Genomic DNA, 123,157 nt, shown 5'->3' on the forward strand with positions numbered 1-123,157 from the left:
GTAAGAACCACTGGCTGTCTTTGAATGTGGTAAATGCTTCTGTCCTTGAGACTCATAAGTAGATAAAGCACTTGGTGAGAACAAGCCTGGAAGCACAGAACCTTACCCAGACTGGATGGCAGTTCCCTCTCTACTTAAGCGGCCTCACTTTCATGGGACTCTTTACTGAAGAGGAGATAATTTATCTGCCTGCAGTTATCCATCTGCCCCTTTTATCTCTCCAGTGAAACCTTTTAATACTACATGAGCTGCACATCAATTCCTAATAGCAGCAAAAGCACATATCTTGGCTTCCTCTGTAAAAACATCAATAACTCTAATAGTTAACTTGTCACCCTTAGCACTCTCTTCCATATTAGGCCACAGAGTAAACTATGGAGCAGGACTGAAAATCATGGAAGCAACAAGCTTTTCTTAGTGTTTGGGGTTTTATGACTGTTGATAACAAACTAAGAGATCACTGGTTATTATGAATCCATCTGAATCCCAGGGGTTGGGGGCTCGGGGTCCTGTAGGAGCCCTATCGGGTCTCTAAGGACTAGTGGGTCACTGCAGGCTGGCAGTGACTTCTAGGAATGAAGTTGGCTCATAACCTTGTTCCTTTACCCACTCTTGCCCTGTCTGCAGTTAGACTAAGCCTGTGCCACAGGAATCTGTAAGTGCAGTGTCCTTGGCCTAAAGTCAACTACGATATAAAGAATATGAGCAGAAAGATATGCTCACCCAGTGCCCCCTGTGCCAAAGCAAGGTGCTCTCCTGCCTCATAGCATTTTGTCTTACTCTAACTGTATTTTTGGATTCCTGTCCCTACCAGCGGTTTGCCTGCTCCTACCAGAGAGAGTTGGCATTCCTCCTTCAGCTTGTGCACACACAATTTTATTATTGTTTATGCATCAGGTTAGTCTATTTTATTTATAATAATGACTAACATCTGAGCCCCTACCATAGAACAGGCAATTTCCGCCACTCATTCATTGCTGGTGGGGATGCAAAATGGTACAACTCCTTTGGAAGACAGATTGGCTGTTTCTTTCAAAACTAAATATGCTCTTACCATATAAGCCAGCAACTATGATTTTTAGTATTTACCCAAAGGATTTGAAAACATGTCCACACGAAAACCTGCACCCAGATGTTCATAGCACCATTATTCATAACTGCCAAAACATGGAGCAACCAAGATGTTCTATGAGTAGGTGAATGGATAAATAAACTGTGGTAAACCAGACAAGGGAATATTATTCAGTGCTAAAAAGAAATGAGCCTACCAAGTCATCAAAAGACATGGAAAAATCTTAAATGCATATTTCTAAGTGTAAGAAGCCAATCTGGAAAGGATACATACCATATGATTCCAACTATATGACATTCTGGAAAAAAAACTATGGAGAAAGTAAAAAAAAAAAAAAAGATCAATGGTTTTCAGGGGTTGAGGGGAGGGAGAGATTAATAGGTGGAACATGGAGGATTTGTAGTGCAGTGAAACTACTCTGTATGCTACTAAAATGATGGGTATGTGTCATTATGCATCTGTCAAAACTTCATAGAATGTACAAAAGCAAGAGAGAACCCTAATGTAAGCTATGGACTTGGGTGATAATGGTGTGCCAATGTTGGTTCATTGATTATAACAAATGTACCACTCTGGAGGGAGATTTTGGTAGTCAAGGAGGCTGGGCAAGTGGGGGGAGGAGACGGGAGGAGAGAGTATGTGAGAAATCTCTATAACTTCCACTCAGTTTTGCTATGAACCTAAAACTCCTCCAAAAAGTAACGTCTATTTTAAAAAAAACTGTTTATTCAAAATTTATTTTTTTTAATTTATTCTATCCTAGTCAAGGATGAAATGTATTTTTCCCCTAAGGATTTATAATCCTTTCCACTGTCCAAACCACTCAGTTCATTTCAGCTAAATACAATGAATAAGAGCAGTTCCAGAAAGGGAATCTGAGTCATTGAGACCAGTAGGGTTCAGTGCATGCATGTACCTGAGTTGGCCCATGTAGCAAGATTAAGTCGCATGTCACATCTCTTCAGGAGCCACAGTACAAACAAGCTCTCATCGCTTCGAATCCAAGAACATCCAATATTATTTAGTCAACTTCTTAGAGCTCTCTGGAAACGACTGAGTCCTTACTCTACTCTTCTTACTAACCACATGTTTTGGAAAAACACCATTAGGGTGCAATTGGCACTGATATTTTCCAAATAAAACATTTATTTCTGTTGTAAGCACTGGTTTTGTTGGCCAATGGAAATATGAGTTGCAATTATTGTGGCAAGGCAGTTGGAGTGCCTGTGGGTTTTTTTCACGGCCACAGTGATGGCTTTCCCATCAAGCAGGAGTCCTGGCAACTCCCCAGGTACCTTCTGATAGATTTCTTGGCAACAGGACATGGGCCCAGGATGCAGATGTGCTACTTTAAGTTCTTTGAAAACTCCTTCTTTCTCCATAGCCATGCATCTGCCATCGGGATGATAGTATTCGTGCTGTATTTTTATTACTACAGGTTTGGTAAACAGCCATGTTTCACAGTGTTACGCATGCATCATAGAGGATGTTTCAATCATCTATTGCTGCATAACAAACCACTCCCCAAAAATCAGTGGCTTGAGACAATACCGATGTTATTTCTCATGATTTTGTGGGTTGTCTGGGAACTCCTTCTGTTCATTACTGGAGTCCACCATGTAGTTGCATTCAGCCGAAAGACTGGCTCAGGGTTGGACCCAACCAGAACACTGGGATGGCTTTGCTTCACCCTCCATGTGATCTTAGTATCTCTCTCCAAAAGACCAGCCAGATCTGGTCTTTCTTGCATGGCATCTGAGTTTCAAGAGGGCAAGCCCCAGTGTGTAAGTGCTCATCAAACTTTTGTTTACACCACCCCTGCTGATGTCCCATTGTCCAAAGCAAGTCACATGGCCAAGCCCAAGGACTATACAAGGGCATCAATACTGGGAGGTGTGATTCATTGGTGGCCATCCATGTATCGGTCTACGCAGAGGGAGGAAAAAATAATTATCTGATTGAACGGATTTGGTTTAGGAACAAAGGCATTAAATATGAAAACATAATGATTGGACATATAAGGGCTTAATATCAGTAACAACTAATATGTAAATGGACAGTTATGACACACCAGGCACTGGACTAAACATTTTACATTTATTACTCCACTTTACCCTCATACCAACTGTACAGGATTGGTACCATCACAAATCCTCATCTTATGGACAACAGAACCAATGCCCAGAAATGGAAACAAGCAGTAAAAGGTAGGGTTCAGGGTGAGAGTCCAGTGAGTACAACTCCAAAGTTCATACTTTTTACCCCCATATTATCATACTTCTAAACAGATGGTATAGAGGTCCCCACTGTAGTGACAGTGGCATGTCTTTCAAAATTCACCTTCAACATTAAATTGAAGTCAATCATCCTAAGTCCCAAGCTAGTGAGTCAGAATGGCCTCCTGTCAACAAAGCTCTCTGCTGAGCAGACTTCTTTTCTGCTTGTCCAATTCACCTAGATTTCTGGCTAATACACAGGCCCAGATACCATTTCCTCTCATTTAAGGTAGAACACAACCTGGCCAGCCACCTGCCCCCCTTTCAGAGCCTGGCAACAGGCTCCTCTGTGGAGGAGGCAGAATAGCCCAGGAGGAAAACCACTGGTTAGACCACCCAGAGAATGATCTGACACCAGTTACTTAACCTCCCTTAGACTGTTTCTTCAGCTTTAAAAGGAGGCTAATAACAGTGTCTGCCTCAGAGAGTTTAGGGGAAGATTAAATTAGATAAAGCTTACAGGGAGCTCAACTGCAGCCTCTAGTACATAAATAAATGGTAACTATTGTTATTAAGATTAAGTGCTTTCCAGACCTTCTTTGGAAGCTGCCTTTTCCTTGCCAGTCATATACTTTGAGAAAAGCATCCCAGGGGCTTTATCATCTCTGTGGGGGACCTTCTAAGGACAATCAGCAGAACCATGTAGACTCTATGTTAGCTTATTCATAAGAAATAATAATAAGAAAAGTTTTAAAGAAGCTACTTGACTTGGCCAGGAAAAAAAAAGGCAACGTGATTCTCCAAAGTATGTGAACCATGTTTCACAAAGTCATTTATTATATATCCTGTCCGTTTGTATGTCAGCTTAACCTCTGTACTGAGGACAATAAAATCAAATCACATGGGTGAGGAATCACATTGAAATGCATTCTTTTAAATCTAACATTTTACTTAATTTTATGTATTCTTGCTAAAAGAAGAAAAATTCAAAAACAAATATTGAGTTAAAAGTCTCTTGTTTAAAGACACATAAACACTTGTAGATATTCTTTTTTCATGCATTTTACAAGGTTAGCATTCCTCACATTGCTCCAACCGTGCACAACTAGAGTTCCCCATGTTCGACCTCCATTGCACCAAAATGGAGGTGCCTAGGGGAGTATTTTACGTCACGCACAAACTCTTCCAGTCCCTTTCAACACCACCACAAGCAAAAGGAAGCCACAGAAGATATAAAACCAGAATAATGCCCACAAATAATCTCCACAATTCCCTGTTGCTTACGGAAGTCAAGGTCCCCTAAAGAGTGAAGGGTGGTTTAGGAAACTTTTAAAGAAAATGGGAAACTTAAGTATCCAATCAAATGTCTCTTTGTCTAAAACAGGAAAATTTCAGTCTTCTCAATAAAGTCTGTTTTGAGTATTTTTTTTCACTTTCACACACCTGGAACAAATATGAAAGCAATAGAGACATCCTGGTACAGGAAAGAAAAGCAAGAGCTCAGTCTGCCAGAACTAAGTACAAGCTCCACATTCTTGCACTTGCTTTTTTAATGACCAAGAGTGAGCCCCATTATCTGTAAAAATGAGAACCATAATTCCTCCTTTAAGAATTAATGTGAGGATTACATGAGTCATTGTAGATGAAAATGCTTGGTACACCAGTTGGCACAGAATAGGCATTCGTTAAATGTTTATTTTGTTCTGCCTTCTCAATAGGCTTTTCTTTCTTAACACCAATTACCTTCAAACCTACAGCATATTCGAAAAAAAGTCCTTATGAAAGCCTTAGTCATTGGCAAATATAAGCTTTTACCTAAAAGCTCTACATTAAGAGATTAAATTCTTTGCAAACCATAACAGCAAAATTAACAGCCTCCTTCCAAACGTGGGGCAGGTGAACTAATCATACGGTTCACATTCAATATACACCATCATGCTTTTTAAATGAGTCATGAGATTTTACGCCTATGTGCATAACCAGGAACTTAATTAAAGCCAACTAATATTTTTTAGGAGTACAACAGTTGATGCACAAGTGCATTTGCTGCCAAGATGACCTTGTGAGTTTCATCCATCTCCTACCAAAAAAATCCCAACATACCAATCACCCTTTCTCTCATTTTTTCCAGGTATGGGTCCGGTGGGTCATTAGCACACAGAGCTATTGCAATGCTCTCACTTACAGAAGGAGAGACAGCTGCTGGAAGACTGGAACCCATTCTCCTGATTCTCAGTCCACTGCACACTATGTCATATCACTAAATCCCTCTATGAGCAGCCTTCAATCCTTTTTGTTAACTTAGGGGCAGGAGAGGGAACAGTATAGCATAGTGGATATTGTTGATTGGCACTCAATATCCACTCCTCCCTTCTTGTGGTCCATCCAGTATTTTTTTTCCAAACTGCTAGTTGCCATCCACTAGTCCGTCATGAAATCAACTTAGGGAGTCAAGATTGACATTTCTTAATGGAGTGGCATAGCCTAGAGTAGCACTGAATTGCACAGCAAAGACTAGAATAGAATCTATCAGGGCATCCTATTGTCTTGTGAATCTTTTATCTCAGGTAGACGTGAACGTGACTATGTGTATGGGTGAGTTGAATTTTAGAGTTTATCAAATAGTTTGAAAAACATTGTATATGGCGCTCTAGTTGTTGGACCATCGACTACATTCCAGTTTCTGAGATGTATGATTGTTCCTCACTGAGTTCTGACGGTGAGGTCAAGATTCCCTGGGTAAGTTGAATTTTAGAGTTTATCAAGTAGTTTGAAAAACATTGTTCTGGCATACCTCTGACATGGAGAAGCTGAATACTATGTTTCCCAGAATCCCTCCAGAAAAGATTCCAGGTGCAATTTGGGTTTTGCCAGTTAGATGCCCGAGTGTGAGATCTGGAAGATGACAGTGGTCACACCTCTACTCCACAGCTATTTCTTTTTTTTTTTTTTTAAAGATTGTATTTATTTATTTGAGAGAGAGAATGAGATAGAGAGAGCATGAGGGGGGAAGGGTCAGAGGGAGAAGCAGACTCCCTGCTGAGCAGGAAGCCTGATGCGGGACTCGATCCTGGGACTCCAGGATCATGACCTGAGCCGAAGGCAGTCGCTTAACCAACTGAGCCACCCAGGCCAGGCGCCCTCCACAGCTATTTCTGTTGGCAAGCAATGTGATGGACACTTGTGGCTTTCTGTGGCATCATTGGCAGAAGACCCAGCATACAGTCACAAGATGTTTGGATTCTGGGAGGCAAGGCACAAGGCATCCATTTCCTACTGGCCCAGATGGCAGCAGGAAAGAGAGTTAGCAGCAGGAGGGGAGGCACAGTAAAAGTGGTAGCTTCCAGATCTTGGTAGTATCAATGAGATTCTGGATCCTCTGGCTTTCTGACTACAGAAGTAGCAGCAGCAATCTTGGTCGTTTCATTCTATGGTGTGCCTTTGGGAATCGCTATGGAAAACTCAACCTCAAGTCTATTCTTCAGCCCTCACATGATTCTGCAAGCCACTTAATACCCTATAATAAATCCTTTCTTGGTTAAGCTACTTGGAGTAGTGTCTCTTCTGTACTCTACAGTGCTAAAACTAACAGGAAATGGAAAAATAGAATAAAATCTTCTTTCGGTACTCAACACTATACTGGAAGATAGTTATGTATCTCGACAGAGAATTCTGAAAAGAAGGAAAAAGCCAAATCGTTTAAGTCATAGATATTTGGGGGGTTTTTTCATTGTTGTTCTGGTTTTTGTGCGATCAATAAACACTTGTTCATTGATAAAACCACATGATGGAAAAACACCAAATGGCTTCATGCTTTCATGACTAGTTGCAAGGAGAATGAATGAATCTGTCTAAGGTCGGACAGACCTAAGACCCTAAAAAAAGGGTCCTGGAAAGACCCTGAGATGGGAATTTGGAGGCAGGGGTTTGTTGAATTGCACACTTAGAACAAAACCTGTAAGAAAGTAAGAAAACAAGACTGGGCAGAGGAAGCAGTTGAAGTGTGATGAAGTTGCCACAGAGGCCTTGGCTGATTTGGGGGGGGGGGGGGTAAAGTGGGTGGGGGGCGTAGTTCTGAATCTGACATGACCCTTCAGAGTGGTTCTGAATTAAAGAAAGAAGGTCAGGTCTTTGTACCCCCACATTGACCAGTCACTAGATACAAACTGCCTCAGGGTAAAGTCTGTGACCCAGGATGAGGTAGCTCCCTTCAGCCAAGGGCAAGTCCTTGCCAGGAACTCAGCTATGGGTTGTCAAGAGCCAACAGCTCTGGGCAGCTGAAAAAGGAGCGCTTCAGTCCTAGAGGGGGGCCTGGGTAGTGAATCATAGCATCTGCTCAGAACCCAGGGAAGTCTGAGTGAGTGAGAGATAATGAGGTATAAACTACTGGTGTTCATGTGGAAGAAAGAGTAGATAGATGAGGGAGAATACAGGAGGTAGAGCAGACACCAGCTCTGGGAAGAGGGAGAGGGACAAGTCAGAGTTCCCTCCCTAAACCCAGCCTCAGACACTTGAGCAGATGCCAGGCCATTGGCTGAGGCAGGAAGCCCAGGAGAAAAGTAGGTTATTGGCAAGAAGAGGATGGAGGCAGAAATTACAAATTCAATGTTGCCTATGTTGAGTGTGAGATACCTGTAGGATATAACAACATTCACTGAGCACTTGCGACATCCATGTTCTGAGCTACGCACCTTATATACATCGACTCATTGAATCCTTATATAAGGATTCTTCTATGAGGAAACTAGTCTTGTTATTCCTATTCTTGTCCTGAAGCACATTGGTTTTCAAAGTGGTAAATCACCTGGGCCAAGTCACTCAGCAGAGCTTATATTTGAACCCAAGTCTCTTTTGCTCAATTCCTACAGGGGTCCTCTCCACACCATCCTATAGATGAGAAGAGAAGGACAGGAATCTGATCTAGAGAGATAATTGTTCTGGGAGAAGATCAGGACAGGAACCTGATCTAGAGAGATAACAGTTGGCATCATCATTGCATAGATGATAATTAAAGCCCCAAGAATAGGTGAAACTAGTTATCGATATTTACAATAGCAATATTATTTGCTAACATGAGCCAAGTATTCCCCACATGCCAGGGTATCTTCTAAATGCTCTATGTTATTTAAACCTAAGCAATCTTGTAAGATGAGGCCTAGGCTCCCAGGGCTGTGTTAACGAAGTTCCACAAACCGCATGGTTTACACAACATAAATGTTTTGTCACGCAGTTCTGGAGGCCAGGCGTCTGAGATACCAGCTGAAGCAGTAGAAGCAGAGACAGAGGGAAGTTGAGTTTTCATGGCATTAAAGGAAACCAGGATGCATGGGATAAGCAAGAGCACCCAGCCGTGAGAGCCACACTGGATCCTGTATATGGCGCTCTAGTTGTTGGACCATCGACTACATTCCGGTTTCTGAGATGTATGATTGTTCCTCACTGAGTTCTGACGGTGAGGTCAAGATTCCCACCCACGCTCATATCCACACTTATCCTTACATTAAACGCTTATTTCACTTCTGTTTCTTATAACCTTAAAATAATCTGACTCAAGAACCCAGAGAGGCAGAGGGAAAGAAATGAATTGAATGCCACATCATGGAAGCTAATGCAAAAGAATGATTTGAGAAGGAAATGGTCAACTGTATTACATGTTACAGAAAGATCAAGCAAAACAAGCATTTTAAAACTAACAGAGGTTTGCTAACAAAAAATGCAAGAGCTGGGTAAGTGGTGACCGAAGCCAGGCTGCCGCAGACAATGACAGGAATGAGAGGTAAGACCAGAAAGACAGCCATAAAAACCACACTTTCAAGTGGCTCAACTGTGAAGAAAGAGAGGGAAGTGAGGCCCTACACAGAAGTTGTTGCAGAGTAGAAGGACTGATTTAAAATGAACACATTTGAATGCAGAGGGAAAGGAGCCATATGAACGTGAGGTTGAAGAGAGGACAACTGATGGGATGAAGTTGCTTGGATGCAAGCAGCCGGGGGGAGGAAAGAGTCCAAGGCAGGAAGAGGGAAGAAGGCAATGAGGGGTGTGCACACATAGCAGGCTATTTTAGGATCTGATATTGAAGATATTTCCTGTAATGGCTTCTATTTTGTGGGTGAAATAGGAGACAAGATTATCTGCTGACAGTGAAGAAAGAGAAAGGTTAAGAGCCTTGAGGAAGAGAAAAAGATTTGCAAGAGTCATTTCAGAAAATGGCAGTGAGCTCTAAGCAGAACACTGTGGAGGATTACTGGTTAGTACAGAGGGCTCAGGTGAGACCAACAGACCTGAGTTTGGCATGCCCACCTGTGATTTCCCCCAGTCTCATCGGGTGGGGCAGGAAAAGCAGCAGAAACATTGTTAGTTGGGATTAATTGAAATCTGAGGGGAGAGGGGCAAGGGCACAAGGAGTTCAAGGTGCTAGGAAAAGAATGATTGAAGAAAGGAACCAGAGGATCTCTGCTGACCCCAGATGCCAAGGCTAGTAGGGAGAAAAATAGGAGAACCAAGGAGACTCAAAGAACAACTGTGTGGGGGTAAAGAGATGGAGGTCTGCAATGGTAAGAGTTTATGGAGATTTGAAGATTTCAGAGGTGGAGAAGTTGTAGGTGATTAGAAGATTCTAAATTGGACCATGTGTCATAGACGTGTGTTGTGTGCCTGTCCAGCTTCTCTTCCTTTGGGGAGTTTTCCTTCTGTCATTACATGCGCTTTTGGTTGAACAGATCACCCGGGAACCTCATCCCACCCCGCCTCTGCTACAGGAGTCGGCATGGGATGCAGGCCAATGAGTTCATCCCCTGCCTAAAGTGCTTGGTTGAGGGATGAGTACATGACCAAGAAGAGATGATCAGACTCTTCTTTCCTGACATTCTTTCCCTGAATGTTGGAGGCAGAGTCTCTCATTTCCTCAGCTATGAGTTGTAAACATCACGTAGCTGCTTGTGGCCATCTTTCCAGCAGCATGGAGGAACCACCTCCAGAAGGAGAAAGTGAGACCAACATGCAAAGACAAGCAAATCAAGGAGAAATGAAAGATGGGTAGAAGCGAGAAGAATCCAAATAACAATTTTAAATCACTGGATCTAACCATGCTGAAGCTAGTCTACCTGAATCTTTCAAATGAGCCCCCCACCACCACCAAATTCTCTTTGGGTGAAGTTAGTCTAAATATAATTTTTTAAAGATTTTATTTATTTATTTTTGAGAGAGAGAGAGCACAAACGGGGTGTGGGGGAGGAGCAGAGAGAGAAGCAGACTTCCCACTGAGCAGGGAGCCTGATGCAGGACTCAATCCCAAGACCCTGGAATCATGACCTGTGCCGAAGGCAGATGCTTAACCAACTGAGCCACCCAGGCGCCCCAACTGAAGGTAGTCTAAGTTGAATTACTATAAACTGCAATCTAAGGTTTAAGTAGCTGAAACTAAAGGAGGTAAATGTATGGGGGTCAAGAAGGCCAAGAAACTAAAGATAGGGTGTTGTATGAGTTTTCCTTATGGGCACTAAAGTCATCCAAGATGAAGGCAGTACTTAACAGGGTGGAGAAGACACCAATGAACCATCTGCAATAGTCTTAAGTAGGAAGAACAGACAGGATGTTAGTAGGTAACTGCAAAGAAGACCAGAAGAAAGTTATATATCCGTTAATAGGAGTCTCAAATGAGCGATGGTTTTTATACAAAGGCGCAGGCGTAACGGTATGGAGGCTGCATAGGGGAGAGAGAAGCATCCAGACCACACTTACTGATGAGAAGCTAAGTGGAGTTGTGCAATAATGTGGATAAGATCGTTACTGCATAGAGCAGGCAGAGCCTTCCCGATCCAAGGTTATATAACCGTGAAATGCTTCCCAGTGAAGAATAAACTCCACTTCTAAGTCCTAAGTATTATTACAATATAAATAATGGAGACACTGTTTAACCACTTTTCAGCCCATCACCCCTTGACCTTGAATCACTCACGTTCATCAGTAAGACAGACTACAAGGTAGAACTGAAAATTTAGATGGCTCAGGCTTCTTTTTTTTCCTAATTGAGATGTTTTATGCATACATTTAAATGTCTCAATGACCAGAATAATAATCTCAAAGGCAATTATCACTCAAGTGTATTTGGTAGAAGAGTTGGTGTTAAATATTTTAAAGCCCTATTTAGAAAATCTCATCAATCTAACACATTTTATTGGACAACATAAAATATACATGGGTATTATGGAAGAACAAAAATCTAACACAAAAATGTGAGCCTGGGTTGCCAATTCTAGAATGAATGCCACAGAGGGAAAGCCAACGATCAACTGGCGTTTCAACAAGGAGAGAAATGGCTTTATTAAGGGATTTCAATTTATCCGAATGACAAATAGTTACTGTGTCTATGGACTATATATATAAACAGAACTTCTTTTTCTTATGCCGTGTGTAGTCTTTCCACCAGAAACGGAAACATATTATTATGCCAGTTCATGGTTTTAAAGTGATGCTGTTAAAAGTATCTCTGAATAGCGTCGAAAATGAAATTTACAGAGAAAATAAGTGAAGCTCACTAAAGATTGTATTTGGAGAATGAAAACAGAGGGAAGGTATAAAAACAATCCCTCCATCTCTAAACACCCTCCACCTTTCCATGGCATGGATGAAACACAGCCACTCAGCAATTCAGTCCTCTAGAGACCCAACCAGTAAAGTCGCCTCTACCTCTCTGGGTAAGTGTGGGTCCAGACCAGTAGCCATTGCATCTTTGGAGTGTGGTGGGGGGGAGGGATCTCCAGAGACCACAGGCCTTCCGCTGGGAAAATACAAGGCCAAGTCTCCTGCCTGTTGCAGCCCTAGCTCATGTCCTCAGTCATGGCTGTGCAGGTATATTTAATCAGTCACAAATGCTACTTCATACTGTCCTTGCACACAAGGGAGAAAGCCAGGCAACCCTGACCCATTCCCCAGGGGACATCCTTAGTCATTCTCCCTCTGTGTGATCTGTCATCCGGCCTCTAAGTGTCAAACTCCTTTTCTTTCCTCTAGAATTTACTTTTTCTCTTAATGTTTGAATGTAATCTCTTTCCCCCCTCCTTTAATTAGACACCAATGCTTTTTTTCAGACATATTTTCATATGGCAAAAATAAGATAATCACCCAAAAAAGTAAAAGTTTTTCTCAATAAAGTTAAGAATATGGTTTCCTGAAAAATACTTGTGAAATAGAAATTTAAAAAGAAGGCAGAAAGTGATGGAAATTTGTAATAAAACCCTGGTCCTAAAAAAGTACTCTTGCTGTCAGTACATGTAATATATTGGTGAGTAAACCTGGGCAGGATTTCTTCATCTTATCGGTTTCACATTAAAGGTTTCACTTTTAAAGGACTGAGACCAACCCTGTTCAAACATGAAAAATTACCACCAAATATGATCTGGCAGCAACATTTAAAACCGGTAGGTTTCTCATAGGACCTCAGACCTATGTATGTTTTATCCAAATAATTAGTTGTAATGCTTTTTAAAGAAATCATATGCGTGACACTCATGAATCTCAGTCACTTTTTGGACTTGATTGAATGTATGAATGTTTGCCTTCCTTTATGGGGGCAATTTTCACCAGGATCACAGGCTTTCAGGAGAAACTGGAGGAGTGTAGAGTAGCAGAGAAGGCACCGCCTTTGACCAAGGGCCAACGTGGTAAGGCTGCTCGTTCAATCACTAACCAACTACAATCTTGGGTAGGTAACACCCTCTCTGAGCCCCAGAGAGGTTGTAAAATAAAACATTAAAGCTTCTCCACGTGACCATTATGAGAATTAAATTGGGTAGTAAAGCCCCTGACTCATAAAAAAAGAATCCCATAAATGTTAATCTCCTACCACCATTGCCCATTCTAGATATGCAATCTACTGGACTTCTTCTGGGTCCCAAAGTGCTAGCAAAAAAAATAACAGGTGTTCTTAGTGTCAAACATTAACCTACAGCTGGCACCTCTGAGATCCTTTTTTGCAAATGATGGATTCACATGCATGGTCATCGAAATATATGGTATTCACACACTGATCAATGTCAAAGGCTTGGGGAATTTGTGAAATTGACAGTTGTGTCCCATCTCTTAGCTCCACCTCCCCCAAGAGAGATGGTATTCAATGAAGGAGTTTTAAGTGACTCTGTGGTTGCCTATCTCCCCCAGGCATCACATCTTTGAGGCAGGCACAGGTGACAAAGTGATGCTGATGTGAATGGATCAGTCTTTCAAGACATTTGATGATTTCATAGTCTGGAAGCGCAAGACTGGTCACGTTCAAGCCCAGCATCTGGGAAACCACCTCCCTGAAGTCCACCAGCTGTAATATCAAACACACACACAAAGGGTGAGAACAAAATGTATCAGCTACTGCTAGTCCAAATGCAACCAACCAAACAAACAAAAAAAACCCGTGGAAAGCCCAGGTGTGCATGAGGTAGGCAAATCACTTACTGTCTTTAACCTCAGTCCTCTCACTTATAAAATAGGAAGGTGCCATCTACTAAATTACCTCTAACATGCTTTCATCCCCAACTTTCAGTGATTTCATAACCTCTTTTCTCATGAGCCAATTAGTGCGGCATTGGCTACCAGGTCAAGAATCTCGGTTAGGCAACCATGAATGAGACCCTGACCTAAGACTCCGTGTTCTCACTTCCCGGTGGGAATAACCATACACCTACTTCTCAGGGCTGTTCTGAAATTTGGATCCAATGAAACAATGACTGTGTATGTGTTCTATATACTAAGAAGTGCTTTACAAAGGTGTGGTTGTATCCATGGGTGATAAGTACTTACCCACTGGAATTTTAACTGGGCATGGAAACTTTTTTTTTAAGATTTTATTTATTTATTTATTTATTTATTTGAGAGAGAGAGAGTGTGAGTGTGTGTGTGTGTGTGTGAGATGGGGGTGCAGAGGGAGAGGGAGAGAGAATCTCCAGCAGACTCCACGCTGATTGTGGAGTCCAACGTGGGGCTCGATCTCACAACCCTGAGACCGTGACCTGAGCCAAAACCAAGAGTCGGGCACTTACCTGACTGAGCCACCCATGTGCCCCTGGGCATGGAAACTCTTAAGCTAAAGGAAGAACAAAGGGCAAGAAAGTATGAGCTGATAAAAACAGAAGGACTACTAAAAAAATGACCAGATCACATCACATGACAGCCTCCTTCACAACCCATAACAGTAGACTCTCTGGGACTACTCTCCGTCCATCACAAAAGGAAAAATGGAGAGGTGGGGAGGTTGGAGACCATGGATGCAAATGTGCCTCAGACCCCTTAAATTCTCGTACGCTGGTTGCTGTGATTCTGTGCTAGAGCAGAAGCAGGTAAGTCAGGGCTATCTGGGAAACCGCTTGCTAGAAGTACCTTCCATTTTGGAAAGATGTGACCCAATAGACATTGCCTCCAGGAAGAGTGCCTTCCAAACATTCTCACCCTGTCTTCCTTCACTTCCCAACCTCCTTCCCATGCTGAGTCCAGTTTGGGGGAACACAATACCCTCTCCAGCCTAGTGTCCCTGATGAAAAAGTTCCCCTCAAACTTTTCTCCCCTTTCACATATGGTCAAGGCTCTTCATTCCTGAGAGGTTTCCCTCTGAGAACACACACTTTATAGTTTGGCCTTCCTCAACGTTGCCTGACACATGAGCCAAAGCAGAGGCAGCCGAAGAGGAAAAAAAAAAAAGAAAATCCTAAGATCAGAGTCCACTCTCTGCCCTTTTGAGCTTCAGCAACAGAGGGAGATGAAAGCCAAAAGCAATGGGGGTCAGGCTGCCCGGGACAGTTTCTTTATGCCTGACCTCCTGATGTGCTCACCAGATAAAACTCTCCTCCTTACAACCAGTCAGTGAGTGAGCACGGTTTATAGCTTACATCTGGGCAAGGTTGGCCATCGAGTCTGGGTGCCACTGTTTGAGAGGTGGGACAGTTTCCTGACACTGATCTCTGCTGGAGATAAGCTTTCCCTCCTGAGGTTGAAGCCTGGGATGATGCAAACTTCAGAGGCAATCAGTGAACATAATCAAAACCTCTCCACAACCAGAACCTGGCTTTCCACAGCCTTTCCACTGCTTTGATGAGAAGGTCTTTTTCTTTCCTACGATTCGTGCCATCAAACCGTGAATTATTTTTCTTAGCAGAGTAAATCATAATGGTCATTTTAATTCCAGAAAGATGTGAGAGGGCAAGCAGATATATTGAAACGATAAAGAAAGCTTTGTAAATTGTTTTTGAAGAAACGTACGAAAAATGACCAAGCTTTTGAATTGTCCCATCGTTTCCTAAACAAGATTTCACCCCCAGATTTCTACCCACCTGCTTTTCTCTTGTTTCTGCTTCTTCCAGACATTTTTTTAGTGTCTTCATTTCGCTGGTTACCACTTCCATCATATTCCTGGCCCTCTCTTTATCCTCCTGAGCCTCGTGCTCTGTGGTATCCAGTTCTGACTTGACAGACATTAGCTTTTTCTCAGCTTTCTCCTTCATCTTCTCAAGTTTGTCTCTGGACTTATTTAGGTCTTCAGTGGCTTTGGTCTGTTCCAAAGTTTTAATCTACGAAGTCAAGAGAACGCTAATAATTTCTTTCGTATTTGTTTTGGACAATTGTATCAACAAGATAAACTAGAAGTCAATGAAATTCACTTAATAACTTTTTTATAAATAAAGAATGGAATCCATCCCAGTTATACAGACTTTGCTAAGCATACACACTGGACAAACATGCCTTAAGGCAGTTACAGTTTATAAACATGTCAGAGTACCATTATTTGGAAAACCAATGAGACAAATGGTAGATAGCACAATTCTGGGGTTAAAGATTAAAATAAAGTCTGCTGGTACCTACACACAGACTCTAATGAACTCCATAGGCAAAAGCAACTTGCACTTTGGGCCCTACAAAAGGGTCGTCCCCAGCATAGAAACACTAGGAAAAGTAAAATATCTCCTTTGTTAGTGGTCTATGACAAGGGAGCCCAACTAAAATCCCCTTAGTAAGTCTTCACTACTGCCATAAGGAAAATCTAGAACAGAAATATTTCAGAAGAAATGCCTTCTGACTTGACCAATGAGTATGGGAGGCATGAGGTGCCCATAGCATTCCACTACAAACAAGAGGAAAGGGGTGGGGGTGCTGCTCTCTAGGAAGCAGTCCCAGGATCTTAAAGTCAACACAAAGAGCATTTTCTTTATTAGCTTAGTATTTAAAATTTTGCCAGATCTGCTTACAAAAAAGAATTTGACATCAAAAACTAATGATGTAATGTATGGTGATTAACATAATAAAATAAAATTAAAAAAAAAAGTTTGAAATTCTGACAAATACTACGACATAGGTGAACTTTGGACATTACAACAAATAAGATAAGCCAGACACAAAAGGATAGATATTGCATAATTCCATTTATAGGAGGTACCCAAGATAGGCTAATTCATTATAGAATTCCATCCCCAAGGGAGGAATGGGGAGTTATTTAATGGGCACTGAGTTTCAGTTTAGGATGATAAAAAGTTCTGGAAATGGATGGTGGTGATGGTTGCACAACACTGTGAACGTACTTAATGCCACTGAATTGTACACTTAAAAATGGCTCAAATGGTAACTTTTATGTTATGGATATTTTACCACATTAAAAAAAAAAAGAATTGGAGGTAGTTTTACATATTTGGCACAAAATTTTTAACACTGACCATTAAAAATAAATATGAACAAGCTACCATTTAACATCCTCGGGGATAGCTACAGTCAAAAAGAGAGACAGTCACAAGTGTTGACGAGGGTGTAGAGAAATCGGAACCCTCACGTGCCGCTGGTGGGAGGGCAAAATGGTGCAGCTGTGAGAAACAGTTTTCCAGTTTTCAAAATGTTAAGCTCAGAGTTAACACATGAGCTAGCAATTCCACTTCTAGGTTTATATATTCCAGAGAATTGAAAACTTCTGTCACACAAAACCTGCCCACAAATGTTCACAGAAGGACTATTCATAATCACCAAAAAGTAACAACAACCCAAATATCCATCAACCAACGAGTAGATAAATGAAATGTTGTAGATCCATACAACGGAATGTTATTCGCCAATAAGAAAGAATGAAGTACTGATACATGCTATGGATGAACATTGAAAAAACGTCTGCTAAGAGAAAAGCCAGTAATGAAAGACCACTTATTGTATTTTTCCATTCATATGAAAGATCTAAAAAAGGCCATGGACTGGTGGGAGGGGAGACTGGGGAGTAATTGCCAATGGGCTGTTTTTAGGGGTGATGAAAATGTTCTGAAATTAGATAACGGAAATTTGCTTTCCTCTACTATAACACAACCTCTGAAGAAATTTAGTTTCTTTTCCCACAGAGAGGAGGCCGATGGCAGCCATGCCTGGACAAGTTCAAAGCTTTGAACTGGCTCCATGCAGGAGAAAGGAAATCCTCGGAAAACTGACAGCTGCTGTGGGACTTGCGATCAAGAAGGCATAAAAACCACCACTGCAGCTTGAGAAATCCGCGGGCGAGACAATGCCAACCACAGTTGAGGGAAGGAACTCGGAGTCAGTTTTTGAGCCAATGAAATGGCATTAGAAGACCCAGCACTTGAGCCAAGTTACTGCCACCCACTAAGTTCAGGTCTGCAGAGGCTGACCTTGCGGATCATTCATGGATTCCAGGTTATCAAAACCCATACCGGAAAATGAACAGCGTATTGGATACAGCATAATAGAGTATTGCCTCAACGTTGCTTCCTGGGTGTGATGATGTACAGGGGTCACATCAAAGAATACTCTTGTTCTTAAGAGATACCTGGTATTTAGGGGTGACGTGTCACGATGCATGTAACTTACTCTCAAATGGTTCAGCAAAAAAGAAAACCTCCTGCCCTCATTAGGCAAAACAGAGCAATTGGTAAAAATGTTAAGTTATTATGTAAATCATTATGTGAAGAATAAAATACTGTCCATTATACTATTCTTGCAACTGTTCTCTAGATTTGAAATTTTTCAAAACAAAAAGTCGGGAAAGGGAACCGTCCCACGCATGATCAATACAACGTGCATCCTCTCCGTAAACGTTTTTGAACATATATGTATACTTATTTATAAATTAGAAAAGCAGCTGCTCTAAATAACATAGTCTGTCGACTATCAAACATATTACAAACTGGGGGACATGACACGAATGAAATGTTTATCAATTTTAAAACAAAGGTATCTCCTTTTAAAACAAAGCGATTCCCTTCATGTGCAAATTATCACATTGCTGCAGAGAGACTATGTGGCCAAGAGGGAATTTGCTGGGATTGGGATACTGAATTCAAAAGCTTATATTAAAGGATACTTTCAGCCTTTCTGCTCAGATTGGAAAAACATTTACAGTGGGCTATCTACCAAAAGTGACGGAACACAGCTTGGAGAGCTAGAAGTCCATAAATCAGGTCCTAATGAGAAGAATTCATAGCCAAAAATGTCTGAAAAATATGAGACTTTATCACAATCCTAAAGGCTGCCTCAATTCTTGCCATCAGGGAGCAAAGGAAAGTCATGGAGCTCTGAGCCAAGCCACCAGAACAGAACTAAAAGCCAGGGGATGACAGAGACCTTGGGGTCCTAAATCAAACCCAACAAACGAGATTCCTGGAAGTGGGGTATGCCTAAGCTGGTTTCTTTTTTTAAGATTTTATTTATTTATTTGACAGAGAGAGACACAGCGAGAGAGGGAACACAAGCAGGGGGAGTAAGAGAGGGAGAAGCAGGCTTCCCCGCAGAGCAGGGAGCCCGATGCGGGGCTCGATCCCAGGACCCTGGGATCATGACCTGAGCCAAAGGCAGACGCTTAAGGACTGAGCCACCCAGGCGGCCCCTAAGCTGGTTTCTTAATCCTCCGGAAGGAGCTTCCTGAATCCAGCCCAGAGTTCAGCAAGGGCCTGTGCTCCTAATGGTCTTCCAGTGGGGCAGAACTGGTCATCAACAAGACCGATGTGCCACCCAGACTCCAGCAGGGATAGAGAAGGCTCCGAGTGGCCTTTACATCCAGGGAACACCCTATCTAGTGTCAGCCTCCTTGAGTGAAAAAAAGTCAAAATCTGGTAAATAATTTTCTCTCATGTTAAAAGGGCCCAAGGCCCTGAAAGAGATGGTTATTGAACTTAAAATCTGATAGGTTGAATCCCACAGAGGACTTAAATTCTCTAACTGGAGGGCTTTCGAGAAGCCGCATTGAAAATGCAACCCTGCAGGAGCTAGGCACTGCACGCTGGTGCCCTGAAGACGAAGTGGGAGAGTGTCCCTGTGGCCCAAATACATGCTGCACCCCTCCTAAAGAGAACCACAAGGATTTCAGCAGAAGGAAACTGAAGCAGAAAACAGAGGAAGGTGTTCAACTTGGCAGTGTGAGCACACCTCCACTCCCATCATTCCACAGCCCAAGAAGTTCTTCCTTGTAGCTTCTGCTTGGTGCACACAAAGTAGGGAGAGCTCAAACTCAATCCCAATCTACTATTGGAGATCCATTGAGCCCAAGATGGTAGGTTACAAGAAATATATATAAAGAAAGGCTGCACTGACCGGGCTGGAGAAAGTTCTGGAGTGGAGAAGGAGCACGGGGAGCAGCTGTCTTGCATGGGAGATAATCAAGAGAGGTAGCAAGAGGGAGAGACCTTTGCTGCTGGCTAAAGAATGTTATTCCTTTTAGTGTTTACTTGAGAGACTACAATGAAGATAACAATGGCTTTTCACTAATTTTTGGTTATCTGACTACTGATTTGGGGGCACAGGTCCCTACTAAAATTGGGCCACGGGGTACAGACAGAAAGCAGATACCTCTCCACCAAATATCTATTCTTTCTTTTGTTCTTACTGCCCAGAATAGACCCATTTCTCAAGCTGACTTCATCTAAGGGAGGCCCAGGGACTAAGTTCTGGCCAATGGAGATACAAAGCATTGTACTGTTCCTGGAAAGTGGCCTGCAGGGTGTCCTCCCGCATTTCCTCCTCGCTGGTGGCTGGAATGAGGCCAGAGCCCCGGCAGCTAGCTCGTGTTAGGAAGCAGCATTGAGGATGAAAGCTATTACTAGAACAGTGAGGCAGGATTGCTGATGACCACAGAGCCATCCTGCTAAGCATGGCACGTCTTCTTTTCCGTGACAGAGGAATAAACATCTCTTCTGTCTAAGCCACTGTTATTACAGGGGTGTTCCAATATATTTAGCTGAAACTAATCATAACCGACACAGGCTGAGAAGCAGCTGGTGTTATAGGAGCTACACAAAGCATTTTCGGGATCCTCCGGAGTTCTTCCACATGATTCCAGTGCCTGCATTTGCACTTGTGCAAAGACCTACGTTTGTGCCAGCTAGTAGTGCTACTTTAATTATTCTAGGTTAATGAGAAAAGAGCAAAGGTGGAGTTAATACATAATACATAATAATGTGTTCATGCCAAGGGAAGGCCAAACTATGTCACAGTGTGTGTACAAACAACGTATCTGCAGCATTCAGTTAAAGCACAGGGTGTCCTCAGGCGACATACACCACAGGAATGCCAGACTTCAGAAGAACCTGGGCCACAAGCAATTGATAGTATACCTTCTCATGAATGGCGACTGTAGTGAAATAACATAATCTAGCACATTGAATTAATATCGTTAATATTTTCAATTCGACTTTTACACCTCATTTTGCTTTCTCAATTGGTCTGAATTTTACAATGGTAAAAATGTAGCAAGATTGGGGCACCTGTGTGGCTCAGTCAGTTGGGCTGACTCTGGGTTTTGGCTCCGGTCATCATCTCAGGATCGTGAGATCAAGCCTCCGTCAGGCTCTGTGCTCAGTGGGGACTGTGCTTGAGATTCTCTCCCCCTCCCTTTCCTCCCCCTCTGCTCCTCCACCCTCAACTCATGTGCTCTCTCTCTCTAAAATAAATAAATAAAATTTTTTAAATGATGAAAAAAATCTGTTGACCACTTTTTAAAAAATGTAGCAAGATTAAGAAATTTTTATACAGTGTTAAGTTTGCATATATGAAAGCAATATTATACTAAAATTATTTTGACTCAACACAGGGAGGGTAATCTATAAAAGAATATTTTTCTTTCCAAAAGAGATTTTCTACAGTAATCATGTTTGCCTGCCAACTTAAAATTTAATAGTTATCTGGAAAGGTCTACACTTTCCTGGTTGAGAATTCAGGGGAAATGTAGTGCATGAGTCTTAAAAAGGGAGACTGGGATAACCTAGGAGTCAAGGTCTTCAAGCATGGTTTTGTAACAGACAGAGAAATGCGCATAAAAACTCCACACAAATGCTCCTAACAGCCTTGCTCATAATAGCCAAAAACTGAAAACAATCATAATGTCCATCAAATGCTGAATGCATAAACAATGTGTGGAATATCCAAACGATGGAATATTATTAGGCATAAAAAGGAATTGTGATGGTTAATATTATGCGTCACCTGGGTTGGCCCACAGAACCCAGATATTTGGTGAAACATGGGTATTTCTGTGAGGGTGTCCTGGGGAGAGATTAACATTTAAGTTAGTGGACTTTCAGTAAAAGTAGATTTCCCTTCCATAGCGTGGGTGGGCTTCATCCAGTCCGTGGAAGGCCTGAACAGAACAAAAGTGACGCTCCCTGAGCAAGAGGGAATTCTACCAGAATCCAACCTTTAGACTAGAACTGCAACATCAGCTCTTCCTGCCAGCCAAGCCTGCAGATTTTGAACTTGCCAAACTCCATAATCACATGAGCCAATTTCTTAAAATCAATCAGTCTCCCTGTAGCCCTCCCTCTCTCCCCTCCTCCCTCCATGATATAATATATATGAAATATATATGTGCACAACATGGATGAACCCTGAAAACAGACGAAGTTAAAGAAGCCAAAGGCAAAAGGCCACATATTATATGATTCCATTTATATGAAATGCCTAGAAGAGGAAAATCCATAAGACAGAAAATAAATTAGCGGTTTCCAGACGTTGGGGAAGGGGAAAATAGGGAGTAACTGGGATAGGTATGGGATTTTTTTGGGGGGAGTTGGGGGTACTGGAAATGTTTTAGAATTAGGAAGTGGTGATGCCTGCACAACCCCACCAATGTATTAAAAACAGTGAATTGTGGGGGCGGCTCAGTCGGTTAAGCATCTGCCTTCGGCTCAGGTCATGATCCCAGGACCCTGGGATCAAGCTCCGCGTTGGGGTCCCGGCTCAGAGGGGAGTCTGCTTCTCCCTCTCCTTCCGCCCCTCCCCTGCCTGTGCTCTTTTTCTCTCAAATAAATAAATAAATAAAGTCTTAAGAAAAAAGCTGGTGAACTGTACACTTTAAAAGGCTGAATTTTATGGCCTGAATTTTTTAAGGCAAAGAAATGTAGTTCAAATTAATATCTTTTATATCGACCTTCCATAAATGGTGAAATTAATTCTTAATTTAATAAGTGTAGTGGGCTGAACTGTGTCCCTCTCCCCCCAAAAAAATAAATACATATCCACCCAGAACCTCAGAATGTGACCTTATTTGGAATAAGGGCCTTTGCAGGTATCATTAAGGTTAAGGATCTCACGATGAGATCATCCGGGAATAGGGTGGCCCCTAAAACCAATGGTGGGTGTCCTTACAAGAAACAGAGAAGGAGGGACACACGAGGGGACAGTCACCTAAGGGTGGTGGCAGAGAAGAATCCCGCAGGTGCAAGCAGCAAGCAGAAGCCCAGAGAGAGGATGGAGCGGATGGGCCCTCGTTCCCCAAAAGGAATCAACCTTGCCAACACTTTGCTGTCAGGCTGCTGGCCTCCAAAATTATGAGAGAAAAATTTCTATCATATTAAGCCACCTAATTCGTGATCACTGGTTATGGCAGCCATAGAAAATGATAAAAAGGCCATCTTAGCTAACATTCAGAAATGTTATCTGATGAATAATAAAGTCCGCACAGGGATGAGCACAGGCAATGGACAAAGATAAATAGTTGCTATCATTAGTCTGTCTTAGACACTAATATTGTATGTCTCCAACAAAAAAATAAAAAGTCATTTGTAGCTAAAATCTCTGAAATTCATGAAGTTAGCATTCACTCTGTTAGGAAGTTAGAGAGATCTCTGTTCTCTAGTGGAAGGCAGACTTAGCATCCCATGTCCGTGGTGAAGGGCCTGAGTCATTCCTGAGTCAGTCAAATCCCACCTCTCCTATACCTTTCCTATAACCTTAGCTAGTAAAAAAAAAGTGGATCTCTTTACGCAAAATAAAGCTCTCCCCCCATGTTTCTGTTTCTTTTTAGTCTCTTCCCTGATGATTTCACTCTCCCGTCTGAAAGTCTGCAATGGCTCCCCAGGACCCAGAAGACAAGTCCAAGCATCTTAGGAGACACACAAGGCCCTGGGTGATCTGGCCAGCTGCCCAGCTTCTCCCGCCACCGCCCCCTGACTCTGGACATCAGCATCGTGTCAGCAACAGCTGACCGAGCTTCTGTCCACCTACTGATTGCATCTGGTTATCACTGGGATCATCCCCTTCTTCAGTCTATTCATCTATACTTCAGTTTCTCCCATTCCACGTCCACAATTTTTCCCATATCCACATATAACCTATGGTCATCATTTTTTTTCTTTAACTCAACCATCTTTTGAACTTACCTGAATTTATTTCTATGAAAAGGAATTTTGTATGATTTCAGTAGAATTTGCCACAACTGGAAGATAACAATAAAGCAAACACTGCACAATGACCATGAGGAGCCCTGAGTCAGTATGGAACAGTTGATCACTATATTATACACCTGAAACTAATATAACTATGTGTTAATTATACTAGAATTAAAATTTTTTTAAAAAGAAGAAAAAAAACCCCACTGTACAATGAAAACAAAACAGTACGACTAGGTACTATTGCTTGTACTCAGCCCTGAGCTTAAGGTTTATTCTTTATTTAAAATGTAGACTAGTAAATGTTCTAGGGGCATAAAGACATAATAACCTCTAATTAAGATTTTCTCCTTGATAGTGAAGGAATTGGAAGAAAAATTAAAGGGAACCCATTTTTCACCTTATGATTGAACATTATAGAGTGACCTGTCATGCAGCACCTAGAAGTATTCTATGTGTCCCAAGAGCTATGTGCCCCACACCTGAAAATGTTGCTTTACCCCACGGACACTAGAAGAAGAAACTGGTAAACCTGACATTATCACCAGAACGACACGTTGCATAATCACGCCGCCCAAAGAGCAAAACTTAATTACAAGAATCAGGCTTGCTTGTGAAAGGTTAAGTGGAAAGACCACTTGCAGACAATTATCATCATCTAGGCGAAATACGATGCAGATGTGAGGCAGATATTGTTGCGACCAAACGGGAACATACTCCTCAGATACAGGGCTCAATTTCCACCAGCTGTTTTCCCCCTTCTGCTACAGAAAGCGTGGGCTCCTCTCTCCCCAGCACCATCTCCAGCTTATAGGGCTGTCTTGGCTAAGGGTCCCAGCACTACTCTCAATACACGTAGCCTGGAAGACGCCCTCCTCAGACCCACACCCCCAAGGCGCCATTCACCAGGAGCTGGCCCACTTCCAAAGCCACCCTTTCTCCACTCTCACCCAGCAGGTGCTGGGCCCTGTTCCCGGGCGTCGCCGATGGGGAATCCCTTGTCCATCATCACCTCGTTGGCTGCTAGACTGTGAGCCGCCATGCTCCATGCAGGCCAACGTTACTCAGGCTCCGGAGGCGTGTGGTTAAGTCTAAAGGCTCCTCTAGCCCCACAGTACAAACTGCCACCCTCGGCAGTGATACAATTAGCTACAATGGCAACTAATATTTGTACCCGGCTTTATAGTATATTCATTCACCACAGTATTCTATTTTAGCTGTACGGTATCTGGCCACATGTGGAGAGCTAGCTGGGACGTGCCAGTTAATGTCCCTGAGTCCTGACAGCCCTTCGTCGGGCCCAGCCCAGGTCATTCGGAGACGGGAGCTCAGTTCTTAGAAACTGGCAAAAGCAAGGCAGGCCCCCAGTATCAGGGGAAGCAAGGGGCTCTGAGATGGTAAGGGGATGGGCGGCGTAGGAAGAGCACAGCTGCAACCCCATTATGGAGAAGAGATGCTCAGCCTCCGAAGCCGTGTAGATTTCACAATGAGGTGAGCAGTGAAATAAACAGCAAGGTTGAGTCAACCCTGACTTTTTAAATTAAGCTTCTTAATTTCTCCCAAGGACAGAAAAGTACACTATATGAGAAGGGGGAAATTTGTTGGTAGGGACCAGATGTCCCCAGCCGCAGGGTGGAGGGAACGAGGGAAAAGAAGCCAGGCAACTCACACGGTACCTTCCAGCACCACCGCACCTTGTTTCCGAAACACAGGGTGGTCTTATTAGGAAATCCTCCCTCGGGTCCTTCCTCTGGGAAGCCATCAGGCATCATCAGGCCTCCCCAGTGTCCCCCCCACTTAGTCATCCTTAGCAATCACCCAGACTGCTCCATGTCATTCTCTTCTCCTCCGGCTTTGAGGAGTTGGGCAAGCTCGGTGTATGGAAATCCCCAGTGCTATTTACCTTCCTTCCTAGCACAGATTTCTTTGAGGAATTTGAACTATTCCAATGACACACGCTTACAATGAAACATGTCCCTTTCTTTATGACCCAATTTACTTCCCCGTTTTGAAATCCGAGTTCACTTTATTTATCATTCCTAGTCTATGTTTTGCTACCTGCCTATTTAACACCAATTATGGGAATTATTCTCATCTCTCCTCCCACATGAGGAAGCCAATGAATAGAACAGATTCTTCCCAGGCCCAAGGCTATAATAGTAGTAAAGTAGTAAATAATAGTAGTAAAGACATAATAACTTCTAATTAAAATTTTCTCCTTGACAATGGGAAGAATTGGAAGAAAAAACTAAAGGGAACCCATTTTTCACTTCAGGACTGAACATTATATAATGCCCTGTCACGCACCACCTAGAAACACTTTGTATCCACCACAGGACATTTGAAAACCTGGCTTTACAACACAGATGCTGCCTCAGCACCCCGGCAGCCCCTTCCGACCAGGGTGGGAGCAGTGGCTTGTGGACCCCCACCCCAACACCCCCCCAAAGATCAGTCTCAAGGTGTGAGGGGGTGTGGAAGATACCTACCTCGATATTTGCTCCCCAGTTTTTGCACCCCATCAGATGCTTTCCCTTGTTTCCTGCTTTCCTTATTTTTAAATATGTTCCCACCCCTGGCCTGTGTCTGCCCTTTTTCTCCTCGAGAGAAATAAGCCTCAACTCAGAAGGGCTTCAGGGGAAAAGAGCTAATGACTCAGAAGAAAAAAATACAACAGGAAATATTTCCTAAAATACTGTCCCCACCATACATATTTAAGTGCTAGCTTAATGCCAGGCTCCTTTTCCCTCTTGGTCTGTTTCCAGATTCAGAAACATTCCAGAAGTCCAGTCCAGAGCGCTCATCTGCAAAGAGCTAGGACATTATTCACATCTGTATTCACAACACGCACATCTGCCAGAAGTGATATGTGCCTGTGAAGTCACATACCCGTTCCAGGGGGCACACATACAGGACATTTAAAGATTCTGATTAAATTTGTTTAAGTTGTCATTCCTTTCTTCTCTGTCGTGATTAGAAGTGGAACACTTCAAATCCAGGAAGCACACTGCCCTGATCTGAGTACCTTCCTCCCTTCCAGGGATAAGGCATCTCACCGAGCTCATGAAACACTGTTGCCTGCCTGACTCTTCTCAGTGAAGGGCTGTGCTCATTTGCTCACTTCTTCCTAAGCAGATTCCCACCTGATAGCTCCCTACGTGATCCCAAATACCACAGTCACCCACACTTGGAAGAAATGCTTATATTTTCTCTACGTCACATCACCCCTTTTTTTCTTTTTTTCTTTGAATTCCAGGATAGTTCATATACGGTGTTCTAGTCCTTCCACGTGTACAATATAGGGACTCTACACTTCCACATCTTACTCAGTGCTCATCACGGGAAGTGGCCTCTTCATCCCCTCCACCTACAGCACCCTTTTTTGATGGAATTTTCACGCAGCAGCCATGGCTTGGGTTCAACTATCGAGGAGACTCTACAATGATCTAATATGCTGATTTGTGTAGCTTTTGCATTTCCCCCACAACTCTAGAAAACCAGAGGAAGCTTTTGTCCGTTTCTCTTCTGCTCTATCTGTTGTGAGACTTCCACTCTTTCACATAAACTAAAGGGGTAACTTGCAAAAAGCAACAAGGGAACCAAGCTGAGCACTTGCCTGCAGCTCAGCCAGCTTGGCTTTGAGCTCTGTGTTCGCTTCTCGACACGCACTCAGCTCCTTCTGCAGCCTCTCCACCCTCTTCTGCAACTTTCTTAGGGTGAGATTGGCCTCGTCCCTCTCCACAGCCAAGGCCGAACGCACCTGCTTCTCCTCCTCCAGCTGGGCGATTTTCTGCCGCAGGAGGCCCAAATGTAGTTCTTTGCTCTCCAGCCTTTCTTTCTGAGTCCTGAGCTGATTTGATACAAACAGGGATTTTTTTAAAAAATAATGACTGAACAGTCAGTAAATATAAATGAATCACTCGGATCATGTTGATCTTTATCTACACTTCAATAAGACTAATTTGTAAACCACCAAAAAAGGTTATTGGATTCCTTTTCCCAATTACATGTTTTATTCCTATTTTTTCAAGAATTTTGTAGCTGCAAAGGATGAGACAAAAGAGCCACAGAAGACACAGAGAGAAGTAGGCTTTCAACATCTGATTCTCTCCCACAGTATGTACAGCATAATAGACACATAAAATTACTTTTAAAACTACTAAAATGGGCTTATCAAGATCAGAATAGGGTAGAGAGACAAAATCCTCTCCACCACCCCATGGCAACTATACTTACACTGGTCTTTTCTAAAGGAAGCCAGAGTGCAGGTTAGTACCAAAAACCTAGACTGGCTAATTTCAATCCCTTAGAACCAGACTGAGCAACACCAAACATGAGAGTTGATATATTTTTAAAGTAAGCTATACCAGAGAGTTTAGAGAAACCTTTGCTTACATGTTTAAAATCTTTAAAATAGAAGGGACATCAAGAAGGTTTTAGTTCATTGGTATCTTTATTATACGCCTGGCCTATACCATCCACAAACCAAGCAGAGAACAAGTTCTTCAAACAGCACTTATCACTCACAGTCAAACTTGATGAAGGAAATTATGGTGGTTTTTAAAAAAAGATTATGGACTCTAAGGGGGGGAAAAAATCCTCGTAGGCTTCAAATGTCACATTTAGTGAGTAGAATATTAAGTACAGAACCCTCCTTCATCTGTTGCGAACACTGGGAATTGGAATCGTGTAGAATTCTAGAACGTTAGAGCTGAAGACTGTCGCATTTTCCCTAATCATATACTCCGCATTTGTAAAGTGTTCAGAGATGTGAAGGGCAGACTGAAACGCAGGCTTGTCTAACTATGACAGCATGGTCCATACCCAGATCCATCTTTAACAAAGCCCTTTTAATGTTTCTCTAGCCAAATTCCCTTCCTTGAGCTTTTTCACGTCAAATTCCACTCTACTGCAAAATTACACTGGTAAGTTCTGTACACTGGTAATTTTAATAATTATACAATACCTAAGAAGGAATGGTGTTGGATAAAGAGGAAGAAAACCATTATCTGAGGAGAACTCAAAGAACTATAGCTCAATTCAATGTCTCTGATGGTAATAGGGTTATCTGCTTTTTTTTTTAAATAAAATATTCCTAAAAATCCAGTAAATGGAGAAGAGGTCAAATGTGAATAGACTACAGTCTATAAGCCAAGAGTTTAAACATGTATTTTATTAAAAATGAACAACCTCATGAGGAAGATGTTATCCCCATCTTAAATATGAGGAAACAGAGACAGAGAGGTATGTAATTTGTCCGAGGTCACAGAGCTTCGTGGAACCAAACTGGGATCCCAGATGTGACTCATTACACAGCCTATACACTATAATTCCACCACAGAATTTTCTCCTAAGAACTATTACGAGAACACATCTGTGTTTTGCTCTTTCTTTCACCAATGCCAATAATTATATAACTAATCATTATATTTTTATCCTTTTCATCCACTCATTCATTTATTTCGTCTAAACTGTTTCTCTTCTTTTGAGTGAGTGGAAAATTAGCTCTTCTCGCTTTACTATCCAATGCAAGAGAGTTTATTCAGGGGCGCCTGGGTGGCTCAGTTGGTTAAGCATCTGCCTTCGGCTCAGGTCATGATCCCAGGGTCCTGGGATCGAGCCCTGCATCGGGCTACCTGCTCCGCGGGAAGCCTGCTTCTCCCTCTCCCACTGCCCCTGCTTATGTTCCCTCTCTCGCTGTGTCTCTCTCTGTCAAATAAATAAATAAAATCTTTTTTAAAAAAAGAGAGAGAGTTTATCCAGTTGGAGACTGCTACATGTTTCCCAGTTCTCCTCATCTCTCTTAAGAATAAACAGTGAGTTTCTTTGCGAGGCAAGTGGCTACCCAGAATAAAGACTACAGTTTCCAGCTTGCCTTGCAGCTAGTTTCAGCCATCAGAATCGTGGGATATAAATACAAGTTTACATAGAAAACTCTGGAAGCCTCCATCAAAAGACAGCTCACACATGCTCTTTTGCATCCCTCTTCTTCATCCCTTTCTTCTCCAAAATCTGTCTGGAACACAGACATGATGATTCTAGGTACAGTTTTGAACCACCAGGATGTGGACCACCCTAGGGATGGGAGATTAATGAGCTGAAATCAGCTGGGCTCCTTGAAAACTTTACAGAGCAGACTTGCCACACTCACCCTGAGCCGCCTCCCTCCAGAAATTTATGTGAGGTGGGGGGGCCACTTCTAGTCATTTAAGTCACTTTTATTTGGGGTCTCTATTATTCACAGTCACACATAACCTTAGGTGATATACTTACCATCCCTCAGACTTGAAACAGAGACTCAAATTCTAAATACGTATTTGTATGTTTCCTAACTACAGTGGTAAATAGGAAGGAGGAGTACATTATTTTTCTATATTTAAGTCTCTCCACAATTCCTTCTCTCAAGCAAGTTTCAATATCCCCTACCTTTCTCTGTAAATTGTGGGCAATAGTCTTGTTTTCAATGACTGCGTTGCTCTCGAGACGGACCAGCTGCTCCGTGCGAGCTAAAACTACATCCAGACGCATGTCAAAGCCAAGTTCAGCAGCCATCTGGTCCAATTTCATTTTCTCTGAGAGCTGATCCAGAAATTTAAGATACTAAACCCAAGAACAAAAATTAAAATGAGACACAAAAACAAAATTATCAGGTGATCTCACAGTATCCCAAGTTTACAGATAGGTCTCATTAAACCCAGTCTGTAGCCCAGCCCGGGACCCCAGTGCCTGGTAATGAATTCCTGAACCACCCTGCCAGTTCCATGTCCTGCTTCTTGTCCAAATTCACTTGACTCTCCTGGTCAGTGATCTTGATGTTCAACCTAACATTAGACACTCTTCGTCACCTCACCATGGGACAAATCTGGCACCATCCTGACTACATCCGCATGTCTCTGTTTTGGCTACTTGCTGCTACCATGGTGCCCCTTCCAGGTTAATCCAACCCCTGGGATCTACCCACTCACAAAACTTCCATGGCAATTTTTCCCACCTAAGTGGGCCCTGGCCTCAAATGTAAAAAAAAAAAAAAAAAAATGACAACAGTTACCACTCCAGTCACTCCAAAATCAAAGCTCTCTCCATACAAACACACTTGGACAATGTTTTTGCTTTTTAAGTTAAAATCCTATACAAAAAACATGTCTTTAAGAGTTTTTAATGTATCATACTTTAAGGAATAACATTGTAAAATAGAGCTGTATCAAGGAAGTAAAGGTTCATATTTGAACAGGTTAGCATCACAAAACTGTTCTAGGATCTTCCTCCACTTGATTTCCTTTTTCTTTCTTCCAAGTTTTAATTTAAATTCTAGTTAGTTAACATATAGTATAATATTGGTTTCAGGAGTAGAATTTAGTGATTCATCACTTACATACAACACTCAGTGCTCATCATAAGAGGTGTCCTCCCTAATACCCATCACCCATCTAGCCCATCCCCCGCCCACCTCCCCTCCAGGAACCCTCAGTTTGTTCTCTATAATTAAGAGTCTGTTTTATGGTTTGCTTCTCTTTTTTTCCCCTTAATGTTCATTCTATTTTTTTTTTAAAGATTTTATTTATTGATTTGACAGAGAGAAACACAGCGAGAGAGGGAACACAAGCAGGGGGAGTGGGAGAGGGAGAAGCAGGCTTCCTGCTGAGCAGGGAGCCCAATGCGGGGCTCAGTCCCAGGACCCTGGGATCATGACCTGAGCCGAAGGCAGACGCTTAACGACTGAGCCACCCAGGCGCCCCTCATTTGTTTTATTTCTTAAATTCCACATGAGTGAAATCATTTGGTATTTGTCTTTCTCCGACTGACTTATTTCACTTAGCATAATACACTCTAGTTCTATCCGTGTTGTTGCAAATGACAAGATTTCATTCTTTTTTATGGCTGAGTAATATTCCGTAACACACACACACACACACACACACACACACACACACAATCACACAATCACACACACACACACATACCACATCTTCTTTATCCATTCATCAGTCAACGTACATTTGGGCTCTTTCCATAATTGGGCTATTGTTAATAATGCTGCTATAAACATCAGGGTGCATGTATCCCTTTGAATCAGTATTTTTTGTATCCTCCATTTGATTTCTGTGGTTTCTGGCCATGCCAGCCAGAGTAAGGCTTCCTAAGTGCTTGCTGGATGAGTGAACCAATCAATGAGTTTTCTGTATCATCACTTCACGATTTGGGTTCTCTCTTTGAAACTAGCCTCACCTTGCAGTAAGTCCTCATCTATCTGGCATCTCTGAGGCAATTATATGTTTAAATAAGTATAATTCCCTGATGACTGAATCATGCCAGTGTGAAGCCCAGAACTATCTATACTCTCAGTCATCAAGATGAAATTGTGAGTATTTCCAAATTTTGCTGAATGGCATATCTAAAATTTAATCTCTTCTTTGGGAGGCACAGTCATGGCAAAATATTGCTTATTGGCTGTGTTACAAGACCATGGGTTACTGTGTTGTGCTGTAAGACCATAGGTTGCTTTTGTTCTCACATCATCAATTTGTCACTTCTTTTGTTTTTTGTTTTTTTTCTTGAAGATTTTATTTATTTGACAGAGACACAGACACAGCGAGAGGAAACACAAGCAGGGGGAGTGGGAGAGGGAGAAGCAGGCGTCCCGCTGAGCAGGGAGCCCAATGCAGGGCTCGATCCCAGGACCCCAGGACCATGACGTGAGCTGAAGGCAGACGCTTAACAACTGAGCCACCCAGGTGTCCATCAATTTGTCACTTCTTAAAGCAGTATCAGCTCTCCCCTTGGAATTACTCATTTCTTTTTTTTTTTTTTTGAGAGAGAATGCGTACATGAGTGAGGGGGAGGGGCAGAGGGAGAGGGAGAGAGAAAAACCTAAGCAGGCTCCACGCCCAGTGCGGAGCCCAACATGGGGCTCCAACTCATGACCCTGAGATCATGACCTGAGCTGAAATCAAGAGTTGGACGCTTAATAGACTGAGCCACCTGGGCGCCCCTGGAATTACTCATTTCTAACATTTGTGAATGAAAGGAAAATAACTGCTATTGTTTGTTTTGTAAATAAAATAGAATCAGTACCTTTCACGTGGAGGTATAAAGCCTCTCTTGCTATGTCTACAGGTGACCCATCCACTTAGCATGCAAAGATCTATAACAGGCATAAAGGGATAAAGACAGGACCAAGCCAACACCCCACAGAACAAGTGCTCATTTCAAGGATATTGGCTATGCCTCAGAAAGCGAGGGTTACTCGAAGAATTTACTGTACAGCTTGTTTCTTTGAGTCACAGATTAGCCTAGATATCTTCTATTCAGTGTGAACCTCAATTACCTATATCTAAATCTCAACTCTGTACAACTTAGCTTTTCTAGTTTACACGCCCATCCCCCTCACTAGGATGTGCATGTTGTAGGCGGTTATCTACAGAATAGTCTACCAGGACGGAATCTGTTTACATAATTCGCTTTCATAACTGAGAGTTCTTTTGGCACAGTCTCAATGAAAATTAATGAGTCATTACAACGAAAAAAAAAGGGAAGAGACAATCTACCTAAAATTTTTGCCTTTTATTATGTTTCTTCATAATTTAAATACTATTTATTTAACTCTTCCCTAAGTGCTGGAGAAACCCAGAAAAAAAGAAAATAAAAATATCCCCTGGCCTCAAGAATCTTGGAGTTGACTGGAGAAGATGAATTAAAAACTGAAGAAAGGGACCTGGGTGGCTCAGTCAGTTAAGTGTCCAACTCTTGGTTTCAGCTTAGGTGGTGATCTCAGGGTCATGAGATCGAGTCCCACAACGGGCTCGATGCTGACTCTCTCTCCCTCTCCCTCTGCCCCTCCCCCCTGCACACACGCTGTCTCTCAAATAAATGAATAAATCTTAAAAAAAAAAAAAAAAAAACCTGAAGATAATAAACCTAAGTGCTGTGACAGACACGGGCACGTGTTGCATGAAGGAAAACTAAGCCTCTAAGGGACTCCCAGAGGAAGTGATTATTGGAGCCAAGTCTTCAAGGGACAGCTACTACCAGGTGAAGGAGTTAAGGAGGACATTCTCTCAGAGAGAACAGCAATGTGCAGTATGGGATGCTAAGGGGGCTCTCTCTCGCTCTTTTTTTTTTTTTTTTGCCAGGTAAGTGTTTTTTTTACAAATTTGAACATGGATATCTTTGGATTCAATCCCCCCACACCCTTGCAGGGCCCTGTTGGTCCACAGAGGCCTTGAGTTTGCCACCGTGGGCTGGAGAGATGGCAGGGTGATGGGAAGCCTGGAGGGGGGGACCTGGCCAGGTCACAGAATGCTCAGCCATGGTGAGAAGGAATCTGTAGCTGAGCCTGAGGGCCATAGAGAGCCCCTGCCCAGTTTTAAGATGGAGAAAGGTAAGACTAGACATGCCTCTTATTAAGACCTCCCCGGCACAGTGGGGAGCTGTCAGGTTGCTTCTGGAGTCCATGCAAATGACCATAATGCTCTAAGTCAAAGTACTGCCACTAAATACAGAGTTGGGGGCAGAGGGTATTTGAGATACCTTAAGGAGATGGAATCTACAGTGTTTAGGAATTGCTTAAAAAGAGGAAAGCACTGGGACATCTAAGTGGCTTAGTCATTAAGCATCTGCCTTCGGCTCAGGTCATGATCCCGGGGTCCTGGGATCGAGCCCCGCATCGGGCTCCCTGCTCAGCGGGAAGCCTGCTTCTCCCTCTCCCACTCCCCCTGCTTGTGTTCCCTCTCTCTCTCTGTCAAATAAATAAATAAAATCTTAAAAAAAAAAAAAAAAAAAGAGGGAAGCATTACGGATGACTCTGGGGCTTTTGGCTTGGACACCTGGAGGCAGATGACCTCATCATCCCTGAGGCAGGAGGGGGCAAATCTGTGGAGAGGTGACCATTTCCATTTGGAATATGTTTAGTGCAAGGCACACGTGGGACATCCAGGTGGACAGTCCAGCAGTCAGACTTCTTCCAATGTAACATATTGTATTCAGGTGCAACATGTCCTTTCAAACTTAAAATTTCAACAAACACACCTTTTTCAGATACCCTTCACCCTCCCCAATATCTCCAATCTACCCCTTCATTCATAAAACCACTACTTGGTCCAAATATTTATTAGCTTCCATTCTGCACTATTCTAAGAATCCCTCAGCTGGGCTCTCTGCCTTTAAGTCTCTAGGTCCTCAGAGCCAGTCTGCTTTCAGAGACTCAAAACCCTTTCTTTCTTTTACTTTCTTTTACTCAGAAACCTTCTACGGTGTCCTGTTACCCATAGGATAAAGCCTTGGGAAATTAGCCTTCTCTATGCCAATTATTCCTACATGCTTCTAGAGCCTCCTCATGCCTCTGGCCTCACCATGCACCATGTTCAGTCTCCCCGTGCCCCACTGGTCTCCTGAGCAGCCTGGCACACCTCCATTCCCTCCTCCTTCCTGCTGTTCCCTGTACCCTGAATCCCTTCCCCACCTCTTCTGCCTGACAAATTCCTACTCATTATTTAAAGCCTCTCATGAATGCCACCTCCTATGTGAAAAGGGCTCATTTCCTCACACACAGAAATAGGAACTTTACCCAAGTTCCTGTTGAATTTTATACCTATCTCCATTAATTAATTATTGTGTCCTCATTTACCTGTCCCATCCACTTAGACTAGGATTTCCCACAGACCCCTTACGCATCTTTGCCTAGCCAACCCTCAATGCAGGCAAGATGTTTCCTCGGCTTTTTTAAGTACAGAAAAATGAGCATGAATGAGTCTCCAGGGTACGGACTTTTTAACCTAAGCGTGTTTTTCATGCCAAATTCCAATCCCATTTGTCTTTTTCTTCCCATGCAGACTCCTGGGACCCACAAACATGTACCTTCCCATTCCATCCAATAAAACCTCTCTTTGGTCCTCCTGCTACATGTCTCTTTTTCCCTGCTCACCAGATTTCGTAAGAATCTATTTCTACATCTCTAGCCTTCCCTTCTCACTCACCCCTCAACCCAGTGCAAACTGGTCTCTGTTCACCACTCTACTAGAAGGGGGGCCCCTCGTCTTCTCACTCCACTCTCCTCGCCCATGGGGCTAGCGCCATTAGCATTTCTGAGTCTGTCCCTACTGTAACTTCAGCTTCACGGGGACATCACGTCCTCTTTCTAAAACATCGCGACGCTCAAAGTCACTTATTAGGCTCCATATTCTACAAAGCAGAGAATAAAGAATCTTCCTAATCCAAATAAATCTAGTCTTCTCTCTTGCCACAACCCCATCAGGGGTGCAGTGTTGCAGCCAAATGGGAACAATTGCTCTGCACTCTGACCTAACGACGCACCTACAAGCTTTCATGCCCTCGCTCAACCTGTTGGCCCTACAGGATCTGCTCGCCTTCTCCACTAAAATCCGACTTCTCCTCCAAGGATGAATGGCATTATTCTCTCCCCTGTAAAAATCCTCCCCTTATCCAGAAGTTATCATTCCCTTCACTGAATTCCTACAGCATTTCATCAATCAATCCATCTCTTACAACACATACAGCTTCACCATCATAGCAAATTACTAGAATGTCGGCCTCCTCTACTGAATGATGAGCCTTTTATGATCAAGAGCCTTTTATGATCAAGACTTTTATGAGATTTTATAATCAAGACCTGTGTGTTATTCATACCTTAGCCCTCAAACCATCAGGGTCTCATGTATGATGAGTTTAACTGGATTAATTTGACTCAAGAAAGCCCCCAAGAATGGGAAGATCCCCCCAAACAGTATCTGTTGTTCCTTGACATTTCCTCATTCCTCAGACGTAACCATTCTACTGAAATACTATAAAATTCGGAATATTTTCAGGTAAAATTTTACACTGCAACAGATGTTTCTACCCATGGATATACCGTCAGGTTATTACTTTTTGTTTCTCAAAATTCAAGTGATCTCGCAAAACATCTCCAGAAACCAGCTCTCCCTCCAGCTGTGTCAGCTGACCCTGAAGAGTCTCCAACTTGTTTTCTGCTTTCTGGGCTCTCTGTAGAGCTTTCTGGTGAAACCCAGATTCATTTCCCAACTGTTCCACAAGCTCAGATATTCGGGCTTCAAGCTGGGAAACCATCTGGAAACAAAGAAACAGACAAGGATAAGCCTTGTTTTCAATGCAACAAAGTGTTAAAATCTAGTGCTCAGCCCAAGCAACATAACTATTTATAACACCAACTTCCAGATTCTTTGTAAAAATTAAATTAAAAAACAGGTAATTTGGGGGCACCTGAGTGGCTCAGCCGTTAAGCATCTGCCTTCGGCTCAGGTCATGGTCCCAGGGTCCTGGGATCGAGCCCCGCATTGGGCTCCCTGCTCCGTGGGAGGCCTGCTTCTCCCTCTCCCACTCCCCCTGCTTGTGTTCCCTCTCTCGCTGTGTCTCTCTCTGTCAAATAAATAAATAAAATCTTTAAAAAAAACAAACAAACAGGTAATTTGATAGCTGTCTTTGCCTCTCCTTGAAATAAATATGCATTCATTATCTAATAAAATATTTCTATTGGTATTTTTAATTTTTATATAATTCCTTAAACAGGTTACTTGAGAAATTTTATGGATCATATTGACTTACCCCTAAAACTGCCATTCATTTAGGACTTTCAAAGCTTAAAGCTTGAAAAAAAAAAGTTCAGACAGAAAGTGCTTTTAAACCTATGTAAGTGTCATTCTCCAGAGAAACTCTTCAACCAGATATAGTGGATTAAAGATTATACAGTGAGCTAGTTTTGATAGTAAATTTATCAGGAATTCAAGTGCATAAAGATAATTTTTCAAGCTTTTTTTAAATTTTCCATTGAATATTGGTTACTCATGCACCAAACTCCGGTGATGCTGTTTCCGTGCTGTGTACTTAAGTAGTGATGTTATCATTTTAGCATTTGAGAGGTCAAATTTAACACAGCAACCCTACGTACAAGAAGGCAGGAGAATCTGATTGCTACCTCTCTCCTACAAAATGAAATCACAGTTTTTCCATTAAAGGCGCCACTTCCCTCCACACAACCCTCACTTGCCCAATGCTTCCATCCCTTCCTGAAGTTTCTCTTTGTCCTGATATTCCTTTAACCAAGAACATTAGTTTACCAAACACCTCAGGTATGCTCTGAGAATAATCAAATTGATTCTACCAAATCCAGTTTTCATGAAACATTGAATTCTATAAAAACACCAAGTTTGGGGTGATAAATTTGTTTTGTTTTGATGGTTTGTTTCAGAAGAGGAAAAGAAAAAAATAGATATTTACATAATACTCAGTACCATTCTTGCAAAATTGAAATAATTTGGGGCATCTGGGGGGTTCAGTCAGTTAAGCATCTGCCTTCGGCTCAGGTCCTGATCTCAGGGTCCTGGAATCAAGCCCCATGTCAGGCTCCCTGCTTAGAGGGGAGTCTGCTTATCCCTCCCCCTCTGCCCCTCCCCCCTGCTTGTGTACTCTCTCTCTCTCTCAAATAAATAAAATAAAATCTTTAAAAATATTTTTTTTTAATTGAAATAACTTGATGGTTTCAGGTTTACAATTTCAGTTAAAAAAAAATTCTGCTTATCTATCTATAACCATTTTGTTTTGTTTTTTAAATAGGCTCCACGCCCAATGTGGGGCTCAAACTCATGACCCTGAGATCAAGGGCTGCATGCTCTACCAACTAAGCCAGCCAGGATCTCCTATCAATAACCATTTTTAAAAGCAAGAAGACACTCAAGCCATCCTCAAATATTTTGAAAGGCTATTATATGGAAGAATAATAAGGTTTGTTCTGAGCCCTCAGAGCTTAAGGACCAACAGATATAAATCAGAGAAATAATTCCACTTCAGTATAAGGAAGAATTTCTCCTGGTCCCCATAATTACAAAGTAATACATGCCCACTATAAAAAATTCATTAAGGATTTTAAAAAGTATAAATAAGAAAAAGAAATAATCCCCACCCAGAGAGAACAACTATTAATGTTTTCAAATAGGGTACCTGGGTTGCTCAATCAGTTAAGTGTCCGACTCTTGATTTCAGCTCAGGTCATGATCTCAGGGTTGTGAGATCGAGCCTCACATTGGGTTCCATGCTGGGCATGGAGTCTGCTTAAGATTCTCTCTCTCTCTCTCTTTCCCGCCTGCTCTATATTTAAATCTATTTTTATGCACTGTTAAAACAGAGTTGAGATACTATATTTGCAATTTTATGTCTTTGTGTTTACCTGATATTTTAAGCATCTTCCCAGGTCTGGCAGTGGATTCCTAGTCACTGGAGATGGTAAGAAATTGGCCAACCATGTGTTAACAGTGTTATGGAGTGGACTGAAGGGCTACAATCAGGAATGTTACACTATCGAATCTCTAAATGCTCTAATCCTGTGCTTCCATGGCTCTCAAGGTCCCAGGTCTGTAATTCAATTAATTCTATACTGCTATGGGTACTTGAAATCAAGTATTTGATGGCAAGCTGCTTAGCACCACATCAAAGGAATTATATTCTCCAAGGGAATTTCAAATTTAATTACAGAGTATGAGCCTCCGAGAACCTCAGGTTGTTTTTTCCTACCATCAGCACTTAACTGATAATAGGTGTGATCTTAATGCAAGAGTCTTGGTACAATACACAAAGTAACTTACAGAACAACAGCCATCAAACAACACCCCAAGATACTGCCTTGGGGGAGGGGGATGCCGTTTACAGATATTACATTATCTGTATGTATTTCCCCGAAGAAAGCAATGCCTGCCATAGAGATTGATCAGTAAAGACTCCATTTTGAAGATGACCCCTCAGGCACCTACAGGAAGTTAAACTAAGGTAGTGTTAATGACCCTGAAGAAAGAAGAGGACATCTTGATGGAGACCAGACTGTGGCACGGGGTCTTTGGAGTCAGATAGTCCTGGTCTCGAGTGCCCACTCTACTCCTCACCAGCATGTGAACTGAAGCAAGTACTTAACCTCTCTGAAACTCAGCGTCTTTGCTTTGACGATCAGATGATAACTTAGATAATGTGAGTAGCACAGTATTGCACACCCAACTGAAGTTCAACGCACTGCATTCATTCTGATCATCAGTATTACTACCCCAGTATGTTGGTTGAGTTGGTCCTATGCTTTTGTCATAAAGAGTTAAAGGGGCCCTGCAGGAATTGTCCTTTGTCATGTTTCTCAAACCACTGGCAGCCCATAGAACCTGTTTTTCAACTGAAAACCTTTCTGGGAAGCACAAATACGGGACAATGTGCTAAATCAAAGGTGAAAGGATTCCTCCTGGATCCTCACCCTGAGTGGACCCAAGAGGGTTCCACGGAACTTGAAGACTCAGCATAGTATAACTTTTTTTTTTAAGATTTTATTTATTTATCTGACAAAGAAAGACAGCGAGAGAGGGAACACAAGCAGGGGGAGTGGGAGAGGGAGAAGCAGGTTTCCCGCCAAGCAGGGAGCCCGATGCGGGGCTCGATCCCAGGACCCTGGGATCATGACCTGAGCCGAAGGCAGACGCTTAACGACTGAGCCACCCAGGCGCCCCAGCATAGTATAACTTTTAAAACCACCAGTATGGAGATGGCTGAACCATGCAGAATCTACAAACTGCCCTGCCAAAAATCCTTGTGTCCAGAGAGGAGCAAACAGCTGAGAAGCTCTCCACATTCTAGGCGACAAAGAACTGAGCTTAGTTAGGTCTCGGTACATGTGATAGCACCATTTTTTTCTCAGAGCTAAATGTACATAGATTTATTCAAATAAATTAACATCCCAATCTGACTCGGTTCTTGGGAACATAAATGGGTGCCTGGGTGAATATACGTGTCTTGCCAAAACTGTAAAGATGGGTTGTATTTTTAACACCAAGAACTCCAAAGAATCAGTAAGCTTTTCTTTCTTTATTTTTTTTCTTCTTTTTCTTAGTATTATCTGTTAATATATCCCTGATATTCCGTGGGACAAAATGTGCCAGGGATTTCAACACTAGCGATGTAGGGAATGGCGGGGGGGGGGGGGGGGGGGGGGGGGGGGGTTGGATTATAGTAAAGAAAACATACCTCATAAAATAAAAAAGGCACGGAAGTAAATTATTCTTCAACAACAAGCAGCCTGTTTTTTGGAAGTGAAGTCATAATGCCCTAAAAGAATTAATTCACTTGCCAAGGACAAGTAGTTGTTGATTTCACCAGAGAGGCACTTTTGCCCTAAGATTAAACCAAATGGAAGCACAAGAGTTCTAAACTGAGGAAGAGCCACTTGGGTTACTTAAGGACCAGTGCCTTTTGGACATAAAACTCTTTTCTCCTTATTCAAGCTATAACTTTTACTGAGGAAATATATAAACTATGTTGTCAGAAACCAGCAATAAAATATCAATCAAATTTTCTTTCCTTCTTATCAGATTGTTTGGGCAACCTTATTGACTGGCTGTCCCCACTCCCTCCACCTTTGTGCATGTCCACTTTTGCTACAGGTTAAATTGGGTCCTCCAACAAAGAGGTATGTTCAAGTCCCCCAGTACCTCAGAATGTGCCCTTATTTGGAAATAGAGTCTTTACAGACCTGGGTCCTAATGCAATACGACTGGTGTCCTTACAAAAAAAGGAAAAATTGGGACACAGAGACACACACAAATAGAGGGAAAATAATGTGAAGATACAGAGAGAATTCCATCCATAAGCCAAGGACTACCTGAGGCTACCAGAAGCTAGGCGAAAAACCCGAAACGGATTCTCCCTCACAGCCTCGGAAGGAACAAATCCACCATGATTTTAGACTTCTAGCCTCCAGAATTAGGAGACAACACACCTCTATTGTTTAAGCCACCAAGTTAGTGGTACTTTGTTATGGTCATCCTAGGATATTACTATACTGTGATGCTGGAAGAACCAAAATCTCTACCTTTTCACTCTCGCAGACGGCCCTGTCGCCAGGAGTGGCCATATGACATAATTTGGGGCAATGAAATGTAGTGGGAGTCTGCCAAAGCTTCTAGGTAAATGTTTGATTTAGTGTATTGGAGGATTAAGAAGAGAGCAGAATGATTAGATCAGATGAGGGAGCAGGGGGGTGTGTGGAGCTCATCTCAGGTCCTTTAGGGCATCAGGCTGGATCCCCACGGCTCCCAGAGAGCCACGGAACCAAGAAACACTCCAGCAGAGGAAATAAAGCCTTATGTGTGCCTAAAGAAGAACAAAAGAGCTGTCTAGATAAACATTTCTGAGCTTGTATGAATTGTCTTTAACTTAAGAAATGACATAGAAATCAATCACAATCATGTCCTCCCTGTACATAATCATTTCTCATCCAGATGATTAGCAGTTAGGAAACATCTAAAAGCAAGAGAAAAATGTTTGCCTTGAAATTCCACACTAAAATCTGAAAATGTCGCAACTTTCTGTCATTGTGCAAGACATCATTATTTCAAAAACACCTGTTACAAGGGTACTGAAATTTCAAGGCTAAATAACATCTACACTCATTTAGAATTCCTAGGAACCCAACAGTAGGGCATTCCTCTAGGAGAGCGGTTTCCAACTGGCGATAATCTTACCCTCCAGGGACATTTGTCTGGCGGCATCTTTGGATGTTACAAATTGAGGGGAAATGGTGCAATTGGTACCTAGTGGGCAGAAGCCAGAGATGCCGCTCTATACCCTACAGTGTACAGAAGAGGCCCACGACAAAGGATTATCCAGCCTGAAATGTCAATAGTGCCAAGCCTGAGAAACCCTACTCCAAGATCTGGTAACGCTTTTAAAAAGAGAATTTGGTTTTGCTACAAGCAGAAAAGCAAGGAACAAGCAGAAATGACTTACTGAAAAAGTGTGGGTGGTGTCCTGAATTCTACAGAGGATTGCAAACACAGGAGAGTCAAAATGAACAGCAACAAGGTAAACAAGAAAAGCAAGGTTCAGAAAGTAGGAGTCGACCTGAAATGGCGAATTTGCCAGGCCCCACCTAAACCCACCCTTGGGCCTCCCCGGGGGTATTACTCAACCGCTGAGTGTGTGTTTAACCAAGGTAACTGTCCAGGGGTGCACAGCCTCCTCAACAAACAGGTTCATCAATTTGTAAATCTCCCAATTTTCAGAAACATTTCTAAGACAATATATGAAATCCATTTTCTCCTAATTTTACTTGAAGATGAGTCACACAAGACCCCAGCTATATGCTTGATTTCAGGCTCTTAAATAGTGAGAACAGCTATTGAAAAAAATTACAGGGTAGAAGAGGCAGACAAAGGCACTAAAAAGACTCTGAATCATTCCAATTTTTATGGGGGGTTGGGGAGAGGAATAGCCAGCTTAACCAATTTACATCATTTTGCTTTAGAAAATAAACATATACATCATGCTGACAATTTTATGCCATGTTTCACATGCTGAATTAAAAGAATTTGAGGAAAACATTTGGGAAAACAGAAGAGGGAAGCAATAAAACAAAATGGTAAAGAACCATTAGCTATTGAAGTACAATGAAGTACCTGCTAGTCAAGGTAAATAACTGACTGAAGTATTTCTCAGTCCTGGAAATAATTTTCTTCTCCAATCCAGTACCAACCACAAGAAAAACTGAGTTACTCTCAGAGACCTGCACATGTCACAGGATGACCATTTTATATCCACAAAAAGAATCCTACACTTGGACAAAAGGGTCACTTGGGTTGCTCCTAAGAACACACATAAATTCTGGAGAATTTTTTTTAAGATTTATTTATTTATTTGAGAGAGAGAAAGAATGAACGAGAGCGGGGAGGGGGGCAGAGGAAGAGGGAGAGAGAACCTCAAGCAGACTCCATGCTGAGTAGGGAGCCCCACTCAGGCCTTGATCTCACAACCCTGAGATCACGACCTGAGCTGAAACCAAGAGCCAGATGCTTAACCAACTGCGCCACCCAGGCACCCCGAATTTTGGAGAACTTTTAAAGGGAATTGAAAATGTTTGATCATCAAAGGAAATTGTCAAATTCAATCGTGAACTCTGAGTTAGTGATTTCTCTGGGTATATTAGAAACATCAAAAGAGGGAAAAATACAATTTCTCCCTCAGACCAGCATGAACTCATGCAAATGGAATTATACCTAGAATTTGGATACTGTTCACTTTAAAACCTCATTAATAAGGACTTCAATAATTTGGATTTGATGGTAATTTAAACAGAGTCAGGCTGACGTCGACACAGCTAAGCAAAGCTATGTAGTAAAGGAGAATTATTAATAGTAGAAACAAGATAACAAAATTCAACAATCTTCAATCTTATATGTGAATTAAAACATCTTTCTCCATGTGTTAAATAAGTCCCTTAAAAGACTGTTCAGGCACCATTATGAAGAGGAGGACAGAGAAGAAGAGAAGCAGGGACAGCAAGAGTCAATATTTATCATCATTATTGGCCAGGTAGTGTGTTAAGGACTTCATAACCATTATTTTTCATTTAATGCTTTCAGCAAACAATAACCTTATGAAGCAGATACTCTTCCAGGTCTAGGAAACCTTGTCTGCAATTCCAAAACCCAAAAGCATCTGAAAACTGACGGCTTCTCCCATCACTCACTTGCTGATAAAGCTTGACCTGACGGGATCTGGCAGGAAACCCTACCCCAAAGTGCCACGAAGCTTATGGTCCTGGTGCATTCCGCGTGATGGAGCTGCCACGGGCTTTGCTGCAGAACGATGAATGTGGTTGATTATGGGGTGCTGCCCCAGACCCCACTGAGGAGGAATGTGTAAGAGCGTTCTCTCCATTACCATTCTGTGTTACTATTTTACCTTCCAAATCCTGAAAAATTCTGAATTCAAAAATACACCAGCCCCCGGCGGGTTCAGATGAGGGGTGTGGCCCCAGAGCCTTCCCTGTCCAGTGGATGAGAAAACACAATCTCAGAGGCTGTCATCTTAGGATCCTGCCCACGTCACACCTGGAGTGAGCGAGTGTGCAGTAGAGACAGGATTGAGCACACATAGCTCTGACTCCAGAACCCACATCGTAGTCAGCTGTCACTTAAGTGACTCTCCAGGCTCCCAAAGTATGCTATATAATTGAAAGTAATAAAAGCCACATTTAAATGATCCAGCAAATTACTGTCCTCAAGAATCTTACAAGCGGCCACTTCCCACTCACCCTTTTCCTGCTCTCTTCCTGGCTGGTCATTTCTCGGATCCTTTCCACAATGGCATCCTCCGTGGGCCCCGTCGTGTCCCCGCTGCCTCTAAGCAGAGCGGCGACTTCCTCCCTAAATGAGGAGTACTGGGTTCGCGAGGCTGCAGCCGCATCCAGACTGGCCTCCAGACTCTTCTCCAACTCACAAGATCTTTTCTTCAAGAGGCTCAGCTCCTGCTTCGAAGCATCCCAGACCCGCTGGCCAGCAAGCAGCCTTTCTTGGAGGATCCTGACTTCCCTTTCAAGAACTTCTTTGGTCTCTACAGCACGGAGCAAGTCCTGAAACAATTACAGACAGTGAAGACAGGAACCTTAGCAGCCACTGAGGGACATCTGCGTTTGCTTTTTATTTACCTTGCTTACAGACTTCATGGAGTGAGGATTAATTCTTTACATTCCCTGTTTAACTGTAAGCTCCCCACCATCTTTTCCTAAAGTTATTGAATTGTAAAGGCAATGTCAGCTAACTGTAGGGGTCTAAGAAAGAGAAGGGATGTAAAGCCAGAGCTAGGAAAAGAAGGACACTGACCTATAAGCCATTTCTGTGTGGACCTTGAGAAAGAGTTAATAAAAACAAATTGCTGGCTAGCATGCTGGTAAGAGGCAATCCATAGATAGAAAATGTTTACAGAATTATCTGCTCTAAAGCTTGACATACATGGAAATTGATTCTGATTAAACAGTAAACTTTCAGAGTCCTACCTACTAAAAGTGTCCTATGCACTAAAAATTGTCTGAACAAAGATGCCTCCTTAATACTATTCTAAATAGAGTAGCGTTTTCATAAAAACATCACTGCATAAAGGGAAATCAGATCTTTCTTTCAACATTCATTTACTGTGTATCTCCTTGTCTCATAAAATGGATAGAACCTGAAGAAGAGAGACAGAAATATCCAGCCATTCGGTGGGTGGGAGATTTAAAGGAGAGGGAAATAAAGTACCACACTAAGAATAATAATTTGAAAGGATATAACGTGTATTGTTAGGTCCACAAAAATAAATGAAGGGCATAAGGGAGGCTACCTGTGCACCTACTTCTATTTACTATAATCTAGAAGGGTCCAAAGAGGCATAAAAGGGGCATCTTTAAAAGTGATTTAAAAAAAGCAACTTGTTGACAGGGATTTCTAAAATACCCGAGTTCACATTAAATAAGAATAAGCAACTTGTTGACCAGCACTGCTACAGTACTGCAGCCTAGGTAAGTGGCAAAAAAATAAAGAAATAAAATTTGTTATTTATAACAAATAGTATGTTAGGGTCGAAAGCAACAAAAAAGAAACACTATCTTTGAATAGCAGATTCCATGTCTAAAGAGGCCAGTAACATTTCAGGCTGTCAGTTAAAATGCACTCATCCCTTTTGCACCAGAACTGAACTTCAGAAGGAATTTATCTCCACCAACAGCTTGGAGACAAGAAAGATGTTCCTTGAAATGCTACTTCTTTTCTTTTCTTTTTAACCGATTAAATCTTTATTTTTGCAATTTCCTGTTCTTAGCAAGTAGAGAGAAAGACAAATACCCTGGGTGAGAGACAGGAAGACACTAAGACAAATGATTTTATGCCTGTGCAGCTTCTCTCAAGTACACCAAGATAATCATCTGCAAAGTTTTTTTTTAAACCCTTATTTTAAAAGATGCACCCCCAATTTAGGCTTGCAAAAAACAGGTTATCATTGGTTATCACATAAGCCTGCTTTTCAAAAAAATTTTTTATTAACATATAATGTATTATTTGTTTCAGGGGTATAGGTCTGTGATTCATCAGTCTTACACAGAGATTAAGAGTCTCTTATGGTTTGTCTCCCTCTCTGGTTTCATCTTGTTTCATTTTTCCCTCTCTTCTATGATCCTCTGTCTTGTTTCTCAAATCTTCATATCAGTGAGATCATATGATACTTGTCTTTCTCTGATTGACTTATTTCACTTGCATAATACCCTCTAGTTTCATCCACGTTGTTGCAAATGGCAAGGTTTCATTTTTTTTGATGGCTGCATAATATTCTAGTTTGTGTGTGTGTGTGTGTGTGTGTGTGTGTGTGTGTATGTATGTGTGTGTGTATATATCTATATATATATACCACAACTTCTTTATCCATTCATCTGTTGATGGACATCTTGGCTCTTTCCATAGTTTGGCTATTGTGGACATTGCTGCTATAAACATTGGGGTGCACATGCCCCTTCAGATCACTACATGTGTATCTTTGGGGTAAATACCCAGTAGTGCAATTGCTGGGTCTACTTCTTTACTTTTTTTAAAAAAGAGAATATCTTACTTTTTTTTCCTTCTGGTGATTTTTTTTTAAATCAAGGAAGTCCCTGGCATCAATTTGAAATAAAAAGTCATCGAGTGTGGGTAGGTCATTAAAGAAAACTGGCCTTTTCAGAAAAGTAATGGCTAAACTAATTGTGGAACCTATTTCGTGAAATGCTTTGCTTCTCAAGGTCCTAGCAACAGTTTCATTTCCCCCTTCCCTTTCGATACCGGTCCTCTTTGTGGAGAAGCCCCACTGCTGCTAATTAAATTATGGCTCTTAAGGTAGAGTCAAGGACACTTTATCACAAATACAGTATTTTAACACTTTACAGATCTCTTTTCAGATAGTAATACAATAGCTACTCAATTCAGGTAACCAGTATCAGCACTGGTGATAATAAATTAGGCCCCTACTTTACTTAGAAATGACCATCTAACATGCAATTAGAAAACTGAAGGTCCCAAATTCAATGATGTAGAGATGAAAATTAATTCTAATCCCCTCCAAGCCCTAAAACCCTCTAGAATATTCTATGTTAACTATCATATGGAAAGAAAACCCCTAATGCAAAAGAGAGGAGTTTCCATGACCCAGAGAGTGATATTTTTAACCACATACAAAAGGTCCTCAAAATACACAAAAAAAAATGTATCAGATGCTTGAGTACTATAGACTTACTGTCAGTTTGGAGTGTGCTAATCAACTGGCAGCTTACCCCAGGAGACCAATAAACCAGTTAAAATATTCAAGCTATGAGGAATTTGTTCCAACCCCAATATCAGACTATTGTCTCCCTGCCTTTGAGACAAGAGCCCAAACAGTCCTCAACAAATCCAAAGCACAAACCTTTATGACTGGTAAAAATCAGAAAACTGAATTTGTGGTCATAAAATACAGTGGCACGTGGCAGCAGGCCAGATTTCTTTTCTGGACCCGTTTCAGCCCAGTGAGCTCTATGGTGTTTCTCACATGAACTGCAGGCCTGGGGAGCCAGGGGCAAGGCCTTAGGGATGGCCCCTGCCTCAGCGCTCTGATTAAGTGCTTCAGGATTTAGGAGCACTGGGCTGATCTGCTATAAACAGAAGTCCTCAGACTACAAACGCAATTACCCACAGAGCTAGCAGAGAGAGCGCTGGAGTGGAGTCTGGTTGCATGGCTACCTCAAGGATCCACTCAAGTAATGTGGGCCCTGGGGACTGCTGTCAGACCACAGTGACACACAGAACAAGAAACAAGTAGCACCCTCTGAGCAGAATCAGGGCTGACCTCCACAAAGGAAATCACATTTGCAAAAGAGGACAGCTCCTAGAGAGACAGTGATAGGGATGACTTGTTTAACCAAATTTTTTAACTTTTCATTTGTCCTACCAATGCAAGAAATGAATAATGACCCCTTCACAACCACTTTTAACAAAAGCACTTGTAAATAATATGACTAAGGCATTCGATTTACCTTCCCAATTGTATGCATCTCTGTGTTAATTCCCAATTAAATGCATTATGTGATAAAACCATTCAAAGGTTTGTTTTTAAAATGCAATTGTTACCTATTTTAATGTTGCTAACTACCAAAAATACATGACTAATTATCATCCAGGTGGAGAACCTCTGGCTTGAGTTTAATTCATCCAACCTTAGAAAATTTTTGTAAAATGATGGGATGCCTGGGTGGCTCAGTCAGTTGGGCTTCCACCTTCGGCTCAGGTCATGATCCCAGCGTCCTGGGATTGAGTCCCACATCGGGCTCCCTGCTCGGCGGGAAGCCTGCTTCTCCCTCTCCCACTCCCCCTGCTTGTGTTCCCTCTCTCGCTGTCTCTCTCTCTGTTGAAAAATAAATAAAAATCTTTAAAAAAAAAATTTTGTAAAATGAAAAACCAGTTGATTTTTTTTACCTACTGCATTTAAAGTTAAGAAATAAACACAGAAATTCTCCCCAAATATGTGCTCTTATACATTGTTGGTGGGAGTGTAGATAGGTGTAATTCTGGTATAAACATCTAACAAAATAGAATATGCACATACCCTGTGGTCCTGCAATTCCAGTCCCAAGAATAGATCTTCAGGAAAGATTACTGAATATGGAAAATGACATATGTGCAAAGTTATTCCATTACAACTAGAGGGTCTTATGCTAAGCGAAATAAGTCAATCACAGAAAGACAATAATTCATATGATCTTACTGATATGTGGAATTTAAGACAAAACAGAGGATCATAGGGGAAGAAAGGAAAAGATAAAACAAGACGAAACCAGAGAGGGAGACAAACCATAAGAGACTCTTAATCATAGGAAACAAACTGAGGGTTGTTGGAGGGGAGGGGGGTGGAGGGATGGGGTAACTGGGTGATGTAATGAGCACTGGGTATTATATAAGACTGATGAATCACAGACCTGTACCTCTGAAACCAATAATACTCTATATGTTAATTAACTGAATTAAAATTTAAAAAAATTTTTTAAAGTTATTCCATTACAATACAGCAAAAGATCAGATACTACACAAATATTCACTGATATTTGTGACCAGTTAAACAAATATGAGACATCTATACCATAGAACATATATAGTTCCTAAAAAGAACTGAGGAAATTTTTTATGTACTGATATGGAAGACTCTCCAAGATACAGTCAGTGAAAAAAGTAAGGTGCCTAACCATGTGTCTAGTGCCATTGTACTTACATAAAAAGAGCATCTCTCTAGAAATAAGCACAAGCGACTGCCAGTTCTGATCATCTCTAGAGAAGGGATCTGTAGCTGGGGGGCTAGAAATGGAAGGAAGATATGACAGAGCAGAGACAACTATGAAAACATCCAGGAAATTCTGGTCCATTTAAAGTGCTGAGTCAATAGTGATAGGAACACACACACAGACATACACACCCCTTAGGCTGTCCCACTGACATCATCAACCTTGAAAAATAATAAAAATTCAGTGTAAGTTTGAAATTCTCATTATTGACAAACACAATACAAGCTGACAATGAATTTAGCTGCCCGTGAGGCCAGTGTGTTCTGGGCTTCACTATAGTACTACAAACGCTCTGCTCTGAACCGGTCAGATTGTGCCTGGAGGACCATGGACAGTTCCCAGCTGGAACTTTTAAGAGGGACATGTCAAAATGGAATGGGTTCAGCATCACATGCTAGCATTACACCCATAATAAAAACATTTATGTAATTGTGCTATTTAAAATGCTGTTTTAATTTATTTTGAATGCATAGAATGAATCTAAAGGCAAAGCATGGAAGACGTAATTATAGTTACAGAACAGAATGTAAATATTATAAACCTTGACAATGTAAATACAATAATAAAATAAAACTGGGAAGTAGAGAGAGGGAAGTAAAAAAGTAAAAGGCATTAAATTCCTCCACATTGTAGCAAAAAGTCTAAGAATACCATCTCACGTTGGTGAATCAAGAATAGAAATGTATTCCTTTAAAGTCTCAATGGTAACTCTCAGAAGCTAAAATAGGAATGCCCCAGTGAGACTAGAAGTGGAAGGAGAGAGGGCTTTAAATTTTATTTCAGAGTCTTATGAACAGTTTCATTTTTTATAATACGAGAAGATATGATTTTAGTGTTTATTTTCATTTTAATTCCTCACCCAGAGGCTAGAACTCTCCTAACCTCACAGATGATAAGAAAGAAGTTTCAAAGTTTGAGAGATGCAGACCGCTTAGCCAAAAGAAAAGACTTAGAAATCCATGATAAATGTCTTCAAATGCTTTAAAGTTAGCCATAAGAAAAAGATTTCAATTTATTCTATGAAGTTTCATGAAGACAGAACCATGATGAGGATGTAAATCATGGGGATTCTGATCCTGACTTGCTATAATGAAGAACTGTCAAACAATTAGAACTATGCAGAGAGGGCTGCCTGGGTGGTGCAGTCGGTTGAGCGGCCGACTCTTGATTTTGGCTCAGGTCATGATCTCATGGTTGTGGGATCAATCCCTGCATTTGGGCTCCACAGTCAGCACAGAGTCTGCCTGGGATTCTCTCTCCCTCTCCCTCTCCCTCTGCTCCTCCCACCTGTTCTCTGTCTCTCTCTCTCAAATAAATCTTTTTTAAAAAAAAAAACTATATAGAGAATATGGACCTCCTTGTTCAGCAGTGGGTTCCCTGTCTATGGAAGAGTTCAAGTGAAGGCTGGAAACTAGCTAGACAGTGACATTTTAAAGATGATTCTGATTTCACATAGAGGGTTACATGATCTAGATTCTAAAAGACCTTAAGGTCACTTCCAACATCATGATTCCAGGATTGTCAAGAGACCTTCAATTTCTTTGGTAATTTATCCTGTCTAATAAAGTCCTCACTTCCAGGAACTTATTTCCATATGCCTATACCCTTAAAATAAATTTGTTTCTTTGGATCCCTGGGTAAACATAAATAATTAGGAAAAGGAAATAAAAACACTGAGCATCAATTATGTGATGGGCATGTCCTGAGTATTTCGTGTATATTATGTCATCCAGTGCTAAGAATAATTTTAAGAGATGGATCCTTAAATTATTTTTCTATTTTACAGACAAGAAACTGAGGTTCCAAGAGGTAAGATCATATGCCTCAGATCACATAGCCAAATGATTCTGGAGCCCGGATAAAAACCTGAGAGCCTAGCCTCTTAACCACTCTACTCCCTGTGAACTGTCTCAGGCTGTTCTCTCTTCCATTCGCTACTTCATGGTAACAAACCAAACAAGCAGAAGGGACATCTTTCCAAACCAGACCTGCCTGACTCCAAAACCAATATTCTTTCTTAGCTTCGATTCTAGCTACCAGAATTAAAGGTAATGTGAACAGCATGAAGGAAAATAAGCTGTCTGAAATCCCATAAGTAAGTTTAGTTTCTGATCTGCTGATCTGAACTTGTATGGCCTATAGGAAATGCGTGTGTGGCTTGTTTTAGGGGAAGTGCCTACTCTTTTCAACACTGGATTATTTCAAAATAACTGAAAGAAAAAGTGCCAATCTTTGATAGTTGTTAAAACATACTTTAATATTAACTACTTAAGATTTTCAAATAATGTATTTTCCATATATATAATAAATCACCTGGATTTTCATTTGGGAAATTTTCATAAAGTAAAAGTCATAAAGTAAATAGAGCAATTAAGAAAATGAGAAAAGTTGAGTTTTGTAAAAACAGGACCCCAGCCTGCAAATACTACTACTTCCGCAGTCATTCTGGGCTTCACTAATAAAGTAAGTTTCCTACCGCAAAAACAGAGCTTTAGAAAGCATTATGAAGACTCTTCCTGAGGCCATTAATGTGTCAGTAAAACCACTTGACAGTATTTTTCGGTAGTCAATCTTTGGAGTCATAATCCTATGAATGAGCACTTTAAAAAGACCTCAAGTTTTTTATCGCCCATATTTTTTTTTTACAATTTTTATTATTTTGGCAGGAACTTCATCCCAAAATGAATGTGTTTCCAAGTCTGAACAACACTGCATTATTTACAAGTAAAGATACATATAAGAAATAAGTCCCGTTTTTTTTTAATGTGCTCTTATAACACATTTTCATTTCCTACTGCCTATCTTCAGAAATGCTTTCTTATAGGTAAATATTAAATTCTGCCTAATTTTCAAGGCTTGATACTTTAATAATTACTATTTGTTTTTGTTTTTTTTTTAAAGATTTTATATATTTATTTGAGAGAGAGAGAATGAGAGACAGAGAGCTGAGAGGGAGGAGGGTCAGAGGGAGAAGCAGACTCACTGCCGAGCAGGGAGCCCGATGCGGGACTCGATCCCGGGACTCCAGGATCATGACCTGAGCCGAAGGCAGTTGCTTAACCAACTGAGCCACCCAGGCGCCCAATAATTACTATTTGTAATCAAATTCAAATTATTCATTCACTGAGGAAATTTGCATAGCTACTTACTGTTCTTGTCCTACTGACTTGACAACAAATAACTTGGCATCAGACAGATATGTAGGATATAGCTGTGACCCTACACATGGAAAGGGATTACTGATGATAGCAAAATAATATAATGACCAGGGTTCAAATCCCAGCTTTGCCACTTACGAGCTATGTGAACTTGAGCAAAGTATACTTAGCACAATGACTGTGCTAATGGTAAGTGATTGATAAATGGTGACTATTATACTAATGATTGCTGACAGTATTAATGTAAAAAATCTGAGAGCCTAAAACTTCACTCAGAAGTCTCACTGGTGGGATGCCTGGGTGGCTCAGTTGGTTAAGCAACTGCCTTCGGCTCAGGTCATGATCCTGGAGTCCCAGGATCGAGTCCCACATCAGGCTCCCTGCTCAGCAGGGAGTCTGCTTCTCCCTCTGACCCTCCCCCCTCTCATGCTCTCTCTCTCTCATTCTCTCTCTCGAATAAATAAATAAAAATATTTAAAAAAAAAAAAGAAGTCTCACTGGCAGGTAAGCTATTAAAAGCGTAATTTTGAAATAATTTTATGTATATTGTAAGACAAAGCAAATGAGTAGACATTATGATTAAGATTCAAATGATACTAATATAAAACACAAAGATATTAGGAAAACTCTAAATACCACTTTTAATTTAAAAATACCAGTATTAGTTTATGACTAAAAATGTATTTCTAGCTCTGTCCACCTAAAGAAATGACAGCCCAATGGCGATGAGCACACCGAGAGCCTCAATCTTGGTTTTAAGCACCATTCTTCAGGAAAAGGCACCAACGCTCCCTACAGAACAGGTTGATTTTAGTTCTGTAGTCTGAAAATTCTAAGTGATCCTAAGAGGCCATGTCTTCTGTCAGAAAAAGCAAGGAATTGTTAAAAGACTAGAGTCAGTTTATAAGGTCACAGAGACCATCTTGAAGGGGCTGCTACTGAGCCAATATAGTGAATTTGGAGCACCCAAAAAAAAAAAAAGTAATTGATGGTAACACAGTGAGTAAATAAAAATCCATGTGTCCATAGAACTGAAAAGAAAAGAAATAAAAAGCTTTTCTTTACAGAAGGATGCCAGCTAATAAGCAGAAGGAATGGTAAAATTAGAATATTACCTTTTTGCCACCCATGATGTAAATTAATCCAGGCAAGAATCAATGACAACACCACTCAGTAAAGTCAATGGGGAACAGAAATAATCTGCCAGTTATCAGAAATAATATGCCCAGAGATACCTTACTTAACTGCAGAAGAAAAAAAAAATGTCCCTTTATGCTAAAGAGATGGGCAAACTTAGTGTCAGCAACAAGGAACAATCTAGCATGACTTGCCTATAATATGAAGTCTACAACTTAACCTTTGAAATGCCCTTGCCAAAATCATTTAACCTGAATCCAGTCCAGTCATTACCTAATTTTGAACTACATCTCCTTTACCACTTAATTGTCTCCTATGTACTCTGTTAACTGATTGCATGGGCTCACTTTGGCTTTTGAAAATTCACATTATTAATCCCATAATTAGTTTCTTTGTCACAAAAATATAAAAATAATTGAAAGATTATATAGTGTTAAAAAACATACAGTATTAATTGGCATGCTCAAACAGAGCTTCGGATAATTTGAAAAGATCAAGCAATTCATTGTACAAATAACGGTCTAGCGTTGAGGAACTTCCCTTTGACGGTCTCCTCTAAGTAACACTCATCTCCTTCGACCCTGCAAGTATACTTCTAGGGTTTTGTCTTACTGATACATTCTCATGCATGACAAATAATATAAGATTATTCATAGCAGCCTTGCTTATAATAGTGTGTGGTATATTACCATTTTGTGTTAAAAAATAAATGAAGGAAAAAAATAATGCACAGCATGTTGCCATTTGTATTAAAATTAAAAAAAGAATAAGTATACATATCAAAGAACATTTCTAGAAAGGTATATAAAAAACTAATTGTTAACACAGGTTGCCTCTGAGGAGAACGACTGGGTGGCTGGTGGGAGGGGTGGGGTGGGGAGGATTTTCACCATATACCTTTATGTCTATTTGGAATTTTGTATCTGGTGGATGCATTACCTATTTTTCAAAAAAAGTTAATGCTTGAGTATCAAAAATCCTTAGAGCCTAACTAAAGTAGGACACAAGTCTCTACAGACTCTACTTTTAAATGTGTTGTGTGTCTTTTTTTTTTTTTCTAATTAGGAAAAAACTACGTACCCAAAGGCCTGCTCGGGTCACTGCGTCCCATCCTGCCCCCAGCCCTCCTGCTGACAGCTGCCTTTTGAAACCGTGGTCAGTAATACCAGTGTGCTCACCCACATGTGGTTTTCAATTTCTGCTTCATAAACATGATCGCAGGTGCACATGCACACTTCACATACTGTACCTGGTTCAGCTTGTCTTTCTCCTCGGTGCAGGAGGCAGCTTTTTTCTGCTCTCTGTTTACTTCTGAAACCAGCCTCGTGATGGTTTCTCTGCTAGCTTTTGCTTCCATCTCATGGACATTTATAGTCTCTTCAAGAGTAACAATCTGTCCTTTCACGAATGCATTTTCCTCGCACAGCTCTCTAAGCTGCAGAGAAAGCAATTACAGCTATCCTATAAAAATTAGCAATTTCACACGGCTTCCTCTAAGCAACTCTGATCTATGTACCCCGCTGACTGCATGATCACATGAAACCAGTGAAAGCACTGTCCCTCCATCCACTCAGAAGAACATATTGTCAAAAGCAGCCTCTAAACTCTGTTGTTATGCACAGACCCAGTGATCAAATTAAAATTAATCAAAAGAGAGCTCCAGGCAACACTGCTGAAAGTCTTGCCAAAAGCTTCCCGACAGAGCAAGCGTCAGCAAGCCCCTGGCTTAAATAATCGAGGAAAGGTGATGTTCTACAGAGATGACAGCAGGGGAGGAAGCAAGGGACTTCTATTCAGCCCACGTCCACTGGTGCCAACTGCATGCGTGGCGCTACTTGGCGCAGGGGGAAACACACAGAAGAAAGTGGGACTCTCTTTTTAAAAAGAAAATCCTTCTAATTAATATAAGCATAGAAAAATCCTGAATAACATGCTCAAACAGTGGCTACCATTGGGATTAGCAGAGCTTTTCACTCTCTATGTTGTGCATTTGGGTTGTCAGCTGAAAGCATGAGTAAGATTTGTAAGATTTATAAGGAGGGAAAATGAAATCAGACAGGCTTATTGGCCCAGGGAACCAGCCCTGCAGACAGCTCAGCCTGGAAGGCCATGAGGACGCCTACAGGAAGAGATGAGACCCCACATTACAGAGTCAGTATCGGTGTCATGACGCTCTGGGGAAGTGGCCAGCCTCAGCACCCGGCCAACATGGCGCCCTGCTCCCAACTCAGGGCTGTTCCCACTCTCCTGAACACTTTTCCGCATATGTGTATGCTCAGTCCCCAACATCTTTCAAAAGTCCCCACCTCAGAATGCAAGCTGGTGCAGCCACTCTGAAAAACAGTATGGAGGCTCCTCAGCGAATTGAAAATAGAGCTACCCTACAACCCAGCAATTGCACTACTAGGGATTTACCCCAAAGATACAAATGTAGTGATCCAAAGGGTCACCTGCACCCCAATGTTTATAGCAACAATGTCCACAATAGGCAAACTATGGAAAGAGCCCAGATGTCCAACAACAGATGAATGGATAAAGAAGATGTGGCATATATATACAATGGAATACTACTGAGCCATCAAAAAAATGAAATCTTGCCATTTGCAACAACAAGGATGGAATTAGAGGGTATTATGCTAAGCAAAATAAGTCAATCAGAGAAAGACAAGTATCATATGATCTCACTGATATGTGGAATTTAAGAAACAAACCAGAGTATCTTAGGGGAAGGGAGGGAAAAATAAAACAAGATGAAATCAGAGAGGGAGACAAACCATAGGAGACTCTTAATCATAGGAAACAAACAGGGTTGCTGGAAGGGAGGGGGGTGAAGGGATGGGGTAACTGGGTGATGGGCATTAAGGAGGGCACGTGATGTAATGAGCACTGGGTATTATATAAGACTGATGAATCACTGACCTCTACCTCTGAAACTAATAATACATTATATGTTAATTAAGTGAACTTAAATTAAAAAAAAAAAAAAGTCCCCACCTCAGAGGGGCATTCCTCGGTCAATCTGCCTAAAGTAGCCTGCCAAGCCTCTAACCTGCCTCACTCTCTATCCCCACATCCCCATTTACTACGTGGGATAATACTGGATGTTTGTTTTTTCCTCATTATCTTTATCTCACAATAACGAAACTTCTAGGAGAGCACAGATTTAGGCTTATCTCATTCACTGCAGCACCACCAGCACCCAGAATCATGTCTAGCATATAGTAGTCACTCACTAAATATCTGTGAAATGGATGTCAACTCAGTCCTTAGGAACGCCTCTTTGGTTTCTTGGGGGGGGGGGGTGCACATGTGGTTGGGAGAGCTGTAAAAGGGAGGAAATGGTTTTGAAATTGAAGGAGTGGTTTTGTTCCAATCCCCAGGGGAACACCTGGTGAGTGTTGATAAGATAGCAACCTTTCCACTCTTGGCCAGAGATTTTTTTTTTTTTTTTTTTTTTTTTGAGATGCTAAAGCCCTAGAGTCCCAGTATCTGTTTTAAAATATAGTTTCTTTTGTTATTCAGGTATGGTGCGGTGAACAGATCTGGAGAGAGTTGCCCTTGAAAAACAGTTTGTTAACTCACAGTTTTCCAGAAGGGGGGGGCACGCCCTGCCGTACAAGGCCACGCAGGGAAGCACCGGTCAGTCAGGAGACAGGACAGCAAAGGAAAACAGAGGCAATTGTCTTTGTTGTGGCTTCCACAGGAGGGAGTGAGCAAGGCGAGGTAAGCAGGTTCAGGACTGGCTAGTTAGTACTCTGAGGAGTGGAAGGGCTGTCCCTAGCTATTGGGTACCTAGCCCTGTGGTGATCAGGGAAGGCGGAAGGCGGACAGCAGCCCAGAGCCTGATACAGAAACCGGCCCAGAACCTGATGTAGAAACTGGCTGGGGATGTGGGGGCGGCTGGTTTGCATATGAAAGCCGGGCTCCCAGGAGGGTCATTGAGGAGGAACTGGCTAACCCTCTGAGTCAGTCTCTCCTGGGTCAGCAAGGCCCCAGATGTCAAAGCATTGGAAATACAGAAGACAGTAAGGCATAATTAATACAGTATCAACTCCCAGAATAGCACCTGGAGCTAGTCTCTGACGGGGGAAAGGGTGTCATGAAAGAAGAAGGTTCTTCGTTCTCTTTTCTTCTCCCCATCACGTGGCTTTAAAAACAGTCTCCCAAACTGCACTGCACTGTGGACTTTCACAGCCAGGCTCCCGGTCACAGGTGCGCAACAGGGAAGAGGAGATGCATCCAGCACCCTCGAGGCTATCAGGCCTGAGCTATCAAATCCCGTCAGCCGAGGACAACACATCCTCAAGTTAACGGAAATGATTTTGCAGTTTTCCGGAAGTACAGTTGGGAAGCTTACTAATGCTCTGAGATGGGGCCTTTAAGACTGGCTGCTGCATGGATTAATGAAAGAAATTGAAGGACACACAAATAAATGGAAAGATACTCTGTGCTCATGGACTGGAAGAGTTGATATTGTTAGAAAGTCTGTATTGCTCAAAGCAATCTATAGATTCAACACAATCCTATCAAAATCCCAATGGCATCTTGCAGAGACACAGAACAGTGATAATGTCCGTATGGAACCACAAAAGAGCCTCAACAGACATAACAATCTTGAGAAAGAAGAACAAAACTGGAGGCATCCTGTTCCCTGATTGCAAATGATATTACAGAGCTATCATCATCAAAACAGTATGGTAACAACATAAAAACAGACACACAGATCAACAGAATGGAATAGAGAGACCAGAAATAAACCCATACACATGTGGTCAATTAATTTACAACAAAGGAGGCACAAATATACAATATGGAAAGGACAGTGTCTTTAATAGGTGATGTTGAGAAAACTGGACAGCCACATGCAAAAGAATAAAACTAGACTACTATCTTATAGCACACACAAAAATGAACTCAAAATGGATTAAAGAGTTGACTATAAGACCTGAAACCATAAAATTCCTGGGAAAAAACAGAGGCAGTAAACTCACTGACATCAGTCTTGGCAATTTTTTTTTTTTTTGATCTGACTCCAAAAGCAAAGACAACAAAACAAAAATAAACAAGTGAGACTATACCACACTGAAAAGCTTCTGCATGGCCAAGAAAACCATCAACAAGATGAAAAGGCAACCTACTGAATGGGAAGAAAATATTTGCAAATCATATACCTGACAAGAGGTTAATATCCAAAATATATAGAGAATGCATATAGGAAAAAAATCCAATTTAAAAAAATGGGCAGGGATGCCTGGGTGACTCAGTCAGTTAAGCGTCTGCCTTCGGCTTGGGTCATGATCTCAGGGTCCCGGGATTGAGCCCCACGTCCAGCTCCCTGCTCAGTGGAGTCTGCCTCTCCCTCTCCATCTGCCTCTCCTCGCTGCTCATGTGTGTGCGCACACTCGCTCTTTCTCTCTCAAATAAATAATAAAATCTTAAAAAATAAAAAAATGGGCAGAGGACCTGAATAGCCATTTTTCCAAAGATGACATACAGATGGCAGACACACGAAAAGATGTTCAACATCATTCATCATCCAGGAAATACAAATCAAAACCACATGAGGTTTCAGTTGACATCCATCAGAATGGTTAATACCAAAAAGATAAAAAGTAACTATTGGAGAGGATGTGGAGAAAGAGGAACTCTTGTGCACTGTGGGTGGAAATGTAAACTGCTACAGCCACTGTGGAAAACAGTATGGAGGCTCCTCAAAAAATTAAAAATAGAATTATCATATGATCCAGCAATTCCACTTCTGAGTATTTACCCCAAGAAAATAAAAACACTATTTAGGAAAGATATATGCGGGGCGCCTGGGTGACTCAGTCCATTAAGGGTCCAGCTCTTGATTTTGGCTCAGGTCATGATCTCTGTCTGGACCGTGAGATAGAGCTCCATGTTGGCCTCCATGCTTGGTGTGGAACCTGCTTAAAATTCTCTCTCTCTCTTCCTCTCTCTCTGCCCCTCCCCCACCACTTGCACTCTCTCTCTCTTAAAAAAAAAAGAGAGAATGAAACTTTGCCATTTGTGACAACATGGATGGACTTTGAGAGTATTATGCTAAGTGAAATAAATCAAGAGAAAGACAAATACTCTATGCTTTCACTTATATGTGGAATCTAAAAAACAAATGAGCAAACAAAACAAAACACAGGCTCATGAATAAGAATAACAGAGTGGTTGTTGCCGGTGGGAAGGGGGTTGGGGGGGTACAGACTTCCAGCTGTGAAATGAATAGGTGATGGAGATGCAGTGTGCAGCATGGTGACTACAGTCAACAGTATCCTAGTACACATTTGAAAGTTGCCAGGAAAGTACATCTTGAAAGTTCTCCTCCCAAGAAAAAAATAAATAAATTTTTTGTAACCTTTCATGGTGACAGATGGTGACCCGACTTATATGGTGATCATTTCACAGTGTATACAAGTGCTGAATCATTATGCTGTACCCCTGAAACTAATATAATGTTGCATGTCAATTATGCCTCAATTTTAATAAATAAGATTGGCTGCAAGGAGATCTGTCAGGAAGCAAGGATACAAAAGGTGTGAAATAAGCAAAGACAGGGTGGGACCTCCAACATTGTCAGGTGCCCTAATGAATCACTATGTGCCAAGTGAATTATTCATTGACATAACTAATTTCCACCTTACTGGCAACCTTTTTATTATTTGATTTCAATGGAAAATTAAAAAGTACTTTAGAACTAATCTTAACCTTATACTCAGTAAGTATCCCAAAAATGACAGAGCTGGTTTTGGTTTGGGTTGTGTGTGTGTACGCTTCTGTCTGTAACTAAAACAAAAAAACTCCCTAAAACACATTGTTAAGATGAATAATTAATTGTATTTGGCAACCTAAATATATTTTAGACAAAACAATTAATCTTTTCTGGAGAGTAATTAATCCCAAATAATGTTGGAAAGGATTCTGGAATAGAGCTCAGAGAGCTGAAAATGTTTGTCCCAGATCACACAGTCAATTAATGCTATACTTGGGCTACCGTCCCATTCTCCTGCCACCCCCAGAATCAAACACAGCACTTCCGTTCACGGCATATGTCAGAATGACTGCTACATTTATCGTCTTTTTCATATGCATACACCTTTAGGATTAAATCTTCATCTGATGCCTTTTCATTCTTCTTCTTTGGATCTAAGCAGTCACCAAGTTGAGCTAGAAATTCCTCATGTTTCCTGCAATTCTTCGAGACTTGATTCTTATTCTCCTCATTTTCCTTTAAACACTTTCTATAGGGCAAATAACACATACGTCAAGTTGTAACACTATAGAAGAGATCATTCATCAAACAAAGTTCAGAACTTAAGCTCTCTGATCCAATCATCACTTTCATCACAACACAGTTTCCTGGACACAGAGCACATCATTGTCATGTGAGCCCTGTACAGGAAGGAGAAAAGTCAAAGCCAGGCACCTACACTTAGCAGAAATGTACAAAAATCTTCATGGCATCTTAGATCTAGTAACAGCAAAGGAGACAGACTCTCTGCCTCTTGTCCTTGACCATTTAGGATCTGCAGAAGTGGCAGGAAATCTCTAGATCACAATGGATGTATATAGTCATGGGTCTCTGTTGGGTCCTCATGAGGAAGAACGACAGTACTGCTATATTTCTTCTAGTGTATCATCTTTTGCTTTATTTTCAGACGCTATGCAGTGATCTATAAGGGTTACTTAGGGCATACCCTGGGTCATGGCCAAGCATAACTATAATAAAAAAATATATCAGGAGCAGTGGATGTTCCCCCTCTAGAAGAGAGAGATGTTCAATCACCAGCAAAGACCATTATTAGTTTTCATACATCCAGAGTGTTTAAAGAGTATTGAGATGGGCTAGTCAAGGAAAATCAGTTGATTATGCTCTGCTATGAATATTTCATTTCAAATCTCAGGTAGGTTTGCTGAAATAGCACGGTCTATTTCTAATGCTTTAAATGTCAAGAGACTAAGAGATCATCAAAAAACAGACATACTTTAAAGGCAAATTAGAATCATTTCAGTAATTTGGTATCATTTTTTCAGTACCCTAGATAATAAACATGATTATTGCTTTCCCTTTTTATCATGTTGAGTGTTTACTGCAAATTCTTTCACTCTATTCAAAGATTAACAAAGCATGTAATTGCATACACTCAAAAGCATATCATATTTCTATTTAGAAAAATGTATAACAATAAAAGACCAACATCAATATATCTCTAAGTTCTTATTTTCAGCGTATAAAAGGTAAAATTTATTCAGTCTCTCTGGCTCATGAAAAGCAGTTAATGCTATGATGCGGATGGACTGATTTACATGTATGAATCCACCCATTCAGTCCAAGGCTTCAATCTTGCTTCTCCATCCCAAGTGTGGCTGAACTGTTCCCACTTGTATTTGCATTTCACTTGGACCCAATAAAGTCCCAGGAATCTACCCTAAGGACATAATCACATAAATGTGAAAATATGAATACACACGAATACACTTGGTTTATAATAATTCTTTGAGTGAAACTAACCTGAGTGTCTGCAAGAAATAACAAAAAGAACTGGTAAGTAAATTATGATATGTCAGGCAATGGGTACCATGGGCTATTAAAGATGATACAATGAGTGACTTTTTAAAATACGTACAACATAGGGGCGCCTGGGTGGCTCAGTTGGTTAATTGCCCGACTCTTGATTTTGGCTCAGGTCAGGATCTCGGGGTTGTGGAATTGAGCCCCACGTTGGGCTCCACGCTCAGCACAGAGCCTGCTTGAGATTCTCTCTCTCTCTCCCTCTGCCCTTCCCCCTGCTCCAGATCAGTCAATCAATAAAATCTTAAGAAATATATGTCTACAACATATTATTCAGTAAAAAACATAGTTCATTATATGATGTCAACTACCTGAAAACCTGTTCACCAAAATTTGAAGTATAGCTTTTCAGGAATCATAAGGTCTTGAATAATTTTAATATTTTTGGCAATTTTCTATATCTTAAAAAATTTTTTTTACAATTAGTATATATCACTTGTATTATTCATTTATTTAGTAAATATCTACTGGATACTCACTATGCACCAAGCCCAATTAAAGGTACTAAAGATACAGTAGTGAACAAAACAGATGAACATCCTTGCCCTCACGGAGCTTACATTCTAGTCAGGAAGATGGACAGTAATCAAAATCAATGTATGTGAAATGTATACTGTTATAAAAAAACAAAAAAGCCGGAGAGAAAAAATCAAGCAGGAAAGGGAGGAAGAAATATTTGGCGGGGGAGCAGAGTAAAATTTTAGATGTAGTCACTCGTGGAAGACCTGAGGAAGCGACTTCTGAGTGAAGACCTAAAGGGAGAAGAGGGGCAGCCGTGCCGTATCTGGGGAAAGAGCTTTCCAGGCCAAGGGATTAGCAAGTGCAAAAGTCCTGAGGTAGGAACACACCTGTTACATTCGAAGGACAGCAAAGAAGCCAGTGAGCTGAAATGGAAAGAATGGAAAGAGAGAATGGAAGCAAAACCAGGTCAGGATGAGCCTTCTAGGTCATAGAATATCCCTTGTCTTTACCCTGAGAGAGAAGAGAAGTCCTGCAGGCCTCTGAGCAGAGGACCGAAGAGATCTATTGTGTTTTTACAGGATCAATCTGGCTGTGAGGGGCACAGGCAGCAGCGGGAAAATCACTTCGGAGGCTACTGCAAACATCCCAGAGAGAGATGGTAGTCCCTGGAATCAGGTTAATGGCAATGAGAGCAACAATGGGAAGTAGTCAAAATGTAGATTTATTCTGCAGGTAGAGATGAGGGGACTTGTTGAAGGATCAGACAGAGTGTGAAAGAGCAAGAGGACCAAGGATGATGACCAAGGTTGTTGACCTGATGGACTAGAGGAATGGAATTATCACTAGAGATGAGGAAAGGACCAAGAGGGTTCTGTGGGAACAGCAGGAGCTCCGTTTTGGCCATGTTAAGTGTGAGATGCCCATTGGACATCCACATGCCAAGGCCCAGTAGATAGTAAAAATATGTGGGTCTTTCTTGAGGTCTGAGAAGAGATCCAGGCTAGACATAGAAATGCGGGCATCACTAGCATTTAGAACATACTTAAAGTCACGAGATCACCGAGAGAATGAATTTAGATAGAAACCAGAAGAGATTCAAGGACTGAGTGCCCGGGCACTCCAGTCTTTGGAAGTCAACAAGATGAGATGGGGAAAACAAAAGAGACTATGGCAGGGCAGCTAGGAAGGAAAGATACAAAGCCAGCATGGGGAGTGTCCTAGCAGCCAGAAGAAGCAGGTGGTTCAGGGAGAGAGACCAACTGTGCCTGACATACTGGTAAGTCAAGTGAGACAAAGACTGACCATTTAATCCACAATGTGTGGTCATGGGTCACCTTAGTGAGTGGTTTCAGTGGAGGAGACCCAAGAGAGAAGAGAGAAGAAGAACTGGAGACAATGAGTCTATACAAACATTTTAAGGAGTTTTGCTGTAAATGGGGGGAGAAAAAGAGGACAAGAGTGGCGGTGTTGGGTTTTTTTGTTTTTTTAAGATGGAATTAAGTAAAATAAATATCAAGTATCTTATCATTAAAGTTATTTATTACACTTAGAATTTTAAAAGTATATTTTTGGAACAACTAGTTCCCAGTTTTGTCTCAATAATTACCTTTTGCCAGAACTAAGTGTGGAAAACTAAGGTTTCGTGAGTTTTCTGCATAAATGGGCAATAAAAGCTAATGAGGAGTGTTCAGGGTGGTCTGGAGTGGTCTGGGCTTCCCGGGTAGTTTTATCGCTAGCTTTTGAATAAACACCTCCCTCTGTGTGCCACTTCACTGCCTCTGGTTAAACCTCTACTTACAGAAAATCTTCCACATTCTGTATATGAGCATTTGCAAACCCTAATCAATCGGACATAAACATGCTTAGGACAATGCCTTGTTTGTTAAGATTCCTGGTAACATTTGGAAATGAGCTTGAGAAAAATTTTCAAGACTCCAAAGATATTTGAGCTTCAAGATTTTTTTTTTTTTTCAAATTGAGTTTCAGGGCCAAATAAGGCAACAACATGCCAGCACCTTCAAGGGCATATCCTGCTATCAGGAGCTAGTATTTTAATGCTAACAACTACAAAATATATTGAAATACCCTTACTGTAAGTTCTCATCTAGTTCTGCAACTTTCTTCTTTAACTCCTGGTTCTCCTTGATTGCAGTGTGAGCTGTGATTTCAGTTTTAATTTTAGAAGTGGTAAGTGCTGCTGATTCTTCTTCCAGCTCCTGAACTCTGTCTCTCAGGGAGGTGAGGAGAGATGATTTTCTAGCATTATTTTCTTTGTAATTCTCCATTTCAGCTTTCAACTCTTGACAGGAGGCTTCTTTCGAAAGCATCTTGGATCGGAGGTCTCGAAGCTAACATGGAAAAGCCATAAAAAGGAGGAAAAGGATTTCAGTGGCGTTAAGTGTGAAGTACTTTTAAGAAACCCAAAACCATAATTTCAAATCTCACTCTTTCGTTCATGACTTAATCCAACTTTATTTTCTTTTTTTCATATTTGTGTCTACATCACCAGATGGGAACATATGCCTCAACAATGGACCTCATATTCTGTCTCTTTTGAAACCAATTGAGCAATGTCTCGGGGTGATTTAGTGTCACTCAAGAGACATTTGTGGTGTATTTTGCAAAAAGTGATATTTTTCAATGGTAACTCATTTTCTAAATCTGCATTGCTGTTATTGCTGCTGACAGACAATGAAACAAGAAACCTACAAGCTAAGATATTTGTAATTTCATGGCCACAACTGGTTCCTAAGTAGATACAGACTATTTGATATGTCACTGTATTTCTCCCACTTGCCTTCAGGATCCTTATTGTGGGCAATAAAAAAATATTAATGATAAAAAAATAACATTCCGATTTCTGGGGAAAATATGGAAGAAAAGGAAAATCCTTATAGGTTTTATACAAAAGAAACATTTTAACTTTCATGAATTCTGTGGCATCAAAATATTGAACAACGTATATGCCCTATTAAGATGTCAGGGCCACCCTATAAGAAAACTTTATGAATGCGTGTACTTCTTTGGAACTATGAGTATACATGCATACAATTTTTTACACACACACACACACACACACACACACACACAGAAGGTATCAAATCATCTCTCAGTGGACTCCTGGTAGCCCAATGAAAGGGCTAGTTACCTCACAAGCAAGCCCAGGACCCCTCAGGGCCACCAGGCTATGAGCAGAATGGTTCTAGAGAGACTCTCTCAGAAACTCTACAATAGACCTGATCCAGCCCAGAGGGAAGATGGATCCTAATCATCGTCCTAGAATTTCCCCCAGCCAATCAGAACTAGCAGTAGGAAGGGATCCAGCATTCCATTTTAAGACCTCCAGGTTGCAAGCAAACCACGTTAAAGGTACATATTCAGGGAGATGCTAAAAATGCTCCAACACCAAGGCAGCTTCAACCAAAGTCATCAGGTGCCTCCAGGTCTGTCAAGGCTGTGAAGCTCCTCGGACATCTGGGAACCAGCCAACGTCACCTTGCTTTGAACCACGGCAAATGCACAACCTTTCAAGAATTCTCTACAACAAGGGGAGTAGATGAACCAGAGGCGTAAGTATCACCTTTGCCAAAAGGTGTAAAGCTGTGCCCTCCCGTCCTATTTCTAATCACCTCTACGCTCTGCTTCACTCTAGAAGAAGCTAAAATGGCCCATTTTGAAGTCACGAAGATGCAGAGTCTTACCTCAGACTGAGCACATTCAAATTTGACCAAAGTTGCCGCCAGTTCACTTCGAGCGTTTTCAGCCACATTCCGATAGTGGTTTAGTTGTTCCCGAGTGACCGGGACTTCCAAGGGGCGGCCGTAAATTTCCTGACAGGGTTCCCCCAAAAGACAAAATATAAAGAAGAGTTTTAAACAATCTCTTTCTGTGCAGCTGTGCAGAGCAAGATTAAACACAGAGCATTCTTTGTAGTCCAAATGTCTCGAAAATGCTGCCCAGGCAGTGTCTCGTCCAGATCATCTCACCCTCAAAATTCTGAGGGAGGCGGGAGGTAGCCCAGGAACGAATGATGTGCTCTCCCAAGATGGCATTTAAGGATTGGCCTTTGCCACTTTAGAGAGCTTCCTTCCACCCAACTCAAATGCTACTTGACCTCTGACCAGAACCGATGATAAGAGTCCCCACAAAACTGTCAGAAGAGACGCAATGTGACAAGGTCCACAGCAAAAAGGCAGTTTTCATTGTCCTTCTGTTTCCAGACTACAAAAATGATCAACCCACCTCATATTTTGAATAAAGGGCATCATTTGTTTACCAAAGAGATTGTGTGAGTTGAAGGCAAAAGGCTGCCTCCTTCCTAATTATTCACTATACCATTTATTCTCAATCTCATAGCCTATCTTGGGGTCATGACTCATGAAGGTGACTCAGATGAATGTGGGAGACCACGATAGTGGGGTGGTACCTGAGGAGTCTTCCCCCCATCCGCCAGGCAACAGCTCTCAGTTCCACAGATGGCAGCCAATGCAGAACTGTGGATCTCCGCGTGGCCAAGTTTTTCCAATTTTTCAAGACAAGTCATATATCCAGACTTTCTGAAGTAAAAATTCCCAGTTTTTTCAGCTTGGCAACTAATTTCAATGTTTAAAAAAAGAAACACTATGATCCAAATAAACACATCTGCAGAGCAGATTTGATGGGTTTGGCCCGTGGGTCATAGTCTGCAACCTCTGGTTCTGTTACTTATGCCATGAGACCAGCTTCTTTCGAGAATTATTCCTGAGCTTGGACAGATACCTATGCCTACCTCTGTGAAGTCTCCAAGGCCTGTGCTCTTTGTGAAAGACACACAGGAAAGCCATTCATTTTTTTTTTTTTAAGATTTTTTATTTATTTATTTGACAGAGTGAGAGAGCACAAACAGGGGGAACAGTAGAGGGAGAGGGAGAAGCAGGCTCCCCGCCAAGCAGGGAGCCCGATGTGGGGCTCGATCCCAGGACCCTGAGATCATGACCTGAGCCAAAGGCAGACGCTTAACCGTCTGAGCCACCCAGGCGCCCCAAGCCATTCATTTTTGAAGGAATATGAAAGAGGTCACATAAAGGAGGGTTTCCTGGAATTATCTACGAGGCCTCAGGGGACACACTAGTAAAACTGGTTTATGGCTGCCCAGCTACTGAACTGCCAAAGACTACTGTTTGGAAAATGCTCATGAATGCAAAAGTCATCTCAAAGCCCTTAACTTTATAACAAGCGTTGTCATGACTAGTGCGTTTCGATGCACAAAATGCCAAGCAAAACCTTCAGTGCACCTAGTAACAGCCCGTGTTTGCCAATCACAACATATCCAAGAAGATGGTAGGTATGTACTCCTGGGGAGAAAGCATAAAACGTTTAGCTACATCTAATAAGAGAACCACATCCTGTTCAGCCTCACTTTATATTCAGAAGTGACTTCCCCACCCTAACCACCACAGCAAGATTTCCTAAAACAGGCCACATAAGGACTTTGGTCACTTATGAGAGGTATGAAGTAGAGTGTGTATGGCACATCATTTTATTTATTTTGTGTATTTATTTATTTAAGAGAGAAAGAGTGCAAGCGGGGGGAGGGACAAAGGGAGAGGGAGAGAACCTCAAGTAGACTCCACACTGAGCAAAGAGCCCAACTCAAGGCTCAATCTCACGACCTTGAGATCATGATTTCAGCTGCAATCAAGAGTCAGAACCTTAACCGACTGAGCCTCCCAGGCACTCCTGTATGGCACATCATTTTATAAAATTCATTAGGAAAATAAGTTCTTCAATAGCTATGATTATTTCTTTCAATGACTAGCATCCTTTTTCAGGAAATGATATAATCATTCCATTATGTTATATCTCCTTCTTATGAAAAAGCAGTGTCCACTGGACATAATATTAAAAGCCACACAAGACAGTTCAGATATGGCCCTTCATTTTAGGAGATTACAATCTAAAGCAGAACAATACCAAAATCATTTACATCTTCAGATGTGCATGGGTGAAAGAAACAACACGTTAAGATCTCATCACAATGCATACCAGGACAGGGCCCACATTAGGCAGACTCCTGATTACTGAGTTTAGAAGACAGTTGCTGAGTCTAAATCACCCTTCAAAGTCCAGCAGCCTGGAGATTATTCATCAACAAATATTTACTGAAAACTTACTCAAGGTCAGGCACTGAGGTTACACCCTACTAAGAAAAAGAACATTTATCAGACAACCACACTAATGATTACATAATTACAAACTGAAATGCATGCAAGAAAGAAAAAAAAAGAGAAAACAAAGGAAAGTGACTTACCATCAGAGACATGAGAAGGAAAGATTTCCCTAAAGAAGTGATGACTGAGTAGGTATTAAATAGGCAAGAGGTAATGAAGCAGGTGCAACACACATCAGTCAAATAGCCAAAAGTCTGAGCAAGGGTCCTGTGGCAGGAACACACTGTGCGGTCAAAGATCTGAGCAAAGGCAGGGAGGCTGAGGGACAAGAGCAACTTAAGAACAGTGGCTTAAAAGGCAGCTCTGAGGGGCGCCTGGGTGGCTCAGATGGTTAAGCATCTGCCTTCGGCTCAGTGCATGATCCCAGGGTCCTGGGATCGAGTCCCACATCGGGCTTCTTGCTCAGCGGGAAGCCTGCTTCTCCCTCTCCTTCTACTGCTCCCCCTGCTTGTGCTCTCTCGCTCTCTCTGTCAAGTAAATAAATAAAATCTTTAAAAAAATAAAAAAATAAAAGGCAGCTCTGAGCTCATTCACATATGGTAGTGCAAGGTAGGGCTATTCTAACTTGTGCATTCTGCCATATGAAATTTAGAATCCGCTTATCAAATTCCCAAAAATCCTGTTTGTATTTTTATTGGGATCGTGTTAATTTTATAAATAAACTTAATGAGAACTGACATCTTTTAAATACCGAAGCTTCCAATGAAAATCACTTTTTTTTTCCATTTGTCCAGGAATTCTTCTATGTCTCTTAGTAGCTGTGATGATTAATTTTATGTGTCAACTTGACTGGGTCACAGGGTGTCTAAGTATTTGGTTGAACACTATTCTGGTTGTGTTTGTGAAACCGTTCCTGGTGAGTTTAGTATTTGAGCTGGTAGGCTGAGTAAAGCAGATTGCCCTGCCCAGTGTGGGTGGGTCTCATCCAATCCACTGAAGGCCTGAATAGAACAAAAAGGCTGAATAAGGAAGAATTTGCTCTCAGACTGTCTTCAAGCTGGGATGTCGGTCTTCCTCTGCCTTTGGACTCAGACTCAGACTGGAACTTACTCCATCAGCTCTCCTGGGTCCCCAGCTTGCTGGTTACAGATCTTGGGATTCTCAGCCTCCATTATGCACAAACCAATTCCTTATCATAAATCTCTTTCTATAGACATATAGTAAGAGAAAAAAATTATAGAGAGAGAACCCTGACTGAGCACTAGAGACACTTCTGTGCTGAGATGGCTCTGGAATGTGCCACAGAAATCCATTCCTTCAAGACATTCGGAGGTCGCCTAACTGAGAAGAAATGAATGGCAGTAGCAGGAGAGGGTTACAGGGACAAGGAAAGACAATCCAAAAGCTGAAAGAAGAATACATGAATGTATTTCTTTATGACTAAGCTCTTCCATCTCAGCCCTTCAACCACCTGACAGATCCTTAGGAAGTGTTTGTACTATCTCCTAGATATCTCCAGTTTGGTTTGGAATTCTTCTTTCACCTAAGAGCTGTGTTGTTGTTACGGCTCTTTATTTTCTGGGTTTGTCATGGATTTCTACTTCATTACTCTGTGCTCAGAGCACACTGTCTGACGCTCATGGGTGTAGTGCAGTGTGGTGGACCAGTGTCCACTCAGAATTGGATCTATTTGGGCGGGGCGGTCCCTTTGCTCTACCAGCCATTACCTATTTTCCCCCATCATTCTTGTCTATGTTATTTCTACTTCAGGGAATTTATTGAGGTTTTTGTGAATGCTCAGTTTCATGAAGGTCTTTCGGGCACCTGAAAAGAAGGTGTACTCTCTGTCTTCGGGGCTGGGAGTCCAACATCTATCTTAGAGGTACCTTACTCATTATTTTAACTGGGCACTTCTAGCCCAGCCTCATTTCTGTCCTTTACTCTGTCATGAGCTGAGAGGTGAGTTTAACCTCCCATCACTACTGTAAATCTCTATCACCTGGTACCACTTGTTTTCTTGCTTTGGGAGGGCTGGTGCTGTTCGACTTGGTGTAAAGATTCAGAACTTTACCTTCGTGGTGGGTTGTACCGTGCAGCATTATAACATGCTCACTTATTCCTTTCTGCTCTGAATCTAGTCTTTTTTCATATTGAGACCATGATCACTGATTTTTCTTTGTTTGAATCTGACTACCTATACCTCTGTTGCATATTTTTATGTTCATCCCTCCTGGATCACTTTGTTTTTGATGTCTCCTATGTAATACAGCTGTGTTTGGCTTTGTGATCAATCTTAAAATTCTTTTTCCTGTCCTGGATGTCTCCATGACGTTTACACCTGTTCACGTGACAGATAAACTTGGTCTTAGCTCTGCTGCATTATTTTATGTTATGCTTCTTGTTTTGATTGCTCTTCCAAAATCTTTCACCACACATCTGTTTGCTTTGCTTTCTTTGGTCGGACCATTGGGAAGGTTTGTATTTTTATTCTAGTCTGAAGTTTAACCATAACTTTAAATAATACCTTTTAGACAACATCCACTAATTCACTACAATAGCCTACCTTCCCTTCCTTGCTCCTCTCGTCCCCTCTCCTACAACTTTGAATTTTTGATCTTTATATTCTCATTCTAAATACTTGCCAGTGTAGCCCCAAAGTTACTAGATGGAAGAAACCAAAATGCTTATGCTACCTCTCCCTTCTTCCTCTCTTAAGCTGGCTAGTCTTTTCTTCAGGGGATTCTCATAATGCACGTGCTCAATCTCTTCTCTATGTATTCCATTTTATTCACTTCCTCCCTGTTCTTTTTTAATTCTTTATTTCCATTCCATCTCTCTTATTCTTCCTATTTCTTCTCTATGCTCGCCTGCCTCCCTGTGTCCCATTAGGTCTTGCCTTTATTTCTGCAATGGCTTCACTTTTTTTGTCTTTTCTCTCCTGAACCCCGCCAGGTCACATTTCATCTCCTCTCCTCACCTCGCTGTATCTTTCTTGAAGTCCTGTATCACTGCTTTCCGAATACACTTCAGGCACATGTTGGCTTTATTCAATTGTTTTATTCACGATGAATGTTTGGTCACAAGTTTTCCTGTGTTGTTTCCTCTTTGATTGCTCATTAGAAGGTGAGTGCTCGCTGGGCCAGCTGTGGAAGAGGTCAGTGTGCACACAGGGATGGGAAGGTAAAGTCACTCAGGCTCCAGCCAAGCAGGAGTTTCCCTAAGACTCAGGATTTATATACAACTTCATTTGACTTATCTTTCATTCCAGCCCATGGAGAGGGTTTCTCACAATGCAGACTTTCCACGAGCCCCCTGCTCCACAGCTTCCTAGAAATCTGGCTCACGGCATGATTTTTACTTGGCTCTCCCTCTCCTACTTTTTGGAAGTCAGGTAGATGCAGAGAAGCTCCCATTGGCAGTCCACACACCTCCATCCTCTTTTGCAACAAGAGATGTTGGCTCGACTCCTCTGAGTTGGCCACTCATCTTTGCAAAATAAGCTTTCCCAGCCCTTCCTACCCTCTGCAGCTGGGGTGCCTCCCGCATGCACCTCCCCTCAACCTCTGCTGCTCGGGAAAAGCTTGCCACCTACTTTGTGTTACAAGATTTCAGCCATCTCCTGGATGGGCCAACAATGGAAATTGTTTCTCATGGTCTTTGTTGCCTGAGGCTAATTTCCAGGAGTAGAAGGGAGAAATGCTATCTGTATGTCACCATTTTTAAACTAGAAGTACCTAGATAGATTTTTTTTAGCTAAATGGCCCTTTGGTGGCATTGAGGCATTAAAAAAAAAAAAAATGCCCTTTTAAAATTTTTCATTTTGAAAAAAAAAAAATCTAATTAAAACAATGTGATACTCAGCAGGAAATCAACAGAAAGACCAATAGAAACCCCAGGAACAGTTTTTCGTCTCCAGTGCTCAGAAGAATTTAGTGTATGAAGAAAGAGGTTATGCTATAAATAGTGGGGGAGAAAATACTGGTCAATAAATAGTGAAGCTAATTACTAAAGAAAAAAAACGAAATTTTAGAGCTGTATTACACATTATAAGCCAAAGTAAATTTAAGATAGACTTAAAGCACTGAATATTAAAAATGCAATCATAAAAAGTACTATCAATTTATATGTATCTTATCTTGAAAAGGATTTTCTAAGCATAGAAGCAATGAAAGAACACCAAGACAAAACTCACATATGACAACAAAATTTTAAAACTTCTATACACTAAAAATATATAAACAGAATTTAAAGTGAAGAACTGTAAAAATATTTGCAAAAGTAATATAGTCAAAACCGTAATATGCAAAGAACCTACTCAAACCAATAAGAAAACAAATACCCTAGAGAAAAATTACATAAAAGAACTAACAACTATCAGAAGAACTATAAATGGCTAATAAATGAGAAGTATCCTTCTTCACTGGTCATCAATTAAATACAAATTATACTATCAGTGAGGTATTATTCCTGATCTTTAAAATTGATATTTTAAATATACTTAATATACTTAATAATTAAGAGACAGTTCTAAAAAAAGAGAGAGAGAGGTAGTTCTGTGAGAAAGACATGCTGACATACTACTCATAGAAAGATAAGCTGGTACAAAATTTCCAGAAAAAAATTTCACGGTATGTATCAATGAAATTTAAATTAATACTATTTGCCCCAATGAGTTTCCTCCTTATAATCTTATCTAAAGAAATGGAAATACACCCAAAGATTAAATACAAAGATATTCAGAAGGCAATCATTAGCAAAATTTTCCAAATATATTCAACTGCAAAATTACAGACACAGTTACAGCTCAAGAGAAGCATGTTGAGCTCTAATTGTGCTTGAAGAAAAAAAGAAAAATACACAAAATGTTACATTCACACAATAAAATTATATTCAGTCATTAAAAACCATCTTGTTGGAGAATCTTTAATGATAGGGGAAAATGCAATATAATTTTAGTGAAAAAAGACAAAATGTAAAATTGCACATACAGTTTCATCCCAGTCACATACAAAAATTCATAGATATAGATCACTAAATGACAGACTGAAATTGTTTTGTATGTATCAGATGAAGGATTAAAACACAGAATATTTTTTAAAGATTTATTTATTTATGATTTGAGGGGAGGAGGGGCAAAGGGAGAGAGAGAGAGAGAGAGAGAGAGAATCTCAAGCAGACTCCCCACTGAGTACAGAGCTAAAACCTAGAATATTTTGAACACCTACAAATTAATAAGAAAATCACAACCCAATAAAATGAGTATACATATAAATAGAGAATTCTCATTAAGAGAAATACGAATGGCTGAAAAATACATAAAAAGATCCTCCAACCACCCTAATAATCAGGTGAATAAGAATTAAAAGAAAGCCACACCATTTTTGGTACATCAGTTTGGAAAAAATAAAAGGTTTGATAATAACAAGTGTTAGCAAAGTATAAAGAAAGGGTTATCTTCATATGTAGCTGCCAGGAATATGAAATGGTTAAGCCCTTTGGATGCTCTACTGTCTTGACTATATTAAAATCAATGTATTGAGGCGTCTGGGTGGCTCAGTCAGTTAAGTGCCCGACTCTTGATTTCAGTTCAGGTCGTGATCTTGGGGTCATGGGATTGAGCCCTGTGTTGGGCTCCAAACTGAGAGGGGAGCCTTCTTGAGATACTCTCTCTCTTTCTCCCTCAATCCCTCCCACCCCTCATGCACACACGTGTGTGCTCTCTCTCTCTCTCAAACAGAAGAAACAGAGTTTAAAATAAAATCAAATCTATGTATTATATTGACTAAATGTAAATATCATCCAACTGAGCAGCTCTACTCTCCAATTTACTCCCCATGAAAAATACTCATACATGTGCATAAAAATATGTATAAGGATATTCATTATAACATTATTTGTAATAGCAAAAGAGGAAAGGGAGGAGGGCTAAAACCATATAAATTTCCACTGACAGGGCAATTACTAAAACAAGGCACTTCCATACTACGGAATACTATGCAACACATAGTGTAAGCTAGATCTGTATGTTTGAACATAATGATATCTCCAAGATATATCACTGAACAAAACTAAGAAAGTGTAGATCCATGGTTTGATACTCTTTGTCATAAAACATAAAAAGGGGTTAATATACTATTTATTTTCTATAAATATATAGAGAGAGAGAAAAAAAAAAAAGAAAAGGTCTGAGAGCACACACATCACCTCAATAACAGTACTTACCTCTGGGGGGTGACACTAGAATTGGAGCTGCAGGTGGGGAGAAGGCAATGGTTTAGTTTTTTCAAGAAGGATATATTTATGCATTACTTGGATAATTAAATACAATTTAAAGAAAAGAAAAATATTGGAAAGAAAATGTTAACTGTAGTTATCTTTTAGTTATTGAACTAGATTTTATTTTCCTCTTTATTCTATATTTCTATATTTTCCAAATCCTTTACAATGACCATGTATTACTTTCATAATCAGAATCAATGTCTCCCCCTTAAATTCAGGGAAAAAAAAAAAAAGAACAGGGACAAGGATAGACAAAACTCATAAACCCTACGAGGAAGTGTCTTTATGAGGAACACGAGCACAAAGAAGCAACTCTAGACAGCAAAGAGAACTCAATACATGTGACAGCAGACATTTCAGGGGGGTTACTCTCTTAATTAAGCCTTTGTGTAGTTAGCAAAGTTTTCTGAAAATTCTTCAACTTTTTCTACAAGTATTAAATAATCTTCACTTCTAAAAAAACTAATTTTACCCTATTCAAAATGGCAAGATTAAAAATTCATCCATTTGTCCTCATGTGAGGATAATCTAAGTTATTAGGTATCTCTCAGCTAAACCATGAAGCAATTTCATATTAATTTTAGAAACCAACTACATATTATTTGATTCTGCTACTGATAGTATTATGATAATGACTGAAATTGACTCACAGGGTGGCTCATAGTATGTTCAGAATAAAGGATGGTTTCAAAGCTCAATGGCATAGAGGAGACATAAATTTATTCATAATTTAGTACACAATGTGCCCAATTACCTGACCTGGGGACAATGTCTTGGGCTAGTCTTGCTACTATGATATTTAGTTGTCTTATTATCCCATGGACAAAAAAATGAGAAAAAGATCACTGTCTGCCTGTGACACACAAAACCTCCTAATCCACTCCTATTTCCCTATGCTATAACCAATCTTCTCTTTGTTCCAGCATTATTCCACACTGCAGTACACAAGTATGTGACCAAGGCTCTCCCAGTATGGAGTGCTTCCTGTAGCCTCTCTCTCTCTCCCTCCCCCTTCTTCAAGCTTCCAGTGCTGTCCCAGTGAGCAATCCCTTCTATGACCCCTCCCCTCTCTCCAACTTCTCACCAAGTAAAGTTTCTTCCCTAATTTACAGTGCATAAATTAAGTCTTGCAAATTGTATTTCTCCAACATAATCAGTGCTCTAGTCAATTTTGGACCACTCATCAGTTCTTATCCCTAATTTGAGGGACTTTTCTGGTCCTCTTACTTTTGTTTCTTTGTATATGTGGATTTGGTTTCTGGGGCTCACTAGTGCCTGCAGGGCATAGTGGGATGCGTGCGGAATCCAGGAAATAAATCTTAGCAGTTGTGGGAAAATTTTTAGAAGACATTTCTACACAAAATCGAGTTTTGTGGAAAAGCTGATCTATTATTTTCATATTATTTTCCAATTTCTTGCCTCTTGGATGTCACTGTTATTCATTTAAAAACCCTTCTAAGGAGGATGGAAGCGTAGGAGGACCCTAAACTCACCTCATCCATAGATACAACTAGGTAACAGCCACATCAGTGTAGATAACCCAGAAAATGACCCAAAGACTGGCCAAACAGATTCTCCACACTTAAATGTAGAGAAGCGGCCTCATAGAAGAGGGTAGGAAGGGCAGAGACAAAGTCAGGAGGAAACAGACCTGCAGAACTGTCCCCAGAAGGCCGGGGGGGGGGGGAGCACCATAGGTGCAGAGAGGGAAGAGAAATAGACTTTCACAAGAGGGAGCCTGAACAGGGAAGATGAATCCCCATAACATTTGGCTTTGAAAACCAGAGGGACCAAATTCTATTTCTTACAATCAGGGAGGTTTAAAACTTGGAACTTCAAAAATAGCAGGCTTGCAGGAGAGCCAGGAGCACAAGAGGAAACTGAGCCCCTGCACTTAAAGAGATAGAGCAACAAATAACCCCATGGAGATATAGCATGGAAGCAGGAGTTTGAAAAACGCCTGGGGTATATGGAACGGACATTTGTTTACTAATCTCAGAGTATGGGTTAGTGGGGCAGGGATTATTGGGCAACTTCTCCAGGAACACAAGAGCTGGTGGCACCATTTCCCTCCCCTCCTCCTCACCATAAGCACACGAACACCTGTGGGTATCAGCCCTGAGCCAACATTCGATACCTAACCTGCTAACAGTGTGCCCTACCCACACGTCTTCCTGTGGAGCCAGGCCAGTGTAAACCTTGCTAACACCACACAGCCAGCCACCACACTCTTCTGCAGATCCAGCCCAGCTACAGGTCCCCTCCCACCAGTGCAGACCTTGCTGGCACTGTGCGCCCCACCCCCCCACACATTCTCCTGAAGTTCGGTGCTACTGTATCTCTGGTAAACGCCTGATCTGACTCACCTTAAGCCCAACGTGGCCTCAGACTGGCCCACTAACACCACAGGAACCAAACACTGCCCACAACAGGCAAAGGGAGCCACTGCAGATGACGGGACTAATGGCAAATGGGGCCTCAGCCACAACTGCAGGGTGCACACAACACACATAGGAGGCACCCCTGAAGTGCCAGGTGTTGGTGAACAGGGGACACTGAAGTGCAGGGCACTACAAGACATCTTTATAAGGCCATTATTTTCACTAGCAGAAGACACAGCTGATTTTGCTAACACAGAGAAACAGACACAGAGAGTTAGACAAAATGAGGAGACAGAGGAATATGTCCCAAATGAAAGATTAGGACAAAAATCACAGCAAGAGACCTAAACAAAACAGAGGTAAGTAATATGCCTGATAGAGAATTTAAAGTAATGGTCATAAAGATATTCACTGGACTTGAGAAAAGAGTGAAGGACCTCAGAGAGACCTTAACAAAGAGATAAAAAACATAAAAAAGAACCAATCAGAGATGAAGAACTCAATATCTAAAATTAAAAATACACTAGATGGAATAAATAGTAGACTACAGAAAGTAAAAGAATGAATCGGTGACCTGGAGAACAGAGTAATGAAAAGAAGTCAAGCTGAACAGGAGAGAGAAAAAATAATAATAATAAATGAAAAGAGACTTAGGGAACTCAGTGATACCATCAAGTGTAATAACATTCACATTATAGGGATTTCACAAGGAGAAGAGAGAGAAAGGGGGCAAAAAAAATATTTGAAGAAATAATAGCTGAAAACTTCCAAAATCTAGGGAAGGAAACAGAAATCCAGATCTAGGAGGCAGAGAGAACCCCCAACAAAATCAACCAAAAGAGGTCCACACCAAGACACATAATAATTAAAATGGCAAAGTGTAGTTATAAGAGAGAATTTTAAAGCGGAAAGAGAAAAGAAACCAATTACATACAAAGGAAACCCCATAAGGCTATTAGGTGATTTTTCAGCAGAAAATTTGCAGGCCAGAAGAGAGTGACATGATATATTCAAAGTGCTGAAAGACAAAAACCTGCAGCCAAGAATACTCTATCCAACAAAGGATATCACTCAGAATAGAAGGAGAGATAAAGAGTTTCCCAGACAAACAAAAGTTAAAGGAGTTCATAATCTAGAAATGTTAAAGGGGACTCTTTGAGTGGAAAGGAAAGACCATAAGCAGGAGTAAGAAAATAGGAAACACAAAAGCAGTAAAAATAAGTATATCTATAAAAGTCAGTCAAGGAATTCACAAAATTAAAAGATGTAAAGTATGACATCCTATACTAAAATGTGGGGGAAGAGGAGTGAAGAATGGATTCAAACTTAAGCAACCATCAACTTAACTGGTATATGCATAAGACATCATATATAAACTTAATGGTAACCACAAATCAAAGACCAGTAATAGATATGCAAAAAATAAAGAGAAAGGAATCCAACTATATCACTAAAGAAAGCCAGCAAACCTTGACAGAAGAGAGCAAGAGAAGAAAGGAACAAAGAAGAACTACAAAATGACCATAAAACAAGTAACAAAATGACAATAAGTACATACTTATCAATAATTACTTTGAATGTAAATGGACTGAACACTCCAATCAAAAGACATAGGGTGATGGAATGGATTTAAAAAAGCAAGACCAGGGGCACCTGGGTGGCTCAGATGGTTGGGCATCTGCCTTTGGCTCAGGTCATGATCCCAGGGTCCTGGGATTGAGCCCCACATCGGGCTCCTGGCTCAGCGGGGAGTCTGCTTCTCCCTCTCCCTCTGCCTCTCCCACTGCTCATGCTCTCTCTCTCTCTCTCTCTCTCTCTGTGTCTCAAATGAATAAATAAAATCTTTAAAAAAAAAAAAAAGCAAGACCCATCTATATACTGCCTACAAGAGACTCATTTCAGACCTAAAGACACATGCAGATTGAAAGTGAAGGGATGGAAAAGCATTTATCATGAAATGGAAGCAAAAAGAAAGCCGGGGTAGCAGTAATTACATTGGGCAAAATAGACTTTAAAACAAAGACTGTAACAAGAGACAAAGAAGGGCACTATATAATCATAAGGAGAACAATCCAACAAAAAGATGTATCAATTCATATTTATGCATCCAACACGGGAGCACCCAAATACATAAAGCAGCTAATAACAAATATAATGGAAGTAATCTATAGTAATGCAATAATTGTAAAGGACTTTAACACTCCACTTCCAACAATGGATAGATCATCCAAACAGAAAATCAACAAAGAAACAGTGGTTTTGAATGACACATTGCACCAGATGGATCTAATATTCAGAACATTCCATCCTAAAACAGCATATACTTTTCAGGTGCACATGGAACATTCTCCAGAATAGATCATATATTAGGCCACAAAACAAGTCTCAACAAATTCAAAAAGACTGAAGTCATGCGATGCATCTTTTCTGACCACAATGCTATGAAACTAGAAATCAACCACAAGAAAAAATCTGGAAAGAACACAAATACATGGAGGTTAAGTAACATGCTTCTAAACAATGAATGGGTCAACAAAGAAATCAAAGAGGAAATAAAAGAATACATCAAGACAAATGAAAATGAAAACACAACAGTCCAAAACCTTTGAGATGCAGTAAAAGCTGTTCTAGGAGGGAAATTTATAGCAATACAGGCCTACCTCAAGAAACAAAAAAAAAAACAATCTCAAATGAACAATGTAACCTTACACCTAAAGGAGCTAGAAAAAGAACAAACAAAACCAGTAGAAGGAAGGAAATAATAAGATTAGAGCAGAAATAAACAAAATAGAAACTAAAAAAAAATAGAACAGATCAATGAAACTGGGAGCTGGTTCTTTGAAAAGACCAACAAAATTGATAAAACTTCAGCCAGACTCATTAAAAAAAGAGAGAGTCAGGACTCAAATAAACAAAATCAGAAATGAAAGAGGAGAAATAACCAACACCACAGAAATACAAAAGATTGTAAGAGAATATTATGAAAAATTATGTGCCAATAAATTGGACGACCTACAGGAAATGGATAAATTCTTAAAAACATATAACCTCCCAAAATTGAATCAGGAAGAAATAAGAAATTTGAACAGACCAATTACCAGCAAAGAAATTGAGTCAGTAATCAAAAAACTCCCAACAAGGGCACCTGGGTGGCTCAGTCGATTAAGTATCTGCCTTTGGCTCAGGTCATGATCTCAGGGTCCTGGGATCGAGGCCCACATTGGGCTCCCTGCTGGGTGGGAAGTCTGCTTCTCCCTCTTCTCCCTGCTCCTGCCCTCTCTCTTGCTATCTCTGTCTCTGTCTCTCAAATAAATAATATTTTAAAAAAAAAACCTCCCAACAAACAAAAGTCCAGGACCAGATGGCTTCACAGGTGAATTCTACCAAACATTTAAAGAAGAGCTAATATCTGTTCTTCCCAAACTATTCCAAAAAAATAGAAGAGGAAGGAAAACTTCCAAATTCATTCTCTGAGGCCAGCATTACCCTGATACCAAAACCAGATAAATACACTAAAAGGAGAGAGAGAAAGAGAACATAAAATATAGGCCAACATCTCTGATGAACATAAATGCAAAAATCCTCAACAAAATATTAGCAAACCAAATCCAACAATACATTAAAAAAAAATCATTCACTACCATCAAGTGGGGATTTATTCCTGGGATGCAAGGGTGGTTCAAAACTTGCAAAGAAAATGAAAACACTAATTTTAAAAGATGTACACACCCCTGTATTTATTATAGCATTATTTACAATAGCCAAGACATGAAAGCAACCCAAATGTCCATCAACAGATGAACGGATAAAGACGACGTGGGGTGTGTGGTTGTGTGTGTGTGTGTGTGTGTGTGTGTAAAGGAATATTATTCGGCCATAAAAAGGAATGAGATTCTTGTCATTTGCAACAACATGGATGGACCCAAAGGGTACAATGCTCAGCGAAATAAGTCAGACAGATATAGACAAATACCATATGATTTCACTTATATGTGGAATCTGAAAAACAAAACAAACAAGCAAACAACCAAAAAACAAACAGATTCTTAAATACAGAGAATAAACTGATGGTTGCCAGAGGAGAGGAGGGTGGAGGGATGGATGAAATAGGTGATGGGGATTAAGAAGTACAAACTTCCAGTTATAAAATAAATAAGTCATGGAGATGAAAAGTATAGCATAGGGAATAGAGTCAATAATATTGTAATAACATTGCATGTGATAGATGGTGACTATACTTACTGTGGTGAGCATTGAGTAATGTACAGAATTGTCAAATAACTGTATTGTGCACCTGAAACTATTCTAACACTGTATGTCAACTATGCTTCAATAATAAGTTTTTTTTAAAAGCACTATTGTACAATATATACATATAAGAACAGTACTATAAAGAAATGTACCAAAATAGATCAGTAACGTTTCTGATTGGTAATAATGTGGTTGCACAGAGAAATAGTAACCAGAATAGATAAAACAAGATGAGGATTGAGAACAGGAGTGGTAATCGGAATAAAAATTTCTGCCTCGGTGTCCCATGAAAGCTCTGCAGAAAAGCTAATTCCAACTCTGGTCAAGTAGAGAGGGAGCCTGGGAAGAAGGGTAGCAGGTACCACAGGCAAGAAACACTTATGCTTCAAGATACATGGCAAGCTTAGACAAACCTAATTTTTCCATGTGACTGAAGGTGTGGCTAGATATTAGACATGGGTAATGTGATTCGGCTGACTTACGATATCTGTCTATTCCTTACCCTGTCTACAGAGGACAGCCTTTGTCCGCTAGGGGAGGGACCTGGTCAGGTCTGCATGTCATCACTTCTACTCTGCGGTGCTGAAAAGCTTAGATCAGTACAAAGATGGGAGGAAGGGAGAATAGCCAGGAGGCAACTGAATCAGCCTACATTTATTTTTGAATGAAGCTCTGGCAAGGCCATTTTCAAGCCTCGTGTTGAAATGCCTTACAATTATTACATCAGTTTAGAATATATGACAGTTGAAGGTTTGTTAAGTTGGAGTTAGATAGATGAGCCCTCTACCCTCAAGTGACAGGATATACTTCACTGGTCTCAGCAGGAAGCTGGATCCAGCTGATGAGGAATGCAGTCTTCATACCCAGACAAGAGGTTCAGAAATATGTTTCTGATATTAACCAAATTAATGGTGTCAAATGGTATTCAGAGGATCGGTTGAAGAATGTGCATTCATGCATTCTATGCTCAACTTCAAAATTATCCTTAAAAAGCCAGAACCTCAGAGAGATGTCTACTTGGACCCCATTGCTTGGACTCTGCTATAAAAGTGCTTTTAATTTTCCCAGCACCATTTATTGAAGAGACTGTCTTTTTTCCATTGGATATTTTTTCCTGCTTTGTCGAAGATTATTTGACCATAGAGTTGAGGGTCCATATCTGGGTTCTCTATTCTGTTCCATTGGTCTATGTGTCTGTTTTTGTGCCAGTACCATGCTGTCTTGGTGATCACAGCTTTGTAATACAGCTTGAAATCAGGCAATGTGATGCCCCCAGCTTTGTTTTTCTTTTTCAACACTTCCTTGGCAATTCGGGGTCTTTTCTGATTCCATACAAATTTTAGGATTGTTTGTTCCAGCACTTTGAAAAATGTCATTGGAATTTTGATCGGGATGGCATTGAAGGTATAGATTGCTCTGGGTAGCATAAACATTTTAACAATGTTTATTCTTCCGATCCATGAGCATGGACTATTTTTCCATCTTTTTGTGTCTTCTTCAATTTCTTTCATGAGTGTTCTGTAGTTCCTAGAGTATAGATCCTTTACCTCTTTGGTTAGGTTTATTCCGAGGTATCTTATGGTTTTTGGTGCTATTGTAAATGGAATCATTTCTCTAATTTCTCTTTCTACAGTTGCACTGTTAGTGTATAAGAAAGCAACTGATTTCTGTGCATTGATTTTGTATCCTGCCACATTACTGAATTGCTGTATGAGTTCTAGTAATTTGGGGGTGGAGTCTTTTGGGTTTTCCACATAAAGTATCATGTCATCTGCGAAAAGAAAGAGTTTGACTTCTTCTTTGCCAATTTGAATACCTTTTATTTTTTGTTGTTGTTGTCTGATTGTTGCTGCTAGGACTTCTAGTACTATGTTGAACAACAGTGGCAAGAGTGGGCATCCTTGACGTGTTCCTGATCTTTGGGGAAAGGCTCTCAGCTTTTCCCCATTGAGGATGATATTCGCTGTGGGTTTTTCATAGATGGATTTTATGAACTTGAGGAATGTTCCCTCTATCCCTATACTCTGAAGAGTTTTAATCAGGAAAGGATGCTGTATTTTGTCAAATGCTTTTTCTGCATCAATTGAGAGGACCATATGGTTCTTCTCTCTCCTCTTATTAATGTGTTCGATCACATTGATTGATTTGCGAATCAATCTAACTCCAACTTAACAAACCTTCAACTGTCATATATTCTAAACTTAATCCCACTTGGTTGTGGTGGATGGTCCTTTTAATGTATTGTTGGATCCTATTAGCTAGGATTTTGTTGAGGATTTTGGAATCCATATTCATCAGGGATATCGGTCTGAAATTCTCCTTTTTGATGGGGTTTCTGCCTGGTTTGGGGACACAAAGATAAACTCAAAATGGATGAAAGACCTCAATGTGAGACAGGAATCCATCAAAATCCTAGAGGAGAACATAGGCAGTAACCTCTTTGACATTGGCCACAGCAACTTCTTTCAAGATACATCTCCAAAAGCTAGTGAAACAAAAGCAAAAATGAACTTTTGGGACTTCATCAAGATAAAAAGCTTCTGCACAGCAAAGGAAACAGTCAACAAAACAAAGAGGCAACCCACAGAATGGGAGAAGATATTTGCAAAGGACACTACAGATAAAGGGCTGGTATCCAAGATCTATAAAGAACTTCTCAAACTCAAAACCCAAAAAACAAATAATCAAGTCAAAAAGTGGGCAGAAGATATGAAAAGACACTTCTCTGAAGAAGACATACAAATGGCTAACAGACACATGAAAAAAGGTTCATCATCATTAGCCATCGGGGAAATTCAAATCAAAACCACATTGAGATACCACCTTACACCAGTTAGAATGGCAAAAATGGACAGGGCAAGAAACAACAAATGTTGGAGAGGTTGTGGAGAAAGGGGAACCCTCTTACACTGTTGGTGGGAATGCGAGTTGGTACAGCCACTTTGGAAAACAGTGTGGAGGTTCCTCAAAAAGTTAAAAATAGAGCTACCCTATGACCCAGCAATTGCACTACTGGGTATTTACCCCAAAGACACAGATGTAGTGAAAAGAAGGGCCACATGCACCCCAATGTTCATAGCAGCAACATCCGCAATAGCCAAACTGTGGAAAGAGCCAAGATGCCCTTCAACAGACGAATGGATAAAGAAGATGTGGTCCATATATACAATGGAATATTACTCAGCCATCAGAAAGGATGAATACCCAACTTTTACATCAACATGGATGGGACTGGAGGAGATTATGCTAAGTGAAGTAAGTCAAGCAGAGAAAGTCAATTATCATATGGTTTCACTTATTTGTGGAACAGAAGGAATAGCACAGAGGACATTAGGAGAATGAAGGGCGGGGTCGGGGGGGAATCGGAGGGAGAGATGAACCATGAGAGACTATGGACTCTGAGAAACAAACGGGGTTTTAGAGGGGAGGGGGGAGGGGGGATTGGTTAGCCCGGTGATGGGTATTAAGGAGGGCACATACTGCATGGAGCACTGGGTGTTATACAAAAACAATGGATCGTGGATCATCACATCAAAAACTGATGATGTATTGTATGGTGACTAACATAACATAATAAAATTTTTAAAATTTTAAAAAATAAAAGTGCTTTTACTGAACAAGGGCTCACGTTATGCCATTGAATTGCTTCGTGGGTCTTGAAATTTATCATGGTTTCCTGTAGCGAATAGTTGTGTCGTTACCGAGCAACTTGTTTGCGTTACCTTGCGGTCCCAGTGGATTGTGTGACTCCTGAGGATCTGCTTGGAAGAGCCAAGTCAAACAGTGGGGCTACCTCGTACCAGTGCACAGCCCCAAGAGCGCGTGCGTGATACTCTTTCCCATCCTCTCATGCTTTCCCTCTTTTAATATTTCTTTACTGCATTTACTTTCTTTTGTCTTTTTGACATTGGAAGAGAAATAAATCTGAAACTTGGGAGGGAGGTTAGAAATTATTCTGAGATCTAGACCTTTGGTAACCTGCAAAGATTATGGGAAACACTAGGAGGGTGGCGACTTGCTTTTAGTTTGTAATCCTGCCATGGTGTAGAAGTTATTCGGTTATTGGGGAGTATGTTTCAGAACACCCGCACAGTCAAAAGGAAGGCAACTTTGGTTTGTTAATGCTACTGGAGAGGGACAGGCTGAAATGGGGCAGGGTGGAAGAATCTGTGGGCTTCCTAAACCAGCCCGCTGCGGAGGCAGAGGGCTCAGCAGAAGTCAATCAGCCGCAGGGGCTGATGGAATTTGGTATAGCAGATGAGAACAGGATGAGATTGTAGGGTGAATCAGATGGGAGGACTAGGGTATAGGTAAAAAGAGGGGTCACCCATCATCGATCCATTCATTCACTTGAGCATTTTCAGTAAGGTCCTGAGTAGTGCAAGGGACAACTTAGCGAACATCACAGTCTTCTGCGGGAAGGAGGCATTAAACACTTAATTATGCATGTAATTTATTACTTGCTATTGTGTTAAGAGCTGTGAAGGAGAAGCCTTGGTTGCTATGGAGAATAGCTGAAAAACAACACTGTGGTCAGAGGGAGTTTTGATTGGTCAGGTTCTGCAGAAAATTAGAGGAAAAATGGGTTAGGAAGACTTTTAAATTGCAAATATGAGAAGAGGGACAGGATTGCTAGGAAGGCGCATACACTGTCCACTAGGTGATTTTCTTCCTTGGCTCTGATCCCTATTCCACCTTGCCCAGCTGCCCCCTGCTGTGCACTGAGGATGTGATGCAGCTGCTGGGGAGAACGCCGGATGAGCTCTGGTCACAAAGGAGATTATGGGCTCTATGTTTCAGAAAGAAGGGCTTCCGAAATGCGAGTCTACTCACTTTTGTCTGTCCTACCGAGCGTGCCGAGGACATCCTTATCCTCTTCTTGATAAGCCACGAGAATTGCTAAACTCTGAGGTTTAAGGTTGGAAATCTGCCGTTAATCCAATCTATCCTGGACACAAAAGAGAGAAAAATTAATTCTAAAAACTTAATGGTAGGGCACCTGGGTGGCTCAGTTGGTTAAGCGACTGCCTTCGGCTCAGGTCATGATCCTGGAGTCCCAGGATCGAGTCCTGCATCGGGCTCCCTGCTCAGCAGGGAATCTGCTTCTCCCTCTGACCCTCCCCCCTCTCATGTGCTCTCTCTCTCATTCTCTCTCTCAAATAAATAAATAAAATCTTAAAAAAAAAAAAAAAACTTAATGGTGGAGCTTACTTTGTCTCCTTGCAGGGATTCTTACAGGAAGGTGACACATGATTTGATTTCTTTCTAAACTGAAACCTGGAGGGATTAATTATATATTGCTAACATTTCCCTGCTATCTTATTATTATTATTATTATTATTATTATTATTATTATTTTACAAAGCAGGCCTCTGTGGAGGCTTTGTTGCTATCAGGAATGTGTAGGCTGGACCTCATGGCTTCCTTCTCACAGAACAATGCCATGAGAAGTGATGAAGCTGCAGCATTTTTATTGAGTTTTCTTTGGGCGGAGCTAAGGGCCGGCCACCCTGGAAGAGAAAGCAGGGATCTAGTGCAACACACAAGCTATGTAGGTCACTTTCTCCCTCCAGCTTGTGCTTTGTTGGTTGGATATCTTTTTACAGTTAATGAAAACATTAGAAATCACTGAATTCTCATTTTAATCCTTGAAGACACTTCTTATTCTGGCTTTAATATTATTTATATTCCACTTATTTTCATGATGAACTTCCTGTCCCAAATGTAGTCAAAACGTTGTACTTGCGTAACAAATGCATTCCAAGTATTGCTGGGAACTCAGTGATTCTGCTTTCTGCCTCTCCCTTCTTTCTGCACACTGAGGTTCAAGTTTGGGGTTTCCTGTTGCCTCTGCAGCCAGGAAGGAATGCACAAACATAATATTCGGTTTCGTAAGTTTGAAGATTCGGATGTGAAAATTGAGAACCTAGTAAACCAGACTCTTTAAGCATACTTTCAGTGGTCTTTGACTTAATTAAGAAATTAATCTTAATATTAAAATTAGAGTCACTTTTCTTTTAAAAATTGGAATATCACAAATGGAGCTACAATTTCCTTTCCCTGTGATCTCTAATCTGGACCCTCTTCCTCCATTCCAGAGGTAATTATTAGATAAGTTTGGCGAGCATCCGTCAGACCATTAAAAAAATATTTTTGGGGGGCCACCTGGGTGGCTCAGTCCGTTAAGTGTCTGACTCTTGATTTTGGCTCAGATCATGATCTCAGGGTCCTGGGATAGAGCCCCGTGTTGAGCTCCATGCTCAGTGGGGAGTCTGCTTCTCCCTCTCCTTCTGCTCCCCCAACCCCCACTCCCTCTCTCTCTCCCCCCCTCAAATAAATCTTTAAAAATATTTTTTCCATTTTTATTTATACCTATAGAAGATATATTATTTTAACATATATTCTTAACCATAAATAGTATGTTAGCTTTGTTCTCGTTTACTTTATTTTATTTTTTTTTTAAGATTTTATTTATTTATTTGAGAGAGAGAGAATGAGAGAGAGCGAGTACATGAGAGGGGGGAGGGTCAGAGGGAGAAGCAGACTCCCTGCTGAGCAGGGAGCCCGATGCGGGACTCGATCCAGGGACTCCAGGATCATGACCTGAGCCGAAGGCAGTCGCTTAATCAACTGAGCCACCCAGGCGCCCTCGTTTACTTTATTTTAAAAACAGTATGTTTTTAAGATCTATTCATGTTGCCCTAAATAGACTCAGATTCTTTTTTTTTTTTAAGATTTTATTTATTTATTTGACAGAGAGAGACAGCAAGAGAGGGAACACAAGCAGGGGGGGTTGGAGAGGGAGAAGCAGGCTTCTTGCTGAGCAGGGAGCCCAATGCGGGGCTCGATCCTAGGACCCTGGGATCGTGACCTGAGCTGAAAGCAGATGCTTAACAACTGAGCCACCCAGGTGCCCCAAAATTGAAATATTTTCTTAATGAACCTCTCATAAATAATTTTGTGCAACCCTGTAGCCATCAGCCCACTTGGGGGAGCACAGCCCTTGCCTTCTACACTTGTTTTTAGGTCTACGCCTTGAATATAAGCTCCACCAGGGCAGACCTCATGTCTGTTTCCCAGCACTGCATCCCCCGTGTCTATAATAATGCTGGGCAGAGTAGGCAGTTATGAAATACATGTTGAGTATTAGTAACTGAATAAATGATTTGGCTACAAGGTTGTGGGTTTGAAGGCAAAACCTAGAAATTAATTATATTTGTATCCCTAGTGCCAGGTACCTTTCCTAGGATATGATGAGTACCTCCATAAATTCTGTTGAATGGCTATCCATTCAATATTTGTTAAATAAATGAATGGCTGGAGGAGTAGATGAACAACAGAATGGAAAGGCTTATTCCCCTTTGTTCACATCTCTAAGGTTAGCATATCAAACATAAAAATACCTAGTTGCACTTACTTACTTATTTATAATAACACCTGACTAGCCCTAAACCATGGCCCCTTAGAAGAAGTATAGGTGAGGGACGCCTGGGTGGCTCAGTCGGTTAAGCATCTGCCTTTGGCTCAGGTCATGATCACAGAGTCCTGGGATCGAGTCCCGCATCAGGTTCCTTGCTCAGTGCAGAACCTGCTTTTCCCGCTGCCTACAACTCCCCATGCTTGCTCTCTCTCTTTCTGACAAATAAATAAATAAAATCTTAAAAAAAAAAAAAAAAAAGACTTCACTAAGAAGAAGAAGAAATAGTAGCAATAGTAGTAGAAGTATAGGTGGAATTTCACTCACCTCTTATAAAAATAGAAAATAATAAACCTCATGTTTTTAAAACCAGCCCTGGCTAGAGATCAACCTAGAATAGAGATATGAGCTTTAGAAGAAGCTGGAGAGGACAGGAGATAGTTGACCAAGGGGAGGAAAGGCCATGAATTGTTCATCCACATCTGTTAGATAAGGATAAAAGTATAAAACATTCATAAAATGCTTCCCTTGAAGGAACCAAAATTATGAATCTCAATCCTTGTTAGGATGAAGGTCCATTTATTTAATTTCTAATTTTTCTGAATCTTGTTATGAAAATATCTTAGCTATTAAGTTTACAATTATTTCTTTAGCTCATCCTGCCTTTAGAAGCTTGTTAGGGCCTGAGCAACAGCCAAGCTTGATCTCAAGGTTTTATAGACCAGATGTGCAAAGTTTTATATATGGGAAATTACATCAGTCAACTCTCTATAACTTCAGTATCTTTATTCTGTAACCTCGCTGATACAAGGCACTTAAATTCACTCATTAGTCAGAAAACATTAAGATCTTTTCCTTCAGATGTGACTGTAATAAATAACTCATTTCTAAAATTAGCATAAATGTGGAACTTTTCTCTGAAGCTCTTTAAGCAATGATTAGCCCCTCTTTGCTTATTTCCATTCCTACGGTGGATATTATGTAAATGTAAACTCCATGAAGGCATCATTATTACTATTATTTAGAGCCACCAGGTAGTAAACACTTATCATTCTAGGTCTGTATTAAGCATGATTCAAATACAATGTTACTTAATTCCAAGAGCAACTATGTGAAACTGTTACTACTATCTATAATAAGGAAATTTAGATTCAAACAGGAAAAAAATCTAATAAATCTTACAAGTGTATTTTTCTGAATTTTCCCCTCCCTTCCCCCCCCCCCCCAATCAATCTCTCTTACTCTGGCTCCTCTACCCAAACACCTTATGGCCTGCTTTCAGTCCTTATATTGGCCTTCCCAAGCCTCAATCTAAATGAGTTCTTGTGTTATTTGATTTCATAGCACCCAGTCCTTATCCTTCATATTATAACTATTATTTATATGATTAGTTATTTCATATCTACTTCCCCTGCTAGATTATGAGGTCCACAGGAAGCAGGAAAATGCCTGTTTTGTTCACCACTATGTCCCCAGTGACTGGGTTTCAGTTAAATACTAAAAAACGAATGAAGGACCAAATGAAATGGCACAGCCAAAATCAAAACCAAGTCTGTCTGACTCCAAAGCCCAAGCTCTTAGTTATCATGTTGCTTTCCCATATATATCTGGTTAAATGGTGAAACAATCGTTTCTCCCTAAACTGAATTATTTTCTCACTCTCGATATTGCTGTCTGCGAATCTGGCCGTTGTAATAATGAGCTGCATTTCCATAAGTAATGTTAAGTTAAAAGTATAAATTCATAATTAAATTTTCCAATTACTTTTTGGAAGGTGCATTCTGTTTTCTACAAGTTCATAAATGTCAGACAGGTCAGGTCCAGCCAATTTAGAAGCTAATATTTTAGTTCAATATAAAGCTCTATGAAGTTATTTTTAATCTGTTTATGTTAGCAAGATAACTTCTCAGACTGGATGCAAGGCAAATCACAGGCAAATTAGTCAACTTTAGGCCAAATTTTAAGTGCTAGCAGTTTTTCAGCGTTCATAGTGGATATGGCCCCACGGGAGTACTGGGTTTGGCAGCCAAGGCTAATAATGAATGCAAATTTGAAAACGTCACAAATGGAATAGCTTCTGTGAGAGAAATGGTGGAAACCAAAATCTTCATTGACAACTAGATGGGATATTTTATTTGTCATTATCCTATATACATCGTTTCACATGCTCAAGATTCTAGAACTCTTTCCAAATGGGATTTTTCCACTCCACGTATTATAAAACACTTGATAAATTATTGTAAAGTGAAAAAGTTTTCAAGAAATAATATTTTAGCTCCTATGTGGAGTAATGTGCTTCAAACTTTAATAAATTGTTTATTCAAACCAGCTCTTCAGGAATATTTCCCTTAGAAGGGACTTGAGATACAGTCTATCCCATCTTCCAGAAAGGTAATTCTCTAGCACCCTAGAATTGTCATGAGGAGACTTCATTTCAGTACTCAACAGTTCCACGTCAGTCTACAGAAGAGTAAGCAATATTAAGATAATTTTTCCATTACCTACCTCTAAGTATTACCTCTTCTATTACTTATTAATGCTTTCTAGACAGTGCTTCTACACAGTTTCATCTCCCTAACGTCATAAACTTGAATAAATAGAAATATTTTAATATTGCTTTTAAGGAAATGCCAGCCTACACATTTGCCTTCATGAACAGGAGTATAAGCATTCTTCTCTACCCAGACAGCATGATTTTAAAATCATGAACCAAAAATGGACTTAAAATACTTGGCTATGTATTGGGGCGCCTGGGTGGCTCAGTCGGTTAAGGGTCTGACTCTTGGTTTCAGCTCAAGGCATGATCTCAGGGTCGTGGGATAAGCCCCGTGTGGTGTCAGGCTCGGCACTCCAAGCGGGGAGTCTGCATGTCCCTCTCCCTCTGCCTCTCCCTCCACTTGGCTCCCTCTCATTCTCTCAAATAAATAAAAATCCTTAAAATAAAAAACAACTTGGTTAATTACTATAAAAAAAAAAAAAAAAGAGCCAATATGGCCAAACCCATGATCACTGTTTTTGGCAGCTATTCCCTAAAATTCTAATTGTCGATTCTAGATAATTCCATCCAGTAAGTCAACTCATTCCATTACTTGGAGTATATTATGTGAGTAGAGAGAGCCAGCGGGTCCAGGAGAATGTAGCTCGGGCCCCTATTTAGAGGATCCACAGAAGCTTTCAAGAGCTATAATGCTCTGGATTTTCAGACGAGGGCTATCTGAAAGAGAATGCTTTCAAATATTTAAAATTTCAAAAGCATGGCTTTGCATATAAATAACAAAGCCTTGAGGATTCACAGCATGAAAATTATTCCTTTAGATTGTAGAGTAGAGAACAGTTCATGCTGGAGAATCATTTTCCCACCTGAAAGGTGATGTGTGGCTCCAGGCCCTGGAAAAAGGAGACATGACCCGCACTTAGGTGTTGCCCGCCCTCTTGGGACCTAAGACCTGAGATGAGATGAGTGGGGAGGATAATAAAAACTCCTGCTACCTCCCTGGCTTCCCACTATGTTGCCCCTGGAGATGGATGCCCGCGGGAGAGCCCTACAGGCAGCAAGCAGTGCAGCTCCTCGGAGTGGAACGTGGAACGAGTGACAATGATTGAGTGACGGGCCCATGGGGCCCGCGGGCAACTCCGCCTTCTGTAGTGACTTCTCAAGCAGGGAAGGGAAACCCTACCCTGGTTCCCCATTTCCCCAAGGAAAGCAAAAAGGGAGACAGAGATAAGACTACAGACGTAAAGGGACTTGGGATGGGAATAAGGAACCTGCTGCACGGCTGGACCTTGAGAAGCCAGAGCAAAGCCAAGGACTTCAGCAGAGACCAATGTCCAAGTCCCCAAGGGAAGTCGGAGCCAAGGCGGCAGAGGATGGTCTTCGGCCCAAACGCCCCGCCCCCGCCCCATACTCAAAACCACGCCCATCCCCACCTGCAGAAACTTGGTTCAACTAAGGGAGAGGCGGAGTGAGGAAAACCATTGGGATAAGTTCCCCTGAATTGACAAGATGGTCTTTTTCTTCTAAACGGAGGAAACAGCGTCTCCTGGGTTAAGCCCAGTTGTTAGAAAAAGTTGCATTTTTGCCAGCCTCGGTTACACACTTTATACTCACACCTATGTCCTCTCTGTACTTGAAGCACGGTCCAGGGAGAGCTAGCTATCCTTTGCTCAACACCAAAACAATAAAACATTTAAATTTTAAAAAATACCCTGATATGTGAGCAAGAAAGTAATAGCAACAGGTTAACTCGATACTGCTTAGGTTCTAGAAATTAGAGGGGCAGAAGGTATTTCTCCAGAGAAGTCACTTCTTTAAGGCAGAGGTTCATGTACTTCAGCTTTAGGGATAAATGTTATGAGAAACCTTCCTATGAAGAAAGGCTCTGCACTGAAGATGCCATCCATTGTGTATCAGCACAATAACACTTCACATTTGTTTGGAAGGCCGTGGCCCGAAGTGGGGAGAGCTGCGCGTGAGTTGTGAGGGTAAGAGTGGGTAGGCTAACTTTAGCAAAGACTGACTGTTGGTCAGGTGGGCTGCTGTAACAAAATACCACAGACTGGGTGGCTTCAGATACAGATGTTTATTCCTCACAGTTGTGGGAGGCTGGGAAGTCCAAGATTAAGGTGTCACTGCTCTGGCTCCTGGTGAGAACTCGCTTCCCAGCTTGCTGATGGTCATCTTCCTGTGGTGTCCTCAAAGGGCAAAGAAAGTTCCAGTCTCTTCCTCTTCTTATAAGGACACTCATCCCATCATGGGGGCCCAGCCTCATGACCTCATCTAAACCCAGTCACCTCCCGAAGGCCTCCTCTCCAAATACCATCACACTGAGGGTTAGGGCTTCAACATGTGAATTGGGGAGGGACACAAATGTTCAATGAACAATAGACTGCACGTTGAATTGCATAGAGTGGAAACAGGTGAATTCAAAGTAGAAGCAGTTGTGGGGCACTGGGGATTGAAGTAGTTGATTCACATTTCCATTCACCAGTGATGTCTGCCTGATTTCTTCCTACTTCCTAATAATCCAGGTCCACATCTGCCAATTCCAAGCATGGAAGCTTCCAGAGGTCTCTGGGAAGAACAGTTCTACCTCCACTGCTGTCTTCTCCTCCTCTGTCATTGATCTACCTGATGACGCCCCTGCCTTTGTATTTTCCAGAATGGTAAAAAAAGAAAAAAAAAATCTGGTCATATTCCCAGCACTGTTGGGAATGATGCTGTTTTTTATTTTTTACTCTCTTTTAATGCAGTTCGGAGAAGCAGCAGACAGAAGCACACAAGCTCAGTCTACTATCTAGAGTGAAAAGCCCAGATCAAGTATTAATACTCCAAAGTATTAATTAACACTGAGGCCTGGAAGGGTTAAGGGACGTTCCTAAGTTCTCACCTTCACCAAACAGTGGGGCTGACTTATGCCATATGTTCTCACTTACTATTTTATATACACTTACTATTTTATATATGTTTCTGGTATAAAATATTTTGGAAATTATCATTAGTTTATTAATATTTCTTAGAAAACTTGAGGTGGAAATGAACCTGAACACATAAAGAAACCAGACCTGGAGAGATTAAGTCAGCTCATTTCAGAGTCAATAATATCCAGGTCTCTTCACTCCAAGGTTAATATTCTTTTGAGGCCAACAAATATTTGGTCAATAAATGAATAAAATTATGAGTAAACAATTTTCTTAACAGGTGCCTATCACAGGAAGAATTTATTCCCTTTGGATCTTTTCAGTTTTCCTGTCTGCTCCCCCTCAACCATTGCATGGTCAAATTCAATGTTTTAAAAATTCCTCCTCACACTCTCCCTGGAAAACCTCTTATTTCAACGGTTGTCTTGAGAGGGGTGCCTGGGTGGCTCAGTCATTAAGCATCTGCCTTTGGCTCAGGTCATGATCCAATGGTTGTCTTGACAAAAAGCAAAAAACAAACAAACAAAAAAAACCCTCTTATTTCTCTGGCCTTCCTTTATTCGTGACTTCAAGAACCATCTACGTGCTGAGGTGCCCCACGTATATGATGATGCCCACCTGAAACTTCTCTATTGGGCTCAGGATCTACATCTAACTGCCCAGGGGATATCACCCAGATAGCACAGACACCTCCCACCCAACATGTCCAATACTGAACTCATGCTACTTTCCCTCAACCTGCTCTTTCTCCATCTCAGCGAATGGCAACAAACACCCACCCAGTTCCTTGAACCAGTAGCCCATACTTTACAATTTCTCTCTCTCTTCTTCCAGTTCCAATGCTTCTGTCTTGATTCTCACACCTAAGCAACTCCTCACTTTCAACGTCCGTCTATGCCTGCCATGCTAGTCTAGATTGCCACAACAGCCCCCAGAGAGTCTCCTCAACCTCAGACTTATCCCCACCCTCCCCTACCCCACCAAGGGGCTAGTCCATTTGTAGCCAAAGGATTCTTTTTATTTTTATTTATTTTCTTAAGTAGGCTCTAGCCCAACATAGGGCTCGAACTCTGGACCCCGAGATCAAGAGTCACATGCTCTACCGACTGAGCCAGCCAGGCGCCCCTAAAGGGATCTTTTTAAAATGCAGAACTGTTCAGGCGCCTGGGTGGCTCAGTCGTTAAGCATCTGCCTTCAGCTCAGGTCATGATCTCAGAGTCCTGGGATCGAGTCCCACATCGGGCTCCCTGCTCGGCAGGAAGCCTGCTTCTCCCTCTCCCACCCCTCCTGCTTATATTCCCTCTCTCACTGTGTCTCTCTCTGTCAAATAAATAAAATCTTTAAAAATAAATGAATAAATAAATAAATAAATAAATAAAATGCAGAACTGTTCAATATATCCCAAGACTTAAAATTCTCCAGGGGCATCCCTTGCCCTCAGGGCAAAATCCAAATTCCTATAAAGTCCTGTATGATCTGACCCTTGCCTACTTCCCCAGCTTCCACACCCATGACTTCTCACCTCACTGTGCTCTCCAACCACACTCCAGCCACACTGGCCTTCTGTGGTTGCCTGAGTGGACTTTGCTTCCTCCTCTCCCACAGCCAGCATCCATGCTTTGTGCTGTGGAGAAGACGTATCCAACACAACCACCCCCGATCCTTTGCCTCACTGACTCTTACCTTCCACAGCTCAGCTTAAAGCTCACTTCCTGGGAGAAGACTGCCCTGACCACCAAATCCGGGGAACACTTTGTTTTAATTAGTTTTAGAGGCAGAATTTAGTGATTCATCAGTTGCACATAATACCCAGTGTTCATGACATCAAGTGCCCTCCTTAATGACCGTCACCCAGTTACCCCATCCCCCCACCCACATCCCCTCCAGCAACCCTGTTTGTTTCCTAGAGTTCAGCGTCTTTTATGATTGGCCTCCCTCTCTGTTTTCATCTTATTTTTCCTTTTCTTCCCCTATGTTCATGTTTTGTTTCTCCGCATATAAGTGAAATCGTATGGTACTTGTATTTCTCCGACTGACTTGTTTCACTTAGCATAATACCCTCTGGTTCCATCCACATCACTGCAAATGGCATGATTTCATCCTTTCTGATGGCTGAGTAATATTCCATTGTGTATATATACCACATCTTCTTTATCCATTCATCTGTCGATGGACGTCTGGACTCTTTCCATATTTTGGCTATCATGGACATTGCTGCTATAAACGTTAGGGTGCAGGTGCCCCTTCGAATCACCATGTTTGTATCCTTTGGATAAATACCGAGGAGTGCAATTGTTGGGTTGAAGGGTAGGTCTATTTTTAAATTTTTGAGGAATTTCCATACTGTTTTCCAGAGTGGCTGCACCAGTTTGCATTCCCACCAATAGTGTAAGAGGGTTTCCAGGGAACACTTTTCCCCCTCCCTGACTTGACCTCCCTTGGGCATGTGCCACACAAAGCACACTCTCCTTGAACTCTCCTTACTCATCTCCCTCACCTCTCTGCATCGCTCCCTCCTCTGACTTACCTGGCCCTCCCCTCGCAGTCCCTCCTGCAGCTCATCCTCCTTCACCACTCCTTAACTTGATATTCTCTGGGGATCTGTCTTCAACCCTCTGTCACCAGAAACACCTTCTCTGGCCAGCTTCCTGCCCTGCTGAGATTTCAGCCAGTCTGATGGCTCCCAAATCTGCACCTCTAGCTAGAGATCCATTTCCAACCATCTACTGAACATTGCCTGCATGTTCTGCTGGCGCTTCAAAGGCAACATCACCTCGCCCACCACCAGAAGCCAAACTGGCCCAGCTCCATCCTTGCCCCTGGTCTACTAGAGCACCCTGTGTAATTGTTTTTGTATTTCCTGCTAGATCCTTATCTGAGACCATGTCTTTATTCTAGGCATGCTTTCTGCCATCATTTTTTAAACTTTTATGTGTTACCATTTATTATTTACTGGACTAAACTGCAAGCTCAATAGTTAGGAAGAGCGAGTCTTCTACTTCGTCACTCCATTTGTTGCAGGCACATGTTTCTTAAGTTTTATTTCAATCTTACAGTAAAGTTGCAAGAATAATCCAATAAACCCAAGTATATGCTTCACTTGGATTCGCCAACTATGAGAACGTCTTGCCACATGTGACCGATTGCTTTCTCCGTGAGTTTATTACAACTATGATTGCTGAATCATGGGTAATTTGCCGACGTCCTGGCCCTTCACCCCCAAATACTTCAGCACGTATCTCCTAAAAGCAAGAACATCCCTTTGCATAAAACAGTCAAATTTAAGGAATTTAACTATGGCATCATATCATTCACCAATCATTTCAGTGATGTTCTTTGGAGCTGTAGCTGCAGGGCATGTGTTGTCAAGTACCTTTAGTCTGTCTGACGTGCAACGGATCCTCAGCCTCTCTTGGACTTTCCTAACATCAGTGATGAGATGAACTGACATACGGCTCCTAACATGGTGCACTGAGAATACAACATCTCTCATAGAGAATTACCATAAATGCCAGAAAGGATTAAGCTGAATCTGTGAGGGAACACTGGACATACCCCAACTGAGGGACATTCTACAAGTTGGGCTCTTTTTAAGCACATTGCCCTCATTCCTGCCTAAGGGCCTGTAGCTGCCCTTGTGATTACTGAGAACATTCCTTCTTGGGATCATTCACAACTCAGCACAAACATCATCTCCTTAGGGAGCCCTTCCTACCCACCCTATCCAAAGTAGACCTCACCCTTTACCCCAGCCGATCTTGATCCTGGCATCCTGCCTTAGCTTCTTGGTTTTTTGTTTTGTTTTTTTTAAAGATTTTATTTATTTGTTTGACGGAGAGACACACAGCCAGAGAGGGAACACAAGCAGGGGGAGTGGGAGAGGGATAAACAGGCTTCTTGCCGAGCAGGGAGCCGGAAGCGGGGCTTGATCCCAGGACCCTGGGATCATGACCTGAGCCGAAGGCAGACGCTTAACGACTGAGCCACCCAGGCGCCCTGTGCCTTAGCTTCTTGTTAAAGCATTTACCACTCTCTTTTTTTTTTTTTTTACCATAAACTACCTTGCTTATCTATTTCTTTACTTTTCTGTTATTTATTTCCCCCACAAGAATATAACTTTTATGAGAACAAGACTTTATCTAAAACAGTGACTGTTTGGGATGCCTGGGTGGCTCAGTCAGTTATGTGTCTGACTGTGATTCAGGTCATGATCCCAGGATCATCATCCCAGGGTCCTGAGATCAAGCCCCACACGGGGCTCCCTGCTCAGCGGGGAGACTTCTTCTCCCTCTCCTCCCCGCTCCTGCTCTCTCTCGCTATCTCTCTCTCTCTCTCAAATAAATAAATAAATAAAATCTTCACCAAAAAAAAAAAAGGAAAGAATTTCTGTATCTTCCATGCTAACAAAGAGCCTAGGATTCAATGGGAGGTTGCCAAATAGGTGACTAACACGACATGTGAGTCACTAAGCAGAATATTTCTGATTCAGATTTCCTCCCAACTTCTCATTTTTGCTTACTTCAAATGTTCACAAGATGTCAACATCAAGACTTCCTTTTCATATTCTCCTCTACTACTCATTTCTTTTGCCCTGAAGTAGAAGAGACTTAAGGAAATGTGACAATTATAGTCAAATATAAATATAGTCTGAAAATTGTTCCCCTTTGCACTGATACTGAGGTTAGGCTATGATGGTCTGACTATGCTGAAAAATGCATTTCTGTACAAAGTTAACAGGGAAGATTCAAGAAGGAAATCATAGGGTACATTCCATGAAAAGGAAGTTATTTCAGTTACTCAGAAATATAAGGCATATATTTGTTTTTATAAGCAATATTTAAGATATTTTATTCAAGCACTAATTAAACATGTCAATATTGAAGCTACGACCAATAATTATGCCGGTATCAGTAAGAAAAAAGAATATGGTCCTAATGGTCTACCTCAGCAATGCCTTTGAAGTTCTCTGCCTTAGATCTAAGCCACCAAAGTATCAATTTCTAAAGGGGAAAAAAAACTGGAAGCAAAACAAGGAGAAAAAAAAAAAAACACCTTGGGTAAAGTACACAGCATAAATAATTCCTAGGGCAGCAAACATTACTCCCTTCTTCAATTAAATGTTTTTACATTGTCCTTGAACACAGAAAAAGAAAGTCTTTATAATGAGTCAACTTAATTAGAGTACAAACCAAGGAGCACTCACTATTGTTTCAAATATCCTACACACTGTATTTGGTAACATTAAGTAAACACACACACATTTAAAAATATGCAAACAAAAACTTGCCCTGTTTGGTGTTCAAAAAGCTCTCCTACTTGTCCCTTGAACGCTTTCTCTCATGCTGCATTCCAAAGCCAGGTGGTCAAAGAGAGATTAGGTAACAGGAGAAACCAAGTGTTGGAGTTAAAATCAACAAACTTAGATATACAAATAAATTAAGTGGTTATCATCTATTTTTTTAAACATTTTATTCTGAAATCATTTTAGACTTAGAGAAAAGTTGCCAAATTAGAACAGAGTTTCTGTACGTTAATAACCAGGATAAGCAAGGTACATTTATTAAAACCAGGAAACTAACATTGGTACCATACTATTAACTAAGCTACCAGGTTTTCCACTATTGTTCTCCCTGTGGTCCAGAAACCAGTCTAGGTCCCCTCATCACATTTGGTGTTGTGTCTCCTTAGTGTCCTTGACACTTTTGAGTCCTGTCAGTTATTGTATAAAAAATCCTTCAAGGTGGGTGTGTCTAATGTTTTCATTGATCAGACTGTCATCATTTACTTTTGATAGTAGAAAGTCCTTATTTATTTACAAGGGAAAAACATGTAATTACTGATCTAGTTCAATCCCTACCAATAGAGTACATTTTCTAGGATTTCGTCCATTTGATTCCTAGTCTAAAGGTGTTTTTTCCCTTAGACAAAGAGAAAAAGTCATCCTGTTAACTTTCACAGTCATATCCCACATATCTTATATACTATAATTCTTCTTCACAATGACTTAACCAAGCTTGTATCTTTAGTTTTTTTAGTACCTCTCTTACCAAATTTTTGCCTGGTTGCTATTTCAGAGGTTTGTTGAAGAAGTTCTACTCTAGTTTGGATTTGTCTGTATGTCCTTATAGATTTTGTTTCTGTCCATTTTTATTTTGCATATTTGAATTCCAAGTTTGACACCATGTTATTGCATATACATTTAGAATTCTTACACCTTCCTGTTGAATGAAAATTTTTATTATGAGATACTGATATAATTTGTATAGTGACTCTCTTTACTTCTAGTAATGCATTTTTGCCTTAAAAGTATTTTGTAGGGGCGCCTGGGTGGCTCAGCGTTAAGCATCTGCCTTTGGCTCGGGTCATGATCCCAGGGTCCTGGGATCGAGCCCCGCATCGGGCTCCCTGCTTGGCGGGAAGCCTGCTTCTCTCTCTCCCACTCCTCCTGCTTATGTTCCTGCTCTCGCTGTCTCTCTCTCTGCCAAATAAATAAATATTTTTTTAAAAAAAGTATTTTGTATATTGTTATATCTAATCAGCTTTCTTTTGCTTATTTTTTGCCTGATGAATCTTTTTCTAAAATTTATTTATTTATTTTAGAAAGAAAGACAGTGTGGGGGTGGGGAGGGGCAGAGACAGAGGGAGAGAGAAACATAAGAAGACTGGGTGCTGAGCCTGGAGCCCACATGGGGCTCAACCTCATGACCCTGAGATCAGGACCTGAGCTGAAACCAAGAGTCGGAGGCTTAACCAACTGTGCCACCCAGGCGCCCCATGCCTGATGAATCTTTTTATACACCGTGCTCTCAACTTCTCCATATACTTCTGTTTATATGTCTTTCATAAATACCATATACCTAGATCAAAAAAATTCAATCTGACAATTTTGTCAGTTAACTGAGCATTTTGTCCATTCTCCTTTATTGTAATTACTGCTATATTCATATTTATTTCCACCATCATTTTTTTTCTTTTTTTCTCTGCTTTTTGTTTCTTTTTTTCTTTCTTGCCTTTTTTTGGGAGATTTAGGTTTTTTTCTTTATACCTAGGATGGGGAGGCTTCTAACTTAAATTCATATGAAGACATGTGATTAGAGTCATATCTTTTCTTAAACTTGAGTTTGAGTAAAAGGAGGAGGGGGAAACAAAAAGAGCAAACTGGAAGAGGGAAGAAATGAGTCTTTAAAAAGTAGAAATGGAGGGGTGCTTTGGTGGCTCAGTCGGTTAAGCCTCTGCCTTCGGCTCAGGTCATGACCTCAGGGTCCTGGGATCGAGCCCCATGTGCTTCTCCCTCTTTCTCTGCCCCTCCCCCTGCTCACGCTTTCTCTCTCTCTCTCAAATAAATATCTTTTTAAAAAAAACTATTTTTAAAAAGTATAAATGGTATAAACTATTTTTAAAAAGTATAAAATTATACTTTTTAAAAACTATTTTTAAAAAGTATAATTTTAAAAAGTATAAATAAAAAGTATAAACTATTTTTAAAAAGTATACCTCATACCATTGGGATGGCTACTATAAAAAGAAAAAAGAAGGAGGGAGGCAGGAAAGAAAAATATAAGTGTGGACAAGGATGTAGAGAAATTGGAAACTTCGTGCATTGCTGATGGCAATGTAAAATGATTCAGCTACTACGGAAAACAGTATGGTATCGCCTCAAAAAATTAAAAATAGAAACACCATTATCATCCAGCACTCCCAAAAGAATTGAAAGCAAGGTCTTGAAGAACCATTTGTGCACCTCTGATCAAAGTAGAATTATTCACTAGAGCCAAAGGTGGAAACAACTCCAGTGTCTGTGTACAGATGAATGGATAAACAAAACATGATATATACATATAATGGAATATTATTCGGCCTTAAAAAGAAAGGAAATTCTGCCATGCTACAACAGGGATGAGTCTTGAGCACATTATGTTAAGTAAATAAGGCAGTCACAAAATGACAAACACTGCATGATCCCACTTATATGAGGTACCTAGTGTTCCAGGGCCAAGGGAGAGAGGGGAATGGGGAGTTATGGGTTAGTGGGTATAGAGTCTCAGTTTTTTGAGATGAAAACGGTTCTAAAAAAATAAGAGTTCTAGACATGGATGGTGGAATGGTTGCAAAATAATATAAATGTACCTACTGCCACTGCACTGTGCACATAAAAATGGGTAAGATGATTTTCTCATAATTTTTTAAAAAGTGAAAATAGTGGGGAAATAAAGGGAAAACTGACTTGACTTCCTTTTTAACTATACTTCACCAGCTCCAGGTCTGTTGTTCTCAGGATGTATAGCTGTTGATAAACTGTTGCTACTTACATTTTCTTCTCAGAACAACCCCATCAGACGGTTAGTTAATCTGTTTCACAGAGAGGAAAGAGACTTGCTCAAAGTCCCAACAGTACTATTTACTGGAGCCTCAACTTTGGTTCAGGTCTTCTAGGTACGTGAAAACACTGACAGAGCAAAGCCATCTCTGATGTTTTTACCAAACGACTGTTGTAGCTTTTTGCTCAGTGGTATTATTTTAATAATCTGGTAACATTTTTCAGCTTCCATACCTTATTTCTTTTTTTTTTTCCATGCCTTATTTCAAATGCACAGCAAAGTTACACTGTTCTGCTCAAAGCTCTGTTTGTAAATTTCCCGGAAGCATGTTTCCCACTTCTGTGCTTGAGCTGTTATACTTCAAGTCACATGACATTGCTCTCAGTATTCATCACATTTTCTAGCCTAGTAAAGCTCTACTGATAATTTGATTAGAGGTAAACCCAACTTGAGAAAAATGCCCCATTAAATTTGGGTCATGGGTGATACCAACGAAAGCCATCTGTTTGTGTGTCTGTTTTTCTTGATTGTGAACTCTTGATTCTTCACTGAGAGCAGAAACTGTCAAATTCATTTTTTTACCCTCAGTACCTCACACAAATCCTCAATTACTGTTTCTTGAGGTGGTGACGGAGGTATTATTAATGGAGGTATCAGTGATGGCAGTAGGGGGTAGATGCCAAGGCAAATTCCAAAGGTTACAGAGAATAAGAAGAGCTAATATTAATAAGCACTTAACTCTGTCAGTTTGGATGGATTAGATATATTAACTGTGAAATCCCAAAACTACGCTACGTGGTAAGGACTCTGATCCCATGTTTCAGATGAAGAAACTATAGTCAGAGACATAAGTAATTTTTTTGCCCATGTCATCACAGATAATAAAGGGTATAATCAGGATTGCTTGAACCTAGAACTAGTACCTCTGGTCTCTGCAGTATTCTATGTCCTCATACAGTTGCATACTATTATATTTTATTCTGTTTTCAGTACAGGATGGTGTGGTCAGAAAAGGACTAAACTTTCAAAAGAAAGATATTTAAGTCCCAGCTACAGCGGTTGCTAACTGAGCAAGCCATTTTCACATCCGTATAATGGGAAATTCTTGCCTTGCCTACCTGAGTTTTAAGATTGTCTCAGATGAAGTATTTAGCAAACTGAAAAATTAACTTTAATAAATGCTGATCTTTCAGCTTCTACTTTTAGTGTCAGTAAAATTTAGGTCTTTCAGGTCAATTAAAATCTTGGGCTTGGTGAATATTTTCCTTTTTTTTAAAAAAAAAGATTTTATTTATTTAGAGAAAGAGCATGCACAGGTGCAGGGAGGGAAGGGTCAGAGGGAGAATCTCAAACCGACTCCAAACTGAGGATGCAGCCCCATGCTGGGCTCGATCCCATGACACCGAGATCATGACCTGAGCAAAATCAAGAGTTGCATACTTAATCAACTCAGCCACCCATGCACCCCGAATATTTTCCTTTATGTAGGCAGTAAAATTTATCCTAAAAACCTCCATATGTATCAATAAGATTACTCAATATGATCACTTATTTATGGCTAAAGCTTTTTTTTTTTTTCACTTTTACAGTGGAAAACTCTGGCAAATACTACCAATCAGGATCACCAAAAGTGGGACAAAGTGACATCATGCACCTCCTGGTGTGATGCACTGAAACATATCACTTCACAGTATTTCTACCAAAAATCTAATGAAAAACAATCAGACGAACTTATTCTGCAAGACAGATGACCTAGACTCTGTAAAAATATCAGTATCATCAAAAACAAAGAAAGATTGAGGAACTATTCCAGGTTTATAGAGACTAAAGACACATAACTAAATACAATGCATAATCCTGACATGAAAAAATATTCTGCAGTATATGACATTATTGGAATAATTGGCAAAATTTTTGTAGATAGTATACATTAGATAAAGTTACTGCAGCAATGTCAAATATCCTGGGTTTGATCATTGCATTTTGGTTGGAGAATGCCCTTGCTCTTAGGAGATACCTACTAGAATATTTGGGAATGAAGGGTCATGATGTCTATAATTCACTTTCAATTCTTTCTCCAAACAAATATAAATAATATAAAAATACTAAATACTTATGCATGGGCTAACATTCTTTTTTTTAAAGATTTATTTATTTATTTGAGAGAGAGAGCACGAGTGGAGGAGGGACAGAGGGAGAGGGAGAGAGAATCCTCAAGCCGACTCCTGCTGAGCACAGAGATATGAGGGCTGGATCCTTCGACCCTGAGATCATTACCCAGGGAAATCAAGAGTCCACAGCTCAGCGGACTGAGCCACCCAGGCGCCCCTGGGCTAACATTCTTAATTCACAGAGCATGCCATATTGGGATAAAATTGGCAAAATGTCAAATGAAAAAAAAAACAAAACACTTTTATTTGTACAATATATTACTAATTTTCCACAATAAGCCAGGAATCAAAGAAATCGAAATATAGGTCAGATGTAAGGCAGCAATCAAAGCTTCTAAATAGAAGAATTCCTAAAACATGTTGGAGAATCCACCCCCTGTTTTGAATCGAAGAGTGTCCCCCAGAGATTTCTGTGGTCCAGTATGGTTAGGCTGAGGACAACTCTTAGGTTAGCAGCTCTGCCGAACACAATTCCTTCCCTGTCTCTAGCAACACCCCAGCACGCTATGCCTGGTGGGACCCTGATGCCAGGTCCAAAACGGGATACTTAACCCTGGCTCAGCCAGCCTTAACTTCGTGTGTGTGTGTGTGTGTGTGTGTGTGCCCTAACTTCGTGTGTGTGTCTGTGTGTGTGTGTGTCTGTGTGTATCTGATGCCCCAAAGTCCCCAATGCCTAAGTAACTGAGTAAATGGATCCAAGGACAACTGAATGATTGTTACTAGGGTGACCAGCAACAAAAAGGCCAGCGACTTTGCTCAGGACCGCCATTAATCCTACCACACCAGATTTTGAAGAAATTGCTCTGAACCACTTCTTAGGCAAGTAGTGTAAGTTAAATGAAAGGGGTGGGGGAGTCCGCGGGTCTACAGGACTTGTCTTTAGAATTTCACCCGTTTCAGTGGTCAGAGAAGCAAACGGAAATTCAGACGCATGTCACAAACTCACGACCTGCCCCTAACTTCCTAAAATTAACCGGCCGCGGGCCGTCCCAGTCCACTTCCAAGGCGGAGCCATACCCACGACGAGGCACCCACGCAGCGCCCGGGCGCCCCGCGGCCGTCCACCCCGGGTGCTCGGCGGCGGTCCGAGAGGCCGCCGGGGCCACCCCCGTGCGCGGCCGGCGGGCTGGGACGTACCTCGGGCGCGGGGGCGCCGTCGCCGGCCGGGTCCGGGCGCCTGGAGCTGGAGGAGCGCAGGCGGCGGGGAGCGGCGCGTGCGGGTGCGCGTGCGGGTGCGGGTGCGCGTGCGGGTGCGGGTGCGGGTGCGCGCGCGTCTCCTCGGGCAACTAGTAAACACGCGCAGACGGCGCGGCCCCGACGCTGGCGGCGCTCGCGGGACCTGGCGGCCGGCCGGGCTGCGCACTCGCCGGGTGGCCCCGCAGCCTTGGGCCTCTGAGATGCGCCCCGGGCCGCGGACAGACCCCGATCCTCTCGACCGTGTCCTCCGGCGCGCGGGCGGCGCTGAGCCGCGGTTTCGGCGGCCCCGGCGGCCCGGTGTGGCCAGGCCCAGCCGTGGCAGAGCGGCAGACACTCGCCAGAAGGCTGGGGGTCCCGGGTGGGAGAGGCCGCTCTTCGCCGCGGGACTCCCCGCCCCGCGAGCGCGATTCCAGGCAGGCACAAGTGACAGCGAGTGGTCAGTGTTATGGTCAACGTCCCCGTGCTGGCGCGCGAGAGCTGTAGGAGCGTGCTGACACACAGGTGAAGAGGCTTTATTTAGCACCTACTGTATGCAAACGCTCTGCTCCTTCAGGCTCCAGGGCCGGCTTCGAGGCCGTGCTTGATTTAATGTTCGGCTGTTCCAGCCTTGACATTCTTAATGATTTTTGGACACGGGACCCTACATTTTCATTTTGTACGGGGCTCTGCAAATTAAGTAGCCTGTCCCGGTGAGCGTTCTTGCATTTGACCTTCTCAACAACCTGCAGGAAAATAGAAGTAATATAATACTGGTGTGAGTAACAGCCGTAGCTTCTGGTTACAAAATACGTGTGTGTTCTTACAAGAGCTATTCTAAGTGCTTTTCCAGGTGTGATCTCATTGAATAAAACAAGAGTATCAAGTGGACATTAGAATAATCCATTTTTAAGATGAGGAAACAATCACAAAGAAATGAAATAAATTGTTCACCAGTATAGAGCTGGTCAGGGGCAGAATGAGGATCAGACCCCAGACCATAAGACTCAAGCACAGAGAAGGTGAGTATCCTGCCTAAGGTCTCACTCTTTGTAGCAGAACCTAAAAATGGAACCCCACTCACCTCACTTGAAGGCCCTTGGTGGACCTGTGTGCTGTTCTAAAATTGAACAAAATCAGAAAGATAGCAGCTCTCCTTGGATTCTATCCAGTTATCCTACATGCATCCATTATTGGCTGAGGATTTGTTGGCCTTGACAGTGGTTTCTGTTTTTACAGTTCACATTGCTGCATATCCAATCCATAATCACCTCAAAGGCTTTCACTTGGAACACCATTAAAAAAAAAAAAATCCTTAAGGGAAACTAAGGCTTTCAGAAATCTCCTCTTAAAATATAGTATCATTTGTAGTAATCATGTTTTCAATTTGCAGGTTTTCCTTGCAGTGGAATTACTACACACTTTTAAATTTTTCAATAAAAAGACACTGCCTGGGGACACACATAAATTGATGAAATCCCAAGGCACCTGGCAGAGAACCAAGCTGAGAAAGTCCCTTCTCTATTAACTCTGCATCCAGTTGTTTCAGAATTCAATTTTATGAAGTCAAATTCTGGTCACTGTGATCAACTTTGTAATTTTTCTTTTTGACAACACAAGATATGAATTCCCACAGTCTTTCTAAAAGTCAGCATTGGTTGGGGCGCCTGGCTGGCTCAGTTGGTAGAGCATGCGACTCTTGATCTCTTTAGGTTGTGGGTCTGAGCCCCATGTTGGGTGTAGAGGTTACTCAAAAATAAAAATCTTTAAAAAAAAATTAAAAAGTCAGGGCATCTGGGTGGCTCAGTCGGTTAAGCATCTGCCTCTTAATTTCAGCTCAGGTCTTGACCTCAGGGTCATGAGTTCGAGCTCCGCTTTGGGCTCCATGCTGGGCATGGAGCCAACTTAAAAAAAAAAAGTCAGCGCTGGTAATGGATGCATTCATTAATTAACTAGATGGGAGGAATCCTTTTACAATACATACAATGATCACCACTGTGCACACTTGATATATCGTACAATTTTACTTGTCAATATACCTCAATAAAGCTAAAAAAACAAATATGCACAATAAAAAATTTTATTCAGTGTTAAGTAGATTTTTCTCTAAGTGACAGCAATGCACTTTTGTGTAAGTGGGAGCAGACGAAGTGCTTGGCTTGCCCCCACCCAGATGCCTTTGAACTTTCTGGGATGTCAAGACATGAGCCAAGGGAGCCTTTAAGGCAGCATCTGATGATGTGTCTTTGAGGGTTGAGAGGGAGGATGGAGTCTGGACGTAGGTCTGAGCTGGAGCCTGGAAGGGACGAGCTGGTATGATGGTGACAGACCGTGCAGGCTGGCATTGGGGCGCCCCTGGGCGGGATGATGGTTTAAGCAAGGGAGGAAGGTCCAAATGCACAAAGCAAGTTCCAGCCCAGATTTCTCACCAAACTGCGTGCATGGACAACTTATATTATGACCCATCATACCTCAGTACAGACTTCTATTTTTCTTTGTAACATCAAGAAAGACCGAAAGCTACCAGCTGTGTGACCTGGTACATCTCATATAAGTGCATCTTCCAGATTAGATGCCAGGCTGAGTTTGGGCCATGGTGTGTAGGAACTCTTCCGCTGCCCAGGTTTTGGAAGAGGAACGTTGGGAGGCTTGCACCTGGAGGAAGACAATGGGGCAACAAGAGGTGGGATCTGTTGGAGGAGATGGAGGCGGAGCGAGGAGGTCTTCCAGAGGGGCTGTCATGGAGCAGCTGAGAGCTGGCCCTCGTGCCATGGGGGTGCAGATGGGGAGGTTGAGGAAGGTCTGGAGTCCCCGAGCTTCCAGCCAGACTGGAATTGGGGTGAAGCCTGAGAGACAGCAAGGAGATAAAGCAGAGGAGGGAGGAGGAGAGAGAGTTCAGCTTGGGACAAATTTAGTCTGAGGTGCTGATAGGGGAAGGCAAACATTTTGCAGTTTGGGAACAGGAAGTCCTGGGCACATCCAGCTTAAACCAGAATTTCCAGCTCATTCGGCTATAATGTTAAATTTTATCCTGAAATGTGTTTATAAACCTGGCCCTGCTGAGATATATGTTAAATAAATAGGCTCTTGGAGACGAGATAAAAATGCCTCATGAGTAGCTCTGGGAGGGAGTGAAGAGCTCTCTCTCTCCTGGCACTTGGGGTTTTATTTTGGAGCTTTCTTGTAATGTCACAAGTTTATTGCTCTGGTTTCTCCTTTTGTTGGTTTGCCTGTTTGTCTTGCAAATATACATTTCTCATAGGAAAATTTGTAATACGATAATAACTTTGGGGGCTTTTGACTTATATTTCAAAACCTGTCGCTGAAACCACTCCTATGACATTTTAGTTGTCTGAAGATTGTTTTAAAAGACCATATTTGATTTAAATATTTCTCTAAACAACTGAATGAAACGTGGCCAAAGGCTGCAAGCAACTAGTGTAGTTGAAAGCATCAGATTGTGAAATTGTGAAATTCTCTGAAGAAAAATGAAGCAATATTATGCTCAGAAAAATATTTTGGCTGTTGAACAGCAATAAAATCTTTAAAAGAGAAGTTTACAATATTGAAAGAATATCACTGCTGTATTAATTCCATAGATGTGTTACTGAAAAATTAGAACTGACCCATATAGTTGGCAGAATTTTTCCCAGACAAAAGGCAGCCCTCCTCGGGAGCTGGAAATAATAGACTACCAAGTGAAAGTGTTGTCAGGTCGAGCATTTCCCCTGCTGTAACAAAACTGGCAATCAGTAGATTCCCCCTTAACTGAAATCAGATTGTAAATGAGATCTAGTTCTTTTCGTATATATGGGGGAGAGGGGGAAGCACCAGCAAAGTATAAGCTTGTAAGAGAGATCTTTTCCTTGTTTAAAAATAGTAAAAGTCCTTGGGTTTATCCCAGGACTTTGAGGCCCTCAAACATAGGTTACGTGGACAGACTCTGGAGCCAGGCTGCCTGGGATGAAATCCTGGCTTTCCATTGCCTGGCCTTGTGATCTTGGGTAACCATTTCTCCACTTCCTGGGGCCTCTTTCCTGGTCTGTACTGTAGAGGGAATAATAGTACTTAACCCATGGGATTGTTGTAAGGATTAATGCATGTAAAGTACCCAGTACAGAACCTGGGACAAAGAACAAAGTGTTAGCTGTTAGCACTGTTCTTTTAAAACACAAGAGTAGGAAATTTCCCCTCAAAACACTGCAAAAAAGGACTAGAAAAGCAAAATTGTTTACTCTTATTCTAAATTGCTTAGAACTTTGGAAGATCATAGTCTTTTTTTTTTTAAGGTGGGGGCGGGACAGAGGGGGAGGGAGAGAGAGAATCTCAAGAGAGAACCTTGTGGAGCTTGATCTCATGACCCTGAGATCATGACGTGAGCCAAAATCAAGAGTTGGATGCTTAACCCACTGAGACACCCAGGCGCCCTGGAAGATCATAGTCTTAAAAATAATTTTTTAAAACTACTCAGCATATACAAACAAATTCTTAAAGCACTTTCTTTACTCTGAAAAATCAGGATATTAGAAAGGGTTTGTAGGTAGCAACTAGCAGCAACAGAAGTGCCTTATCTCCAAGAACTTAGAAATCAATTGGCCTCATTCGATTAAACCAAACTAGAGATATGCAAGATACTTTATAAAGACACTATTTCCCCAGCCAAGACAGGACTGTAACTTAACTCAATACAGTAACACGCATAAAGAGGGAATGTGGTAATCACAATAGAAGTTATTGTGCAACGGGAACTTAGGGGGAAAGGCCCAGATCTCAAATGTTAATGTCTTGTCCACTTGATACTTTATTTCTCATCAAAATTAATAAATAAGCTTTGGAGATTTTAGAAGATCCAGATTCCACCTTCAAAGCCTGCAAACCTGTGGCTATGGTCTCCCCATCCATTCACAGGACATGTTAGGAATGTTCCAGGAACAGGATGTCACAGCATACTCTAAAACAGCAATGAAAAAAAAAAAATGAATGCAGTTCTTCGGGTTCTTTTTGCTCCTACAAGTTGGACCAATTGGTCTTAAAGGACCGATGTTAAAAATTCCACCAAAAGGGGCGCCTGGGTGGCTCAGTTGGTTAAGTAACTGCCTTTGCCTCAAGTCATGATCCCAGGGTCCTGGGATCGAGCCCCGCATCGGGCTCCCTGCTTGGCTGGAAGCCTGCTTCTCCCTCTCCCACTCCCCCTGCTTGTGTTCCCTATCACACTGTCTCTCTCTCTCTGTCAATTAAATAAATAAATAAAATCTTAAAAAAAAAAATTTCCGCCAAAAAATATGATAATTTGCCAAACATTCCATTAAATCAACTTTCAAAAGCAAATGTGGTTTCTAAATTAAGCAAAATCCCAGCTTCTGCTGGATCTTTAAAATGTCTTTATTATTTTGGAAAATCTTATGGGTTTGGGTGGGAGAGTGTGGGATTTTCCTGACCTTATTTTAGACACGCTTTAAATTTCTTTTAAAATAATGCCAACTTTCTTTCAAAAAGCAACAAATAACTCTTCTTAATAAAACATTTATAAAAGTTGAGGGTGAAGAGTTTCTCATATGCACTGCTCTGGCTTCTCAGGATTGGTCCTGGCTTCCTGCTGAGGTTTTCACAGAAGTAATCAAAACATTTTGATGATTTTTCTGATTCAGACCAGGCTAGATTTTATTACCAACTGAGGTTGAACCAACTATATTATATATAATATATATTAAAACTGTAATATATAAATAAAGCGATCCTCAGCTACTTCTCTCAACAATATCATAAAAATAAATTAGCCTAATTTTTGAAAAAAGATTTTATCTTCTGATTCAGAAATTTGGCATCAATTAAAATAACCTCTTTATAAGCTTACCTTACTAGTCATAAATGTCCTTGGTCTATAAAGCTTCCTCTAGTAAAAGAGAAAGAAGCAAAATACAGAAAGCTGAGCACTCAGATAATCCTTTTTTTTTTTTTTTTTAAATGAATACCTTAGCCTTCCCAGGGACAGATATCTCTTGAGGTTGTTCCTCAAAGTTTCATCGTTGATACAAAACACTGATTTATGAGGGTAAACGCCTTTATTTCATTAGCTAAATCAGCCACAATTACTTAATACCTGCTCCACACAGAGCAGCAATCAGAATGGACAGTGAGTTAGAAACAGAGGAAAAGGTATTTTAGTCTAAGCTCCAGGACCATTTTATAACACGTATGTGGAGGAAAAAACCCCTCTGAATCCATTGCCGTATGTTGCAGTGTTCACACATAGTCACAAAACCGCCTGACTTGGCCCACAGCAAAACGAAAGCCAGGGCCCAGGCTTGTGTTTCCATTTTGACATCACAACCACCTGTGTGGCAGAGACTGGTTAGCTGTTCACTAAGCCTGGTTAGGTGTGACTTTGAATTCTGGCCTTTGGTATGTGGGTGGAAGTGAAGTGCGTGGCTTCCGGGTTTGGTCCCTAAAAACCTCTTGTGGGATTCTGTGTGCCCTCTCTTCTCGTGTCTTCTGGCGAGATCCTGATTCCAGAATGACCTCCACATATGAGAGGTGGGAGAGCCTCCAACAGCCTGTATCCCTGAATGTCTGCATGGGGGAGATAAGGCCTCACCTCCCACACACCCGTCCGGCCACCTGGACGTCTAAGAGTACATTCTATTCTGTTAAACCACTGAGCTCTGGGTGTTTACATGTTATAACAACTAGCATAACCTTAACGATACAACAGGTCATTTTTAAAACACAGAAAACCAAAGCAAAAAGATGTGATCCTGCTGAATTTTGTTGGAGAATGTTAGACATTTATGAAAGGAGATGTATTATGACTTCCTTTTCATTTTTTTAAAGATTTTATTTATTTGAGAGAAAGAGAGACATAGAGAGAGAGAGAGAGAGCATGAGCAGGGGAAGGGGCAGAGGGAGAGGGAGAAGCCGACTCCCCGCTGAGCAAGGAGCCCAATTCCCGGATTCGGGCTGGATCCCACAACCCTGAGATCATGACCTGAGCCGAAGGCAGAGGACTGAGTCACCCAGGCGCCCCTCATTTTCATTTTTTTAAAGCAAAAAAATAAAGCATTTGAATAGTGAGTAAAACTAAACCTGTAAGTATAGATATCATTAGAAGAAAACACGGAGAGATAACATTATTGAAGGGGAACATTTTTTATTTTTATTTTTTAAAGATTTTTATTTATTTGACAGAGACACAGCGAGAGAGGGAACACAAGCAGGGGGAGTGGGAGAGGGAGAGGGAGAAGCAGGCTTCCTGCAGAGCAGGGAGCCGGATGCGGGGCTCGATCCCAGGACCCTGGGATCATGACCTGAGCCGAAGGCAGACGCTTAACTAAGACTGAGCCACCCAGGCGCCCCAGGGGAATATTTTTTTAAAACCGATCTGTAGTACAAGTAGCTGCGCCCGACGGCCCCCTATGCCATGCACCAGAAGAGCGTCTGTCTAGGGGGAAGTCTCTTCATTCACCGAATAAGGTTTTCAGTGTATGGTTTCCCACAGAATCACCCTCCCTCCATTTTTTCTGTGTAACACTTCAGTGAAATTTTACAGGGAAGCAAATATATAAAACCCATCATCTTGGCACTGCTCTGGTTGCAGTGGGGTTGAAAATCTGGCTCCAGGCTCAAACTGTTCCAGGCATCCCTGGAAACAACTTAACAAAACCCCAGCGGCACTTAGGAGCATAGTTTAAAAGCCACAGTTTATATTAATTCAATCACGAGATAGCAGGTACAGTGAGGCTAAACATCCTTAGTTTCTCTTATAATGATTGCCTTGTCATCTACCAGTTTATCTGCATTTTTGGAAATTATTTAAATTTTCAACCTGTGTAACATCCTACATAATAGACTCCGTTTTCCTTTAAAATATTTTTTTTACATTCATCTTTCTTCCATTTTTTGCTACCATCAGCCTAGTTCAGGCCCGGATTACATGACTCCTTTGTCTGAGTTTCTCTGCAATTCCCCAATCCATCCTGCACACATTCTCTCTCTCTTTTTTCGGAGCTTTATTTATTTGAGCGAGAGAGAGCGAGCAGAAAGGAGGGGCAGAGGGAGAGGGAGAGAGAAACAAGCAGACTCGGCACTGAGCTTGGGGCTTGACGTGGGGCTCCATCTCACGACCCTGACATCACAACCTGAGTGGAAACCAAGAGCTGGACAATTAACGAACTGCGCCACCCAGGTGCCCCTGCACACATTCTCTTGAGAGTCTATTCTCTATTCAGCAGCATGAGTGGACTTTATGGAATATAAATCTGAGCAGGTCGCTCTTGCTCAAAACCTTCCATTGGCTGCCCATCATACTTTGAATAAAAATCCAAAGGCTTTTCAGTAGCCCCCAAGACTCTACATGACCTGGCCTCATCTCTACTCTCCTGCTATTCCATCTACACCTCCTTGTTTTTGCTCACACTTGGCAAGTGTGGTCCAGGCCGGGCCCCTTACGCTCCACTTTCCCTTTGCCTCCTCCTCTCATTTTCCCGATTGGCCACGTGGTTCACTGACGTATTTCATTCAGGTCTGTGGTCAGATCTGACCTGCTCACAGGGCTTTCCCAGTCTATTTCCATTCTATTCTGTCTTAAATAGTCTCTTCTTCTACCCCGCTACCCAGAGCATATCGCTTCCTGATGTTAAATCATACATGGACTTGTTCGTTTCCCCTCACTGGATATAACCTCCTTGAGGATGGAATTTTTATTTTGCTCATTACTATATCCCAAACACCTAAAACAGTACATAGCATGTATTTTTTTCTCAGTAAATAATTCTATAAATGAATAAATGAATACCCCAGAGAGTGCGCAGGACCTGATTATTACCCTTTTCTGCTCAAAAACATTCAGATCCCAACATTATCAAGCTATGCTTCCCATTTGCAGCCTTTCCCATCTCAGAGTCCCCTGGATGTTGATACAGCAACATGGATGACTTTCAAAGGTATTATGCTGAGTGAAAGACACCAATCTCAAAATGTCGATATTGTATGATTCCATTTATATGACGTTCTCAAAAAGACAAAGCTATAAGAACAAAGAATAAGATCGGTGGTGCCAGAAGTTATGGGTGGGGATAGAGGCTACTTTATAAAAGAATAGCAGCGGGGGGGGGGGGGGGGGGGGGTTTTTGGGGGGGATGATAGAACTGATCTGTATCCTGATTATGGTGTTTGTCAAGAATCTATACATGTGTTGAAATTCATAGAATTGTACTCCAAAAGAAAAGTCAAACTTACCATGTGATAATTTAAAAAAATAAAATATAAATAAATATGTAAGAAAAATACCTTTTAGTCCTGTTGATCCTAAGATCCAGAAAATTTGAGTTTTTGCTGTCCCCCACCTCTTGCTATGATTTTCCTGTCCCCTCTTTGTTAAGTCTTTCTGTACTGGGCTCTCCCATACTGAAAGTCTTTTACAACAGAACTGCCAGACTGATCTTTCTAGAACATGACTTTTACCACTTCCCTCCTCAGAAACTCCCTATCACCTACAGCAGTGGTTTCTAAGCCTTTCTCCTTTTAAAGTCAATGAATCTTTGTTCAACTGGAATTTTTCTCAGGAGCCCAGTATGCAGAGTAGACCAATTTGGAGATTTCCCTGGTTCACCTAGTTGACTAGGGGTGGGGTGCTAGAGTCCAGCTAAAGGGCCTCCCCATGACCCCCATCTTACACACCACCCCAAACCCCCAAAGTACCTCCACAGAATCCCAGGAACTCCTAGAAGCACAGATTGAGAACCAGGAGTCAATAGGACAAAGCTTAACTTTTTAGAGTTGTGTTTCTGATCTCCAAGATCTTACTACTTGTCCTAAAGAATTTATGGGACCAACAAAAGGGCAGAGGACTTGGAAGCTTTTCGGTTCAAGCCCCAATCCAGCCACTGACTAGCTGTGCGGATCTTGTTGAGCTTCTATTGCCCCATAGACCAAGTTAATGTAGTAATAACTTCTCTCGTAGTGCTCTTGTGATGACATGACATAGTATGTTAATTCTTCTGTTTTGCAAAATGTATGATAGAGTATTATTATTATGGGAGGCAATGTAAGTGGTGGCAAAACTATGCGTTTGGGCCCTTTTGACCTTGTTTAAATACAGGTTCTGTTGCTTGCTACTATTGGAGCTTATTCTCTCAGAGTTTGTTATTGCATGTGTAAAATGGAGAAAATATACTATCACATTAGGACATGAAAACCTTCAGGGGGTGCCTGGGTATTTCAGTCAAGTTAAACATCTGACTTTGGCTCAGGTCATGATCTCAGGGTCCTGGAATAGAGTTCCGAGTGGGGCTCCCTGCTCAGCGGGGAGCCTCCTTCTCCCTCTCCCTCTGCCCCTCCCCCTGCTCATGCTCTCCTGCTCACTCTCTCAAATAAATAAATAAAATCTTAAAAAAAAAAAAAAGAAAAAGAAAATCTCCAGAGAAAGAAGAGAGATCTCTCCTTCTATAAGCCTCTTTTTTTTTTCCTATACTGTGCCTTTTATTCCCATGGCTTATTCATTCCTCAATTGGAAGCCTGAACCTCCTGCTCCCCTTCACCCACTTTGCCCATCCCCCCCCACTCTTCCCTCTGGTAACCATCAGCTTGTTCTCCGCATTTATAGGTCTGATTCTGCTTTTCGTTTGTTTATTCATTTGTTTTATCTTTTAGATTCCACATGTGAGTGATCTGTATGGCATTTGTCTTTCTCAGTCTGACTTATTTCATTTAGCATAATATCCTTTAGGTATTACCCTTGGAGTCCTGTTGCTGAGACAGGCTCCTCGATATAATAAAATATTCCTCCATTCCATGAAGAATTTCTGTCTACAGTGCCTACAGTCTACAATGTGGAATATTTTCAATCAATTATTTTAACTGAAAATAAATTGTATCCTTTGGTTCTTACTTAACAACATAATTATATCTCTAGCAACCCATCTGTAACATTAAGTAGCAGGATAATTGAACACCTAACTGAAATTAACATAGTTAATTAGTAACAAAGCTGGGATGGGTATTCAGATTCCTTGCCCAGTTACTAACTTTGAACAAGAACCCACCTCACTAATGGAAGGTGGCTGGTAGGTCTTCTCTAAGATCACCATTATTGGGACTTCAGAAGTTCAAATCACATTCTATTGCGGAATTGATGAGAAAGGAATAGAAATATAGAATTAAGGCATACTTTTACAGATCAGTATAAAATTGCGCCTCATTTAATTTGAAACAACTTATCAGTACTGCAATCAAAGACCAGGCAAGAATTGAGATAATTTACATGAACAGATTTTGGATTTCACCAAGATAGCAAAACAATTTTTGGTCATCCCTCTGGTTGGAAGAATGAGCCAGTTCATTCTTGTCAAATCACTTCCATCTGTTCACAAAAATAATTTCCCTTCAAAATAACTACCCACTTGTTTTCAGCTGGTTGGTGGCCTGAAACATGAGAGGCTTCCATTTTGTTACCAGATTTGCTGATGTTCAGCCCTATGAACTAAAGTTCTTAGAGAAGACTCCCTTTCTCAGTGTGATGTTCAGCCTGTTGTAAAATTCCATGAATTCGTGTATGCCCAAAGATACGAAATGTAATGATACAGTAAAACAATCCCTATTTCTGCCCCACCCACTCTAGATTATTCTAAAATGTATCGCTATTTAGAGCTGAGGTTTTTTTCTACTTCTACTAAGACTTCAACATATTAATGATTGATAATATGGCTTATGATCCATATAATCTCATGACTCAAATTTCTAATGATAGTATATTTACTCATTTTTTTAAAGATTTTATTTATTCATTTGAGACCCAGAGATAGAGAGAGAGAGAGCATGAGCAGGGGGAGAGGCAGAGGGAGAGGGAGAAGCAGGCTCCCCGCTGAGCCAGGAGCCCGATGTGGGACTTAATCCCAGGACCCTGGGATCATGACCTGAGCTGAAGGCAGACGCTTAATGACTGAGCCACCCAGGCGTCCCAGTATATTTACTCATTTTCTAAAATTTTAATTACGTTTACAAATTACACCTATGGCATAATAACTTCAATAAAAGCCATAACTTGAGTTTTGGAATTTAGCAGATTGGAGTTTAAATTTTGGCTCTGTCATTGACTACTTGAGCGGCCTTGTGCCCTATTACTTGAAATCACTGAGACTCAGTGCTCCTGCATGTATAATGGAATACAGATATTTGCCCCCAGCGTTTCTATGAGGATATCATGCCACATTATGAGTAAAGCACTTAATACCGTGCCTGGAACATAATGCTCCATAAATGATATCTATTCTGATTATAACACATCTCTTATGCTTGATACTCACTGATTCTCAATACTTATCATAATATTGAAAATATATGTGAAAGAAATTTTGTTGAATTTTGCTTCTTGCTTTATATTTTAAATAGCTTTCTGGTTTCCAATTTTTAGAATTTTAAAAATATTTTTAAGATAAGAGTTCTAAATAAGAAAAAACACTCCAAGTACTTTTTCATCTCTTAAAAAAATCTCCTAATGATAAAGTTAAGGATGACTCAACCCATGTGTACGTGTCAGATTTTTCCACTTCTTTTAAGGACCCCTGGAAGGTACCAAGCTGGATAATAGATAATTAGCATTAAGTGAAGGTTGAGATGTGAAGAAAAAAATACAGTATAATGTGCTTCCTCTTTGCCTAAAAAACAAAAAACCGTATAAAAATAAATCCAGTCATGTCTTCCACCAGCTTTGAGAAAAGGAAAGGAAAAAAATTGGAGGGAAAGGAGAAAAGTAAGAGCAGATGTTCTTAACTGTTTTTGTGCTATCAACTTCCCCAAATAAAGTGTCTTAATTTTTGATATAATGATGAAACAATAATTCAAGATAGCTGAAACAACAGTTATATAATATGAAAAGATCTATGATTTCCCCAGGTGACAAAGGGACAGGTACCACTAATATTGCTGAAGTTTATGGCCCATATACAAAATTGAAGGAAATACTTTAGGAAGCCATGTAAAAACCTAAAAATGTGCTCATTATAATTGCAACAATATAAATATAGAAGAACATGAAAGGGAATAAGCTGAAAAATTGGGACTGAATTATGGACCTTTTAAAACTTTTTTGCCAATATTGCTGCAATTACAAATCATCAAAAATCGTCAAACCATAAAAATTTACAATTGACATAAAAATTTGAAGGAAATAATAAATTTCAATTCAGGATTAATGAAAATGAAGATGAAACTTTTTCCCAGCCAAGTTTACAGACTTCCTGGATATGTCTGATGAAGCCCTTGGACACCACTTGAAAAATTTCTGCATTGAAGGCATACCATGCCCAATTTGTATTTTCTTCCTTTTTTTTTAAGATTTATTTATTTGAGAGAGAGCACGCGTGGGGTGGAGCCGGGTGGGGGGGCAGAGGGAGAGAGAGAATCTCTAGCAGTCTCCCGACTGAGCAGAGAGGCCAACCTGGGGCTCAATCTCACACCCCTGAGATCATGACCTAAGCTGAGATCAAGAGTTGGTCACTTAACCGACTGAGCCACCCAGGTGCCCCTTAATTCATATCTTCTTAAATGTAAGGTACAATTGGAATATTCGTACCTTTAAATTTTCTGAATCACAGTAAAAATTAATTTGCTATATTAAAATTAACCAAATAAGAAAACAAATGTAGTAGTGCTTTTTCTCTTCAAGTAAAGGTTAAATGAATGGAAAGCAATTATTTTTATTTTCTTACAAAGTTTTTTCTAGGGCGCCTGGGTGGCTCAGTCATTAAGTGTCTGCCTTCAGCTCAGGTCATGATCCTGGGGTCCTGGGATCGAGCCCTACATCGGGCTCCCTACTACTCAGGAAGCCTGTTTCTCCCTCTGCCTCTGCTGCTTCCCCTGCTGTGCTTTCTCTCTGTCAAATAAATTAAATTAAATTAAAATAAAATAAAATATTTTCTAGAGTGACTTTTCTGTATTGTTAACAAAATTCTATTTTTTTAACTTTTCCTGAGTTTTAATTTTATTCTCTCATCTATTTTTATATACTTCTATGATAAACCACTATAATATTTTGTTGCAAATATTATATGTATACATAAAATTTCAGCCAAGAAAGGAACGAGGACATAATTTTTTTGTCATTGACCTTACTGCATTTTGCCATGGCAGACACCAGAATCCTAGCTCCACTATAATGATTTTAAAGTTGAAACCACAAGAATGTGTGCAGTCAACAATGAAAATTATACTCTGCCAGTTTTTTTTTTTTCTGAAATCTATTTTGCTAAATAGTACAGGAGGAAAATCCAGCCACTTTACTATGCTAAAGGATCTCCCCCTTGTGCCTAAACTTTGTATTGAACTCAAAGGGATTGAAAGTCATGATATATGGCATGAATTAAAAAAAAAAAAGTAAGGAAAAATGAGACTTTCCTTCTCATATCAAGCAGTTTCTCAATATTGAGGGTTTGGGGCTATAAGTCTAATACAAATACCATTCTAGCAGGACCAGAATAATTGGATAGCTTCAAATAATTTGCAGTAACTGAAGACTTGCAAATCTTAATGGGAGTTAGTTGTCCGAAGATGTTCATTCAGCCTCTTTTATAATAGCAAAAGTTTTGAACAATCTACATAACAAAAGAGAATATGATCTAGTTCTATGATGAAATGCTTGTAGCCATTAAAAATCACATTTTTGAGGCAAAGGGAACAAAAACAAAAATGAACTATTGGGACTTCATTAGTATAAAAAGCTTTTCGCATAGCCAAGGAAACAGTCAACAAAACTAAAAGGCAACTGGGGCGCCTGGGTGGCTCAGTTGTGAAACGTCTGCCTTTGGCTCGGGTCATGATCCCAGGGTCCTGGGATCGAAGCCCGCATTGGGCTCCCTGCTCAGCGGGAAGCCTGCTTCTCCCTCTCCCACTCCCCCTGCTTGTGTTCCCTCTCTCACTGTGTCTCTATCAAATAAACAAAATCTTAAAAAAAAAAAAAAAAAAAAAAACTAGAAGGCAACCTATGGAATGGGAGAAGATATTTGCAAATGACATATCAGATAAAGGGCTAGTATCCAAAGTCTATAAGGAACTTATCAAACTCAATACCCTCCCCCCCAAAAAAATACTCCAGTCAAGAAATGGTCAGGAGACACAAACAGATATTTCTCCAAAGAAGACATACAAATGGCCAATAGACACATGAAAAAATGCTCAACATCAGTCAGCATCAGGGAAATACAAATAAAAATCACAATAAGATACCACTTCACACCAGTCAGAATGGCTAAAATTAACAAGTCAGGAAATGACAGATGTTGGCAAGGACGCAGGGAAAGGGGAATCCTCCTACACTGTTGGTGGGAATGCAAACTGGTGCAGCCACTATAGAAAACAGTATGGAGGCCCCTCAAAAAGTTAAAAATAGAGCTACTCTATGACCCAGCAATTGAACTACTAGGCATTTATCCAAAGGATACAAACATAGTGATTTGAAGGGGCACATGCACCCCAATATTTATAGCATCAATGTCCACGATAGCCAAAATATGGAAAGAGCCCAGATGTCCATTGACAGACGAATACATATATATATATATATATATATATATATATATATATATACCACCTCTTGTGTATGTGTATATGTATACACACACACACACACACACACACACACACACACACTGGAACATTATTCAGCCATCAAAAAGAATCATGCCATTCACAGCTATGTAGATGGAACTAGAGGGTATTATGCTAAGTGAAATAGGTCAGTCAAAGAAAGACAAATACCATATGATTTCACTTATATGTGGAATTTAAGAAACAAAACAGATGAACATAGGGGAAGGAAAGGAAAAATAAGATGAAAACAGAGGGAGGCAAACTATAAGAGATGCTGAACTCTAGGAAACAACTGAGGGTTGCTGAGGGGAGGTGGGTTGGGGGATGGGGTAACTGGCTGATGGGCATTAAGGAGGGCACTTGAATCACTAAATTCTACCCCTGAAACTAATAATACACTATATGTTAACTAAAATGAATTTAAATAACAATTTTAAAAATCACATTTTTGAAGAATTTTTAACTATGGGAAATTGACCACAATATAATATTGAAGTAATAAAGCAGTATTCAAAAATGCATATATTTATGGAAAACTCCCAATTATATAATATACTTCTTATTCATTCAACAAGTACTGTTTGATCTAACTGATCAGGCTAACAGACCCATTTCATCCTTTAGACTT

At 41.0% G+C, this 123,157-nt stretch overlaps 1 protein-coding gene across 1 annotated transcript; it reads right to left on the reverse strand.

Moving 5' to 3' along the window:
- Nucleotides 1-11,213: 11,213 nt before the first annotated feature.
- CCDC170 (coiled-coil domain containing 170) lies at nt 11,214-106,992 on the reverse strand. Its single transcript, XM_032407649.1, has 12 exons — nt 106,915-106,992; nt 87,287-87,401; nt 67,095-67,223; nt 65,485-65,741; nt 61,456-61,600; nt 55,597-55,782; nt 44,998-45,315; nt 36,792-36,992; nt 30,339-30,512; nt 27,529-27,762; nt 15,603-15,839; nt 11,214-13,600 (listed from the first exon to the last, which is right to left on the reverse strand). The coding sequence occupies exons 2-12, from the start codon at nt 87,317-87,319 to the stop codon at nt 13,400-13,402; spliced, it is 2,115 nt and encodes a 704-aa protein (XP_032263540.1). The 5' UTR covers nt 87,320-87,401; nt 106,915-106,992; the 3' UTR covers nt 11,214-13,399.
- Between the last annotated feature and the right edge of the window lie 16,165 nt (nt 106,993-123,157).

The sequence above is a fragment of the Phoca vitulina genome, unplaced genomic scaffold (assembly GCF_004348235.1).
Source record: "Phoca vitulina isolate PV1807 unplaced genomic scaffold, GSC_HSeal_1.0 scaffold9, whole genome shotgun sequence".
Lineage (NCBI taxonomy): Eukaryota > Metazoa > Chordata > Mammalia > Carnivora > Phocidae > Phoca > Phoca vitulina.

Bases quoted from the DNA above. Each gene is read 5' to 3' on its own strand.
- CCDC170 (XM_032407649.1), bottom strand. From the start codon at position 87,319: ATGTCCTCGGCACGCTCGGTAGGACAGACAAAA. The intron at 27,763-30,338 runs GTAGGGGATATT...GTATCAAATCAG, and splicing joins CCCACAATTTACAGAGAAAG to CTCAGGACTCAGAAAGAAAG. The intron at 15,840-27,528 runs GCAAGTGCTCAG...TTGACTTCGTAG, and splicing joins CCAAGCTGGCTGAGCTGCAG to ATTAAAACTTTGGAACAGAC.